We start from the raw sequence: 112,651 nt of genomic DNA on the forward strand, positions 1-112,651 counted from the left end.
TACGAGTAACGTAAAAGTATGGCGTCTATTAGCATATTAAGCATTATTGACTGTTCCTTGTCCTAACATCCAAAATGCCGAACGGGAAAACCTGACAGGCACAGGTTCACCCACGGAATTCCAGCTACCACTGTCCTTGTCCTGGAAAGGGACAAAGAAAAGACCAGCTTTCTGATGTCAAACAGGACTGCTGTTGGAGGAGGAAAATTTTCAGGTGAGTCACTGAAGTTCTGTGAAAACTAAGAAAGGAAAAAACGTAACAGCAAATCCCTACAAGAATAAGTTTAATGATCTTGTTTCTCAGGCTATTCACAGACCATGTCATTAAAAACCCCAGCTTGAGGCTTTGTTCCCCCAGCCCTCTCCTGGAGGCTCTCCTCTGCTTTCTGTTTCCTCTGTAAGGAGCATATATTTACATCGAGAAAGAGTGCTGACACAGTCCAAATGCTGGCACGGGCACCTGGGCAAGCCAACAGCCCTCGAGCTATGCAGCTTCAGCTGGGGGTCTGGCACGGACAGAGATTCAGAGTAACTAACATCAATTTAAAGGAGAAAAAGTTCTTCTGAATTGATTCCCTGTTGTTTCTAATCACAACCAGCATTTGCCTTTTTTTTGCTTTCTCTTCCTTATCCCTTTTAAGCCCCATGCTACTCTCACTGTCATCATGGCCTGTACTGAGGCCTAGCACAGCTTACAGTAAAACTTAACCTTTCAATTTATCACTGGCAATACAGTGATTAAAAGCTCAAACACCCAATGAGAAAGTCACACAAAGGCTGAAAGCTTTTGAAGGTGTTGGCAGAATGCTGTGCTGGCAAGATGTGGTGGGTTCACCTTGGCTGGCTGCCAGACATCCACCCAGCCGCTCTCTCACTCCGCCTCCTCAGCAGGACAGGGGGAGTAAATAAGATGGAAAAGCTCATGGGTTGAGATAAAGACTGTTTAATAAGAAAAACAAAAGCTCTGCGCAGAAGCAAAACAAAAAGAGGAATTTATTCGTTACTTCCCATTAGCAGGCAGGTATCCAGCCACTTCCTAGGAAGCAGGGCCTCAGTAGATGTAGCACTTGCTTGGGAACACAAACATCATAATCACAGTGTCTCCTCATTCTCCCCTTTTGCCTCAGCTTTTATGGCTGAGTACAACATCAGATGATAGGGAATATCCCTTTGGTCAGCTCTCTCTCCCAGCCTCTTGCCACTCCCAGCCTACTGGCCTTTTTTGGGTGAGAGGGTTTGAGAGACAGCTTCAATGCTGTGCAGTCATTGCTCAGTGGTAGCCAAAACACTGGTGTATTATCAGTACTGGTTTAGCCACAAATGCAAAGCCCAGCACCATGCAGGCTGGTATGAAGAAAGCTAACTTCATCCCAACCAGACCTCGTAAGTAAGAGCTTGACAGAATCTAATTGGCTATATTAGAAAAGAAAAGGAAAAAACCAAACCAAACCAAAAAAAATCCCTGCCTGTTCTATAAACAAGCCTACTACAGACAACCATACTCCTAGAACTAATCCAACTTCATAGGTGGCTACTCTTCCAGCACCAATTTCTTCACTTGCAATTTAGGCAATAAAGAACAACAAGCTCCATAGCTGAAATTTATACATCCTCTGTCATGGACACATGGAAGTTGAAAAAGATCTTTTATTAGTCTGTGGTATAATGGTTCTTCTTGGCTCATGTGGTACAGTCAAAAATATAGCTGGATTGTTTTCCTGTCATTTTTTTATGCAACTACAATTACGAGCTGATGATACTTTCATTTTGGAAAGGATTTCCAATTGGAGAAACCGAAAGGCTTAAACCCTACAGATTGTCATCAATTCCTTTTTTGGTCTGGAAGCATGAGTACCTGCAGAGCTGGATGAGCTGTAAAGGTGATCAGATGCTGTGCATTGGCTGTAGCCAGCTTGCCACACAAGACCTCAGGAACACTACCTCTGCTTTATGTGCTCAGATGTGATTTTGCACTGGGAAGCTGCAGATGGGACAAAATCCAGCACCTTTTCCTGGAAAAGGGGGAAAAAAAATCTCCTATCATCAGATGTAGTAAGCTCTGAGGACTTTGGTCTTAGTATAAACTTAGCAAAGACTGGCACTGTTTTCTAAATAGCAAAGCCTAGCTGAAGCCAGGTAGAGTACCAACAATGAGAAAAAAAGTCTGAACAGGGAACGGGCCTGAAAACCACGGCGAGCAAGGCATGGTTTCACCTCACTTAGCACAGTCATGCTGGAAACGCAACATGCCCAGGTCCCACTGCAGCCACCAGAGAGACACTTCTGAAAGCCATTCAGACCTTACATTGGCTGATTTCCCTTTGGGGCTTGCCTATCGCTCTCCCTCGATGATGAAAATGGTCTAGCAGGGCAGCGGCACTGCCCAGGGAGTCTGTCTTGCTCCAGTACCTAATTTTAAGGCATGCCAAGTAAGAGCCAGTCCTCTGAGCAATTTTTTTCTTGAGTTTAATTTCACCTTGATGACTAACAAATGAAAGCGAAAGAGTTTTAAATTATAGCCACTCTCCTTTGAACTTGGCTAATACTGGGCTCTGCAATGAGCAAAGAAAGTACATGTGGATGGGCAGAGGAAAAGCAGCAGCTCAAATTGAGGGCACGCTACAGTGCTACAACATTCGCACACTGGAAGCTAATCATTAAAAGTCTTCTTAATCATTTATCTGTTGTAGCCCTCTCAAACCTGAATAAATGTTCATTCACTGCCTGGTAATAGCTGACAAAGTCCTGGATGCTGGAACAAAGCTTTCAGTCCTATTTAGTCAGATTCTGGAAAGCTATTTATGTCTATTTTTCTTTTTATTAACACTGCCCCATTAAGAAGCATGATAATCATTTACAAACTAAAGAACTGGTAAATATGTCTGGGTGCAAAATTTATTAGTGAGGGGCTATTGCCTGATGTGACAGAGGTTGGTGTAGTTCCTAATTTTTCACACAAAACCTTGCTTCCAATAGGGAATTGTTGAAAATGTTGATAAATCTTTGCTATGATATATTTAAAGGCTGCTGCTGAACACTGCAAGACATAAATCACAGAAGGTGGCATTTTTAACTAGTAAATAAAAAGTAAATGAAAATATCATCGCATGGATTTAGAGGGTGTTTGACAACAAGGACCTATGAGTGGTTTTGTTTTACTGGTAAGAGCTCTAAATGGGAAACAACAAATACTGGAAGTCCATATTGCCACCCTGCATTTCTAAGGCAACACCCTGTCACCAAAACTTGAATTATGACTACCTCCAACTGCGAAAAATGACAGAATCTTTCCCACAGCGTATATCAACATCCACTCTGCTCAACTGTAAAAGAATCTGGAGGACAAAGCACAAAGTGGTTTGGAGGGATAGGATCAGACGGACCTATTCAGCGAGTTTAGAGTCTGCCTTAAGGAAAGGACAAATCTTACACTTATGTGAACAAAAGAAAACAAAGCAAATGAAAACAAAGCTGGGGACATGCTGGCTGGAAAGCGCCAAGCTCAAGCTGTAAACAGAAATAATAAGAAGCTGCAATTTGCCACTATCGGTGAGTAATGCCCATAGTATTTTTGGATGTGCGGGGTGAGAATTATCTAATCTAGAATTTCCCCTCCTACCAGTAAAATGCAGATTTGACTCAACAAGCATAACCCTCAGAGTGAGCAGTGTGTTTTTCGCACGTGTTGCAAATTGGGATGGGACAGCACAGGATCAAGGTGCCCAAAGATGACTACCTCGAACCTCCCTTTCTTTTCTATTATCAGTGTTAAATGCTGGAGTGACACTGCTCTGCAGCCCCTCTCTGACACAGGTCCTCCAGGGCACGGGACTGTTGGGAGAGGAAGGCACAGGACAACATCCTCCTACCATCGCTCGGTCTGCACGCGTGGCCACAGCAGGTCTGGTTACAGTCAGTGGGCAGTCAAAACCTATCAAGGAAGACAATCATTTTTACTCTTTAAAGAGATGCAAGGCAACTTTCTCTGGTTTGGACCATGCACAACTGAATTTCCAGATTCTTAAAGTTCACTGCGTTCTGCTGGAGTGTATCCAACCCACAGAAGTCATTTCATGAACACCTTTGCCATAAGGGTTATTTAAGAAGTTTAGAAACTGATTTGAAATATTAAGCTTTTCGATCTTAAAGTTTGTTCTCAGGTCTGGTACTTCCTACGTTAAAGAAGATGCTCCTCACTAGCAGGAACATCAGAAAGCATTTTCTGGAAGAAGAGTTACCTAGAACAGCTTAGCCTTTTGGTTCAATAGTCCCATAAGCATGAGACTAAGCCTAGGTTTTTCTACCAGGAAACTTCTTATCTGAGATATATTTGTATCCTGATATATATTACATTCCAGAGCCTACAGTGAGAAGTAAAGTTTGCCCTTGTCTGCGGAAGAAGGTGGATTCCAGGCAAATTCCATGTCATTGCACTTTTGAAAGGATCAAATTCTCGCTTTTCCTACTGCCCTGCATTGAATTAACCAGCTTTTGTGGTTCAAAATCAAATGCTTCACGTGCAGTTGTGAAGAACTGTGTGAGTGTGGATTCCCCTGGATGGAAAAAAAAATCTAATAAATCCCACATTTTTAGTAAGTCAGCCCAGATTTTTGCTGCACAGTCCTTCAATATCACCAAAGAAGGGTGTAAGGCCATTAAGCCAGTGGAGCTGTATCCTCAGTTCTGTTTTCTTCATTTGGTTTAAATGGTGTTGCCAGCATTTCTCCTTTTTAAAATAAACACAGATAGGCTTTTTTATTAGCACCGAGTTTCTAGCTGGGGGAAAGGATGGGGGAAAGCTAAATTGTGTTTGCTTCATTAGAACGTTGTTTGCATTAGATTACTGAGATTATGCAGCTGTTACTATCTGCAAGTGTTAAATACTGGGCAAGGCTTTTGTGTCAGTACTATGAACATTTTCAAAAGCAAATTTTTAGTAGCAACACTGTTGACTTTAAGTATTTTAGGCAAGCTTCCGATTCTATTTTGGTCTACTTATGTGTTCACATGTTTGTAAAACAGTATCACACACCCAAAACACTTCGTGTACTATGACAGCAGGAGAGCAAAGGGACATTAATTGCATCAATCTGTCCCTGAACAATGTATGACCTTTCTCTGTCTCTCCACACCATTTAAAAAAGACTTTTAAACTATCACCTCGAGAGACTGTGACCTGGTTTGACCTCTTAGCATATCAGATACCTGTACTGAGGGGCCTGAATGAAGCCCTTGAACTCCACTGAGCAGAAGAGGGCTTGGACACCTGGTTCACAGCCGGTGTCCACATGTACACATCTACCTAAATATCGCTAAACTGTGGAGCTGAAGCCCATGCTATGCCTTTAGTCCGATGCTATTTAGACACGATCTCATGACACTGCTAATGCCCCTGTTTGTGATGCTCTATTTGGGTGATGCTGGGGTCACAGCGCCAGACAGCAAATCACAGTCTGGCCTCTTTGGGGAGCCGAACTCTTCCTGGTGCTGCTGGAGGAGCACACACTGCACCAGCATGATGTGCAGACGCTGAACTTCCCCTCTCCTCTTACTCCAGGTCTGCACCACGCCTAATTTACACCCCCGACACTGATAAATTTCTCTCCCAAACAATGTGCTCTCCAGGCGCTGATCTATTTGCTGCACTATATTTTAGTCACAGCAAAACCCAAGGAACAGAATATGTCTTCTCTAACTCTGCCAGACAAGCATTTTGCATTTGATGAGGGGCAATTTATAATGGCTCTTGGCTGAGCTGAGAGGCAGCAAGTATGGCAATCCAATTTCAGGCAGGGAAAGACTCAGGTGATGAGGGACTACCTTATCACTTCAGACCCTTAGGAAAACACCCAGGCACTTTCCAAGAAGAAGACCTTTGAAGTGACTCATGTGGGCTGCTGACTTGGGCTCTTCACTCCCACACGTGACTGGCGGTGGCGGTGGTCCCGCTATCCAGAGAGGCACATGTGGGAGGGGAGTCACCCTGGACCCCGAGCCCACCCAGGGCATCCCTGCTCCTCCTGCCGCTATTTTGCAGGGACCCAGCCCCAGCCTCCCGCCCCCTTTGGCTCTTTCCCCTTTGGCAGAATCTCATGAGCATCTCCTCCCCTATCCCAAAACAATCGGCCTCAAATATTTTCTCTAACAAACGCTCCCTGCTCCTGCCAAAGTTAATGAAAACACCATATTAGTTAGAGGGAAGGTCAGACCCCGTAGCAGGAATCCAGTCCCATGGGTGAACACGGGCTCTACAGGGTTTGGGTACCCAAGGTCTCTTTTGCTTAAACCAATTGTTTTTGTATTGAGGCTCACGAACAATGGACAAAATAGCAATGGGTTCAGCCCGCCCATGGTATGTTTTGTACATCTCGTCTTCCAGACAGAGTCACCCTCATTGCTGTTTCATAATGTTGGAAATCAAGTTTACTGTCAGGACATGGCAAGTAGATGAAGCGTGATTTGGAGGGGTGTGCTGTTTTTGGCTGGGATAGAGTTAATTTCCTCCATAGTAGCTAGTATGGGGCTATGTTTTGGATTTGTGCTGGAAACAGTGTTGATAACACAGGGATGTTTTCGTTACTGCTGAACAGTGCTTACACAGAGTCAAGGGCTTTTCTGCTTCTCCCCCCACCCCACCACGAGCAGGCTGGGGGGGCACAAGGAGTTGGGAGGGGACACAGCCGGGACAGCTGACCCCAACTGATCCAAGGGATATTCCAGACCATATGACGTCATGCTCAGCAGGTAAAGCTGGGGGAAGAAGGAGGAAGGGGGGGACGTTCGGAGTGATGGCGTTTGTCTTCCCAAGTCACCGTTAGGTGTGATGCAGCCCTGCTTTCCTGGAGATGGCTGGGGAAGCAGTGAATAAATTCCTTATTTTGCTTTGCTTGTGTGCATGTACAGGGTGCTGGTGAGCCTCACCCAGCGCAGCACCCCGCTTCTGCTCATCCCCCTTCACAAGGAGAAACATGAAATGCCCAGATCCCATGTGGGGCTGCCAGAAGGACCAGCGATGGGGACCCAGCCTGACAAGCGGAGACCCAGAGAGTCTGGGTTGTTTATCCCATGGAGAAGAGGCAGAGGGGAATGCGATTGCTTTCCCAGAAGTGCCTGCCAGGAGGCAGAGGCTCTCCTTACCCCAAAAGACAATGCTGGCACAAGGCTAAATGCCTATGAATAATTCAGGCTGGAAACTCAGTCGGATCGAGAGGTGAGATTCAGCATCAGATTTCCCATAGGACAACGGGGGAAACAGTCTAAACTTCTCTGCTGGAGCCTGCTGTAGTTATGAAAGCACAAGTGTGTCAGTGGGGGGAGCAGATGAGCAAGGATAGGCTGGCAGGAAAAGCCAGGATTTTGGAATGGAAAAAAAGAACATGTTTTCAGGTGGAGAAGCCCTTCTTCAAGGCATTTTGTAGCGTCAGGAATGCTGTGCAAGCCAGGGGGCTGAGACAAGCAACACAGTGTGCAGCTTTGCCCATTCCTGCTCTGTGCCATATGCCCCTACCAGTATCAGCATGTTACAGGCTAAGGCTATCCCAGCGGTAAGATGATTACTTATGTCTTCATGCACACTTTCTCACCTGTTTTAAAATGCAAAATCACCGGGGATGAAATTTGCAACTGTAGCATCGTGGACATTTCTGATGTCCCACATTGAAGGTGCCCATTATCCTGTTTACATCGTCATTAGGCCAGCAAGATCACGGCTACTCATCATCTCCTGTGGGCAGTGCAGCATTTCTGCTTGCTTGTCACTCTGGTGTCTGCGCTTCTTTATCGTAGTATCTGCATATCTCTGCAGTGATATTTCGGTTGCGTGCCAGGCACAGCTCTGCCAGACCACATGGAAAACAAAGCCCTCCTAGCCTTTCTCCAGACTGAAGAGTGGTCCTGAAAAACCTCTAAAAGAGAGTAAGGATGTAACCTGCTTCTAGTAGAAATTGCCTAGTTTCAAATTGTTCATGGCTAATTTATGTACCGAGGAAAAAAATGGTCAGCTCCTCCGATATTCAATATGAATTTTGTATCTATATAACATCATAAGGACCTATATTTTGAATAAATAAAGTGTGGGCAGGGCTAGTCATGATTTAATCCCACAAAATTATGTCATGATTAAATCACTGAATTATTAGTCATGATTAAATCCTACTAAACCCTGCAGTGCAGGAACACTAGTGAGACCAGCTAAAGCTTGCCTCCTCCACCCTCAGAGGTGCCCATACACCCCTGTCACCCACCCTAAAGCTGTGTGCCAGGTACAGCGGTGCGGCGCTGGGGGGCTGCTGCCGGCACAGCTCCTGCAGTAACACCCTCCTCCAGGTTTACAGCAAATTTCTGTCCCCTGCCACCTTTATGAAAATAAACCGCTCCCACTCTTATTCCCAAGTGGAAATGGTCTGAGGCGGCGTATTTCATTTTTAAGTAGTAGCCTGCGGTGGCTTTTTCCAAGGGCCTTTTCCTGCCTGGGAGTGGTTTTATTTGATGGGTGAACAGTGACATCTGCTGGGAAAGTCCCTGGGAGGAGGACGGGGCTACCGAGGTGCCCAGCACCCCTGCATCCCCCCCCTCCTCTCCCCTGCCATCAGGGGCGGACGGGGCTCTTCCACAGCCCGCAGGGCTGCACACCATTCATTCCGGATAGGAACAATTAAGCCTATACAATAATTGCCTGTCTGACTGTATCAATGAGCAATTGATAAAATTTTCTAGGCTCATATCTATTTTTTTAATGCTTTTTCAAGTGCTAAAGGTCGCGGGGCTGGGCATGGGATGGTGGCATGCAGTGGCTGAGCGATCAGAGCTTATATCCATGTGTCTCACTGAGCATTTCGGTCCTTCAGCTCTCTCCCACTCAGCACTCCTCTGATTTCCCTGCTGCCTCCCCTTTTATTATACTATATTTACAATAGAGCTTATTTGAAAGTGGAATGCCCTGGCAGAATTGCCAGCAGTAACTGGCGGCGACGGCTGTGTTACTCCAGGCACCAGGGTGCCTCTTCAGCCGGAGTGCAGCATGTGTCTGATGTCCCATATAAAAGGCACAATATTACACTCTCTTTAAAATTTCCCTCTCTCAAAAAAAGAGCTTTACATTAGGAAAAGTACAATCTGCTACTTCGAGTGAAGCACTGGGCCTGCGATGTGGCAAGCTGTGCACTTCCTTGGCTTCGCTGAGGTATTAGTGATACTCCTCTCCAAAATACTATTATGAAGTTAAAATGCATAAACGTAGGATCCAGACACCAGCAGCCCTCTGACTGTATGGCAGTGGTTAGGTGATTCTGCAAGAGCTCTGTCTCCCTGTTTCCCCTTTTATTTCTGAAATGCCCAAGGAGAGAGGTGTGGGGGTGCAAACCCAGTGCTAGGCACAAAGAAACACCTTGTATGTATCATCTAACTCTTCTGACTCAGTTTTCCCATGTTACTGGTAACACAAGAGCTATTGTAATTTAAGAGCATCAGCTCATGCTGATCATTATGTAACTTTAAAAAAGAAAGAAAATTGCTTATGGCTTGAGCCTAAGCACATCCTGCTGCAGGGAAACTGGGCTGCTCCCCGAACTGGGCTGCTTCTTCTGGCATAGAAACACTGTGGTGCAAGAAGCACTCACCTTCAGCTGGAGGAAGAGGAAAATACAATGCACCTGAACTTGCTTCGCTGCAGGAACACACGGGGTACTAGCAGCTAAGCCCAAATTTGCCCTCAGCTCAAGCTGTCTTGCTCCCCCCGCAGAGCCCCATCGTTCAGCCCTTCCTCTCCGGAGGTCCCCGCACTCCCTGTCCTCCCATCCCAAGGCCCAGCTCCCCCATCACAATCCCAGCAGGGATTTCTGATCCAGAGCTCCCATGCCTCAGTCCTTCCTCCCTGAGAGCCCTGCTAACCTCACCCTGTTAAAATATTTCAAGGAATCATGTTTCTTCTGCATGTGCCTGCTGCCCAAGTAAACATGGTCCAAAATAAATATTCTGTTCAAAGAGAAAAGAAGGCCTTACAAAACTCAGGGTGTGAAGCTGGAGCCCTTCACCGGGCCATAAATCACAGAAGCAGAAGAAGCGATGGCAGATTGTGCGCCTGTGCCACATCATAGGCAATTGCTACGCTGCAGCTCCCTCCCACACCTGAGCACGGTTGCGCTCGGCACCCCCCCGGCTGATGATGGATGCCATCCCCTGGCCCTGGGGGGTTGAGGAAGAAGCAGGCAATCCCCCACAGGCTTCTCGGCAGAGGACTCAGGCAGTGTGCCGCTGCCAGCCCTGGAGGAATACAGCCTTTCCCAGCACGCATACACTTCGTCCAGATATGTATATAGATAACATATCCAGAATGATGCTCTATCCCCGTGCTGCTGTCCACCTCCTTCCCATGCTGGTTGGGTTCATTGCGTAGGGTGTTGCTCATGAGGCCCTGGTCTTGTGGAGGATACAGGCAAAAAAAAAAGCTGAGGGACATCCTCAGAGATGCTACTGAGAAAGGTCTGCAATGACGCAAACACCACAAGGTGAGGTGAAATGTCCAGAGTTGGGGAGAAGCAGGTGGGAAGCAAGTGAGAGACTTTGGGAGAGGCTGACAGATGGAGTAGAGAGGAAGACCTTGGAGACACTAGGGAAGAGAGAGACTGTGAAGGAAAGAAATACTGAAATTGGGGCCAGTCTAAAAGCTTATTTTTTATTTTCTTAACTTGGCAGGGGGCTTTTCACCTGAAATTGCACATGAAACTATAGTTTTTAGCTGGGGAAAAAATAAATAAATAAAAATAAACCCATCTGGCTTTCTGTCTGTGATTTGGAGAAGGAAATCAAAGATTTCCAAAGAAATCAAAGTAAAACCTTGCAAAAGATTCTTTGGAAAAAAAAAAAATCTTTTTCATATTACTCCTCTGTGACTCTTCCCACATAGCTGAGCACACTTACGTGAATCACCAGTTTACTCAGAAGAGTAAACACCCAGCTCACAGCACTGAGAGGTAAAGCTGGGACACCCAGAGCCGCAGCCTTGCTTGTTTTAGACCACAGAGCTGGAGCTGCCATGGGGGTTTCAGGAAGCCCTTTCACATTCATGCACTGATACAGGGGAAAATCTGATGGGGACTTACAAGGAGAAGACAACTGAACAAAGCGGTTAAGAAAGCACAAGTAAATACATGTTTTTGCACAGGCAGGACTATCTTCTTTTGCTGCAATCATCATGCAACTGCTAGGCAAAAGCTGGAGTTTAAAGCAAACAGAACACTTGCTAAACAGCCTTGCACCAAGGAGGAGCCCCAAAGAACTGTATATGTATGTGCTTGGGTGTGCGTTCCAATTTAGCATACTGGCAATAGCACTACTGCCAAGCAGTCAAAATCTTGAAGTTACCACCAAAAAAATGAGGTTCAAAAAATAGCCTGGGGACTCTTTCTGCTCTTTGTGCCGTTCGCATATATACCTTCTTCACATTTTCAAGCTTTTCTCACCAGGTAAGCAGGGTCAACTTTCTTTCTTTCTTACACTGAAACAAGAGATATTCTGGTGTTTCTTTTGATTCTAGCAGCTTTATAAAGACTGAGCACTGTAAGCTGGTCACCAGAGAGTAAGAAATGGCAGGCTTTATTCCTTCTTAGAGCAGGAGTAACTTCACCAAAGGACCAGAGAGACAGAAGCAATAAACAGCGTCCTCTGATCATAGACAAGAAGAAAATGCAAAGCAACATCATGAGGAAAGTGAAGTGGAAGGGTAGAAAGCTGCACTTCTAAAACATGGTGTGAAATAGGGACTAAATGTTTCTCCTCTGTCATAATTAGCAGCTCCTGAAGAGAAACCCCTGGCCAGCCTCTCCAGGCTGTGTTGTGAAAGGAGCAACATCTAAGGATTTACATGAGGCTGCTGTGCTATCTGCAAAATCCCAGTTGCGTCTAACTTTCCATACAGCTTGGTCATGTTCTATTTTATGTTCTGCTTCACTATGTTTGAAGTCCAGAAACTAGGAATAAAAGTGTAACAACAGGCTCGCTCTCTCCTCTGGATTTCAGAGCTACTCTACCACTGATAAGCACTCAGGAGGCTGCTTGGTTGAAGTGAAAGCTCAAAGTTTTTTTTTAAAGTCTGTGAGCAGTGTCTGTACTCATACCAAATCTCCTTATCCATAGTTCACCATTCTAAGAATGCCTTATCCCTTAAGTATTGTCCCTAGCAGTAGCTTGACGTAAGTCCTGCCCCTGACAACTTCGTTGCTCCCAAGGGGCTGCATTCTCCCCAGTCACCATGATAAATAATGCAAAACAAGCCTTGAAAGTACCAAAAGAGAAGCTTCCCAGCACGCCCAGCTGGGATGCCCAGACGCAGCACAGGCATGGTGCTTCTTCAATCTTCACAGCTACAAGCACCTCAGCTCTGCCTCCCGGTGTACAACACTCAGCACTACAGCCTTCTGAAATACAGGGATTTTATCCTTCCCACAAGGAGAAGTTAGATAAATGAGCTGCAGTCTTAAAGTGACTTACTCCCACTGAGAAAACTGCTGTTAGAAACATTAACCCTGTCTGAGCAGACTGGTTAAAGGGAAACTAGGTAAGTAATGGCAAGGCACAGAGTCAAGCCTGGCTTTTGCAGTAACGAGTTCATTTTCTCCCTCTCCTCTCTTCCGCAGCCTCCTTTCATAAGGGAATGCCCGGCTGGGCTGGCTTTCTTCCTTTCAAAGTGAAGCTCCTCTGTTGTTGACATCCAAGCTGGGTTTTTTTCCCCCTAAACTATGGGGCCAATGCACACAGAACGTACGAAAGGAGTGGCAAACATTCTCCATTTTCTTCTTGACCTAACTTCAGAAGAAAGAGCAGGCACAAGGAGCTGCGTTGGTATCAGCATCTAAGACCTTATAACCTTCAGGGAAGGGAAGGGAAAGCCCTCATTGAGGGTCATTGTATTTGACTTTGACAGGTATGGCAAAGTCTCACTGATCTCTCTGCCACTATCAAGCACCCACTTTATGTCTTCAAACTCTCCCCAGTAAAGAGGCAGTGTAGAGTCTTTCTTAAAATGAAATAACAGATACACAGGCATTTGCTTTGATTCTAGCAACTTCTAAGACCAAACTTTTTTTTTTTAAAAAACAACCATGAGTAGGCAGGCTCCTGTTTTCCTTAGGCCAGGAGGATGGCACGGTTTCACCAAAAGACCAGAAAGAAGCAGAAGCATCAAGCAGCCCCCTCTGATCATGTTTCTGTATCTTGTTTCTGCTGCCTCCAAGCAGTTCAACTGGTAGCTTCAAATTCGAGTGCTCATGAGCAGATGGTACTTAGATGAGGAAACATCCCTGTTGTAACAGCCTATATGTTTTTCAACAGCTTTGATAATATGTGATGCAGAGTGACACAGAGCTGCACGGGGAAAAAGACTACCAAGCTAAAGGCAAAACCATATGTGTAAGTGTGAGCTGTGGCTATCTGTACGTAATGAAATAACATGGGGGTGTTATCCTTTTTCTTCCTCCGTTCCCACTCAAGTGTCCAAGCACAGCCATATATGATAGGTCTGGATGTTCTCATGGCTTTCCAATCTTGAGGTTATCTCCAGAATCATACCTAGGTATGATTAATGCGTACCCTTACCACAGTTGGGACAGGAGTGAGAAACAACTGGCAGATATTCTTAAAAAAATAAGAATATATTTTAAAAGTGCTTTCATACTCAAGTAATGAAATATAAACTCAGAATAACTAAAAATATACATAGTAAGGCCTTGCCTCTTATTAGTAGTGAGTCATCACTTCCATAACAAAATAGAAAATCAAAATGCAGGAAGATTACATTTTGAGTTCATTATCAATGTGATAGAGATGAAAAATTCAGTCTATTAATTATAAAAAAAACCGCAGAATAAAACATTTTTTTAAAAAAATGGAACAAAGTAGGGTAAGTTTTCCTTCAGGAAATCCCATGAAGTTCAAAGTGAGTGTGAGATGGCACACTTGTGTAACATCATCTATTGCTCCAAGACTGGAAAGAGACTCATAGATCTTACCTTCTGTGATGGGAATAAAGGTCAACCAAAATATGTCACCACTCTTTCCCTTTTTCACCCTGGACTCCAGTTAACAGAAGCTAGCTTGATATATTTATTCCTGTTTGGATATATAATTCACTGCAATCTCCGTGACTCCTATCAGTTTGGCAACTAGTGCGTGTTTTTTCAATGACTGGGTGGATGGGTTTACTGTGTCTTTCAAGAAATATTACTTTTATGAATCACAAGAGAAGATATTGTGTCTCTAAAAAGCTAAAAAAATCTTTTAAGATCTTTTGAAAATATATTGGCATTGCAATACTTAGAGCCTGGTCTTTCCTTGAAGATGTTTTTTAACACCAGATTCCCTGTCAACCAACTAATGACACAATGTTCAGCTACCCCTCTGTGGTCTAAATAATAAAAGTTCTTAGCTAACATATTCAAGCTGTTTTTAAAAGTGCATTTTTATCCTTATTTAGACAATCCTGAAGAAAAAGTGTTTCACTAAAGCAACAAATAGTACTAGGAAATTCAGCAATGTTATCATTCATAATTGGTTCCGGACTCATGCTCCCATGAGCTCCCGTTCTTCAAATGTGGGAATGAAGCTAACCATGAAATAGTTCATGGGTTTAGCTCCAGTAAGACCATGAGGCTGAGGAGCGTGACTAATAAACATACAAATTACTAGCTCCTTCCATGCTAAGATGATGCACAGGTATAAAACAGAGAATATATAGGGAATCACAACAGCAAGGAAACAGCATCTGTTCTACTCATGCTTTGTTACTTTAAATGATGATAATATCAGAGGGACAACAATATCTCAGGAAGCAGTGCAGCCTTATTAGCTCTGAACTCCTTTCTCCACTTTAAGGCATAGTCATTCAGCATGGCACCAGCTGGAAAGTGCTGGTGTGTACAAGAACTGTCTTTGCCATCAATTTAAAGCAGCTGAACAAGGATATTCCAACTAAGATTCACAGTGGAAAGGTTTACCCACTCTCTTGACTTCCTGTAGCAGTGGATAACCTATTTAGGTTTAAGGATAACTATTTCAGATTTAGTTTTGCAAGTCCTAGAATAGTTCTTATTCAAGATGCATGTAGCATGTTCTGAAAATTGCTTGATTTTAATTAAAAGGACAAATTCCACCAGGACTGTAAAACTAGTCACCCTAAAAAAACATGTCCCTGAAGCTTTGGTCCACTGAACCAAGTTGGCTCTGTTATATTCCCAAACTTTGTTTCCTCATCCCTCAAACTAAAAGAAAGCATTTCTTAAAATTGTCAAATTATACGAAAACATTTATGTTCTTTTAGGAAAAAGGAATTTTCGTGTTGTCCTGGTTTTGGCTGGGATAGAGTTAATTTTCTTCCTAGTAGCTGGTATAGTGTTCTGGTTTGGATTTAGTGTGAGAATAATGTTGATAACATACTGATGTTTTCAGTCGTTGCTAAGCAGTGTTTAGTCTAAAAGTCAAGGATTTTTCAGCTTCTCCTGCCCAGCCAGCAAGAAGGCTGGAGGGGCACAAGAAGTTGGGAGGGGACACAGCCAGGACAGCTGAGCCAAACCGGCCGAAGGGGTATTCCATACCATATGATGTCATGCCCAGTATATAAACTGGGGGAAGTTGGCCTAGCGGGGGGATCGCTGCTCGGGAACTAACTGGGCATCAGTTGGCGAGTGGTGAGCAACTGTATTGTGCATCACTTGTTTTGTATATTCCAATTCTTTTATTATTATTGTCTTTTTATTATTATCATTATTGTTTTCTTCCTTTCTGTCCTATTAAACTGTCTTTATCTCAACCTACCAGTTTTACTTTTTTCGTTTCTCTCCCCCATCCCACTGGGGGGGGGGAGTGAGCGAGCAGCTGCATGGTGCTTAGTTGCCAGCTGGGGTTAAACCACGACACACACATATTTCTCGCATGCAGAACTGAGCTAATTGGAATGATAAAATGGCTGTATTCGAGCAGGAAGGACCCAGTATGAGCTCTCACAAATTGTGCTGGTAACTGGGGCTGCAAACTAGTGGTGCAGTCATGCCATTTTGGACATCCCACAAGAACAGACAATAATCAGATATGCAACGCCCATCAGTCTTGGGGAGGAAACCGAGAAACCAGCCTGCCTGCTGCTCTCCCTGTTTACTGATATTCACAGCCCGAGACTCCCGAGGAGCCACTGAAAGGCAGGTCAGGGCAGTTGTAAGTCTTTGAGGAAGTCTCCAGCACACCCGGGAGAAATCCTGGGGACAGGCGGCACAGTGCTGCACCTCTGGTCGGCAGCCCTGAAGGCTCTGAGGACATAAGAAGTTGCAGGGCTGGGGCTTCATGACTGCAAGTTTAAACCCCGAGGGCACCTCTGCTCTCAGATAACTCAGTTCTCCAGTTCAGCCCTGGGCTCTGATGATCTTCCACACTGGACAAATGTTTGTTCACTCCTGGCTTCAGGCGACAGTAGGCTCCAGGAGCAGCTCCCACCAGGCAGTTTGGAAGTAGTCGCACCAGCTTTGCATCTCTCCACCCACTGCCACCCTGCAGCATGACCCCAGCCCGCTCCTGACCTTCACACGCACCCACAGGCTTTGATGCCACAGCCCCAGGCACAAAACTTGTATCCTCCATTTCCTTCCGTTAAAGCATTGCTGCGGAGCCTTCAGACCGTGTAGAAGGTTGGAAGCTCAAAAAGTCACACATCATCATCACAACAGCAATAACAGTAGGAGCAGCAATGACGACAATCGCAGAGCCAGCAGCTGTGCCACGGGGCTGCCTCCAGCCTGCCCTCGAGGCAGACAGCCCTGAACCATCTCAACAGGACTGCTTTGCACAGCCCGACCTGCTACGGGACCATCCTGCCCTGGAGCAGCCAGGGCACTTGTAATCACTTAGCAGTCACCTACTAGTTTGTCTGCATTCGTAAAATAGCACAGGCCAGGGGCTGTGCTCTGACACTGAGGACAAACAGCAGAGCCCAGCTCTCTCCTGTATGGCAAACTCCTCTCCTCCCAAAAACAGGGTGGTCGTATACGGACTGCCTGGCAGGAAGGGTCTTTGGCATATGCCTCTCTCCTCACGGCACCACGTGTCTGCAGCTGGTAGGCAGTACTGGCCAAAACCATGCCAGCCCCTGCGCTAACCCAGCCAAGCAGTGTCGGAAACCACAGGGCACTTCTCAAACCTATGCCCCGACCCTTACGAGCACAGACATAGCTCAGATGCCCAGCTAATGGGCACCTCCTGCAGTGCCCCTTGCCCAATCTGTGCCAGGGAGCCTCGGACCCATTCTCTCACTTTATATAACTCAAATGCTGTCAGAAAGGCAGGGCTGCCTCAGGACCACTGACCAGAAGCCTGAGCTTGTGAGCTGGTGGGAAAACAGGCAGATTTCCACTGGAGCTAGGCTTCCCAACAGCTTAATGATCCAGGAATTGCAAGTGCTTGGCATTGCTAAAATATGCATCAAAAATAGCCAGGCATTGCCCATACCTCTCTACAGAGGTGTACGTTGCACTGGAGGGAGTGCTCCAGGGGAGAACGCAGTAGGAAAGAAAATAACCTGATGGCTTTGTAAGAAGAAAAATAGATTGACCTTGAAGCCCCGGAGAGGTAAGGGAAGCAGTGAAGTACTCCAGGTATCTTGAACCGTAAATTGTTAGAAGGAAGTGCTGCGGCACTGCTCTTGATGTAAAATCTGGCAGCCTGTTGCCATATCAACACACAGTGCAGGAGGCTCGCAGGGCACAGCTTGAGCCATCAGCACAGAAGAAAGGCTGAATGTGCTGCTTGCGAAAAGTACTACGAATGACAGCTCCAGAACCTGAAGGGCTTTATGTCTTTTTTCCAGGACCTGGCATTAGCAACAGTGGGACACTCGTCACCCAGTGTCCCGTCCCTCCCCCCCCCCCGCTGGTAAACAGAGACCCCTGAACTGGAGCCCATATACTATGATAAGCCTTAAACCTAATACCAGTGAAGTTAACAAATGTCAGAGAAAAATGCCTGAGAGGAAAGACAATCCCTGCAGGTCTTTCAAGCTGCTCACCCCAACATGAGGGAATAACGGAGCTGAACACGAATTTTCCAAGAGCTATTACATTCATCCCAAGCCTCTCAAAGGTCAAACTGCTCTTACACACATTACCCTAAAAAATGTTATTCACGTTGTCTTGAAGGAATGCCCAAAAACCCAAGGCAGGAATTAGGTCTCCATGCCTACACAGGTGTTAGTCATTTTTTTACTCAGTTAGCAGGATTTTCTGATGTCTTAGATATGAGCCAATGATAACTGACTTCTTGTGACGTAGACTACAACCCCCATTGTAATCACATACGTGGAATGAAAAAGAAGTGTTTTTAAAGAAAAACAGAAAAACTTTTAATATAAATAATCTGACAGACTTTAAGTAGGAGGGATCTTAGTCCACCTGACCTGCTACTATCAACCCCAGGTGTTCAGGTATTTCCCATATCCCTATTCCATGGCAAAACTGTCATAAGCTGGGACACAGGCAGGTGTTGTGTCCTGTGAAAAATATTCTAGCATCACTCATTTCACCTCTACTAGTCAGTGCTGTGTAGCCATCAAACCAGCTAGTATCGGTTTGGTTTGGTTTGGGGTTTTTTTCCCCCCTTAGCCACGTCTGGAGAGCCTTGCAGGGACCTGCTTCCAAGCCTTGCTATGGCTGGGAGACCCCTGCCTATGGACACTGAATTATCATCAACCCTGACATGTGTCCATGAAATACTCTGCATTCAAATAACCATTTTTTATCAGAAGCATGCCTCACTGGAAAATGCCTGGCCAGCTGAAGGGAAGCACATGGACCATTGCCATCCTTTGTCCAGTCACTCTAAGCGCCTTCATTAGTACTTCTATCTTAGAAGCCCAAATGTGCTATGATTTTCTTTTCCCACTCTTCAGTCTTGTGTATGATATCAGTCAACAATACACAGAGAAAATCTTTTTCAAATAATGTGGTGTCTACTCATCCCACTGTAATGCCATTATAACTTACACTGAATCATTGTTCCACAAACAGGGAATCACAGGAAGTAGGAGGGGCTCAAATAGTCCCAGCATCTGATGAATTTTAAAATTCCTAAAGTCTGAGTCATATTACTCCATGGCTTAGCAGAGGAGCAAAACTGGAGCATCCATGAGATGTCAGCTTAACGTAGTACTTCAGCTAGAGAGTGAGAAAAGCTGTTATTTAAATAGTGATTAAAGGTTTTGTCTGGTCTCAAGAATTAACTCCAGAAGTAACCACCAAAGCCTACCTCTTCTGTTGAAAGTTGGCATGTTTTGACCACCAGACCCATCCAGCTCCTGGTTAAGGTGGGGCAGAGCATTTGCAACTTCTAACATGGCCTTAGGGGGCAACTGAGTGCTGGGATAAGTTTTGTACTGGGGGAAAGCAGTTTCACAATGTAGAAAACAGAGCTGCTCCAAGAAAATGTGGTTAGTTAACTATAGCACTTTAATAGAGCTACTTTATCTTTAATAAACAAAGTATGTGTACGTAATTACATCATTTAGAATATCAACTACCTGTGCAGTGCAAAAATATTGCTCTCAATTGCTTAATTAAAGTACAGCTCAGCTCACATGTATGTGGTTTGTCTGCTCTCCAGTGCATGGACCTACTTCCTGAAAACTGAGACAAATATGCACAGGAGATAGGACCAAATTTCCCCAGGTCTTTCACAGAGCACAAATGCCAAACAGGCTGTATTTTCATCAGCTGATATATGTACATAAATATACTGGCCTCTCTCCAATGCTAAGTGAAGTCTCTAAGAGCTTTCTGTCGAATTTGGTGAGCTCCGCGTTGCGTCATTTACCACTCCTCTGTCAGTAATCACAGCTCTAAATCAGGGATAGTAAGAAAGCATTGCTTACCTGTACCTAGCAGAAAATCTTTAAGCTATGACAAAACATATCATTATGTTTATCCATTACTGATGTTTCCATTTACCAACGCAGGGAGGCTGGGGCACTGAGAGAGGTTCGGTGAGTTACCAGGACTTGCCTAAAGCTATAGTTTCTAACCAGTGATGTGGGCTTCAGAGGTGAGGAACGAGCATATTACACCTGAACCATAGCCCAGTGCCCAAGCTAGCAGACCCACCAGTCCAGTGCAGGCTCCACAGTGACTTGGTGGGCTCAGGGACACGGCTGTGAAAACTGGGAGTCACTGCTCCAGTGCAGCATATGGACCTGTAGGTCCGTGTGTCAGAAGACCTTAAGCCTAAGGCGGTTATTATGGTTTAAAAAAAACATAATTTATTTACCTCACCAAAAAAAACACAGGTATTTCAAGATGTTATTATCTGAAGTCAGGTTTTCAGCAGATAGATTTTTTTTTCTCTTAACCAACTCAAATTCTTCTTTCTTTTGACACCACAGGAAGGGACAATGTGTGTTACGCTATTCTGGATCTACGCATGGCCAAAAGGCACATGTATTTTGACCAGCCACCTGCCATCTACAAGCATGGATAATAGTCCATTTCTCTCCCGTACTATTTTTGGATTTCCTTCCCTACCCAACAACCAAACACGAGACTGATTGACAAACAGGATTTTCCCTGGGAAGTCAGATTAAAAAATTCTTCACCAAGCAATGTGTAGTCTAAAACTCCAAAGAGAGCTTAGGGTGGCCATGCTAAATTTTCAGGCTATCTGTCAACTGGGGCCAATCATAGCCCAAAGTTAGGGAGAAGAACAGCAATTTCAGAAATTAGCAACCAACTAGACACACGCTCCCTGATCCTCATCCCCAAAAGTATTTGAACCCCTCACTCTGGACAGTATTCCCAGCCAAGATATTTCTGCTGGAGTTATGCATATAACCCAGGTCAGCCTTTTCCCATGGAAAAAGAGGGAGGAAAAAGGACTTTTCTCAATCCTGTTTAGCAAATAGACAAGTGGCCTTTTTTCTAATCTATTTAGTTTTGAGTCTCTCTCTTATTGACACACCGCTCAACACAATGAATGAAATCTTTATTGGAAGAAAGGTTCAAAACTGGTTTGCACAAGACCTGAGGTTCGTACTGGAAGCCAAAGGCAGAAGCAGACTCACCTCCCTTCGCTCCCCTCCCTCTCTCCCTTCCTCCCTCATCCAGGAGCGCAACTGAGGGAGACTTTATCCCATGATAATCTGCTGGTTCTCACCAAAAGAATCAGTAAGCACAAGGATTTTGCATGAAGTAAATGAAGCAGAACATAGATTTTAAAACAGAGAAATGCCCTGACTGCTCAGAGGTGCAAGGGGGTACTTGGATAAGTTAGGCTTTGCCCTTTCCCGGCTCTTTTTTTGCATGAGAGCTGATGTAGCAGATGTGTTGTGGGAAGACCCAGAGGCTGGAGTGACTTGGTTTGCAGGAACTATGGTCTATTCTGAGAATCCCCAGGGGCTTGGATAGGAGTAGGAGCCTGATTAGCTCAGCAGGCTCCCCGTGCTTGTACCTAACCCCAAAGTAGTCCCAGGCAATCCCAGGTTGTTTCAGGCATGTACAGACAAACCTGGACCAGTTCCACCCACTGGGGTGCTGGGACTGGAAGGACGGGAGCACGGTGTGGATGGGAGCTGGCTTGGAGATGCCAGATCACTGCATTAACCTGGAGTTGAACCCGAGGTCTGCTCCGAAAATACTTGGCTTTGCTCTGTACTAACACAGGTTTACAGCTTCCAAAGCTAAGCCAGTAAATCCTTATGGGGCGGGACACTTTGCAGATTGACAAACTCGGATCTCTGGCAGTTTAGGAACCTCTTTGCTATATTCTGTCTCACGCTGTAGGTGCCTAGAAACTGAGACAAGGTTTTGAGCAACATCTAAATTGTGAAGGTAGCCCCAGAAAATTACCTGCTGAGTAAGAGCCGTGCAGCCCAACTGGCATTTTACAGGTGTGTATGTAGGGAAGGGACATTTTAGGGCAAGTCCAAGAGGGCAGTTGTTTTCATCTTGTTACTGCTCAACTGTGGGATTGCTGAGCATTTTCTATAATACTATCTGAGCAGAGGCCAGGATCCACCAAGATTAATACAGCTCGTTTCTTGGCTTTTCTGAACCATGGCTTAATGAAATAAATTGGAATAGATTGGACAGAGTTGGCTAAGTGCCGAACTCAAGCCTGTCGTCACTGGGGGAAGAGTAGCATGCATCAGTATGAGAGGCTACCGGCTTTTGCTGCCAAGGGTTTTATTATATGCCTCCTGATTTATGGGTGTCAGACTTGGTAGGTGTCTGACTCTGCAGCTCCATCTCTTGGCAAACATCAGGTAACAAACATAGTACAAAGGCAGAGATGCATGATAAATACTTTTCAGTGCAAAATACTCCTCACTTCCTTAGCAATAATGGAGGGACATAACTCTCACCTAAAATAGAAAAGGGAATTCTCTTGTGTACTTTCTTCAGTGTTTGTTATGTTATCAACTGTTGCCCTGGAAACAGAATCCCCAAGTCAGAAACTGGCAATTCAGAGAGAAGAAACTGGGGTTTCTGGGGGTTTTTTCCAAATGTTTTAAAAATACATAATTAAATTTTTTAATCTGTTACTATTTTTCAGTCATGAGAATCGCTTAAGCAGTTCCTGGATAAGCGTTTTTATTTAAAAAAAAAAGTTTGGAATCTTCTTTTCTGATCAGTCAATTTGCCCCTGTGGTGCTGATGTAACCACGAAATACACAGCTACACTGTTCTCCTTGTTTGTAGGTCAGTATGTCTAATGAAAAAGAAAAGCCCCCAAATTATCAATCAATTATTATTATTTGCTGCACCATGGCCTTCTGCAGCCTGTATGATGGATGAGCTGATCAGCCCCTGTGCTTACGAGTGAAACTCAGTGATTTATCCTAGTTGATGAAGTGGTTTTGCCATAAGTATGGACTAGTCAAGCCAAATATTTTCAGACTCACTAATAAATCATGGTAATGCCTTGATCTGACCTGGATTTAAAGTATTTTAAAAATGGACAATACTAAAAAGTACAAGATAACTCAAGTTATCTTGTAACAAGTGCAGATAAACTCAGGCTCTGGGAATGGAGACAAATAAAATGCAGCTACAGAACAGTCTTGGGCAGTCAAGTGACAAAAGATTTTTTGCTGAGAAAGTTTGAAAATGAATAAAGAAACAGGAGAGTGAAAATGGTGGAAGGTAAAAACTTTTAAGTAAACTGAGAGGAGCTTGGAGGAGATACCGACAAAGCAAGATGCCAGCACAGATGAATGCAGCATTTTCAAACACAGAATGGTGCCTTCCGAGAGGAAGAATATGAACTACATCTTCTGGCTCCTAAATTTAACTGTCAAGAGTCATAAAAACACTTGTGTGTCACTGTAGGCATTTTGTTGGAGATGTCTTGCAGGGCTAAAAAAAGGAATAGTTAGGAAGGAAAAAGAATGGAACAGAGAAGCGATACTGAAAATACTTTTTATTACCCCAACTTAGTGCATCATGATCAGTTCTGGGTACCTTGAGGAGGTCAAAGCAGAAATGAAATGAGTTCAAAAATGACAATGAAAATAATTAGAGGCATGAAAAGCTTCTAGATGAATAGTAAAATCAAACCTCTTCGCTTCAGAGAAGGGAAAAGATAAAAGTGTTCAAAATAATGAATGGCACCAAAGAAAGCGAGCCCTGTTCATCATTTGCCATCATACACGAGCAGGAGGGCATCTGCTGAAAATGAAAGGCAGAGGGTGAGAAGCAATGGTTTCCCACAGCATACGACTGCCTGGCGCAGTTCCTTCCCACTGGAGGCAACCGAGGCCAGGAGTTTTGCAAATTAAAAGGGAATGGAAATGTGCGTGGAAAAAAGAGAATACGTTAAGTGCTAAAAATAAAGTTGTGATTTTATTTTAATGGAGCTTATCTTCCTGTGTAGGCTGCAGGACATAAAGCAGTCTTTGAGGGTGGGCAAGAGCAAACTTTTTCCCCTCAGATGAGATTCTTTTAAACTACCTTGCTCCACCATTTCACAGACCTTTCACTGCCAGACCCAGCACTTCCCACTGTCCCAGAGAGGGTACTGGAGCAGATGTAGAACTGGCTGGTTATGGAGCAGCAGGTCCTGTTCTACTGCACCAGCAAATAGGAAAAACTGGGAGAAGCTAAATGTCGCCACAGGGAGACAAAAAGAGACAGAGTTTTGAGAGTGCAAAAATGAAAACCAGCCCCACAGTTCAGCTCAGTTCCTAAACAGCTAAATTTTCAGAGAGTGATGCTCCCGCTTGGAAACTAGCAGGGGAAAACAGACAGAAGCTCTGAGCACAGGCTTTTCAGGAAAGATTATTAAACTGACACAAGCCACTGAGAGAAAATTTCACTGCCTGTGCAAAGCAGAAGAGCCTTGAGTAAACCAGGAAGCACCCAGGGCAGCAGGAGACGGCAGTTGTCCCAGTGAAAACTGGAGATAGTGTCTCTGCACCTGAAGAGGAACACAGATGCCCTATATTTCCCTAACCGGTCTCACTTTCGCCCTTGTGTGGTCCCACATGGTAACTCATACTCACTCCATTTATTGCTTTTATTGACAGTTTCCTGTGTTGTGAAACACACTGTAAGAACAGATACATTCATTTCATTTTTTTCTTAGTGTCTTGGCTAAAACTGAATCTTTTTTGGCCTTTTTTGAAAATATGAAATAGAAAAATAGGACCAGTTTTGGCATATGTGCCATATCCCACTTCTTTCAGCATCTTCTGTGTTAAAATTTTCGGTAAGGCCCACTGCATTGCTCTCAGGGATTTTATGAACAAGCAGGGTTGCTTTACCACTTCTGGAGATGCCAAGCAGGAGTCCCTCTCTCTCCACTGCCTATTGAGGGACTTGAGGTGGGCCAAACGCCCAACCTAGGAACAAAGGTTCGTGGCCAAAAAGAGATGGAATACAACACACACAAGTTTTCAGTATTTCAGAAATGTTCCACCTTCTTCCTTGTTTCAGCATGTTTTTAGAGATTTTCTGTCTCTTCCAAAATAGCAAAGGTTCTGAAGTCTGCTATGACTTGAATTTAAAATGCAACAGATATTCCTTTGTGTGTGTAGATGGCAGTTTCTAGCATTAGTCCTGCCCCATGGTTCTTATTTTTGTGCTATTTTAACTCTGCTTCTCTCACCTGATCTAATGTGGCATCCTCCCCAGCTAGTGTAGTGAATTACGCAGTCACTCTGCTTGCAGATTTAAGCATGACAAGAAGTTTTTACACAACTAATTTTTTCTTGGGTAGCATTTTCCAAAAGCCCAGGTGAAAAGATTCACTTGATGCCTCTATCCATGCATTAGTAACTTGAAACTCCATTGCCGGTAAAGTAATTCATTTGCAAGTAGTTTTCCTTTCCCTTAACGATATGTAAATCATTACTTGCTGGAAGTTCTTTCTTCTATAAAGGACAAGCTACTGTTTTGAGGGTCGTGCACTCTCTCTGAGATTTTCCCCATTTCTGCACAAGAGTTCATCCTCTGAGCACACCCAAAGGGGAGAGTGGGGCAGAGCAGCAGGGAAACACAGCCAAGTATGGCCTGGGAACAATTTCACACACCTCTTTCCTTTGGTCCCTCAACGCATACTGACAGAAACAGATGGCTGAGAACACCATCAACCTGATCTGCTCTTTGATTTTTATTTTTTGTATAGAGGGGCTGTTCTGGTACACAGAAAGTTGATGAGGTTTTGCAATAAGCAATATGAGCTTTGAATCAGTGCTTAGAATGGTTGGCATTTAAATACATACAGACACACTTTGCTGTCCAGCACCGGGCAGGGAATATTAACCAGCTGAAATACTTATTCACAGACCTTTCACAATCTGGTTCTGTGTCTGCATAACACTTCTCAAGCCAATCAGAGACAGGTACAAGGATTTCAGTGAAAAAAAACTGTAAAGTCAAAAGTCTTTAAGCAGCTCAGAGCGTATAAAACTTTTTGAACAGATGATGAAAGTCAGTGAAACAGAAAGGACAAGCTTGTCTGTGTGATCATCTCCAGCTCAAGCTTCTTTGCTGATGCCAGGGGGATACAGTATAAATATAAAACAAAAAAAATGAAACCGAATAAGTCTGATATCTTCAGCCTCTGGAATGGCATCAGATGGAATTGCACAGGTGCTCTCGTATCACTTGGTTCTGCACCCTGTAATAGATGATGTGCTTTCCTGCAGTTTTTTGAAGTTCAGCTGAGATGGGCAGCTTGAGTTAAAAACTTAATCCAGGGAAGACCAAAGCGATTGTGGCAGAGCGTAGGCACGTGTGTGAAACCTGAAAGAAAAAGCAGAGGTAAGATCCCTTCCATCACTGCTCATCCTTAGGCTTGCCCTGCAGGCACCCCACCCAAAGACTTGCAGTTGGCCTTGGACACACAGGTAACACGAGGGGAAAAATACTTCCTTCCCTACCTCTGCCTTTACAAGTAGCAACTCCTCCAGCCAGACGGCTTTGCATCTGTGTCAATAAATGCAGCTCAGCAGTTAGGGGACTGTGTATCTTGAAGGACTAAGACTTCAGCAAAACCCCTCTCATCTGAAGGAAATTAATTTGCTTTGCCAAGCGAACTTGACTTGACTTTTCTGAAATAGAAAAATAGAACAGCTAAGCCAGAATATAAATTTATGAAGTGATTTGGAGAAACTAAACAGTACTTTTGAAAACGAGAAGGAAAGTAAGAAGAGGGAAAATTATAATGTACCAATTAGAGTGGAATGTGAGTCGTCCATGCTAATGCAGGATTCTTTTTATTTTGTTTTCCAGGAGAGTCTTCAAAAATATTGAAATTCAGCATCAGCACCTCAGACTGGCAACAAGGATGACAACAATAATAATAAACCACCGTATTTCAAATAGGCAAGAGAAAAGCTAGGTCTTTTAGGTTTTATTCACTGTCTTAATAGCTTGTATCCATTAAAATTCATAGAAATTTCAATGGGATCATAGCTTCACTGCATTTTGGAAAATCAATAACCAGTAGAGTCCTGTGACAGTGCTTTAGGCTCATGAAAAAGCCTGACTGGAGTAAAAAATATGCTTGCATTTTGTCAGCGTTAGTTGCCATCACTTCCACTTCTGAATCAAAACAAGCATGTGTGCACACATGCACGCACAGGCATACATCCTTTCATCTTTTTCATAATAATTTCCTACCTCCCCCACACAAAAAGAAAAGGTGGGTTTGTATTGTTTTACCAATGCAGAAAATTAGTAAACACTGAACTGGTTCACCCCTCACTCTGGGTGAGGTTCATTAAGATCAAGTGGAAGAAAGAGAAGTGCTTTAAAGTGACAGTTTGTAAGAGAATCATGTGCAGCTCATTCACAGATCCTAAAACAGGTTTTTGGGATCTCAAGGTTATGTACATATTTTGACAACAAAGAATTCAGCTCTGAAAAAGAAAGTCCACGCTCTTTTAAAAATTAAAGAAAATCTTACAGCTCCATTCCCACAAAACTGCTTAAAATGGTTAAATAAATAAAAATGAAAATGAAGAGAAAGGCTCAAGCTTCCCAACACGACTGCAGCCAGCCCAGCCGCAGGGCCAGACCTGGCAGGACGTACTGCCGGCTCAAAACTCGCAGGGAAACAAGGTGAGCCTGGCATCGCTCACCTGGGAGCTTTCGGCTGGCCCCTTGGCCCCTCGCCTGCTCCTTCACCTCGCTGCGCCCTTCAGACCCACCGCAGCAAGCCAACCCCCAGCAAAAGTTCAAAGCCTTATCACCTCCCTGCACTGGGCAGAAACTGCAGCCCTGGGGCTTTGAGAGCGCGATGGCAGCCAGGGGAAATGGAGGGAATGGGGGGAAAAGCTGCTGCGTCACCGTATGACGCTTGGCACCCCGTTGCACGAGTGAGACAGCAAAGTCAGCTGCGGTCGAGCCTAATCCTCACCAGCAAGGGGGAGAGCAGGAAAGAGAAAGCTGAGGAGGAAACAGCGGGGATTTCCCCTCAGCAACACTGATCTTTGAAAGCATAGCGATATGAATTATTTTGGGACTGTAGGGACACTTAGCAGGAGCCGGGGTTATTCATGCGGAGGAGTTCAGAACAGGCTGTAAGCGCTTTGGGAGGATCCTAAACTGAGTGTAAATTGAGTAAATCTCTGGTCAGCTGTGAAAGGGAAGCTGTGAGAGGGAAGCTGCTGTGATTTATTTGGGCTGAAAAGGGGGTTTAAAACCTTATAGGCTTCCTGGGACCATTGCTTACTGCAATGACCATCATTGCAGCAGTGTTCAAGGCATCTGCTGTCTTCACCTCCTGCTTCTCTCCGTGGAGGGTATGACACAGGCACTTCTATTTTCAATGCTTATGATTTTTTTGCCTGGGAAGCTCAGTGCAAGGGGACTTAAATCCACTTTTGGTAGCCTCTCAGTCCCAAAGAAATACAAATAATAGCAAAATACACCAACTGAAGCTATCAGAAAGGCCTCTACCATTTCTATCTGTACTTTCTGGGGCTCTGAAGCACCATGGGCTCAAATGTGCACGCTCATTTGGTGGGACAGCCTAGCCCCAAAGTCAGGACCCAGCTGGTGGCCATCAGCAAACAAGGGAAACAGAAATGACAAGCTCGAAGAGAGGAATCTAGAGCAGGAGCCCCAACACACCCATATATTGCCTATTACACTGCAAAGACGTCCAGCAGACGCCACCAGCAGGAACCCTGCCCAGACGTGTTAAGCAATTCCCTACTGATATGGATTGCATCAGTTCTCTGGATACAGCTAAATCACGCCAGTGATTTTTGCTGTCCTTGAAACTCTTTAAAATACACAGTAAAAGCTTTTTTTTTTTTTTAACCATTGTTAAAACTCAGATTGCCCCATATGTTTTATATTTTCAGTTCATTTGCTGGGACGGAGAATACCTTTGGGCAAAGTCTTTGTTTCCTTAAACTTAACTCAGCTGTATAACCCATAGAGATGAACAGTTTTCAGAAGGAAGGTACAGAGAAGTCCAGCAGTAAGTACAGACTACAGTTTCTTTGCCATGCAGATGGTGTCTTTCCTCATTATGGCGCAGCCTTTTCAGTTCCAGCGTGCTTTGCCCTCAGTTTATGCACCAGTTCCCCATTTCTTCAGCCCTCCTCGGACAACCTCGAAATTAGGGTTAGGCAGCAGCTAAACTGGAAGACTGCTCTGACCACCCCTGCTCGCTCACATTATTTCAAATAACCTCCCGTGCAGAAAAATCTCTCCCAGTTGGAGGGCAGCTTCCCTCCAGCAGCAGCTCGTGCCAAAGGATTTTGTGAAGGGCCAGAGCATCCTTTCCTCCTCCCCACAAAATCCTAGCCAGATGATGCCACCGTGCATCAAAAAAAAGAGAGCAAGGTCGCAACGGCACCCACCTCACGCCGCCTTTCTGCCCGAGAGAGGAGGCAGCCCCGTGTGTGGAGGGTGCCGGGCCGGGGGGGGTGAAGGAGGCAGGTGCCGGCGGCCAGGTCACGCAGGCACGCCAAAGGCTTTGCCCATGTCCAGCTTCCACCCTCTGCGCTAACTCTTGCTCCCTCAGAGGGTATGGGAAAAGCAAACCCTGGAGAGGAGCCACAATAACGGGGCTGTCTAAAATGCCACCTCGAAGGAACGGAGCGGTCTCCCACCTGCCTGCCACCCACGCTCCCTCCCCACTGCCCCTCTGCCCCACCACATCCTCCCCAGGCCTGCTGAAGGACCCTGTTTTTACACATCCTGCTCATCCACAAGCAGCCTTACCGATGTCCACAGCCCCTCTGGCCCCAGAAAGGTCTCCTCGAAGTGACTGACAGTGCTGTCACATGCTGGATCTGCTCCCTTTTGCCCAGAGCCGCACTTCCATGGCTCTGGGATGCTTCAGGCTGAGCAGTGGCCAAAACTGAAGAGCAACGAGCCATCCAAGCACCGTGTTAGAAGACACCTGAGTCAGACGTGGAGTGGATGGGGATCAGCATAGTCTGATCTGGGTTTGGGGGAGGCAGGGAGCAGATGAGGACCAGCAGCTGGAGCATGAAAAGGCAAAGAAGATCAGGAGGGCAAAATGGGGGGGACACAGGTTTGGAAGCTGGCAAGACCATGAGGAAAACAACATGCAGGGGGAGCAGAAAGGGAAACCTGGGACTGGCTGAGTAGTGAGAGCATGAAAGAGCAAAGCAGGGACTGGTGTTCAGCAAGGCAGTAGGAAGAGCGACATATAAATAAAACATGGTACAAGAAGCACAGAAGCCTGGGGAGAACCAGGAATGTGGAGAAAGGCGAGCACGCGGCATCAGGAGAGAGGGAGAGGTACAAAACATTATACAAAGAAAAAGTAGAAAGATTAAAGCAAAAGCTTCTGTGCTTGGGAGCTGAGAGGCATTGGAGCTCTCCTTTTTTTTCTTTTCTGTCCAGAAATGCCTATGAAAGTTCCTGACAGAGTGTCCCAGCTCTCCCAAAAGCCTCAGCCACCCTGCACAGGGCAGCTGGCAGCTGCTCTCTGCCACCTTCTTCATCCTGTACCTGGCACCAGTCCTGTAGGGAAACTCGCATTTTTGTCCTGGCTGTTGGCATGTCTGCAGGTATCAACGATATGATAAATCCATGTGTTCTCTTTGCTTTTTAGAAACCCAGGCTCCCAATCTTGATTCCATCCACCACGGCATGTAGCATCATGTAACCCCTGTACAGAGAATATGCGTTAGGAGACACAACCCGCCAAGGACTTCAGCTCCACTGACTGACTCTATTTCTTTTTAAAAGAAGAGATTTCAAATTAAATATTTGGAACCAGTGCAAAAAACCCAAATGTGTTCCTCTTAAATTCAAGCATGTGGAAGGAAAACATTTTCATTTTATTTTTCTGGAGGAAAAACCAAAAGCATCACACTTCCAGAGTGACACAACCACACTTCCTGGAGGGGTTTCCAGCTAAAAGCAAAACCCATCAATGGACAATTTAATTTTCTTGAAATGGCACTTTCCCTCAATAAATGAATAAACTTACTTAATTCTTTACTTTCTATTGTTAATCTGTAAAGCACAGTAATGCTACCTATTAATCTCTTTGAGATGTTATGAAAATAAAGCCATGTGAAGCACTCAGTTGCTATAGTAATTAGCATCATAGGAAAAGGCCAATGAGGAAACAAAGGACATTGTCTCCAGAACAGGGTTTAAATCATGCACGAACTGTGCGTTAACCTTAAGACCCACATAAAATGATGAGGAGGAAAAAAACATACTGAGGCAAAAATCCTGCAAGAATAAATATGCTGTGTGTAATTATGATATAATTAAAGGCTCCATGGCTCACACAGGCACCTTCTTTCTGACATTTCCTGGGAGATTTTTAGGTGACTTGGCAACCAGAAGAATGTTTTTATTAGTTAGTGGTTTTTGTGTCAAACTCTATTCGATTTGCCTTGTATGCGTAATTTAGTCTCTTATCTGGACACTTGAGGAAATTATGAATTTTTAAGTTCTTTTTCCATTAGACTAGGTACCTCACAAATACATCTAAACCACACCATATATATATATTTAAAAATACTTAGGATAAAAACCTTCACTTTCTGTTCTAACCTTTGTCCACAATCTATTTTTTTGCTCTGGAAGACTTTCTTTTTATCAGCTTTATGCTCCACTCTATCTTCAATAAAAAAAAAAGAAATGCTTCCTAATCACAAGATGTGACAGAGCTTGCTACATTTTGAAACAGCAGTATGCTTGGGTGCTTAAGAGCATTTGGCTTTGTGCTTTGCATCTAACCAACAAGGCACCCAGGTGAGCTGCTATTGGACAGGGACTTAATCCCTGTCGTGTTTAATCACTACATTAAAAGATTTAAAGACTAATGTTAAAGGCCATTCAGTTTGAGCACCGTAGACTTAAATGAGGGAGTTGGGAAAAGCCACTTGGTTTTATCTAGGCAAAACCTGTTTTAAATCTTTGAGAACAAAAGCCAGGGGAGCTGAGAAGAAAAATCCTTCTCTGTGTCCCCTGCTCCCCATGGCTCAGACATCCACCCCGATGCCCTCGGACTTCCTGCAAGTTTCACATATGAGGTGTTACTTGCACCATTTACTTAAATAGCTGCAATAAATTGTTAGTTCTGGCCTGCTTCTGTTCTGCATGACAGCAATAAGAAAGTTATTAGGTCAGTACTGAATACACTGAAAAATCCCACCCCTGCTTGGTGCATAATGCTCTGCAGCGAGGATGACTCATCTGTTCCCCAGTGCAGAAGACACGAGGGGGCCATTTTACATTCCCTCAGGAATTTGATCCCCAAATGTAAAGTCTCCTGCTTGTATTCCATGTCGTTTCGGGATGTGATTGCCAGCAGCAGTAGCCAGGGCTGTTGCTGCCTGTCCAGTTGGCTAAGGATTTAGAAGCCTCTCTTGGAGGTGTGGACTTTGCTAGAACAAAACCCAAGTGCTGTCACTCTGTGCTTAACTCAGATCTCAGGCAGCTACGCAGGTTTGTCCCCTGGGGCCACATGTATCCCATGTTGCATAAACTCTGTTGGCTTTCAAATTCAGTTCTCCAGCCCAAATCCAGTACTAGGCATTTTCAGCCTAGTAATTCATCAGCTGGAGGACTCTGATGCTACTATGGGGCAAATGCAATGCCTTCTGCACTGTGTCCCAAAGTCTCTGTCCCTCAATGCCCAGATGAGGGGACTGATGGAGGCCACCACAGATTCTTCCTTGAGTTTCTTACAGGTTTTCTTCCAGTGGAAACCAGGGTAGGCAGTGGGGGAGGAGAGATGCATGCTGTCTCTCTCTCTAATGTGCTGTCAGGGTGCAGGTACGACAGCTTGGAGGCATCCCCATGGCTGCCCAGATAGATGCCTCATGTCTCAGAGGATATACCATTCAAAGTTCCTTTCACTGGCAAAGACCAAGTTTAACCAACTTCGGAGGATGCTTTGAGGATGATCAGTTATTTAACCAGACCATTTCCAGAGTGTTATTGAGAAGACCAGAGAGCTTGAAGGGTATTTTAGTCGTTTAGTTCGTACTTCCTTACATGTTGTGCTAGTTAAATTCGCTGCTCAGTTTATACCTCTGTTAAGTGTAAGTGTATCTGGAGGCGGTATATAGACACATCACATAAAAGGACAAAATAATAACATTAATCATCATATTGATTTTAACCATATTCCTACAATATAAATGGAGGCTGAAATTCCAGCTGAGATGGACACCTGAGATGCCTTCCATTGAGTAGGGAGAAAATACAACATTATAAGACCATCATAAGGAACTCTACTGAAGATACAAGACCTTTTTAATTGTATTAATGAATTCATATGTGAAAAATCAGATTTCAGAACTCAAATCACAAGATAGTTGAAGGAGAACTTGGGTCTACAGCAAGGTTTCCCCACATTACAATCCCTCTTCTTGCAAAGAACAGTACGAAGAACTGAACCTGCAAATCCTGCCTCGTATGACCTTCCCTGTGAACAACAGGGGCTGTCCAAAGCCTCTCACATTACTTTCCCAAGTGGGTGAGAAATTAGTATTGTGATAGCAGTGCATACAGTACCTTTGTAATTGCTTTATCTACAGATAAAATTTAGTTTTTCACAGGCAACCCTACAGTAATCATCACTCCTTCCAGCTACCAGAACCTGGCACAAACTTCCAGGGAGCAGCTCTGTTTCAATAATCAGCTTCTGCCAGCACCCGTGGAGCAAAGACATCCCTTCCTGATGCTTTCCCTGCAGCCCTTTTATCTGTGCTGCCCTGACTGAAAACATTTTCACAGCCACAACGCTAACAATATCACACATCTTTTCAAACATCAAGTCTTCCTCATATGGTAAAAAAGAAGAAACTGTAAAACAGCAGACTACACAGTGATAAACACTGATGTAGAATCTACATCATATAAGGGTCTTGTCAGTAAGGTCATTCCTTATGAATGCTCATTTGGATTTACAATGCCTCTATGAAAATAATTAGCAATTTATTCCATTTATCCCCATTTTATGTTAACACTATGTGGCATCATTCAAACCATGCAACTTTTTTTCCATTAAAAATACACCACTGTTGTTTTCCTACCAATTCCTTATCAGGGTAATAAAAATTGTCTTTGTCATAGGTGTATGATATCCCGATACAGGTAGGTTTTAATACTCCAAAACAACTTTTTCAAATGTTAGCCTTTATCATACATTTGCCTTCTCTTTTCATGCATCAATGTGCACACGCACACAGACACAGATAAATACAAACAAACAGAAAAGCTAAGGAAAATAACATACTTTCTAGCCCAACCACTGCTAGCAACAGACACTTGAAAATGAGACAAATCATGATCTCTGTACACAAGAGAATTATTTGCTGAGTAGGTCAGGGAAGATTTGGCCTAGGGTGTTGTTTAATGAAAACGTAATGTAAAAGACTTCGCAGTTCGAATATTCCATCATTCACATGACTTGCATATAGTCTGCGGCATAAACAGCATGGAAAGTGGGCTTCTCTTGTGCTAAGTATATATTTTTTTTTAAACTTAAGAGAGTGGAAACTGAAATATGAGCACAAAGGAGTCATCAATGGGGGTCACTCTGTGAGATGGCCTCTCCAGTTCTCCCTCCCCATAAAAACACTTGTGTCTGTGGAAGGCAGATAAAGCTTGCGTGGCCTCTGTGTCTGTGATGGGACAGCGTGAGAGGTGTTTTCTTCTTCTAAGGAAAGTTCAACAACAAGTATAGAGCTGTTGTTCCTTATGTATTCCTTACCCAAATATTTGCATATTGCCACAGTAAGACCAAGGATCAGAACTTTACTTGGTGGTAAACTTCAGGGCTCATACCTAGTCCTGAGTATTTTGACACTAATTTTGATATTATTTTCAACTACTTTCAGTTCATGATTTTACAGATTTAGCATCACTTTATTCGGGGGGGGGAAGATTTAGGGATGACAGCTAATGTTTCAGCTAGTTATGTCTTAATTAGTAATTAAGCATATGACGCACTTATGACACACAGTATGAAAGTACTATTTCCAGCATTACAAGCATTATAGCATTAGAAATCACTCCACAACTCTATTTCTAGTTCATAAACGATTACAAGCACTTACTATGCTATATAACCCTTAGCGGAGGATCCTACATGCTTATAAGCAAGCTTTTGAGAAGCCTGGAGTCTTGGCAGAGAAATCAAACCACAGTATTCACACTCAGGGCAAAGATTTTCTTGCGTAAATCTTGCTTTCAGGTTCAGTAGGAGTGTTTTTATGGTGAACGGAAAAAAAAGCAGGGGGTGTTACTTGCTACATTTAGGAGCTCATTTGTTTAATTGAAGAGTGGAGAGCATGACAGTGTCTGTAAGCATGGAATTAACCAAAATTATAAGATGAAAATGGAAGGATGTTCTTTCTGGAGCATAACATGCCAGTCTTAGAAACATCAGTGTGGATACTTTAATGAAAGATAAACCCCCATCCTACGCAATGCATCTTACCACATTTCCCCTCATTCTGCAGGACAGACCCTTCAGCATTTTCCAGCTGTTCACTCCAAGCTGGAGAGGGTAATTTGTGCCTTGAAAGAAAACTTCCCATTCCAACACGGAAGTTCACACTGGTGATTGAGTCTCAGAGATGCAATTCTTATGACTTTGGCTCCAAAAGCACACCAGTTTAAAATTCACTGTACCTTTTCACCTCCTTTATGGTCATTACAGGTAAAAAGTCCTAAATAACAGACAAGCATCCAGTCTTTCTTATACAGTAAGAACAAGAAACCAAAAACCAGCAGACTACGCCGTGATGTCTGCTGTTACAGAATCTACATCGTATAAAGCTCTTACCCTTGAAGTTATGCCCTGTGAGTGCTCATCCAGCTTTACAATGCCTTTATGTCTGTAATGACACCAATTTTGATCAATTCAGAAGTGTGAGATTGTATTAATTTTCAATATCCTCTCTAGAATGGTGAGGATACCAGGTGAGGTACTTCTTAAATCAGATGTCACTTGTGAGAAAGCATATAGGCACTCACTCGCTGCTTCCTTTTGCAAAAGCAGTGTCAGTTCAAACTTTCACGGTTACAGAATAATCCCTGGGCACAGAATCACATCTGCTCTGTGATTTTTGTTTTTAATATTTCTTTCCATAATTGCAAGGCTGTCAGGGAACTTGTAGGCTTACAAAGGAAAACCTGACTAGAAGTCACAATTAACTTTTATTGTATCTGTTTGAATATGATTCTCATGTACATGAAGAGCTCTATACTTCTTCTTCAATGTCTCTAAACAGTGTGAAGTAGCTGGTTTTTATTTTTAAGTGCCTGCAATAAATGGTCATCGTAGGTTAGTAAAGAAACTAGTTCAAAGGAGCTTGTCCGATCTTTAGCAACACAATAATTTGCTCACAAGCTTGGCCTTTTCCATATAAGTAAAGTAAAATCAGTATTTCACAGTTCACACAGATTAAACACCAGCCTAGAAAATCAGTACCAAAAGCAATACACTGTTTCGTACCTAAGCAGACTTTTTGAGAGACCAGAGCATGAAGATCCTGTTTTAATAGATACTTATTCTTAGTTCAAATGAGTTCTGCATCCAGACAGCTCCAGTCATCATATCTGAAAGAGAAAAGCAAGGGGAACAAGGAGCTCTGAAGCACCTTGGTAAAACTCCAAGGTCTCTTTCCATCCCAAGGGCCAAACCTTTCAGTACTTATTCAGGCAACTCCCACATAATTCAACTGGATTTTCCTCTGTCATGTAGGATTTCACTTTCTCAGTGAAAATATCTGCATTTCTCCAGCATGCCAGACAGGAAGTATTATTTTCTAGTATTACAAAATGTAAAATTAAGAAAGCAAAACTGTGAAAGCAAAAGCACAAATGCAAAGAAGACCCTGTTACCCTAGATCTATGTTTGGGCAGTGACGGATTGACATGTACGGGATAGATGTTCAATGCTTTTCCAGACTGTCGTGGTTTAACCCCAGTCAGCAACTAAACACCACGCAGCCGCTCACTCACTCCCCCCCCCACCCAGTGGGATGGGGGAGAAAATCGGGAAAAGAAGCAAAACCCGTGGGTTGAGATAAGAACGGTTTAATAGAACAGAAAAGAAGAAACTAATAATGATAATGATAACACTGATAAAATGACAACAGTAATAATGAAAGGATTGGAATGTACGAATGATGCGCAGTGCAACTGCTCACCACCCGCCAACCGACACCCCGCCAGTCCCCAAGCGGTGATTCCCCGCCCCCACTCCCCAGTTCCTATACTAGATGGGACGTCCCATGGTATGGAATACACCGTTGGCCAGTTTGGGTCAGGTGTCCTGGCTGTGTCCTGTGCCAACTTCTTGTGCCCCTCCAGCTTTCTCGCTGGCTGGGCAAGAGAAGCTGAAAAATCCTTGACTTTAGTCTAAACACTACTGAGCAACAACTGAAAACATCAGTGTTATCAACATTCTTCACATACTGAACTCAAAACATAGCACTGTACCAGCTACTGGGAAGACAGTTAACTCTATCCCAGCTGAAACCAGGACACAGACAAAACACTTATTGAATGCATTTGCTGGGTACATAATGGCCTGGATGATCTCTTCTGCAACACGGGTATTACCAGTCCAGAGTATATTTCAGCTCTGGGGTGACATGACCACATGCCAATGTCACATGGGGCTGAGACAGAGACTATATAGTAGTTTCCATAGAAAGGCAATGCAGGCACATGGGTCAGATGCAGCCTGCAACACACTCTAGCAGGACCCCAAGCATAAAACTACATCCTCCAGCAGCTATCTGTATGGCGTCTCCCAAGCCAATGCTTCTGTGGTGAGCTCAGCACTGGGGATAGTCATTGTCTCAGGAGACAAACAAGCTATAGTACTTTTAACCTCTGGGTTCAAACACAATTCATCCCCACTTTAGTAATAAATTAACATTTTCATCCCCTTCTCCCCAGCTACGCTCTTCAATGGTCAATGTCTCCCACATCCTTGTCCTTCTGTCCCCTCCTCTGATGCTCCTTGGAAGTAAGGCAGGGAGCAAGGCCCAAAACACAGAAGGTAAATTTCTACCTAATACTAAAACCAGGCAATTCACTGGGATAAGGCATGAGAGGCAGCTTAAACTCTCCTTCTTCTCATCCGCCCTCTCTTATTTCTGTTTTCCTGCCCCTGCAAGGGGCAGCCAGCCAAGCATCTGGTGTTTATATACTGATGAAAAAATGTTGCGACTTGTATATTCTACCTTTCAGGTAAGGGCATACTGCAGGATAGGTCCCAATAGCTACAGTAAGCAGCAGCAAGAGCTACAATAAAATAAGTACTGCTGCTGAGGAAAGGAGGGGAGCTGGGCTTCTCTTCTAACATCTTCTAGCACCTGATCCAAGAGAGGTTGGAGCTGTGGCTGATGCTTTTTCTTCTCAAGCTAAATAAGATTTCATCCTCAAGCAGACATCCCTCGGGACTGCCCTCCTTTTCAAATTAAAACCTCCCCAGACAACAGTATTACTGATGCAGCTGTATAAAAACACTGGGTGTGGAAAGCTGCATATTGTATACTAATTACTTGAGCCTACAACTTCTGAATTATGTCACAATGACCTTTTAAAAATCATTTATTGACTGGAAAAAATATGCATAGCTGGTTGGACCTGATTTCACCAAAGTGCCACTGCAGCGCTAATAACCAAACCATACTTTGTATTCAAGGAATGAGCTGTTTAAATTCGAAAGTAATTACAACACTAAGATACCAAAGAAAAAAAAAATGTAAATTGAATTTGTCATTCTGTAGTATAACCCAAGGGTAAAGCGAGTTTCAGGCATGACACAAGTTTCTCTTGAAAAAATAGAGTGTCTCATCTCAAAAGCAATATTACCAACTGGGCATTGTGCAGTCCCTTGTTTTAGAAAAACATGTGCTGTGTTTGCACTAGGATTGCTTGTCAGATTTTTTTTTAGCCATGGCAGGTTGATAAATGCAGATCCCTGCACCCTTCCAAGCATTATTAAGCATGTCACATTAATTGCACAAAGTCATTTTCCTCTGCTCAGCAAGTCAGAGTTCTATATATATCTTGGAAAAATAAGGTAGGCATGTGGTCAGAAAAACAGCTGTCAGTCAGGCTTCTCTTTTACAACCGAAACAACAATTAACCCAAAGCTGCATAGCTATGTGACGTAAGGCAGTTTCAGCTGCGCTGCATGCTGCAGAACATACCAAGATGTCCCCATGAAATCTCTGAGTAAACAAAAGCATTTCTCCTAACCATCTTTCACAACTACAGCAACTGCTCAAGACTTCTTTCTGAAACCAGACACCATGTCAGGAACTAGGACCAGGCTGTGAATGTAGAAAAGCGCGTGATACAGCACAGCAGAGAGCAAAAAGGCAGAAAAAAAATGGGTTGAAAATCCCTGCAGTGCTGGCATCCTCACGGCACAGAACTGGAAAGAATGCAGGATGGCCAAAACAAAGAGCATTTCCAGTCCATCTGCAGAGGTGACCAAAGGAAATAACGTGGAGACCTGCAGCAAAGCACAAAAGTCTACATTCTGCTCCCTCAGGATGACTGGAGGAGGTAAGTGCAAGGCTGGCCAAAAGATGGTACATGAGACTTGGAGATGAAGGGGCGCGCATGAGCTGCTTCTCCTTTCACCCTATTTCTTCTCAGAGGCTACCGTGCCAGGTGAAGCATTCAGGGAAATAAGACTCTCCCTGGACAGGCTCACTTCAGCAAAACGGAGCAGGAGATCTCCCTCAGCTCACAGGGAGGAACTGAAACACCCTCACTCGATCAAGATCGGTCTTTGGGCCACAAGTGGGAACTGCTTCAAGGTAACATGAACCTCCACGTCACAGCTTAACCAAGAGACTAGTTCATCTCTTCATGTGCGGAAAGGGGAGAACAAGTGTGCTTTTCAGGACTCGGAAGCACACACGGCGCTTCAGAAATGCCCATGGCAAAATTCAATTCTTCAGGTTAAAGTGAAGAACTGGAGGTAAGTAGCTCATATCCTAGTACGAAATATTGAAAACTGCTCTCAATAGCATGTTGACTGATCACTCATCACCTTTTCCTTCTCCGGCGGGAATTTAAGTTAATTGGAGGCATATCTGACAAAAGTCAATGTCAAGTTTAGTCAAGGAATGAAATAAACTTCTCTGAGTACTGCTTGCATTTGGCTTCTGTATTTTTCAAACTGGCGTTTCTGTCTTGTGAATAAAAAGAGCAGTAATTTGGTAGAGTTTAAACATTCTCCTTGCTATTCCTACACACCAAACCAATGACAAAACCCAAGACTTGTTTCAGACATTAAAAATCAACACAGGCAAAACCCCACACCTGTATAAAACAATATGGGAGGTGGGGGGAATCATATCTGGGCCATGTCCAGAGGACTTTGAAGAGAGAAGTGCCTGTTTCCCTATTTCCACTTGCTTCACTCATATCTGACTCCACTAAGAGTTTTACCACAGCTCTCAATACAAGGAGCGTGGAGCGGCCAGAAGGGGCTGGACAGGTTTTACAATTTTAGGGGCACATTACTAACCACTTTAAACTAGCCAACTCCTCACCATCATGACAGGAATGGGAGAAGAAAAGGTTAGAAGCAATGCCCACTTCAATTGTGACCTGCCTTCGCCTACATTCAGGGCTTGAGCTCAAAGCATCTCGCCTGCCTGCCAAGGCCTGCCCATGCAGCCTCCACCACGCCGTCTTAGCTTCACCGCCTGCTTAAGATAAGGATTACACTGTATTAAGTCAACTGATTTTCAGTCCCCTATGGACAGCCTTAAGAGCTCAAGTCCCCCTGTCTGCAGTAAAAATGAGGAGATCTGAGTCAAGAGTGTTATCCCCACCTCCAAATCTCTACCAGGGAAAAAAAAAAGGAACAGATGAGAGGACAGACCACCACAGTCCATCATCATCACCCAGTCACTACACAGATTTTTTATCTCCCAGTGGCCCAGACCAAGCTCTAACTCAGAATTTCAGTATTTCATTACATTGCTGATGATCTTTTTCCCTTCCTTATCTTTTTATCTGCAAAGGGAGGCATAAAGGCTTCAGCTATCAGCAAGTCAAAGCATTTGGCTTGGCTCCCAAAGGCTCATAACACTTCAGTGTACTCCTTCTGTCTAAAGAGGATTAACTAAGGTAGATTGTTCACAAAAAGATGTATCATCTAAGGAGTTACACTTACAGAGCTTCACACTCTAATTTTCACTCACATAATTACTTGAAATCAACACCAAAAAATGCATTATCAGGTCATTTGTATTGGGGTTTTCACATGAAATGAGAACAGGACACACGCAGTGTTCTGTGTGTGTTTACAAAGACATCCCCAGAGGAAACTATTTTCTACAAAGCTCTGAAGTGAGACATCAACATCTACTGAAATTAACATGCAGCAGACTTGGTTCATGATGGCATTTCTCCAGCATCACAAGTAAATAGTGAATGAGGCTTGGGATTCTATTTTTAATGTTCTTTTCCTCCCCCTGGAAACTGCTGACTATTCCATACAACTTGTATATGAGGCAAGTTGTATTTGCTCCCCTTCAGCAGTTAAAAAAAGACACTTGTTTCCAGATGTTAAGCTTAGATTTTCTGCAGGGCTTCTACTTAGTGACCAGGTTATTAGCTATAATTGTTGATTTTTACTTTTCCACCAAGCATTACTTCAGTCACGTAATTGAAGCATCTCACTAGAGCCTGCTCTGTGGAGGGAATTGCTGCAAAACACAGTCTAGCCACTGGTTCTCCTCAGCTGCAGTCCACACCCAGGCCCTAGAGCTGCAGCAGGGAGGGAGTGGTGGCTTTTCCACTGGGAATTCCATCAGGTTTCTCCAAATTCAGAGTCTGCTCAGCTGGGCAGATCCAGTTGCTTTCCAGCAGCTGGCTATACCAATGTAAAGTAGCTGAAAGCACTCAAGGCAGCACTCAAGGCAGCAAAAGCATTTCTGCACCCTAATACCCCAGCACTTCAGAGTATGTAACATATTTAAATGAAGCAGGAAAGTACAGTTACCCCATTGTAACAGAAACAACTTGAGCACACCAATGGCCATAATTAACCTATAGCTAGTCAAGCTACTTCCATGTAAAAAAAGTTGCAAGCACATGATACAAAACCTAAAAGTGATTTAGTACTTCCCCCAAAATAGCAATTTATCCCTAGCAGAATCAAAGTGAAATCCATCACGCAGCTTGGTCATCCGTGCACCACTGCTATAGAGCAAATTGCTCTGGGTATATTCCTTAACGTATCATTCTTCGCATGTTCACAGCCAATGTGATTTGTCCTACACCTTCTCAAAACAGAAGGAAGGCTGATTCTTTCCATACCTGTGCCCTATTCAGAGAAGTCTCCTTCCCATAACTCTGCATCCAGCCAGTGCAATACATAAACTCCAGCATCCACATTAGCTGGATCCATCCTGCCCATTTCCTCCGTCTGCTATCATCTGCCTCTTCCTCACAATTGCATTGGTTTCTTCAGAGGAAAACCTGTGATGTGTCTAAGCAATATTACCTCAGAGCAGTGATGGGCCATGAGCTGCCCATTACCAACCAGGGACAAGATCTCAGGATTGCAATCAATAGTTCCATGGAAAAAAATGCGCTTGATCCTTTGCAAGGGCCCAAAAACCCAACTCCAAACCAAGTGTAGGCTACTATTTGGAAACAAAGAGGGGTAAAAAAGACCATCATAGCATAAATCCACAGTGTCCCTATCTTGGATATTTTGAGCAGTCCTGGTCCTTCCTGCTATAAGGATGCAAGAAGATGACCAAATGTCCTGATAAAAGTTACGGAGACAGCTTCCATGCAACGATCGACTGGAGTATGTTCCAGAAAGGGCTTTAGGAGCATCATGTAAGCATGCAGGGATGAAATTGTGAAGGCCAAAGCTAGGCTGGAGTTGAAACTAGTGAAGGATGTGAAGGGCAATAACAGCATCTGTGGGTACATCAACAGCAAAAGGAGGACTAAGGAAATTGCGGCGTTGCTGCTTAATGGGGCAGAGCACCTACTGGCACAGGACACAGAAAAGACTACGTCAGCATCAGTGCTACTGGCAAGGTGTGGCCTTGGGGATCCCAGATCCCTATGGGTAGTAGCAAAGCTTGGGGGAGAAAGGTGCTGCTCACAAAAGAGGAGGATGAAGTTATGGACTACTTAGATAAACTGGACGTACGTAAGGCCATGGGATCAGAGCACTGAGAGCTGGCCAATGTCATTGTGGGGCCACCTTCTGTCACCTCTGAATGATCATGGTGTTCATGGGAGCTCCCCAAGGGCCGGAGGCAAGGAGGATCTGGGGAACTTATGGCCGATCAGCTTCACCTGAAGCTCTGGGAGGTTATTTCCAGACTCAGTAAGAGCAAGAAGGTGACTGGGGACAGCCAGCATGGATTTACCAAAAGCAAATTATGCCTGACGGGCCTGAGCACATCTGTGATGAGAAGACTGGCTCTGCAGGCAAGGGGAGAGCAGAAGATGTTGCTTCCTTGGACTTCAGCCTGTGACGTGCTTCCCCATAGCATCCTTGCAGTTAAGCAGGAGATAAGGACTGCACATGTGGGCTCTGCAACAGAGCAAGGGAAAAGCAGCAAGAGAGTGCATCTTCCAGATCCAGTTTTCTCAATGTTATTATTTCTGAGGTAATAGGAAAGCTCATGGCACAATAAATTTCATTCTGAATCTGAAATTTTAATACATCAAAGTTGGCAGGTTTTGCTACTGTGTGGGAGAGAGCCTCTGGATCAGAAGTCTGTGTTCATTTCAGTGATTATTTTTAGATTAATATGATGTCCATCTGAGCACAGCAATGTACCCTGCTTTCAGACCACACTGAAGTACAAGAATACCTCATTCAGTCTTAGTATTTCAATTATGCATCTGCCCACTATCTTCTTTGTGAGTACCAGGACTCTGTGCGCTGATTTGTAACAATGCAGTTTAAGCCCATTGGTCTTACCAGCTATTACCCTGTAACATACACATTAGGCCTTCCAAAATTGTGCTAAAAACTGTAATCGATCTATGTCTTCTTAGAGATCTCAAACGCAGATTTCCTGGCACAGAACAAATACTTGGCTTCAGTATCATGCTTTTGAGAATTTATGTTTATGGTTTTAACAGCTTATTCTAGCATTTAAGAACTTCTCATGCTTCTAAATTACACTTTTTTTTTTTTTTTTTAAAATGTATACTCTTTGCCAGGGTAGAACCACCTCTATTTAATTTCCTTTATTAACGGTTAATGTAAAAAAGATTCAGATCTGTTTTCCTTTTTTCTTTCTACTTACTCCTCCCCGCCCCACGCTTGCAGCTCCACATATGTAATGCCTAAAAAAAGTCAAAACCCCAAAAGGTCAAATTTTGCACGTGTTGCCCAATTTTGAATTTGATCAGCCTGCTTTCAACACTGACCTGCCAAAATGCAAATTTTACTTGTGCTTTTAAAATCCCTCAAAAAGCATACTTGCAACGCATAGGCCTGGGCGTAGGTAGGGGAGGGAAAGGGAAGAAATGACCTGGGAAGCAAGGGAAAAATTATTTGTAGGGGCAGATGAGCGAGGCAGGCTTCAGGCAGGGCTGCGCAGGACCAGCAGGTTTCTTGCCCACCCGTAGGGCCTCACGCCCAGGCCTCGCTGCTCCCTGACCCTCCCATCCCCGCCAGCCAGTCCTGCCCTCCGCAGGGATTTGGGTTTGAGTAACATCGGGCTTTTGGTGACCTAAATTTACACCGTAGCGGCCCTCCGCCCACCTGCCCGCCGCTGCGGGCTGCGATGGCCAGGCCCTCCCTGTGCCTCGCCACGAGCCGGCCGCCCGGCCCTCGCTCTCCCCGTCCTCTCCTCCCTCGCCTGCCAAGGGGCCCGACGCGGCTGGGGTGGCCCGGCCGGACGCCGCCTGTCCTCGCGTGCCTCGGCCGGCGGCGGCGGCAGCGGCCGCGTACGGCTCCAGCGCGGGCTCCTCTCCGGAGGTCACCGGCCATTCCCCTTCCTCCGCTCCCTCCCGCCGGCCAGCCCTGGCACCCTGCCCAGATTAAACTTGATAAACCCTGGGTGGGCTGCCATGGGGCCTGCCGGACGGGCCTGACGCTGCGGCGGCGGGGCTCGGCGGTGGCGGGGTTCGGTGGAGGCCTCGCCGAGGGGCGAGAAGGTGGCGGCGGCTGCTCTCCTTGCCCACAGCAGCGACGGCCCCTTGCTGCGCCACCGCCCCCGGGCCGTGCGTGCGCCTCGACGGCTGCCTGCTCGCCTGCCTGCAGCAAGGCGTGCGTGCGAGCGGGGCTGTGCGTGTGCGTGTGCACGCGCACGTGCAAAGGTATGTTATGCGTGCGCGTGTACACGTGTGCCCACGCGCCTGCTGTGTATCGATGCGCATGCACGCGCATGTGCGTACACCATACGCGCTCGTGTACACACGAGCACACGTGCGTGCCTGCGGACACGCAGGCCCCTGCGGACATGTCTCCGTACGCGTGTTCGTGTGTACGTCCCCTGGCAGGTATGCCTGCGTGCACGTGCATATGTACCTGCGCGTGCCTGTCAATCCGCACACGTACATGTGCGTGTACCCGAACGCTTCCTTAGGCGCGCGCGGGCGCGTGCCCCCAGCGGCCCCCCCCGCGCCCCGCTCCTCCCTCCCCCGCCCCGCCCCGCCCCGCCCGGGGCTCGCCCCCGGGGCCTGCGCAGGCGCATGCGCGTCTCCGGGCTCCGCCCCGCCCGCGCGTCACCGCCCCGCGCGCCGCGCTGACTGCGGCTCCGTAAGCAGGGAGCCCCCCCCACCCCGTCGCCTCGCTGCCCTCTTCCGACATGGCGGCTCCCGCCTCACGCACGCCGACGCGCAGGCGCCGCCTCGGCTCCCTTCCGTCGGGCGCCGCCACTGAAAAAGGCAGGAAAAAACCAGCCTGGGAACTCTATGGTTTCGCGCGGTGGGTAGCGTGGCGCAGCCGCCTCGTCCGCTCGCTCGCCCCGCCCCGCCCGCGTTGCACGCCGGGACGCAGTGGGTCCTCCTTCCCGCCCACCCCCGTCCGCCGCGAGCCCTCCGAGCTTGCGCCGCGCCGATATCCGCGTTGCTCCCAAGATGGTGGCGCGGGGCTCGGGCTGAGAGCGAGCGAGTCCGCGAGAGAAGGCGCACTCGCGGGCCCGGCCCGCTCTCCCGCCGCGCAGCGCCGCCGGCCTCGCCAGGCCGCTCGCCTCTCCCTTCCCCGCCTCTTCCCTCCCTCCCTTTCCCCCCCCCCCCAGGCCGCGGCCCCGTCTCCTCCGCCCCGGGGCCCCGACGGCTCCACCGGCAGCAGCAGCAGCAGTAGCGGCGGCGGCGCCTCCTCGCCTGCGGCCCGGCCCCAAGCGCAGCGCGGCCCCCGCATGAGCCCGGGCGGCGGCGGCGGGAGTGACCGGGAGCAGCAGGCCGCGGCGCCCAGGTCGGTAGGCGCTGCGCAGCGCCCGGCCCGGGGGAGGGCCGGGAGGGGGGATGGCGCCCGTCCCACGCCGGCCCTGAAGGGGAGGGAGCCGGGCGGCGGCCCTGCCCGCTTCCCTCCGCCGGGGAGATCCCCTGCCGGGGGTGGGGAAGGCGCCGGCGGCGGGGGCGCGTGGCCTCGGTGGTCCTCTCCCTCCTCCCCGTGAGGCACATGGGTGCGGGGCCGCCCCGTCCCTCCCCAGGAGCGGGAAGGCCGGGCGGGCGGCTCCGGGCTTCAGCCCGGTCCCCGGGGAGACCGGCCTTGCTGGGCGACCTTGGGTGAACCCAGCCTGCCTCTGCCTCGGTTTCCCGGCTCGGCCGAGCGGGGCAGCGGCGGTGGCCGCTCCGCGGGGCTGCTGTGGGCATGGGGTGCTCGGGTGCCTTCGGCACGGCCAGCTCTGTCAGGCGCGGAGGTGCGGCTGTGTGAGGTGCTGCGAGGGTGTATAACTAGTGTGCAAGGCCTGCTTAGCAAAGTAGGTATGTTCACTTGCTCCCGTTACCTTCTGTCCAGTCTGATGAGTTGGATCTGCTAACCTGTGAACAGGCTGCTTTGGTGATAAATGTCATCTGTCACTCCTGACTGCAGGACTTTCTGGGTTTCAGTTTTTAAGCCCACCTGCGGTATTTCTTTTAAAGGAACTCTGGGTTGTTATGGCTCACAGTCGATTTGTAAATCAGATGTCTGAGATGATGTGGGAAGAGATTAAGAAGTTACTGCTGCTTGGGAAACAAAACGTGTTCCACAATTCTCCTTTAAGTGGCGAGAACCTGTAATCTATAAACTCATAGTTATGCCTTTTTTTTCTCTCCAGTTAATGGAAATACTTGTTTATGTTTCCTTCTGCATAAGCGGTGTTCTAATCCTGGGACGAAGCCTGTGTCTTACACATCACTACAGGGATGGTCCCTCTGTGTCTGTGTGGAAACTTCCCTACCTCAGTAGGAGTCTGCAAACCTGAGGCTCTGTGAGAATCAGCTTGTCAGATTAGTTTACCATGCCTCTTGCACGTCTACCAAAAAGTTCCTCAGTGGGAAATTGTACCTGATTTTAGCTTTGATTTCCTAACAAAGTAAAGCCTACATGATTGTATTGTCAGGTCTTTTGTTTTTGTTTTTTGATTGGTTGACTGGTTTGAAAGGGAGAGGTCTAAAAGATAAGATTAAGTTCCTAGTTCATGCAGATAGCATTTGGTTAGAGAGAGATTCCCCGCTAAGGGAGAAGCTACACTCTTAAGTTTAACCGTGTTGTTAGACATCTATGACTGGGTGGGAGAATAATGGAGGTGGTGAGAGGTACCTCTTGATAAGAATGAAAACTGATGGAAAATGGGCTTTATGGTTCTCACAAACTGCTTGGTTTGGATGGTGGCACTAATTACTCTGTGCCCTTTCATTTTGGAAACAGTTGAAGGTACTTGGCTTTTAAATTTGAAGATTCTGTGTAACTCAGAGTTTAATGGGTGTGTTGAATTGAAAATATGAAATGTACATTACCAGTCTGCTATAGATATTTGATAGTTTTCCTCACATACATTTGTCTTTTAAAACAGATGCAGTTTGCAGTCCTTATGACTTGTCTTCGTAACCGTAATGTTCTGTCAGTTCGAGACAGACAAACCTTGGCAGAAAAGCTAGGCCACTGCTTAGGTTTACAGGGCTGAAAAACACCTTTAATTTAAATTATTTCCATGTAATATTACAGATACTTCATCTCTCTTCTATGAATACCTTCCATTCCACTCTAAATGTTTGCTATTTAATGTAGCATCTTTCATACTGGAATTAATGAAGTTCTTTTTCTGTTTACCAGGGTTGTTTGCTATTTCTCCTCACTGGAGTATCCTGAGTATCTCCCAAGAATTTAGACATAAAAGCACCAAGTTAGATGGCAAAATAAATGGTTTGATTTGTTTGGGTTTTTTAAGGTTATGATTGTGTGACTGTGTAAAAAAGGTGACTGAAGGAAAGGCAGGCTTGAAAAAGCAGAGGTGTTTAACTTTCTCACATCAGTCCAGGTCCTCTTCAGAACTCTAACGTTCTGTGGGTTTGATCCTGCTTTTAATAGCAAACAAAACTTTTAGTCTTTTTTTAATTACTGCCACTGCTTAAAGACATATGCAAATGATGATTCTTTTGTGAATGAGATTTAAAACTGTGCGTATATGTTAAGTACATCTAGGGATGCTCTCAGCTTGTTAAGGTCCCTGTTAGAGCACCTTGAGATTGTCCGTGTTCTAATCGACTTGAGAAAATAAAACAGGTTCTTTTTCTTTTCATTTAACTTCACTTTTTGTAGGAGAAAACCTGCTTCTGAAATGTGAAATGACATATGTACCCCAGTATAAAATCATGTTTATTTCATTATATGTGCTTTGTTGATGTGTTCTTCACTAGTTCTCTATGAATTCACAGGTTCTACTTAACCAAATACTCCCCCCCCCCCCCAATTATGTATCTTTGAGTCAAGTTGTAATAGTTATAAACTTGTTTAATTGTGAGCATGTTTAAGCATATAACATTTTGTATAAACAATGATTAGTGTGGTACATTATATGACACTTATCATGGAACGAATTTAGTGTTTACATTTCTGTAAATATGTATCATCTTAGTTTTTTCTATGCAGGAATTTTTTTTTAAATATATATATATATATACTATACATATTTTTTTTTCCTCTGTTACTTTTGGTTTCAATTTACTTAGTGAACATCCAGAGAGAATTCATCTTTTTTTGAATGCAGGAAATGTCTTTTGCCCTCCCCACGCCAGTGTAGTCATACACTGGAAGATAAAAGCCCCTAATTCTTAAAAATAGAACATGCAATTGAGGGACAAGGGGAGAGAATTCCTAAAGTATGTAGGCATATATCTCATTTCCAGTGTCAAACTTTTTCTGGTACTGTGGGCCAGGTCTTTACTTCACTTTAGTTAGTGAATTGATACTGATTTTTAAACAAAGGAGGTACGTTTTACACTTTTCCTCAAGTATCCAGTATATTTAAGATAGGTATGAGTTTATAGAGAAGCAGAGTTGAAAGGTTTTCTGTCACTACTCAAATTCTGATTTGTACATGGAAGGAGAGGGGTAATACATTTGCTGTCGTAGTCTGTAACAAATAATTTAGAATATGATGTTTACTTTTTAAAAAAAATAATCTCCTCCTCCCTGCCCCCTCCCCACCCCAGGAGGGTGCTGTAAGCTTTGCTAAATAGTTGGTTCCCACAGACAGCAGCAATGAGCACATCACATGTTTGAAGTGACTTTTGTCACCTTAAATATTTTAACATTTACTGCATTAACTTCATGTATTTATAGGCAGTGCCTGACAACCTCGTAAAGCTGTATTGCCCATGAATAAAAGTTTGGGAAAAAAACCTGATTTGTATGAATAGTAATGTGTGTAATATATCTGGTTGGTTAGCAGAAAGTAAGCAAATACATTGTAAAGGTAATATTTTGTAACAAAGCAACACTTCAGTAGCTATACCAGCTGGTGAGACATTTCTTCAGGAAAATAACCTCATAGGAGAAATATAAAAAAGGTAAAATCAAATAATGTTGCGATCCAGGATTCATGCTTGGTAACACGTGACCTAATAGCACTTTAAATTGCTATTTTTGAATAGTTCCACTTTCTTGTGGCTAGGAGTGACAGAACTTATTGACAGAATAACTTACTGGTTGCAAAATTACATTATAAATTAAGTATTACCATAGTGTTCTGTCTCACAAATACTCTTATGAATGAGTCTCTTAAAGGAAGCATTAACTACTTCTTACTTTTAATAGGTTGAGCCTGCTTCCCTGTATTATGCAAACTGCTGAATGGAGGAAGGGGGTGGAAGTCAGTCTTTACCGATACTCTTTCTGTTACCATCCTGCATGGTTCTTTACCCATGTTTTACAGAGTGGTGAAGAATTAGGAGAAGCTGCAGTTGTTCAGCTGAGTGGAACTAAATGGGTGGCTTCCCTTTGGACCCTCACTTCGCTGTCTTAGGTAAGAGGGGTGACCTGCTTCTTTTGAAGCAACTTGCATTTCCTTAGAAGAGTTATATGTGTTTTAAGAGAAACTTCTAGTTAGTGAAGCAGAGGTTTGGACTTTTTTTTGATGGCTTGAAAAGGATATTCACAGTATGTAGCTCTTCAAGACTTTTCATCAAAAAGCATTACTGTTTGCATCCATCCAGATAGCTTTAAAAACATGCTCTATGTTCACATACTTTACCTTTGAGAATCGTGCTTATCTTGTGTAGTATGTCAACAGTGGGACTGTCCTAGGGGTGAATTACAGCAGTGGTGGTTTAGCACAAACTTGAACTGACGTACCAGTTGGCTGCTTGATACGGAGGGTACTTTTTTTTTTTTTTTTTTCCCATAAAATCACAGAATGGTTTGGGTTGGAAGGGACCTTTAAAGGTCATCTAGTCCAACCCTCCTGTAATAAGCGGGGACATCTTCAACTAGATCAGGTTGCTCAAGGCCCCGTCCAACCTGGCCTTAAATGCTTCCAGGGATGGGGTATCTACCACCTCTCTGGGCAACCTGTTCCAGTGTTTCACCACCCTCATTGTAAAAAATTTCTTCCTTGTATCTGTCTAAATCTACCTTCTTTTAGTTTAAAACCATTGCCCCTTGTCCTGTCACAACAGGCCCTACTAAAAAGTTTGTTCCCATCTTTCTTATAGGCCCCCTTTAAGTATTGAAAGGCTGCAATAAGGTCTTGCTGGAGCCTTCTCTTCTCTAGGCTGAACAGTCCCAAGTCTCTCAGCCTTTCTTCATAGGGCAGGTGTTCCATCCCTCTGATCATTTTTGTGGCCCTCCTCTGGACCTGCTCCAACAGGTCCCTGTCTTTCCTGTACTGAGGACCCCAGATCTGGACACAGTACTGCAGGTGGGGTCTCACCAGAGCAGAGTAGAGAGGGAGAATCCCCTCCCTCAACCTGCTGGTCATGCCACTTTTGATGCAACCCAGGATATGGTTGGCCTTCTGGGCTGCAAGTGGACGTTGCCAGCTCATGTCCAGCTTTTCATCCACCAGTACCCCCAAGTCCTTCTCTGCAGGGCTGCTCTCAATCTACCCATCCCCCAGCCTGTATTTGTGCTTAGGATTGCCCTGACCCGTTGAGCTGTTGACCACCACCCTCTGGATGCGACCATTCAACCAGTTCCTCATCTACCGAACAGTCCACCTGTCAAATCCATATCTGTCCAATTTAGAGAAGGATGTTGTAGGTGACAATGTCAAAGGCCTTACAGAAGTCCAGGTAGATGACATCCATAGCTCTTCCCTTGTCTACTGATGTAGTCACTCCATCACAGAAGGCTACTAGGTTGGTCGAGCAAGACTTGCCCTTGATGAAGCCATGCTGGCTGTCTCTAATCACCTCCCTGCCCTCCATGTGCCTTCATGTTCAATCCTTGTGTGACATAATTTCAAAGCTGTGACCTAAATAACTAAATAAGACAAAATTAAAGTGTATCAAAAACTGTAAGGTACAACATCTCAGTTTGAAACCCAATGGAAATTTGGTCTTGGTGGGCCTTGCATCAACCAATGGGATCACAAGCAGAAAATCATGGAATCTGTATTTAGAATCATAGAATCATTTCGGTTGGAAAAGACCTTTGAGATCATCGAGTCCAACCATTAACCATGCCCCCTAAACCATGCCCTGGAGTACCCTGTCCGCTCGCTTTTTGAATACCTCCAGGGATGGTGACTCAACCACTTCCCTGGGCAGCCCATTCCAATGTTTGACAGCCCTCTCAGTAAAAAAATTTTTCCTAATATCTAACCTAAATCTCCCTTGCCTCAACTTGAGGCCATTTCTTCTTGTCCTATCTCCAGCCACCTGACAGAAGAGACCAACACCCACCTCACTACAACCCCCTTTCAGGTAGTTGTAGAGAGCGATAAGGTCTCCCCTCAGCCTCCTCTTTTCTAGACTGAACAACCCCAGATCCCTCAGCCACTCCTCATAAGACTTGTGCTCCAGGCCCTCTCACCAACTTGGTTGCTCTCCTCTGGACACGCTCTAGCAGCTCAATGTCTTTCCTGTAGTGAGGGGCCCAAAACTGAACACAGTACTTGAGGTGCGGCCTCACCAGTTTGGTTTGGTCGTTGTTGCATAACTCTTTGGCAGCGATTAGTCCACATGGCTTGCTTTTCTTTCTGGTGTCCTGTGAGGACTGTGGCAGGACTTCTGCTGTCTTGACTGAACTAGAGTTCTAGGGGTGAAGGTAGTTCTTTATCTCTCCTTCACAGAGGAGACCACACTCTTGCTCCCTTTGGTGGACCCCTTTTTGGACTTGTTGATACTTCCTTGATAATCATTACACCAAAGAAATTGGTGAAATGAGGAGATTAGAATGACAAATAAACACCCCCTCTCCCTTACCTTTAGGAGCTGTGCGCAGGGGAGGCACAAGAGCTATCTCTAATGTGTTGCCAAGCTCATGCGGTGTGAGAGATGCCAGACTTGTCCAGGCAGCCGGGCTTTGGCATTACTTGTGTACTCCTGCCCTGGTATGCTCTGTGGGACCAAGGTTGGAGCAGCTGCAGTTCAGCAGGCTTGCAGTGTTAGAGGGTGGTTGAATGGCTCTTAAAGGAGCTGAACTTCTAAAATGGGCTGCCAGTCAAAATACTTTGGGAAACACTGCGATAATTGTAGATGAGTTTTTCTTTTGCATTATGGTTAGTCATGTGTTTGAGCTTATTAATGCTTAAGATATTTTGATTTTACAGTACAGTATTTTTCATTTTCTTAGAAGGTATCAAAAACTTTTACAAAGCTAGATAATACTGAAGAGGTCTATTGCTACTTCAGAATTTCTATTTCCAATATGATGTTTTTACCTTTTATATTTGTATAGCTGTATTCAGATGATGATTACTTTTTATTTTGTAGTGAAATCTCATGTCCAAAGTCTTGGTGATGAATATTGTGGTTTAATATGTGTATATACCCTATTTTATTTTTTAGAAAGTCCCAGGTATGCTAGCGTACGCTGGCTGTAGTAGCAGCACGTAGATGTGTTTCAGCTATTGTAGCAAAACTTGCCTATTGCGGACCATAGAAATACATTCATACAGTCCACACAACCTGCAAGTCCCATCAGAGTTCAAGGACATAGGAGCTCTTAAGAGAGTGTATCGCTTCTGTGAAATACTGGTATTTCTTGGTTGCAAAGGTTGAGTCCTTTATGTTGTAAGGTGGTGATAAATACTCCACTTGCATGGTTCCTATGACCTGAATATCTTATTGAAAGAAGGATGTTTGTGAATACTTGGTTTTTATTTGGCTAATGTTGTTATATTAAGAATGTCAGCTGTGGAAGAAAATTATTCTTATTTGAACTTATATATTTGAAATTGTGTGACAGCATCTATAATACTAGGTAAAATACCTACCATTTTCTTTAGAGTAGTGCTCTCTGAATTCTTTCTTCCACTCCTGTCTCGTGGCAGTTATTGCAAAAAAAAAAAAAAAAGTGGAAAACATTGTTTAAGCACGATAGAGGTGATCTCGTGATGTCTTTCATCAAGCCAGACATGAGTTGTAAAGTATTTTTTATAATTCATAGTTCATTTCTTAAGTATTTTGCAGTTCTGTATTCTACAGTTTGGTTAATTCAGTGGCTTACCATCTTTGTTAATATCATTCAGTGTGCCCTGAAGTCTCTTTTTGTTATTGAAAATGTGTGACAGTTGTAAACAAGCAGCTCTTTTGGCTCTGGTCTTGTGACAGATCAAGATTTCTTTATGTTGAGTGGAAGCAATAGTGTTAGCCATGCTTTTAGTCACATTTGTCATTTGCGTTTTTTTAGGTAGGTGTGGCTTAATGCTAGTTAATAAAAATACTAAAGGTGGATGTCAAAGCACATCTGACTTCATTAAATTATTTTCATTCCTTTTAGACAAGCATTACAGATTCTGTGTTTCATTTTGTTGTTGGTCATGTAGCCTTTGACCAAAATTTTTTAGTAGACTGCTGAACTCTGCTCTGCCTTGGTGGTAGCTGGCGGGGGGACATTGAGGAAAGAGAACTGGAAGTCCAGGAGCTTCAGTTTTGTGCTGTTGGAATTACTTGCTCTTCTGCTGTTGGCTGCGTGTTATTAAGCAAATCCCCTGTCTCCATCTCCTCCACTGTGGTCTTATTTCTTCTATAAATTGTACTGTCTTAACCTACATAGCTTCGGTTATGTTGGGAACATTTGTTTTCTTTTCTCCTATTGCTGGGCAATAATCATAAATCCCTGATAGATGTATTTGTGATACATTTTCATGCTGTGCTTTGTCCTCTGCTTATACTCTGTGCACACTGAAGACTGGTGCTTTTTTACCTTAGAGGAGAGTGACTGAATTTTATATAGGTGACATTGCTCTTTGTGTGTACATGAACAAATATATACATTGGAGTTTAAGCTGGAAATCCTGTGATACAAGGTGTGAAAATACTAGTCACATTTGTCAGAATACTTTAACTGAGTTTGCCTAATGGCATCACTGTGAATGAAGAATTATCCTTTAATAGAATATAAGATAGATATTCTGGATTTCTGCTGTTGGTATGGAGTGGATGGGAGCTCTGTGGTTTGACATCTTTTAAGACAAACCTGAATGTACTCTGAAGGTAACCAGATCAGGGTTTCCTCCGTGGGAACTCTAATATATATCGGAGATAAGCCTAAATCAGCTGCATTGGATTTGATTGTTCTTAATAGAGTTTCAGAACCAAGAAATTAAATATTAAATCTTCATGATACTGAAAATGTGATACTCTGCGCGAAATGAGTAACTGTCTGGAAAGTAATTACTAGATTTCTTTAGTTATATATATGCCTGTTTCTGTCACTTTTCCCCCTGAAATTGGTTGTGCTTTTAGGTGTTTGTTGAAAATGTTTGGAGTATGTTTTAGTCATGTGTCCCTTGTTAATTACAGCTTCCCTGAAAATGAACCATTTGTAGAAAAGCTTATCAAACTCCAGCAGTTTTGTGCAGCCAGGACAAAGATGCAGTTCTATTTGTGACTTCTTTTGAGTGTTGGAGTTGTTTTTTCTTATTATAAATACCAATTCTTAAAAAAAAAAAAGGTGGGGGGGTGGGGAGTGGGGAGGAGAAACCTTGCCGGAATCTTCCAGAAGAAGGAAATGGATATTTGTAATGAACTGGATGAATGGAATTGTAAAACTATTGCATCACTACAGAGGAAAGAATAGGGAACATTGTGTGTATGGACTTTCTGCTTTTGTAGTTTACCTAACATACTAAATATTTTCTGTTGTGGTTTTTATGGGAAGTATGATTTAGTTTGGGAAGTCATATGATCTAGTTTTAGGTAGTCCTGTGAGGAGCAGGGAGTTGGACTTGATGGTCCTTATGGGTCCCTTCCAACTCGAGATATTCTATGATTCTAGGTGTATGTTTTCCTTGAGTTGCAAACTTGTGAGTAATAGAAAGGCCATTCTTGAATGTATCATTTTGAAGTTGTATTGAGCTTCAGATTGGTATGGAGCATAGTACAAAAACTGAAATGTGATGTTTTGCATTATAGGTACAAGAACTGTAGAAGTCCATTATAGAATTTGAAAGAACAAGTTCCGGCAGCTCTGGAAAGATATGGTATGTTTATGTTTTCACTTATGTTGTGTGTATGCTAAGAATTATAATAACAAATAATTATAGTTTTGTTCCCTGATTTAAAAAAAAAAAAAGTTGAAAACAAATTCAGAAAGAAACACACACATTCATTTTTCCCATATTTTTTCGACTGTGATGTCTGTTACTTAGGCATAGTTCTCTAGATAACTGAGTTACTTGATTTTTCTTGGAGAATACTGATGATACAACATTGATGAATTCCCTTTTAATTTGTTTTACAAGCTCAGCATCATGCTGCTACCATCCATCTATTTCTCCATGGACTGGATAAGAATTGGTGCTGTTTCTGAATGTTTGGGTTTTTTTCCTTGCTGCTGAGCATATTTATAGTGAGGCTTGTACAGTTTTTAGGTATGACTTGAAAAATAAGTTCAGAACTAGTGGAGAACTTAAGCAAAGATCACTGTAAGTCAAATTTGCAAGTTGGAATGTTAGGAGATACAGAAATGTAACCTTTATTAGCAGTGTTAAGGTGAGCCAGTGGCTCATGGTATCTCTTTTTGTCTAGGCTCTTAAATGTCCAGCCAGCTTAAAAATATGTACATGTATTACAGCAAGGTTGGAACCTTAACTTGTAGTTATTTTAATTTCCGTTTTCTAACTTTATTCTGGTGAAGTCCTGTGGAGATACCTGCTAGTATGGAGTAAGTGCACCACTCTGTAGTGTCTCTTAAGTTCTGTAGTTCTGCAACTTGGTACAAAGAGAATTTTTGAAACTTTTTGCATTGCTGCATTCAGAAAAACAATTCTTGTTTAAGTTCATTTTTCTACTGAATTAAATAGGTCTGTTAATGCATATATAAAATTGTATGTCATTACTGCAACAACTGTTTCTAAGCTATGTGTGTACTTTAACCGCTTAAATTGTGGGGAAGAACTCGGTAACTGCTGATACAAGTTTTATATGCCATGGGTTTACGTCTAGATTTTTCTTTCGAAGATAATTTAACATAGGAACATACTTAAAGTGTTGAAATCTCGACCTTGCAGAAGGGTTGTTGGGGGTCTTTTTTTTTTTTTTCTTTAAGTTCTTTTTCATAGGAAGCTATAGACAGGAGCTAAAATGATTAATTCTAAGCTGAAACTTTAAATATAGTATATGCTAATTAAAAACTGTAAATCTCTTAAAAAGCTATAATGTTACATTATCACAATCCAGATGTTCCTGAGAGAATTGTATAGATTGGTCCTTTACTCTAGCAGGCATCTGGCAGGTAGTGTGTATTCATTTTTGCACCCACAGCACCACTGGGACCACCCACCTTCTTCTTGCTCTCCAGTTCAATACCAGTTGTGTGTATGATGGCTCTTCTTCAAACCTAAGACATTATTTCTTTCTTGCTGTTATTTCTGCTGGCTGCTTTTTTCTGAACTGTTTGCCACTGTATGTATACGTAGAGTCTTTGTAATGGTATGCGCTTCATAAATGGATGAAGAATTCCCATCTAATCCCCCACAACTTGTGAGTAATGAATACTAATGGAACATCAGAAAAGCTGAATGTTATGCTACAGAATTGTATGATTGCTTGGTCTTAATATAAACTATATATAAACAAACATGCTGGTGACACTGAAGAACTTGATGAACAGAAAGGTACTTTACATGGAAGGCTGCATGAAAGACAGGTAGCAAAAGAAAGCAAAATAACAAAGCATAAGCAAAAGGACAGATGGAATAAAAGTTTAAATATTAAAGCTGAAGTGAAGCTGTAAAACTTACCTGTTTGGAAAATAACTTAACCTGATACCTAGCCAGTAAAAGGAGAGCTACTAAAAGAAATTTAAATAGTAAAAGGAGAGCTACTAAAAGAAATTTAAATAGTAAAAGGAGAGCTACTAAAAGAAATTTAAATAGATGATTGGATTTCACCTCCTGATGTAGGTGGGGCTTTCCATTCATAACTGTATATCACTTTGGAGAGAGCCTGAAGTTGCAGGCATAACTGAGATAGAAACAAATGGTTCTGCTGCAAAAAAATGAGTATGTATAGTGGAAGAAAAATCAGCTGTGGTCCAAGTGAAAAATACAGACACTAATTTCAGGTCTTTCCCTCTTTTACAAAGATGAATAAAGTACATCTATGATCTTACTGAAATATCAAACCAAAAACAAATGTTGAAGGGAAAATCTAGGGTACAGAGTTGCGGGGGCAGTTGTAGAAAATGAGAATAACACACAGGCCTTTAGCTTTGGGGCGGGGGGAGGGAATGGGAGCAAACACTAGACCTTTTTCTGTTGCTATGTGATTTGTGGAATATTGACATCAGGGCAAAGTAAGTGTACAGATATTATAGGATGAAGCATTTATGTAAATCTCTAGTCGATCTCTCAATATAGAGATGCACCAAATTCTACCTTTATTTAACTCAGTAACTTGTGTTTTCACTGAAGTGTAAATTCTAGAATGGCACCAGCTTTAATTTGAGGATAGTAGCAAATTCAGATCCCCACCCCAAATAATTTATTCAAGTGTTAATTGTCCTCGCTATCCTGCATGCTTGTGTTCCTACTCTAGTTTGAATTTGTCAACCTTGAGTTTCTATTCATGTGGAGGTTTTATATGCTTTCTTTTAATTGGAAGATCTTTTTTATGTATTGTTTCTGTGCTATGAGAGGACTTAATTTCTTCCAGTATCCATATTGATTAGCTTGATTAACTTTGAACTCTTTCCATTATGTAATCACAAGGCAGTTTCTCCTATCTTCATGATGTCTTTGTGGCTGTTTTCTGCTACTTCTGGAACACTTTTGGAGAATATTGAATAATTGGAGAACTGGGCTCAAGTTTTGAACATGTCTGAAATACTTTGTGCAGATGAACAGACACCTTTCCAGGAACCCTTCATGAGTCCTATCTGTCACTCTAGCCGTAATACTGGGAGCATGTGTGTGTTTGCTCGTCAGTTGTGACTGCCTTAATCACTTCAGGTTGACATTTTCCAGGATAGAACCAAATTCTTTTGGTCTTCTAACTATGTGATTTTGTATTTGTTGTTATTAGTTGAATGGTTTCGTTTACCAGGCAGTGGAAAAAAATTTGTATAGATGCCTTACCACTGGTTTTTTGTAGCTCCATTAGGATTTATGTGATCAGGTTTTTTTTAGTGGCTGTTTTATTTTACTTTAGGATCATTGATAATTTGACCTGCTATTAGTTGCATGAAGAAAACTTCTAGAATCTTATGTCTTTTCATGTTTTCTATGTTGGAAGCAGCATGCAAGCAACAAAAGTAATTGATGTTTCCAACATTTGCAAGAAATTAAGTCTCAAACATGCCTATTACTTTTTTTTTTTCCTGCAAGTGACAGTTAAGATTGAACTTAGGGATTTGGTGAACATTCTACAATTTCTTCCAGGACACTTGAATCAATCTTAAGTTCTAAAAGGCCAGCTTTCCTATCAGTTGTCGGTTCCTTTTTTGAAATAGTAAGCTAGCTAGCGTAGTTCTGTGGGCACCTTTTACTGTATAGATGATGAATGTCCATTTTATCATGGTACTCAAAGTCATTCTGGAAATGTATCAAATTTATTCTTTGGGGATTCAGAGGGATTCTTCAGAAAACATAAAAAAGCTGTCTTTAGTGGTATCTTCTTGAGAGAGATGGATATTTTTTTAATTAAGCAACTAAAATTCTGGCACTGGAAGGTAAGGAAGATGGTGGTACTTCTTTGTACAGGTGAATCACCCCCATTTTCATTAGATCATCTGTCAAAAAGAGCATCTTAAAAATACTTGGATCAAAGATTGCTCAGGTGGATACTAAGAATGCTTCTGTAAAGGAAACTTAAATTCCTACAAATGCCACCTCCCAGGGCACCCATCCTTCAGTAAGGTTAATAAGAAGTTATAGTTTAAATAAGAAAAGTGTTCCTCCTCTCAGGGATCTTCCTAGACGTCAGATACTGGGTGTCAGCTGCCAGATTGCTGTGTTGTCACAGAAAATGAACATCAAATAACACAGGGAAAGTAATAGGTATAGGAAATCCATGCAAGTGACAACTTTCAATTAAGTGATTTGTAGCTGGAAGTTTTTGGCGTTGTTTTTGATTGCTGACAAATAGGTACTTAGGTTCTCCATGGTGTGGCTTTAGATTCTGTATGTTGAAGCTAGGGACCTCTTCTCGGTTCATGTTTGTGATTCCAGACTTTAAAGATTTAAATGAAATATGCAAAGAGAAGATCTCATCAGGCTATGCAGCAAGTTGCTTTTAGCCCCTTTTGATGCATCTGAACTTGGTTTCTGACTTCTTGCTCTTTCACTCATTTGTTATTTACTTCCTCCCTCTTTTTGAGTTGATAGGAACATTCTTTTCAGAAAATCCGCACCTTTGCCACTTTGGAGAAATGTGTGTTCTCTCAAACTACTGCATAAACATTATTTATCCTGTTCCCTCTCAATGAGGGCTACTCTAAGCCACACAAGCTTCTTCAGATATATGGTTTGAAGGCGTGGATCTTGTGTATTGGCCTTGCTAATTATAATAGTTGTTGCAGTCCTGGTTGAATCTACCTCTTGTAAATAGTCACTAGGCAGATAGAGATGTGTCTGTACTGGAGCCTGCCCAGTCCCAAAGAGCCTAGCAGCCATCTCAGATTTCTTGGACATACTCCACAGGCACAAACTTTGTTTGATACCTTCAGCTGCTCTGTGTGTCTGAAAGCCTAAACTGTAATCTATGCTAATCATGACAGTGAAGACCAGAGAAATCTGTTTGAGTAATAAGAATAAATATCTGCTCTGGGGCTGCTCTTCCTACCCTCTAAAAGGTAAGTTACATCCAGAGGGGGTTTTTTTGTAAAAGAATTCCTGTGACAGAAAAGCAGTTGGTCTAGGTCAGTTTCCTATTCTTCAAAATGCCCTTTTCCAAGATGTTAGTGTATTTATCAGTGTGGCTTCCCTTTCCTGATCAAGTAGTGTCCTTTGACTCTCTTACCAGTTTTTTTTTCTGTCTTGTTTGGATCCAGCAGTCAAAATGTCCTTTGTTCAAACTAGATTCAGAATAAGGGGTCTTTGATGGCAGTCTCCTTCACCACCCACCCCATGTTTCAATACGCTGGTCTCTTTGCCAGCAGACAGTACTCTGCTGATGCATGGATGAGTAAGGTTTTAGAAAAATGAATTGTTTCATCTGTGCTAGGGAATCCTTGCCAATCATATTCTGTCGCACAGGAGTGGCAGCAAGGATAGGTGGTGAAGGTAGGATGAGAAGGAAATAGAAGGAAAAATGATTCATTACGATTTCTTGCATCTGGATTGTTGAAAAGTAGCATGAGATTTTTAGACCCCAGTACAGTATATCTAGTTATAAGGTGTCTTGTAACATATCAGAAATGCTGCAACTTCCTGATTCAAAGCTCTGATCCATGATAAATTCAATTTGTAGGTACAAATTTCACTACAAAACTTAGGTGAGTTAACTTCAGCTCAGTGAGATTCATGCCGGTTCAGATACTGCCTCTCTTCACAGAGCTGCTGTAGATACTATGTTTGGTAGCGTGGTAAACCTAACAGCATTGGATCTGTGTCAGGCCTCGGCACAAACTTGTCTTGGCCGTGATTGTGGAGCTGCCACCTCAGTGCATACTCTTTAACGTTCCAAAATCTAATGGTTTTTGAATCCAGCACCAACACTTCCTGTGTTCCTTCACCATTGACAATTGTGTTCATGACTTCTCTCCTCCCATAAGAAACAGCCTCAGAAAAACCCTGTTTCACTAAGGTTGCTGTCAGCCTGTTGTTCTAAGATGCTTGCGGTTGAATGGAATACTACTGTAATTATTTTTTGCCCATGGTCTGGCTGATACAGGACACAAGTATAGGTAGGGAGTGATTGATTTGGTGAACTCCAGGACATGAGCTGGTACTTCTAGCAGTCAGACAGAATGCGGGTGTTCCAAGCAACGAGGCATTTGAGATAACACCACTGTCCTCTTTGACCAGCATACTAAAAGTTACTTGGGCAAAGTGCTAGAAGTGGCGTTAATTTCTAAATGCATTTTTACAGAACCCTTTCACATCAGTTCAGAAAGCAGCAAGAATGTAGATTTAACTTTTGAAGAAAGCACTGCCTTACAATAGGCATCTGTTTCTTTAAAGCTAAGGATTGCCTGAAAGTGGACATTGTTAAGTCTTAAACAATCAGAATGCCGTAAGCAGTGTTTTAAGGTTTCTTAGTTTTGCTTCAGCATCTTGGGTTTTGCTGTTTGCTTTTCTGTACAGCTGATGATCAGCAAACATTAATTTGAAAATCATTACCCTGTTTGTCATTTAATGTTGACAGATGAGGAACCTTTCCAACTGACTTTTATTCATTGTACTATGTTCCTAGCATTGACTCAGTTAAACTTTGACAATTTACACCTGTAAAACATAGATACTAGAGAACCTCTTTTGTTTTGGAGGTTTTCGGTAGCTTGCTTCTTTTTTGCTTTCCTTATGTCGACTGCATTTGTGTTTACATAAGAAGACTCAAATATTACTGATGTTAAAATAATTAAATGTTACTTTTCCTACCTCAAGGAACATACCTGATAAAACTAGTAAGCATCATTCTGAAACTAATGCAAATTTTTGTTCTGTTGCAGAGTTTGTAGCAGAATGGCAAATTGTAGTAGCATGGCAAAAGTCAGCAGCTTTTCTGACAAACTTTAGAAAATCATGGGCCTTGCTTACTGATCAGTGATTTCATATCTCTGACAAGTCAACAGATACAAATTAGCATTGAGAATGCTTGATTGCTCATCAAACCTAAGACCTTATTGAAAGAATCTTGCAATAGATTGGACTGAAGCACAGAAGTTTTCTTTACTGAAACATTTAAAGCTCTCTGATGTGCTCTCTTAGTATTTGCACCAGGTAGTTATGGCTGTGGGTGTTGCAGGGAGCTGCAGGTGTGCCCTCAGTAGCTCGCTAGCCTTTGTGCAGCTTGCTTCTGTATGAGGCTTCTGCTGCACGGCAACCTACAAATGTGAGGTTTCATCTGGGTTAGAGCCACAGGAGTGAACTTCTCGGATACTGTAGAGAGGTCTGTCTTCATAGCTACCGGCTGTTTAGAGAAACTAAGATAACTTTTTATTTACTAAACACAGTAATAACATTTCAACTTTAATCAAAACTTTATATTAACAGAAAGTGCATAATGCTGTTTGTGATCTGACTCTCCATCAGAGGCCTTTTTTCTTTACAGTCTTTGTCCAGTGCACCTAGGAGCTTGGGTGGGAGAGAGAATGGGGTGAATTGAGTGTTGAGGGTTATGTTTGGAAATATCTTATCAGTTCAGTTTAGAGTAGATAATAGCAGTAGGTAAGAGACTAACTGGTTCCTTTTCAGCCATGGAAGTAATCAGCTGGGGTGGTCCCAGGGCGCTCTGGGCACGAGTATTGCTGAGTGATCATTGGCTGCCACCTGCGTGACAAAGTAAAGGACCAACCCTTCAATTTATACCGGTGGAGCCAGATCACGGGAAACAATTGACAGGTAAAATACACTTTTGAAAATTTAAGGGAGAGGAGAGAGTACATGTGGTATAAATGGAGCAAAGAACCTAAAAGGTTGGCCACAGATAGCAAAGGTTGCTCCTCTGAAACTTTGACATATCTTTAGCTTACTTCGTTTTGGGGAGAGGCACACAGCAAAGAGCAAGTTACATGTTGCTCCCCCTGGGAACACAGAGCCTTGTTAGGAACCGGTATTAATTGAGTTGTAGCAGGGAAACAAGTAAAGAAATTTTATTGTAGTTGGAAATTACACTTCATATTTATGCACGTGCTTCCAAATCTTTGAATGCTTGATGTCTTGACGTTGGGTGCTTTCCACTGGTCCAAGAGATGGGTATTGGGTTTGGTTTTTTAGAGAGGCTAAAAATAAGTTGATGAATTTTCAAGCTCACCAGTTGAATGTACCGTAGTGAGTTACTCTAGAAGTCTTAGAATGCCATTCAAAATTGAACTAACTTTTGTGCAGTAGGTCTTAATCTTGCAGATAAAATAGTGCTTAGCATCAACATTTTTCTTTTGTTTTATGGTTTTTATTTTTAGTGGACTGGCTGAAAATAATTTCTAAGGACTTTCAACTAAATTATTTTTACTTACTTAGAGTTGTTAAGCTTATGCTTAGCCCAGCGTGATACAGGACTGGTGTGACAACTCATTTTTAATCAGTGACTCAAAATTGTGATCACCCTGATGTCACCGAATGGCCACAGCTTGTAAAAGGTAAGCATGAAGTTTATCATGTTGTTTCTTGGGATCATTTTTACTGTGATGTTTATTTTAGAAGTATTTCATTTGTATGGCTTGAAGTTAGTTTTATAAGTGATATTAAGGTATATTGTTTGTTTAAGATAAGTCAGCTGGCAAAGTTGACTTACCCTCTTGCTTAGTGATTTCAATGCTCACTTAGCTTGTCCCTGCCTGCTTGTTAAGACGAGCACTGTGGTGCTCTGTGGTATCCCTCTTAAGAGCAGTACTATCACTTAAAAGTCTCTGGTGGTTTTTACTGTCATACTGAAATTCTGTATAAATTGTTTAGTGTACTTATGTAAGCACTTTGCTCAATTTTTTAAAGTATTTGTCCAGGAGACTTGATGATGTTAAAATTTGTAGGCTTGCATACCTTTAGTTTTCTCTCCTAGGGAGGTACAGTGGAGGAGGTAAAAGGAGTGGCTTGCAGAATGGAGAAATTGCTCCCTGTGTTATTGGAAGTGAGCCACCATTTGAATTTGCTAGCTCATACTGCAGTATTCAGATTAGTTGGTGTCTTGTGATCAGTATCTACGATCTAATACAAAGCTAAAATTTATAAGAGCATTTGCTCTGAGATTTTCTCTGAACAGAACTCTTGTTTCAGATTTTAAGCAAGATGAAAGGACGTCTTGCCATACTATGTAGTTATTTTTCAGTACTGTTGCCTGCTCAGAGGAATAACAAGGTATCTTGTTTGTAAACAATTGTGTATTGCAGAATAAATAGCTTCTCAACAAACAACTACAATTCCTGTAATCAGATTGGTCTTCCACGTTGTTTTAATGAATACTGAAAGCTCATTTTATTTGGTGCTTACGTTGTCATTTGAAGCCTTTTAAAATCTGGTTAATAAGTGCATTAATTCTGCAAATCATAGTTATGGTAGGTCTGCTCATGTTATAGAAAACAACAAGCTGAAGGACTTTGATCCCTCTCTTCTGTAGAACCACTTACCTTAGAGGACCAAACTTTTTTTGACTCAGCTAGGTTTCATTTTTTCTGAACTTTCCTGAAACTTTGTCTTATATTGTTTATCTTACAGAAGAAACCTTTTCTGCAGAATAGCATGTGCTCAACTGCACTGTCTGTTCAAAGCCCACATAAAACTCACACAAATGATAAGGATAGAAAAGATTTTTGGATACACTGATAGCTGTGTTTACGTATCTATACTGCAGATCACCAGGCTACCTTTTTTACATGCTAAGTTTAGATGCCAATCTGCTCTTTTTCTGTAATTTTTCATACTGCTGTGCATTTTAAAGGCTCAAAGTGATTAATACTCTTGATGTTTTTGTTTTAACACCACTATTTCCCTTAGATTTTCATAGCAACTTAAAGCACTACTCTTACCCATACAACCAATAGGTTGTATTTCCTATGACTAAAAGAAAGATAGCAACCACCTCAAACTTCCAAACTCTTTGCTGTCAGTTTCTGAAGCAAAGGATGTGAATAGAGGAGCTAGCCAGTATGAATATAAACACTCTTCTTTCCACTGCTCCTCAGGTTGTGTGGCTTCTAGCTCTTACATGCTTAGGTGAATAATTGGGGGGAGGGGGGGTGTGTCTGTTCTCTCTGCTAAGTATTTACTGACTTGTTTTGGTCACTGAAGTTGAAGGGAAATGAAATTTTGGGTTTTTGTCAGCAACTATCTTGTCAGTCCTGAACTTCAATGAGTAGGAGAAACATCATTTGGAGGGAATAAATAGAGACCAAATTATGAGATTGGGCAGTTTTTATGTTATTTTCCAGTTAGAGGGTATTTGCATTTCAAACATGAGTATAAAGTTAGTTGGATAGTAAGTTCAGAATTCTGTCCATAGTGTCAGTTGAATTTTATAACTTAGTGAAATGTGTTCTGCATCATCTGTCACTGCATAATATCCAGCTAGCCTAGGAATTTTAAATTGTCTGCCAGAAGTGCTTTCTCGGCACTGGGTCTGTTAATGTAGTACAGTTTGGTAAAATCCAGAAAGTTGCTAAGATCTGGTATGTCAATAAAGGAATTAAGATTTTAGTAGAGAATTGGGAGAACAGTCCAGGCATTAATAGGAGGGACCATCCAGTAAGGTAGCACAATGAAACAGGAAAAAGGGGAATGTTTCAGGCTACAGGTGGAGATTTCTTAGAGTGTTCAGAATAGTAGAGATAGTCATATAGTAAATAGAGAAATTCGGAAATTCCATTCCTATAAACAAAGATTTTCCCAGTAAAGCTATGGGAGAGCCTGCTTAGCTGTGCTAACTGAAGTTCCCTAGCAAATTCTGTTGAAGCCGACAAAGTGAGTTTTATTTGCAGATTTTAGCTCACTTCTGTTCTGAGAAAGCTCTGTCATGAAAGACATTTTTGTTCATATAAGCTACAGAGTTTTACTGTAATGGCTATGCTCTATTTCCACTCCTTACGCAATATATTTAGCGTGGCAGTTCTGGTCAACTGTACCAAAATCTATACCCAAGTGAAGGTTGGATGAGGTCCTTCAGGATATGATTTCAAGGCAGCTTAAGGTGATTGAAGTCAAAACTGCTGCATTTGTACTGCCTTGTCTCCTAGCTGATCTGGCTACAAACTCACTGGGTAGGAGGAAGTCCCAAAGGGAAGAAAAAAAATAATCTGTCTAAAGAAAAATTAAATGTTAACTTCTTGAATCAGTGCTGGCATAAGGAAGAAGATAGGAATAAGGAGGAGCTAAACAGCTATAATTTAGCCTACTTAAGTTAATGTGGAACTATACCCCTTAAATTACTCTGTAAATTAAGTCAAGGGGGGTGGCAAGCTGAACATAGCTGCTGCTTATGTGTTCAAAAATGCCAGGCAGTAACACCTAATTCTGAATATTAGTGGCTGACCTGTGGGCTGGAAGGAAGAAACAGAAAGCTGCCTGTGAGATTATGTCTATAAATTCAAGTAGAGAGAGACATGAAATTTGTTTTGAGATCCTGTTGAGACCTGCTTCTGAGCTGCTGCTTCTTAGTGTCCAACTGTGCAGAGAATCTGCTTGTAACAGTTGATCGCTGATAAACTTTGAGTATACATTTTGGTTACAGAAGTGGTTATGAAGGATTAGCCCAGAACTGATGCACTGTACAACCTGAATACAGAAATACTGCCAGCAGAACTCTTCTCTAATGGCTGCTGTTGTGTAAGCTGTGGGGGGAAAAGTGCTGTCCTCCTTAGAGAAACTTGGCTTAATTATATTGTCAGGTTTTATGTTATAAACTGTCTTCTAGAGTTTGGTCAAATTAAATGTGCAAGTGCATAAAAGTTGATGCTTTTAGTGGCAGTAATACATCATCATCGCTTTCCACCTTTCCTGACTCTTCGTATTTTAATGACTTAAAATAATGCTTAAGGTTTTGTATCTGTATTTGCAGATCACCAGGAGAACCTCACTCTGAAAACATTGAAACTAGCCGAATGTAAGTAAATGAGTGGATGAGTTTGGTATCTCTTGTTTAAAAATGTTTTGAACATATGTAACAGTTACTATTGCACCTGCTTAAAAAAAAAAAAAAAAAAAAAGCTGTGTAAAACTGGAATTACCTTAGAAAAAGTTAGTATTTTGCTATGGAAAAATAATTTTAAGCCTCTGTACAAACTGTGATTTTTTTTTTTTTTTTTTTTTTTTTGGAGGGTGAATGGGTTGAAGGGAAAGTTCAGAGGTTTAATTTAACGGGAACCAGTAGATGGTAGCATAATACAGTGTCAGAAATCTTCAGGCCTATATTCAGACTTGACAGTAGGGGTATAATTTCCACCTGCTGTTCACTAACATCTTGCATGGGTTTGAAGACACTTCAGTACTAAGACACAATACCTGCTAATATCTGTTGTGGCAGATGGATTGCTGAACTAAGAAGAAGAAAAAAAAGGTCTGACTTAATTTGGCAAATTTATATACTAGTTACTTCTAGAAACAGAAAACTAGCTTTCTTTCACTAAACAGTATTCATGTAGCATCTTGCTCGCAGTTCTGAACCTTGTTTTGGTCTGTCTTCATTAGCCTAGAAGCAAGATTGTGATAGGCTGAAATGTTCATTTCAATTTCAAATTCAAAAGGGTTGCAGGAATGAGAGGACCATTTTAAAAGAGGAAAAAAGTTATTTGAGGCTTTATTCTTCTGTGAATTAGCAAACAAAGATTCTTTTCTAGCTATTCAAATGTCCTGTCATGGAACTCAAATAGGGAAACCACAAACTCTGCTTTTCTGGCCTACAACACAAGTTCCAAAATAATAGCAGGACCATAGCCCAGTGGTTAGGGTACTGTATGAGGCTTCAAGAGATCTGGGTTTATTTCTTTTCTGCCACAAATTACTTCTATGACCTTAAACTGTCTCCTCCACACCCTCCCCCCAAGTGGTTCGGCATTTTACGCACTGTGGTCTGAATGCCAGTTTCAGGATGTTTTGCCGGCTAGTGACATAGTGTGAATTGCTCAAGGACTTCTCTGCTGTAGCTGTCCAACTTGGGGAGGAGCAAAGCTGAGGTGAGCCCCTCCACATTGGACTGCATACCCAACCTTAAAAGTGATGAGAAGGAAACAAGGAATGCTTTTCCCCTGTGTTTTTAGTAATTCACTGCAGTGAAGTCTTTTCTTGCAGTAGGAGGAGCATTTCTCCTGGGGTGACGAATTTGCTTTTTCCCTCTCTCATGCCATCTGTTATAGAGGTGCTGTCTAGCTGCTTTCTTAGGAGTACAGGTTGCAGGGATCCAGACCTGAGAGGTGAGTGGCTGTCGCTATGTGGACACGTGTTAGAGACAGAGGTTGCAGGGCAAAAACACTGCCGTACTATCTTCTGCTCCAGTAGCAGCCCCTGCTGCATTGTGGTTTATGATTCCTGCAGCAAGTTGAGTTGTGTTCTTTTGTTTCCCTGGCCTAGCCAAACAGGGGAAATCAGGCTGTAGACTGGCTGTAGTCCACTCTGGATATTGTCAGTTGGACTACTGCTTTTTACATGTTGTAAGGAAAGATATGTCAGAAACAAGCATCTTGACTGGTGAGAAACAAAGTCTATAAGGACCTATGATAAAGCAGAAGGAAAAGGCAGTACAACTCTTTTTCCTTCTAGCAGTTCGACAATTCTTTTTGTGTGTGTGTTTTATGCTCTTTAAAACTGAACCTGAAAAAATAATCTACAGTACCAATCTACAGTAGCAAGCTTTTCTGTGTGAAAGCTGAATTTTTTTTTTTTTTTTTTTTGGTGCAGAATGGTGATCAGAGCTGCCCTGATAGTATAGATGTTGGGTATCTGTCTAAAATAGATGTAAGCCAGTCAAGCTGTAGGGATTTACATATTTGTTTGAGTAGTAGTTATACAGTATTAATGCATGGTGCACTTGCAAAACTAGATTTTTTAAAACTGTATCACAATGTGATGTGTACATCACCTGTTACAGAGAATTTGTGTAATCCTGCTGCATAGTTGCTCTTGCCACATAAGGTGGAATGGCAGGCGGGGTAATACAGTGACCTGCAAGCCTACTGTGTAGTTAAAAGAGTTACTATGTTATTTACATGCCTATAATTCATTAGCAAATGCAGGGACTTACACAAGTGTTTTGTTGTTTGCACAATGAATGGTTAAGTTGTTGTTGCTCTGGTTGGCTGATATAATTGCTTTATTTGTTTCTGTGTTTTGCATTGCAAAGCTTTATACCAAAAGCATAGTCACATGTTACACATGTGTGAATTAAAATAAATAAATAAATAAATCTACTGACTCTTTCAGACTCTTATGCAGGAAATTCTTCCATGGATAAGTCTTGCTTATCCCAAGGTTTTCAAATTCTGGCTCTGTGCGTGATGAACATCTTCATGCTAGCTCAGGAGTCTTTTTTCCTTAGCATTCATTCAAGTCTTTGAATTTCTAAGATCAGCAATTTCTCCTATCTGTTCCTGTCACAGGTCTACATTAATTTTCAGCTTCAATTAGTATAACTTTCTTAAACCCTCTTTAGTATTAAATTACATAATTTTTAATTGTTTACTTTAACAATAACTTGACTTATCAGTTCATGTATTTTCACTCTGTGTATTGTATGTTGTCACGTATCAAGGCAAATGTTTGGGTATTTTGATATTATGGCTTTCTGTGCCATCTTTCCTTCTTTCTGTTTTTGAGGATGGGATGCTTGGCAATTTTGAAACTTATCTCTCTTTTTAAAGTTGCTGAACACCCCGCCATTTAAGGTGTTGTTGCAGTTCTAGCTGATGTATAGTCATCTCACATTGGAGTAGATTCGATAAAAATTCTGCAGCAGCCTCAAAATATGCCAGAAAAACAAATTACAACCATTGCAAATATATACAGTAACTGTATAAGTATTAGTGTTTCCTGATACATACTTGCAGATGCTATCCTAGTGCTTCCTAGACAGAGTGCCTTAAATTACTTTCCTCATAGCCTAAAACAGAGACGGGTTTGCATAACATAACCATGGGACCTGCTGATCATGGCCTTTATATCAAACCTTGCCACATACAGGTATTTTTGTGGCATTCGCTGCTTGTTTTATTGCCATTCTTGGAAAGAAAAGATGTAAGAAGTATCTTTATGTACACCTGCAAGCCTGCACAGCCTTGTTACACTGTGATCTGTCCAGGATGAATTAAAAAATTTCTTCTCAGAGCCTCTTGCAATGCATCATTTAGCCAGATGGCGATTCCCTTGAGGAAACGTCATCAGTTAATAAGACTGCATTGACTCAAGAATTACTACTTCCTTAAATTTAGCAACTACTTAAGTTACTATTAAGTGTCTGTTTTACCTTTGCTTCCAAGAGCAAAAGTGCAGTAAGAAAAGTTGACCAAATTTTATAATGATTTGAAAGAAAAGGAATTCCAGATTTCACAGTAGAAAATATAACTGAAGCAAATATTTTGTAGACCTTGGTTCCCATGGAGCTTGGAGGATTCTGTAAATTTACCAGTTAAAAAGAAAGCTTAAAGAGAAGATATTTCTCTCTGGAGCTGTCTAATCCACAAATGCTAGACTGTTCTTAAACTGGAAACTCATGTGTTTAAGTCTTATGATCCACGTTACTTGCACTTAGTTTCTGCGTGATCGTGGTCATCCTTGGACAGAGTCATGCAGAATGAAGGTGTAGTAAAAGAATGCTACCATGGAAACCTAACTTTAAAAAGTGTTCTGGAGTTTTTAATAACTTGAAAACAGTCCCTTTCCAGTACTTGGCCTCTTTTCTTCAAGTTGTACAAGGAGAGTACTAGTTGTTCAGCATTTAGGTCTGTTCTCTGCAGATCGGTCTTACATGTTGCAATGGTCAGTCCCCTTCTTATATCAGTATTTTTGTCTGAAGTAATTTGTCTCTTGCATCATGCTTTCTACTGAAACACTCCAGTGGTCCAGAAGTAGACAATCGGAATCAGCGTCTCCAAGTTACTGTCTATGTCTTTTGATATCTCACTGCAGTGCTAATACTAGTCTTCTTTCTTTGATTGGTCTGCTGATCAGAATACAATGTATAAATTTCATACTTGACAAATTTAAACTTGTTCAGTAGAGTACAACATAAAGTTTAATTGTACTTGCTTGAGTGCCAGGACTTCTTTAACCAAGGGGAAAACAACATGGAGGGACTAAAGAATATGTATTTTGCTTAATATTTGATAAAATATTCATTATTTGTTTTGTTCTGAATGTAAAAGACTGAAGGATTCCTGCAAGTATGTGAAGTTACTATCATTTAATTTCTTTCCAATAAAGACAAAGTTTGTCTTTTTGTGGCCTCACAGCCAGTACAGAGTATTAGAGTTTAGGACTCTTTACTCGATAATTTAAAATAAAATTTGGAGAACTGTTGAAATGTTTTGTGTGGTTAGACGTGATTATTCTTTTGAAGTTTAACAGCTGATAATAATTGTATATTTTCTTTAAAATATTAAGAATAACAAATCTGTTCAAAGAGAATAAGATGTTGTAAGTTTATAATCAGTCCTAAACTTAGTAATGAGTTTATTCTGTCAGTAATTCAAGTTACTTTTTTCTTCGTAGTTAAATAAATTTATGGGCTTTTTTATGAAGGCTGTTTTGCTCCCTGCCTTTTCAAAAGGCACTGGTTCTGTAAATGTGAGCATAGTATGTAAAACAGTCAAGTATGCCTACAGTCATTACCATTTACATATGTTGATTGCTTACAATAATTGCCTAATAACTCTTTCCACATAATCAGTTATTTAATGGCTTCAAACCTGTCAGGGGGCGGGGGGGGGGCACGATTGGGGATTTTTGCTGAAATTGCTTGGGTTGAAAAGCCAGGGTATAATTGATGCATTATTCATCTCTCAATTTTATGGCTAATTGAATGTTGGAGGGGTCACACAGGTGACAGGGCAGTGAATGCTTTTTTAAGAAGGACAGATAGGAAGCAGGGTATGAAACCAGTTGGTCTGTGGAATGACGTTGTCTCTGTAGAGTCCTGGAGCTAATAACCTGAAGAGGAAAGGGCATTAATGAAGGGTGCTTTTCTAACAGGACTGTAGGAAGATAATTTGTCTGTGAGGCAAGATTAAGAGATACATGCTGACTGTGTTCTTGACCCTCTCTCTCTAGCTGTTGTTCTGCGTTGCTCCATAAAGCCAGGACAACTCTTCTGTTCTCAGGTTTGCCCTTCCTGAGGAAGAGCCGTGCCTGACTTTGCCAGCACATGCTGTTCCCAGAGACACAGTGGATCTAGAATATGTGGTGGGGAGGGAGGTCCCTTGGGTGAAGCCAGGATGGTCCAAGGGGGTTCACGGTCTGCACCCCAGCTATTGGGCCCCACCACACTGGAAAGAATGAGGTTTGGAAAATGCGAGCTCCGTGCACATGGCTGGGGTGCCAGTGGCTGAGGCGGGCAAAAGGTGTTACAACACTGCTGGAACAGAGGGCTCAGCTGCAGCTCTGGGTAGAGTGTTTGGCAGTTCGGTGTGCAGGCTACTTCAAAAGGGTCTGTGTGGGCAGTGCTTTTACTGGAAGCTTGTCTTCTCTAGCACTGCTGTTCTTACTCTAACTAGACAGAAGCAGGAATCCAACATATGAGGTTTGAAACTGAACCTCTAAGAAGGCAGTATTTAACTTCACAAATATGTCCATCTATAACCCACACACTTTTTTTATCAGTTTTTGATCTGCTGGTCATCTTATTTCCAAGGCCTAGTATAATTGTTGCAGGTGTATAAGGATCTTTATGCTCCTGTCTGTTAAGGCATATACTGAAAGTTGTTTTGCTATTAGTACTAAAAAAACTGTTCCCTGTGTTTTTACTATCCAAAACACAAACATAAATTTTCCTCTAGTTTCCCTGCACATTAAGATTTTTGTTGGGTTTTTTGAGTTAAGAAAGAAGACAGCTTATGAACATTTTGGCACTTCGGAATTCCTAATAGTCTTGTTAAAACAGGCCATTGTAAATTTCCACTTTCACATTGCTCTAAGATAGCCAATTTTTGTGACTTCTGCGTAGAAATAATATAAAAGTTGTGTCCCAAGCAGAAAGCATTCAGAAATAAGTCATTTCATACTGATATTTCCAGACAAGTATGAGACCTTCATGCATGTTTCTAAAATTTAGGTAAACTTAAAGCAAAAATAATGCATTTATGCAGATATTTTTAACTTCAGGCAAATTTTGAAACTTGGATGCAAATTCTTTGCTTTGTAGGTGAACTTTAAGGAATTATATGCTTCAAATTTTTCTAAAATTCCTTAAATGTTTAAACTTATGATTTTTTTCTGTCACAACAGTTTCCTTTATGTAGCATTTCTCTGTATTTAGCTTAAGATATTTGAGAAATGCAAATTGGCTGCTGTTACATAGGAACTTTTGAATGAGCACACTCGATCTCTTTGTATAGGTTTTAGACATTCAAAAATTACTTTACGACCCAAAATGCAGCCTAGTGCACCTTTGCCTAAGTTTCTAGAAAGACAGGCTCAGTGGTGCACATTTCTAGTGATACTCCACAGTTTTGGCAGCATTTAAATTACAAATGCAAAGTACTTATTATCTGGCTTTTTATTAGTTAAAGAACAACTAGAAAGCCTAAAAGCATTCTTTTCTCTTTAAGTACTTCAGAAGTAAGTCAGTGAATACTAATTCCTTTTTAAAAGGAAAAATGTGCTTGTGAAATTGTTGGACTTTGGGGAAGGAAGATGACATCTATTTTAGGTGCTTCTCCTCCTCACTGAAGTAGTGTGTCTTGCTTGAGGAGGTTATACAAGGCCCACTGTGTGGGAAGTTATCCTTAAGGCATAAGGATATGCCTGTGATGTCTGTGAAATGTTTACAACTGCAACCACACCAGTGCAGTTTCGTACTTGGATGTGCAACAACAGTGTGAGTCTTTGCAAACACTTATGCAAGTTCGTCACTGCAGCCTTAGCTACACTAGAAGGTGTCTGTGTGCTAATGTAAACTAGTCATTGAGTTCATAAGGGACCAGTTACTATTCACTAGATCCCTGTATAGGAACTTACAGTGAGGACTGCAGCTCCCTTTATATAGCCTGAGCTAAGAATAGAGAGGGGTTTTGTGTTACCTCACTTGATGAACCAGTTTTAATGCCTCAGGGTAAGAACTTGAAGTTTTCTGCATAGTAAATGAGCAAGGGAAGAAATTGATCAAGTTTTCACCTCTGGACAATATAGAAGGTATGCTACATTTTTTTCTGAATAATATAGGAAATGTGGGCTGTTGGCACTGGACAGTGACAATAATTCTTCAAGTACCCCAATGTGAATATGGTATAGAATATCTTACTGTTCTGTAAAATCACACATTGGCTTACTCAGAACTGCATTCTCTGTAAGTGCTTTCATGGATGGACCTCAGTAAGGGTAGCTCTTGTGGAAGGCTTGGTAAATTCTGTTCTACCTTCTTAGGTCTGTATCCTCACTTTAGGTCTCCACCTTTTTTATTTACTTAAATGATTTATCTGAGGCCATATCAAAAGTCTGCGGAATAGCTGCTGGGGAAAGGTGTGGGGGGGAATTCTAATACTGTTGTGTTCTAGTACTGTTGTACATTGTATTGTTTGCTTCCATAGTTGATTTTAATAAAAAAGAAAAAAAAAAATCTAACTTTCAGTCAGACCTTCTGTCTCTAATAGAATTTCACAGAAGTTGAGTCAGTGGCCATGAGTCAAAAGGAAAATGTTTGTACAAACAGCATTACTGTAGGCATGGCACAGTTTGAGAATTGGTAGTTAAATGTTGGAAGGCAAAAAATCTTGAGTCCCTCGGAAGTTAACTGTTAGAGACAAGTCTAAGCTTAGCTTTGTCTCCTGGCATCTCAGATATGACCTAATTAAAGTGGAGTGTTGTTTAATATGATAAAATGTGTTGTTAATATATCAGTGTTTATACATTGAAATAACTTTATTCAAACTAGATGTTACATAAGCTAGGAAAGCATGCATGCCTCTAAGACTAACAATTTCTCCAGTTTGAAAAAATAATTTCAGTCTTAGGAAATTGGTCAGCTTTTCACAATATATTTAATCTGAATAACAACTCCAGCTGCTTTAGGTAAATAAATAAATACACACATACCCCTAATTATATATGCACTTAGAACAGATGTGAGAAATAATCCATATAACATTCATAGGTGTATTACATAGGTGAGAAAACTGTGGCAAAAAAATGTGATCTACATGTAGACTGCAATGGAGAAATAAAATGGAAGGAAAATGCAATGAGGAAGGATAAAGTTAAAATAATAACATGTATATGAAATAACCACCATTTTGTATGCACTGTGGAAAACATGGTCAGTGAGAGAGAGGGAGGAAGAATAAAAGAACAGTAAGTTTCAACTTGAGTTGGAAAGAGCTTTCATGAAGGCATCAAGGCAGTGCATAGGACAGCCTGCAAGAGGAGTAAATAAGGAGCATGTTGGTGAGACAGGTGGCCATAGCTCAGGTGTAAAAATTCAATATTAACAAAGAAAGGCTTTCACATGATATACTTACCTGCTTACAAATGACAATATTTCACACATTAAATCTTAAGGTCTGCAGTGATCGAAAGTCAAGAATGATCAAAGCATTGAAATCTCGGCATTCAGAAAATAGATGTCTGAAATCATGTACTGGTCTAAGCTGTATTAAAACACTGTTGGTTTTTTAAAGCCTCTATGCTAAAGCTGAAGTATGAAAGACAAGATCAAAAAAACCCTTACATTTTTATACATACACGGAGAGAGGCAGGTTTTCCGAAGTCTGCGTATAAAAATTGGAGAGGCTAGAACTCTTACCTTGGATCAGAATACAGCTATTCCCTGTTTATACAGTAGTGGTTTTGATGGTGTTGCTGGTGCTGCTTTTTTTTTTTTTTTATGGTCTTCCACCTCTGTCTTGAGGTGCCAGGGAAACCTTTCTCTTCAATTTTTTTTGTCTTGGAACACACTGGGGCATTTGGAAGGTCAGGTAGACATTGAGGTAATGGTTTTCTTTGTAAGAAATATTTTCTTGTCTAGGAGCATGAGATCTTGAAGGGTGAAAAAGGTGTTATTGCTGAATAATGTACACTTCAATAGTTACTTTCAGAACTTCAGGACATTTTCCCTTCTGAAGCAGCTGCATTGAAACTGATACTTAACCAGCCAGTATTAACAGCTAGGTGCAGCAAGTGCTGAGTAGTACCAGTGGGTCTAGCACTTCAGTTCTCAAGTACTTGTTCTACACAGAATCTGTGCATGCATCAACATCAAAAAAGGCAACTTTAAGTTAATACGACAATTTCTGAAGAAAATCTTGCTTCCCAGTACTAATCTTTATAGTACTGTATCACTAAAGTTAGGTAAAAAGCCTGCATGTTACACCTAATCAAAATGTTTGAAATGTTTCATAGTTGATATTTTTCATTAATAACTCATTTTCTTAAATGAAGTGAAGGTTTGGGGGTTTCTTTCTAAAATGTGATCAAATATGGTGTTGGTGCTGCATGCTGCTGCTTCTGTCCCAATTACCTGCAGCTTTTGTGTGATTTCTTTACCATTTGCATGTTTCTGTAAAAGTTTGTGACCTTGTTAATTGGCCAGTTAAATTTTCTTGTGTGTGTATATATAGTACTGAGCACATTGACTTGTGTAGGTGATACAGTTGTGATTCTTCAAAATACATACTTGGCATGTATAATTGCAGGAGAAAGGGGAGGATTTGGCAGACAGTTTTTAGAGAACCATATGCCTTATTAAGCTGAGGAGAGATATATTCAGCCTTGAGCTGATCTGTAATCGTGGTTTTGTTATCAGTTTAATTAACCAAGGAATATTTTTCCTAGAGATTTAAATAGACTAAATATCAGATAACTTACTCATCTGGAATCTTGTTAAAAAAAACAGTTTAGATTTTTAAATGGTTTGTATCCTATTGGTGTAGTATTGATAGTATTACTAAATAAATGCCTGGATCATTTGTATTTCATGCTTCTTCCCTCTGTCAGTGGCAACCATACCTCAGTACTATACATCAGACTCAATCACCTGTATGAGATCCAGTTCTGTTTCACTTGCAGCCTTGCTTTGCATCTAAATTGCTCTTTTTCAGTGACAATTGAGATTGTTCAGAACTGAACAAGATTGTGTCCACTGTAACACTAGAATGTAAAGCTGAAAACTGTGCATAAATAGGATTTACCTTTCACTTACATAGGACCCACAAATTAAATTGTGTGTTAAAGATATTTGCATTTGTCAAGGTGAGAATCCTGCATTTAAAAAAATCTCCTGATGTGTCCTCTCTGACACAGAAATCTTGTGTTTCAGTGCCTGACTAATCTCTGCCTTGCTGATGCTTTTGAATGAGCTTTGTATGTGAAAGCTCTACTAATCCTTGTACTTACTGTTTGAATGTTTGCTACAGGAAGCGAGCAGCTGCAAAGCATCTAATAGAGCGCTACTACCACCAGTTAACTGAGGGCTGTGGAAATGAAGCCTGCACGAATGAATTTTGTGCTTCCTGTCCAACTTTTCTCCGTATGGATAACAATGCAGCAGCCATTAAGGCCCTCGAGCTTTATAAGATTAATGCAAAACTCTGTGATCCTCATCCCTCCAAGAAAGGAACGAGCTCAGCTTACCTAGAAAACAATTCCAAAGGTGCCCATAACAATTCCTGCACTGACAGAAAAATGAACAAGAAGGAAATGCAAGGCCCAAGAGATGACTTTAAAGGTAAGATGTTATTTTAGAATTTTCCTAAAATAAAACACATTTAATATGCATGACTATAAGCCTACAGAATTCACTGTGGTGGTGTTCTGCTGACTTCTTAAGTAAAATACAATATTGGGAAATCAAATATTTTACTATGGATTCTGAAAAATGGCTGGATTAATGCTGAACCCTTGATTCCAAATCTGGATCTTTACCACATCTCTGTTAAAATCCATGTGCATTTGTTGCTTTCTGGGATTACTGGTTTTGCAAATATGGAGAGGTTTTTTTAAGTGCTGTTGTATGACTGCTTTAGTTTTGCTAGTTTTGTAACTCTTCTTTAGTTAATGAGTTATAAAAGTTATACTTTAACTAGTTCCAGATTCTATGTTACAAAACTTAACACATGAACAAGAAAATGATACAGTGGGTGATAGGCAATACATCTACCAAGCAAAAAAAAGTTTAAGCAAAGTGATTTCTAAGCCAGTGTAAGAGAATGAAATGCCATTCTATGTCTTTTCTAACTTCTATTTAGCTTTTCAAACTCTCTAGAATAGTAAATACATACTACAAGAATAATTTAGTTGTTGCCAAAACCTGTGGTGCAAACAGAAATCACAAGCTAAATGAAATTAAAGCCATTAACCTTTGAGCAGGCTTTTTTTAAGTATTGTTGCAATAAGTGGTATAAACACAGAAGTTCAGATTCATTCATTTTAGCTGAAGAAGGTGAAACTGTTTACAGCAAAGAATTAAAAAGCCCTACAGAATCAGCAATAAAGATAGTACTGTGTTACAAGGGACCTAAGATGCTCCAGTCAATACCTACATCAGTTTGTTCTTTATCTGATGCAAGGATAAATTTGTCCCCAAATTATTTATGATCTGAGTAAGCAGAGAGGCAAACAGTAGGGAGGGGAAAGGGGAGCCAGTGTAGTGTTAGACGGGCAAGAGGCACATTATGTCTGTTTTGTGATTTGTCTTTTGGGTTTGTGTATTTTTAATGGAGGTGTGCACGTACAGAATTTTCCTCCCTCTCTCTGACCCTACTGCCCTCTCTCCCCAAGATAGGTATCTAAGAGTCTTCTCAACCTATCTCCAGAGACAGTCTGTTGCCTAAAGCAATGACTCAGACTTCATCTGTTGCAGCATCACAAGTATTGACCTGTCTTTGTAGCTATATGGACAGAGAGCATTAATGTGTTCTTAAAGCCCATCTGAGACTCTTAGTTACCTTTGGAATTGGATGATGTCTAAGAAATCTGGCAGTCTGAAATTTTTTAAGGTCTATCTGCAGTAACAGGTACTGGGAAAACTGCAGTTAAGTTTAAGAAAGCCAAGGAAAAGGATTTGCAGCTTGCTTTTATGCTTGACATAGGATTGAAAGTTCTAAGTCAATTGAAAGAAATGCCTTTCAGAAAGAATTATTTACATTACTTTTCTGTAGTGCTAAGCCCTAAGACTATTACCTTTGGGGAAAAAATGTATCTGGAGGCCATTGTCAGCATCTTAGTAATATCTTAGATGGCAGTCCAAAAAGAGGAAGGAAATAAGAGAAATTGCAAATATATAAAAAGCATGGGTTACAAATGTAGTCATATATAGAGAACGCCATTTCAAAATCAGCGTTATAATTACGTGGGAAGCTATTTTCAAGTTTGGTCACCAAAACATTAAATTGGGAACAGAGAAGGTCAGCAGACAGGCAGTGAGCACACAATCATAACAATGCTTCCATAAGAGATAATGGAAAGATGATTAATAAATTTGCTAATTAGGGAGTGTGTTGTTGGCAATATATAGATCACATGCAGTCTTTTTCACAGTCAAGGATCACTGCTAAAGCTGACTTCATGTACAGATTTGTCATGGAGTATTACTGAGAAGAAGGTCTGAGAGGAGATACTTTGTGGGATCGCTTAGTTGCAATACAAAGGGTAAGGGTCGAGAAGGCATGTAAAAGCTCCCATTCAGACACAAGTCTGCTAAAATTGACTTGAGTTAGAAGAAAGTTTCACTTACGATTGTTTTTCTCCAGCTGTTCTCACTGCTGTAAAGTAAAAATGGGGCAGACCCTTATGGCAGCTCAGAGTTTGGTCACAGGATATGACTTCAAACTGTTGTGAAACTGCTGATGGTAATACTAAATATTTTAAGTGGAAATAGCACCTGGTTAGTTCCTTAAATATTAAAACCTTTAAAAGAATGACTGGGGAACTCCTGTTGTAAGTATGGAAATCTGAAACGTATAATAGTGTTAAATTGTCAACTTTTGCTCATAAACTTTATGCTTGAGGCTATGGTCCTCATTTTGAGGAGCTATGGCACGGAACAGCATCTGTATCAGCAGTTAAATTTCTTTTAGGCAAGTTTGCTTCTTGAGCATGCACTGCAGCAGATAAAAATAGACGTTGCACTAAGCTTGAAACCTTTCGTAATATTTTCAGTGCTATTGGTTTTTTACCAGGACAGATTTTAGTTTTGAAGCTTCTTCACTGTCTTCAGATTGGTTGAAAGTCAATCTCAGTTGCATGACATAAACTTAATCTTTGCTGTGTTATATGTGCTCTAAGAATGGCTTGGGGCTCTGAAAATCAATACGTTGTCTGTCTTTGCATCATTCAGTTTGTATTTTTAATTTAATGACTGCTTGGAATCAATGTTAGTGTAGGCAATCACATTTCAAAATACTTTAACATATATCTGTCTTTATTAAAATGATACACTTCCTTCTTTATGCAGAGGTAGTTCTAGCATGGTTGGTGAATACAGTGCTGTGATGTGTGTTTTTTAGATCTCTAGAGATGCTATTAAACAGATTCAGTTTTAGTTCTAAATTATGTGTCAGTTCAGAAGAATCTGCTTAAACTAGAACATCTTTTCAGGGTCTGATCATGTGGTAATCCTACTCTAAATCATCACCTGATGTGAAAGCATCTGTGGGTTCTGTTTGAGAAGTAGCATAGAAAGCTATAAATAATGTTTTCTCCTCTTTCCTAAAGAGAAAGAAAGATTTCAAATAACAAATGGACCACCAAATGACTTGTATCAGGGGTTTGGAGGGGAGGGGGAACAGACAGGTATTTGGAGCCCATGCAGATGATGTGTGTAAACCAGCGTGTTAATCTGAATAGAAGTTGTTTATCTCAGGCCTAATGTACAAAGAAATAACCCATATGCCCATCTGTGTGTGCAGTTTAGAAGGCAGTATAAATTTCTGAGCATGTATTGTGGTTTTTCTGGATTTTCAGGCATCAGTTTCGTATAAAAACAGTTGCAGAAAGCATTAAAAATAGAAATAAGAAATCTTATATTCCCGTTGATGTACAACAAAACAAATTATTGAATCTTCTTCAAGATCTGTTTTTAAGGGAGAAAGAGTGTGCACATATGTGCATGTGCTGTGGTTGAAAAATGACATTGATTCAGTTTAGTTTGTGTATAGTTTAAAGACTTACTGTGCAGATTTACCAGAAGACTGTATTGTCACACAATCTCACTCATTCTGTCTTTTAAATTTTAAACATCTTACTGATTGGTTTAGTTTGTTTAGATGATACAATACTGTTGACTACCAAATGTAGTTAATTGGCTGCAAAACAGTTTTACCATTGAGCGTGTTCTCTGATCCGCATTCATGAATAAAATATTTTACAAAATCATAGTAATAAAATCATGATTCTTCATGCTAATGAAATACAAAGTATCTGTCTTGAGTTTACCCAACACTGACACTGTTTTTTCCAGTGTTAATGATGCGATACACAGATTTCTTGAGTAGAGCAAATCAGAAATATTTTTTCTTTTTAATTTTTATCTTACTAAAATTAATACTTTATCTTTTTATAGATGTGACTTTTCTAACAGAAGACAAGATATATGAAATTCTTGAACTATGTCGAGAGAAGGAGGATTATTCCCCTTTAATCCGGGTGATTGGGAGAGTATTTTCTAGTGCTGAAGCATTGGTACAGAGTTTCCGAAAAGCCAAGCAGCACACCAAGGAGGAGCTCAAGTCTCTTCAAGGAAAGGATGAAGACAAAGATGAAGATGAAAAGGAAAAGGCTGCCTGTTCGGCTGCTGCTATGGAAGAAGATTCAGGCGCATCGTCATCTTCATCGTCAAGAATAGGTGATAACACACAAGGAGATAATAACCTCCAAAAACTAGGCCCGGATGAAGTGTCTGTAGATATTGAAGCAGTCAGGCGGGTCTACGATAGGTTACTTTCTAATGAAAAAATAGAAACTGCCTTTTTAAATGCACTTGTGTACTTGTCACCTAATGTGGAATGTGACTTGACTTACCATAATGTGTACTCTCGGGATCCTAACTATCTGAATTTGTTTATTATCGTTATGGAGAATGGCAATCTTCATAGCCCAGAATATCTGGAAATGGCTCTACCATTGTTTTGCAAAGCAATGAGCAAACTACCCCTTGCAGCTCAAGCAAAACTGATCAGATTGTGGTCTAAGTACAGAGCAGACCAAATTCGGAGAATGATGGAAACATTTCAGCAGCTTATTACTTACAAAGTCATAAGCAATGAGTTCAATAGTCGTAACCTAGTGAATGATGATGATGCTGTTGTTGCTGCTTCAAAGTGCTTGAAAATGGTTTACTATGCAAATGTAGTAGGAGGGGATGTGGATACAGATCATAATGAAGAGGAAGATGAAGAACCCATCCCAGAATCAAGTGAACTAACTCTTCAAGAGTTGTTGGGTGAGGAAAGAAGAAATAAAAAAGGTCCTCGAGTGGACCCACTGGAAACTGAACTTGGTGTTAAAACTATAGATTGCAGAAAACCACTTATCCCTTTTGAAGAATTTATTAATGAACCACTGAATGATGTTCTAGAAATGGATAAAGATTACACTTTCTTCAAAGTAGAAACAGAAAATAAATTCTCTTTTATGACCTGTCCCTTCATATTGAATGCTGTTACCAAGAACCTGGGATTGTATTATGACAATAGAATCCGAATGTACAGTGAAAGACGCATAACTGTGCTCTACAGCTTAGTTCAAGGACAGCAGCTCAACCCGTATTTGCGACTTAAAGTGAGACGTGATCACATCATAGATGATGCGCTGGTCCGGGTAAGTCATGCAGCAACATGGAACTTAGGTTTGTTGGTTCTGACTAGAGCAAACTATGTGGGCTTTGACTAACTGAAAAGGACTGTGTGTGAGTGCAGTGTTTTATGTACTAGATTTCCTCTAGAAGAAACTCAAATAGCTTTACCATATTAAGTTTGAATTCTGAGCGTGCTGCTGAAGATTTGTATTTTCAGCAGAACCACTTCTACTCAGAGTGGTTGCAGACTTAAATGTTTTAAAGTGTCAAATAGTTCTTATTCCCCATTAACAGATTCTGCACTGTTACAGCTCTTAATGGTGAGAGTGACCAACTTCTGTTTCTTTTTCTTTGTCCTCTGGACTGTCTTGGATCATCTTCTGATAGTAGGGTTTTTCAGATGGAAGTTGGAATTAAAACCTTTCAGTTGTGTACTCTTCTTGTGGACTTCTGAACTTCTAGATATAAAGTGGTGGAGTGCCTGCATAATAAGTAGAACTTCTCACTTCTCTACGTGTTGTTGCAATTTGGTGCAAATACTGATATGACTGAGAAAGGAGAAGACAGACCTGTTAGTACCCAAGAACTGTGAGAGCAACCTGTTTCTGAATATGCTGGCTTCTCAAAGTAAAACTTAAAGCCATTTGTTCACACAGTTTTGGAACATGGGAATTATACAGGATACAAACTATAAAGAGTGTTTCACAGTAAACTTTTTTCCATAAATATGTCCTTTAATTTTAGGACTCTTCCTCCCTTTATTTTTTGCTTAAAGCTGTTATTTTTCAGAAGCTCGTTTTTCTGTGTTCTGTTACTAAAACACAATAAAGTCTACAAAATTTTTAATTTAACCCTGGCTTTTTAAAGCTTGTTGCTGAAGAGCCAGACAAGTATTTGGAGAGACTCTGGAGAAAAGTACCTGGGTTTGCCTCTCAACCCAGCTGTTACTTCTAGTTAAATTTGATGACACTAACTGCTACTGAAGGTCAATTGTGAGAGCCCTAAATGAACTCCTACCTTGATTTTTCTGTGTACCTATGGATTTCCAGGTGGGTTAGCTGCTTCAGGGGAATTGCTGATATTATGACTTCTCAGGGGAAACCTTTGTCTCCAGTACCAATAGGAAAAATAAAATTGCAATGCAGAAATGGCTTCTGTCTGTAAACCCAATTTTATATTAGGCAAATGAGAAATACACTGTTTTAAGATTAAAGCCTACTGTGTACCAGTTTTCTAATTTAAGAATACTCTTTGTAATTTCACTACCTATCAGATTTGGGGTTGTATCCAGTTATGTTTTCTCACATTCATGTAATGGAGTTTATTTCCTTGACTGTTCAGCTTTGGGATACATAAATACTGGGAAAAAGGGAGGGACAGTACTATCTCTTTAGGTGAGGATGGGCTAAAAGAGAATAAGACCTTGGTTTAGGGAGATGTTAATTTTAATGTCAGTTCCAACAGAGAGGAAGCAGACCTCCTTCCTCATGCTGATAATGACAAGGAAAATCTGTAAATATGAGAAAAGGCCTTCTTCCACATAGTCCTTGTTGTGGAAGGAAGTTGAAATCTTTGAGGACAAAAAAATGTTTGGTGGTGCTTAGAAAGCTCATGGGCAACATCAAGTTGGTGCAGCTGCTATATTGCAGCAGGGCCACAGCAGTCACCACCATGCACACTCTTGGTCTGTTGGAAATTTCGATAATTTAAATCAGATTAAGCTCAAACATACTAATTTAAATTGTGATGGGCTTACAGCAGCCCTTGCACAGCCTAGCAGTCTACGAGTACCATGCCTGGGCAGTTGCCATGGATCCTCTTATGGCTGTTATTTTAAGCTGTCAGAACATGCTAAATTATGGTTATCTGACTCTGTCAAAGGCCCAAGGAGAGTAAGAATTTTAAACTGTTTATTCTGGGACAGAATATAAAGGGAAAAGATAAAATTGTTCTAAATTCAAGTAGTCTGAGCTGAACTGTAGTGTTAGTCAACAAGACCAAGTGCAGTCCAGGCATTTCTCGAAAGTGGAAAATAGATTATATTCAGAAAAATGGAGATGAGTGAAGACTCACCATCCTAGCTGGAGGAAGGGAGTATGTGCCATTTCAAACAGATGCAACAATGTAGCTGTTGAGAACATGTGGACTTAGAGAAAATTGTGTTGATATATGTAATGGATACAGAAGTCACCTTTTAACTATTGGTATGTTTTGACTGATAATATGAAGTATCAGTGCTCAAGGAAGAGATATTAAATATTCCTGAGGAAGTGTTAGGAGGTCAGAAAGGAGCAAATGGAATACAATGTCTCTGTTTACTATGGTGTGCCTATGTTTCATTTGTTTCTTCTCATTTTAGTATCAAAAAGGATGCAATAGAAATACATTCAGAGTTCAGAGTCTCTTCAGAGAGATTGTAAAGCCCTCTTAATGGTAAAAAAGGTGATGGAGAGGACATAAAAGATGGCATGGAGAAGTTGAATGGGAAATACTGGTTTTTCAATTGGTAGCACCCAGTCATATTATCAGGAAGCAGGCTTAACATAAGCAAAATGACATATTTTTTCCTCATTTTTAAGGTACACTGTGTACCTTAAAATTATGGATGTCTTTGCCCAGAACTTGTAGCTCTTCATAAAAGAAAGATCCATCAAAAGGTAATAGGCGTTACAGGCATTTTGATGTGACCCACACACAAACCTCAGAAAGTCTGTAAGCTGCAAGTCTACTGGTAGCTGGAAAAGCATTGCAGGGAAAATACTGTTCCACACTGTCGTCTTGCAGTTTCTTCAGCGAGTGCCTGATGTGTTTAAGAATTGTATGCTGTTGTTACAGGTACTTCTGTAACAGGTTGAGAAGTGATTTTAGTAATTTTCACAATTGGTTTCCACTTCCTAATTGGTGTAAAATAGGTCTGGAGAATCTTCAGTCTTATGTCCTAATCCTTAAAGTAACTTGCTCTATCTTTGATTATAGTCAAAGATGGGGTACTCTGTGCTTCTGTAGCAGCACTGACAGCATCAAACCTAAGTGAAAGCTGCATTGTATGAGTTTACGTCAGCGATGGTTGCAGTTTTGGGTGCAGTATTGAACTTTGGAAAGGTCTCACTGAAAACTATCAGAAAGATCTTGCCAAGATAGTCTTCACTAGTAAAAGCGTATTCTTAGATCTGTTCAGTGGCAAAACGTTTCCAAACATGCTTAAATGACAGGTAAGTAATTATAATTACCGTTATTTTTACCCTTGAATTGCATTTTTTACTTCTGGAGTTTGAATACTTACAGGCTTGTTTGAGTTGTAAGTAATTACATACTTGTGTCACTAGACCTGTGTCTTTACAGAATAATCAGTGCAGACTTTTTTGACTACATATGGAATAACTCTAACTTCCTGATAAAAGCATTTTCAGAAATATTGATTAAAATGAGGTTGAGATGATCTTATTCATATTTTCCTTATTGATGTTGGATATTTTTCAAGCAAATATATTGATCAGCCTTCATAACTTCTTGCAAATGGACTAAGTACCGCTCTTTCTTTGCTAATTAGTCGAGCTAATGAAGTTATCACCAAGCTGTTTTTTCTCTTACCAATACTTAATATTTAAACTTTTAGAATTCAGTATGTACATCTTCTCACTTTTTGGACTTCATTAAAACAAATATGAGCACTGGTAAGTGATTTTTATTATTATTATTATTATTACTGTAGGGTTTTTTCTTTTATTGAGAATTTGAAGCAATACCTTTTAAATACCTTTGAAGCAATAATTTGTTTAAAGTTGTTTGAACACATACATCTAAGCAAAAATTTTATTTACGGATTCATTGTTCAATTTCTTCACATGTATGAAACTTGAATCAAAGCTATTTTTCTTTTTTTTTTTTTTAATTGAAATGGATTTTAATGAAACATGCTTTCTTTGTATTATATACTTATTGTATGCTTATTTGTATGTATGTTAGTCTGAAAAGTCACCGGGGGGGGAATACTGGAATTAGTAAAGTGCTAGTCCCCACTTTTATTAAGGAACCCTTCCATCTGGGAGTTGGTATTTCAGTCTGCAGTTCTTGAAAGTGGTTAACATGCTTTTTTGGGTCTAACAAGTTTAAGAGGTTAGCTGTACTCCTGCTGACTCATGTTATGTGGATGTGATAGTAATGAAAAGAAGTTTATCCTTAAATCCCCTCTTCTGCCTTTTCATCCCCCCAACAGTTATTTTTCATCCCCTTCCAAGTTTATTCTGCTCCCCCGCCCCGATTTTAGGTGGATTTATTCTCAGGTAACAGTAATTTAAAAGGTGTGAGTTATGACACATAAGTTCTGCAAGTGAAAATGTGGTGGGTTCCTTCAGCAGAGTCTGGCTGGTACTTGCTCGCAAATTAGAAACTCACTTTGACAAATTTCACATTGAATGTAGATGGCTTGTAGGCAGCAAGCCTCGCTTGTAAATGACTGCTGAATATATTGATGAGCAAAAACTCTTATGTGACAACTGAAGCCAGTAGGCAGATTCCCTCATAGTATATTAGCAACAAAGTACTTCAGGAGCTTTGAGGTTCTTTTAGACTAAATCAATGTTTATGTGTGTTCAGTGGAAAATCTTGGCAATAGTATGCCTTGGTTGCATGCAGAATACGTGTGACTGTTCATGTATGCAAGCTCCACTGGCAAGTGTATGCATGAACCATAAGTACAGCTTGAGAGGATGCTTCTTAGTCACTTTAAGTATTACTTCACATGCCACTTTGCAGAAAAACGTAGTGACCGACATGTTATGACCTGTCACTGGTACTTTCAAACTTGAATTAGTTGTGTTCATGTCATTTTTGCCTTCTAGTGTGGAAAGTATTCCTGCCACTGCCTGAAAGAGAACTTCTATGTTACATTGCTAGAACTTGAGGGGGGTTTTGATCATTTTTAAATTAATAGAGATTAGTTCAGTTCCTATCAATTTTAAGAAGTTAGCCAAACTCTGGTGTTATGTTAAGCTTTTAAATGTTGTCATATTTCTGTCATCCAATGGAAGATTCCTGTCTTTCAGGAAAGCACAATGTTGTTCTGTAAGCAAAGTAAATCATACAGTCTCTTACGCTGTGCCACAATATCGTGTTTCAGCCAACAAAATGCAGGTATTCTTTATAACGTCATGTCTCAGCTTTCAGCTTCTCAATTCATACTTTGTTTTTGATGATGCTGCTTCAGACATGCTACACACATTCTATTTGGGAAGTCCGTGAAAAATGTAATGATGACTTCATCTGCTTGGCCAGTCAAAGCATTGTGACAGAAAACATGTTAGCTTCTAAAACTTTGGGAATTCACACACACATAGATTGGGTTTATCCAGCAGCATCTGTGTTCACATGGCAGGTCTGATTATTTATAAAAACAAACAACTTTAAACTGAAGTTCATACTTCCTTGCTATAGAAACACTGCTGCAGTTCTGCTAAAATTCAGTGCCTCTACCATCATGACTAATGCTGTGTTTTCCACTGAGTTCCAGTTTTCTTGTGAAGCATCAGTGTTGAGACATGGATGTTCAAAGGAGCAGCTAAATCCGCAACCTTCAGTTGAGCCGCTTAGCAACATTGTCCTGGTTACAGAATCTACTTCAAGGAACATTAGGCTTTGACTCAAAATGCTGGCTTTTTGGTAATCCTTTGTATGATTGCCTCGCAGACATGCAGCATACCTGTCCTGGTTTCAGCTGCGATAGAGTTTAATTTTCTTCCTAGTAGCTGGTACAGTGCTGTGGTTTGGATTTAGTGTGAGAATAACATTGATAACACACTGATGTTTTAGTTGTTGCTAAGTAATGCTTATCATAAACTAAGGATATTTCAGTTTCCCGTGCTCTGCCAGCAAGCAGGTGCACAAGAGGCTGGGAGGGAGCATGGCCAGGACAGCTGACCTGAAGTAGCCAAAGGGATATTCCATACCATACCACATCATGCTCAGTAGATAAACTTGGGGGGAGTTGGCCGGAGGGGCAAATTGCTGCTCAGGCATCGGTCAGTAAGTGGTGAGCAATTGCATTATGCATGGCTTATCTTTTTCTTGGGGTTTATTTCTGTTTTTGTTATATTCCTTTTCATCATTATTAATATTATTATTGTTAGTAGTAGTAGTAGTATATTTTATTATTGTTGTTGTTATATTTTAATTTAGTTCTTAAAGTATTCTTATCACAACCCAATTTTTTCTGATTCTCTTCCCCATCCCACTAGAAGTGGGGAGGAGTGAGCGAGCAGCTGCATGGTGCTTAGTTGCTGGCTGGGGTTAAACTACAATAGCACTGTTCCAGTCTGCCCAGACAGCATTGCTCAACTAAGAGTGTTTCCTTCCCCTTTTTTAATACTGCTTTTTGTTTACATCACTCATTGCAGCATAGTTCTCAGCCAAAAAAATAATTTTGAAATAATTTTTTAAATTGCTTTATATGTATAAATATGAGCACTCTCCTTAGTGTATTTCTGTGACACGAGAGCCTTTACACAATGACAAAGGGTTGCAGTCCCAAAAGAAATGCAGAGGCAATACTTGCTTTCTTAGAACTCATCAAAATTCATAAAACTTGCAAAATAGTAAATTGCTGGTAGTAAATACTACAAAGCCAACAAAGTCATGACTGGAGAGAAAAAAACAAAGCATTGTTACTGCCAGTTGCAAGTGGAAGGGATTCAAATAGGAGAACTTCTGTCTGTCTAGCTGGAATGTATAACCTGTATTTACGGTCTTAAAATAAATGCTACTTCTCTGTTTTTAAAAAGTCTCAGTGGTATTTGGAACATGGCTTAGGTGCCATTGTCCTCCTATTCAGGAACAAAAATTTTTTACACGTCTGTAAGATGCATAATTTTAAGATATACATGAAAAGCAAGATGCAAAACTACACTATTATGGAAAGCATGTGATGAGAATACCAATGGGGGGGAACTGCAACATGTTTTTTGCTGCAGAAGTATTGTTGATAAAATAGAGTGAATTTCAAAGAATAAATGTTATTTGGTCTCCTTGGGGCAAAAATAGTTCATTGCAAATGATATGCAATAGAATACCAAATGCTTTAGGTAGTACATAACTAAGTTTTCTGGATAATCTTGTAATTTAATATGTACCTCAATCAGCTAATCTGACTCGCTCTCATTATTGGGGTCTACGTGGCTTGCCTCCATTTTTTTAACTGAGCTTTATAAGCTATGGAGTTACACTCTCTCTATTCCCGATACTGTTTTTCAATACCAGTTAGTGCAAGTCTTCACATGCTGGTTTCGCATGAGGAGCTTCAAAGTCTTCAAACCTGTTACGCTAACCACCTTAGCTCTCTCACCCAACTAGCCCCGCTGTGCTGCTTGAAACGTGGCTGGCTGGCTAACTCAGCAGTTACCGGGAGAAAATGTATCTTACTGGTGGTGTCACTTTATGGGTTGATGGTGTCATTATTGCTGCCTTTATCCTCTTTGTTCTGTTCTGTTTTCCTTTGCACTTGTGTAGTAAAATTCTGGGATGTAAAGAATGTGTTGGCGTTTGGGGGGGTAAGGTAGGGTAGTGAAATAAAAAGGTTCGGCACGTTAAGGACACCTGCTGGTAAGTACAGTGTGCGCTAGCCTGGATTAGAGGCAAATCTCACCAGTAATATGGTTTGGTAGAGGAATGTACAGGTCCATCTGTGCCTTACTTTACTGCTGTTGAGTTTTCTTTGCCATGTAGGTATGTTTAATGTAATCATGCTGCACAGGTTTAACCAATATGTTTACGCTTTTAAGCAGTATGTTTCTTATCAGCTGCAAAATATTCCTGCATAACTTATGATTTACTGAAAGGATACATTTTTGTTGGAAGAAAGTGAAAGACCTGTAATGGCCTTTATATAGACATGCAACCCTTTCCTATGAAATGTTACAACTTCTGTTTGACCTTAACTGAATTTTCACTTTCATGGAAGCAATGCAGTAAATCTGTTTAAAGGCACTGAAGAAATAAGAGCAAGAGATTTCTGAGACTTCTTCATTAGGGTCAGGAGGAAAGGGGATTGATTTGACTGTAATATTAGTGTCTTTTTATTTCTGTGGTTTTTTTCCCCCAGCTCTTTGTTTGCGAGATGCAGCTACTAGTCAAAGGCTTGTCTTCTGTCTTCCACTGTAAATTATCACATGAAAGTTCTGAAAACATATCTGTGTAATCTGTTCACAAAACCATTCATTGTCAAACATGTAGATCAGATTGCAGTCTCTTTTCATTGTCAGATGAATTTAATTATCCCAGTAATACATCTTGTTTTCATACTGTTTTCTGTGAATTTTGTGCAACACAATGCTAACTTATTTGAAGTAAGTGCTTAAAAGAATAGAAATGGAGAACGCTAACAGACTTAGTTGGCTAACAGAGCAGATCTGTGGTAAGTTTCTTGCTGTGCTAATCCCCAAATTCTAATACGTGCTTAGAGTGATTTAGCACTGCTATTGGTTTCTGATATTTTACTGTTGTGATTTATACTTGATCTCTTAGGTTTGGAGGGTAGTTTTGATTTCATTATTTGATACTCAATTGACTCTTCTAGTAAACGGATTTACTAATGAAATACTTCTATCTATTCACTCAATAGCTAGAGATGATTGCCATGGAAAATCCTGCAGACTTGAAGAAGCAATTGTATGTTGAATTTGAAGGAGAGCAAGGGGTAGATGAAGGAGGTGTTTCCAAAGAATTTTTTCAACTGGTTGTGGAAGAAATCTTCAATCCAGATATTGGTATGTGTTCTAATAATTTACTAATTTATCAGATTTTTCCCACGAAAGGTTGGATCAAATGATTTTTGAAGGTCCCTTCCAACCTGGGCTGTTCTATGTTTATGCAGTGCCTTTCTATATCTTCTGCTGCTGCTTCTCTCTGAAGCTCTCCAGATTTCTTGGTGATTATGAGAGTACTTGACCCATTGAGGCTCACTATGTCATCATCAGTCGTCCTCCTAAGGAGGAGTGATGAAAAGGAATAACTGTGTGTAGTTAGTGAAAGCTACCATTATGTGTTTAGATATAAATCAGTAGTGTAGGGTTGCAGGGTTCCTTTGTTTGTTCTCTCACCTTTCTCCTCGCTTTGCTTTGTGATTAGCTTCTAGAATTAGTAAACAAACCAAAGAGGAAGAGCTTCTGCAAAAAAAACAGTGTAGGACTATGGTGAGGTTTTGAGTTATTTCCTCCCCTTCCTCCAGCTTAAAAAAATCTGATAGTCTCAGTTCTTCTAATGATTTCATCTAGAAGGGGTACAGATCCAAAGTGTGGCAGTAATGTCAAATTTGATTGTAGTTAGCTAAGAACTTAGGAGTAATTTGATATATTGAAGCCAGAGTTCTGTATTTGTGTTTTAACAGTCACATTTCCGTCTTACTCTCTTCCCTTGCTCCCTGCACCAGTCTTTGATGCTTCTGTCTTTATACCTGCAAGGACATGCTGCTTTTAATATGCAGCTTATCTACTGCTCTGAAAAGATTAAAATGTTTTAAAATGTTGTTTCCATGCCTGGAAATCATGACACTTAGCTGTACAAGCAACAGGTCACTGGGACTATACTTATCCAGGGTGGTCTCTCCCTCCCCTTAAGTCTATGGGGTTTGCATTTATCTTGCTTCAGTATCTAGTCAGGCAAGCAATGGATTTTAACTGTGGGACTTACTTAAATAGTTTATAACCTGTACACAAACTCTGGTTTCATAAACAAAAGCTAATCTAGTGGCTTGCTACAGCCAAAAGGGTAAGGGACTCTTTGCCCTTCTCTTGTCTGTACAGTCCTATCTGCTCTCTCCAGCTTCTGGCATGTGCCAGTTCAGCTGTTTGTTGAAACCTTCTCTGAAGGTACTCAGCTTGTGAACTTGGCAGGAAATTGGTCACCTGAAATAGTGAGCTGAATCAGACGAAGGCATAGGGGAACAAAGCAAAACCTGTCCCTTTCAACAGTGACAAGCTGTTAAAATTGCAACCCCTCCTGTGAAGCAACAGTCCCATGTTACATTTTCCCCTCAAGTTAGAATGTATGTGATAGGTGCAGCAACAGTGGACCTTATCGAGTACCTTTAAAAGGAAAAAAAAAAAAATGTTGAGCATCTAAGATCATATGTGATAGTTAATCCCAGTTCCATCGTCATAGCTTCCAATTTAATAATAGGGCTGCATCTAGTCCTGTTCCTTTGCTGGAACTGGCCCAGAAAAGCCTTCGAGGAAAGGCTATCACTTTATAGTAATTGGAGTTCTTCAGGATTATTTCACCACATGTTTTTTGATGGTGTCCTTTTCTTGCACTGTTGTATTTATCAAAGATACAATCTATGTTGACAATGTGCTGCTGCTTCCTCAGTAACGGAAGGGGATGAAAGGTTGTGTACGTACAGCTTCAGTGGCATTGCAGGATGTTGTATCACAGGTCTCCTGCATACTTTTAGTGGTAATGTGGGTAACAGTATTTTGAGCAGCTCCAGTTACCCTAAGGTAAGTAGCTTCTCTTTGCCATTAAATTCAGTGTAATGTTAAGTTAAACACTCTTTAGAGGCATTATAATGCAAATGGATTTATAATGGTATGTTTTACATGTCATTTTTATTGAAATGTAACCATAATTGTTCAACATCATTTTTTTACAGGGATGTTCACATATGATGAATCTACAAAACTGTTTTGGTTTAATCCATCCTCTTTTGAAACTGAGGGTCAGTTTACACTGATTGGCATAGTACTGGGTCTGGCTATTTACAATAACTGTATACTGGATGTACATTTTCCCATGGTTGTCTACAGGAAGCTAATGGGCAAAAAAGGAACTTTCCGTGATCTGGCAGACTCTCATCCTGTAAGTTCATTATGTTCTTTGAGTTTATTAATGCATTTTCCATGCAATAACTTAATCTAGATTTAAAGTAAACACAAGACCGCTGTCAGAAGTAGAGGTGACATAACCAGAGACTTGTGTGAAGAGTCTGTATTTGTTAAAATCATAAGCAATAAAACCTCTTAGTACATCTGGTTTGGAGGAGGCAGAATTGTCAAGCCAACAAATAGAGTTGGGTACCAATAAAGCTTTGTTCTATTTTTTTTTACATACTGCCTAAATTGCTTAATACCATTAAGCATAAACTATTATTAATAGTATCTTACCAAAGAGACTTCTAAAATTAGGCTGTTTATATCTATTTGTAGAAGTAGATTTCTACAAAAAATGTGAAAGTAACAGTAGGCATGCAAAGGTGTAATACTCATGTTGGTTTTTGTCTAAAGCAAAAGATAGATGAGGCAGTTCATGAAGATCCCTACAGTTTGGGAGCAGTGATTAGTGTTCATCTTCCCCCACCTCTCCCCAGTTCATGGCTATACAAAAACACTAAGCTGTGCTCATGCTTTAGTAGATAGAGCATAGAAGTATGTATGCAGGATGTGTTGGCCATGCTCCATCTTCAAAGATCATCAGTAGCCTTCCATCATGCTAGCTAGTATGAGTTATTAGTATGCTTCATTTCCAGTTCAACAAGGCCAAGCGCAAGGTCCTGTCCATGGGTCAGGGCAATTCCAAGCACAAATACAGGCTGGGGAATGTGTGGTTTGAGAGCATCCCTGAGGAGAAGGACTTGGGGGTGTTGGTTGACGAGGAAGCTCGATGTGACCCGGCAATGTGCACTCACAGCCCAGAAAGCCAACCATATCCTGAGCTGCATCAAAAGAAGCGTGACTGGGAGGTGATTCTCCCCCTCTGCTCTGCTCTGGTGAGACCCCACCTGCAGTACTGCGTCTGGCATGTTGGGGACCCCCAACATAAGAAGTTCACAGACCTGTTGGAGTGAGTCCGGAGGAGGGCCACGAATATGATCAGAGGGCTGGAACACCTTTCCTATGAAGACATGCTGAGAGAGTTGGGGTCGTTCAGGCTGGAGAAGGGAAGGTTCCAGGGAGACCTTACAGTGGCCTTCCAGTACCTAAAGGGTACTACAAGGAAGCCAGAGAGGGACTTTTTACAAGGGCATGTAGTGACAGGACAAGGGGTAATGGCTTTAAACTCAAAGTGGGTAGATTTATATTAGATGTAAGGAAGAAATTCTTCATTGTGAGGGTGGTGAGGCACTGGAGCAAGTTGCCCAGGGAAGTTGTGGATGCCCCATCCCTGGAAGTGTTCAAGGCCAGGTTGGACGGGGCTTTGGGCAACCTGGTTTAGTAGAAGGTGTCCCTGCCCATGGCAGAGGGGTTGGAACTTGGCAATCTTTAAAGGTCCCTTCCAACCCAAACCATTCTATGATTCCATGGTTTCAAATGGTGGGACATTTCCCTTTTCATAAGCAGTTATGCAAAATCTTCAGCTATTCAAAAAAGATGAGTAAAATGATACTGTTTAAAAAGAACTTGCCTTTTATTTTTGTTTAATCAGAAAATGAGGCATGTGTAATAAAAAAATAGGTTATCCAGTCTGCTTTGGATGGTTACATATAACAGCATGCCAGCTTTGATCAGTTTCTCTGTAAAGTGATGTTGAGAAATACACAGTGCTCCCAGTTTCCTGTAATTTTTTATTACATACTCAAAACTTTATGACAGAAAAAGTGAATTTATTTCTGTGGAACAAGGCAGTCAGGGCATTTCTTATTTTTTCTCCTACTCTTATGTTTCTCCTCTGACACCTACACAGACTTCTTTTAAAGTAATCCTTTTAAAACTCTTTGTACTCTAATATCACTTAAACACTTACTTCAGAGCTTCTCAAACCAAAAATGAAATCCGCAGTAGTCAAGCCTCCCAATGCTTTTTCTAATGCTATGGAGCATGGAGGATAGGGTATTCACCGGCCCTCGCCACCAACAGTTCCAAATCCAGTCATTTTCAATGCAAGATACTTATAAAGGTGCTTTGGAAGAATCAAAAGGATACAGATAGTAAGAGGGTGAGGCTTATATGTGAACTTTTCAGTAATTAAAACACTGAGGAGAAATTTATTACTTCTACTTCACTATAAAAATATAGTTGCACTCAGTTGCTGCTTTTACCTTCACTTCGCATTCTTGAGTCCTACACCTCAGTCTCAGCCAAATAATTGTTCCTTTTCTGCATAGCCTTTGGTTTCCAAGAGAGTCTTGGACTTTTCTTAAGGCATAGCAGGGAGGAAGGCTGGTTGCCTCTTTGAATAGAGCAAACTCTTACAGGTAATTTCAGATTCCACTTGGCAAATGCCGACCTAACGTGTGATTTTTTTTTTTTTTTTTTGTGTGTGTGTTTGTATGTGCATAAATGTTTCCTTACTTTAATGACTGCCCCATCTGTGTTGCTTTGAGATTACTTCCTGGTTTGCTTGGGTTTTAAATCAAGTTGTAGGAGATAAAAGCCTGCCTCCTGAATTTTATCTGATATGAAATACAGCATTTTCTTTGATTTTAACACATATGTGTTCAACTAAATAGTGTAACATGTTCTGGATGCCAAAAGTAAATACAGTTTCAAAAGAGTTAAGAGAGGAAGATGTAATCAGTGGCTCTTAAGCTACAGGTCTGACCATTGCATTTAGGAAGATTCCTGGGCACTGATAGGCCCTTCTAAGGGAGTTATCACTCATTGCCATGTTTCTTTTTTATCTTTCCTTAATATCTGCTATTGGTTGTTTTTTACAAACACTGAGCTCAATATACCTTTGTTTGGAGTGTTATGGGAGATCTTAGGTGACTTGTGTCATAGAATATAACAACCTTTTTTGAGGCAGATGATTTCATGACTCAGTGAAATCTATTGAAACTTATTTATGACAGACATGTATTTCTTATTCTGTTAGGTTCTTTACCAGAGTTTGAGAGACTTACTAGAGTATGAAGGAAGTGTGGAAGATGATATGATGATAACGTTTCAAATATCTCATACGGATCTCTTTGGCAATCCAATGATGCATGATTTAAAGGAGAACGGTGATAAAATTCCTATTACAAATGAAAATAGAAAGGTACGCTCAAGTAATTTTTTTTGACGTAATTGTAATTTTTAGATACTCTATGCAGAATTACGTATCACTCTATAAAGGTTTGGTCTCACTTAAAATTTAAGTTTAAAAGCCTTTTAAAATTGCCATAGCACAGTGTAGTTGTAAGCAGAAAAGGTTTCGCTCTTAACAAAAGCATCGATACATGCATACGTAGCTTCTGTGTGTGGTGTTTGACCTGCTTGAGAAATATTTGAGACTTACTCTTCATTATTGCTGAGTAGAAGCTGAGCCCAGATAATCTACGTAGAATTATAGAATTAAATATATTTCAGGGTCTTGTATTTTTGGGACATACTTCAAGTGGCATGTGTTGAAGTACTAAGGGTTTTTTTGGGATTGTTTCCTTACAGGAATTTGTCAATCTGTATGCTGACTATATACTCAATAAATCAGTAGAAAAGCAGTTCAAGGCCTTTCGGAGAGGATTCCACATGGTGACCAATGAATCTCCTTTGAAATATTTATTTAGACCAGAGGAAATTGAATTACTTATTTGTGGAAGTAGGGTAAGAGCCCTGAATGTACACCAGAAAGTGGAGCTTTTTGATCCTAAGTATATAATTAGTGGTCACTTTTAAAAATGTCGTCTTCTTTACAGAATTTAGATTTTCAAGCGCTAGAAGAAACTACAGAATATGATGGTGGCTATACAAGAGACTCTCTTATTATTAGGTAATTTTTTTCTAATTTCTGAAAGATTAAAAACACTTTACATGCCTCTTCCTTCATAATGAATTTAATATTGTAAGATTTAGTATTATTTTAGTGCTTGGAGATGCAAGTGTCTTACGTATAATTTCAGTTTACTCAAGTACTGTCATTAGAAAAGAGCAGATAGTATAAGCATTGTCTTTAGCTTCCAGTGAACTTTGGTAAAGCTTAAAAGGGATTTTTTCCCTACGTTTTTTGTCCTTCTCTTATACCATATAGGTAAATAATCCCCAGCATAAACAGGGCTGTTTCAATAAATCATGACTGCTCTGCTGTTGTTTAAAAAAAAAAAAAATCACAAACACTGAATTTTTTGAATAGGTTGCATGTGTAGAACTTTCTTCTCCAATTAGAAATCAAGTAAATTCAATGTTTTTAATGTTTTTACCTTCTTGTCCCCTTTTGACTAGAGAACTCTGAAGGCAAGGGTCAGAGAAGTGTGCATCTTTGGTCATCTAAACTTTGCTAACTACTTAACTAGTTCCTGCTAGGGTAGAAAACCTTTGACAGCAGCTGCATTTGTTTACTGTGGTGTGTTAAGAAGGTGGTAGAAATGGACAGTGTAGCGGAACCAGTATAATTCCTTAGGAAATAGGAATAATAAAATAAAGGAAGAATATTTGCAGATCACTTGTTAGCCAAATTTAACATTTAAAAACAGTTAAACTGCAGTGTTTTGGTAACATTTCTGATTTCTACTTTTGAATCTCATCGATTGGTAAATACATTACTGTTAGTTTTGGTTTATGAATGCAACTTGTAAACTTGACATTGAGATTGATTAGATTACTAAACCTTCAGAGTTCAGTTACTTTTGAAAGTCTCACTTATACCAAAGTTTTCAGTTTACTTACTTTTTGATTTCGTCCTTGATAGGGAATTCTGGGAAATAGTCCATTCATTTACAGATGAACAGAAAAGACTATTCTTACAGTTTACAACAGGCACAGACAGAGCCCCTGTGGGAGGACTTGGAAAGTTAAAGATGATCATAGCCAAAAATGGCCCAGATACAGAGAGGTAAATAAAAAAATAAATTAAAAAAAAAAAATCTACATTTTGCTTGTTTGTTTATAAATGGAAGCAAATTCTGTGCTTTTAATTTGTTAGCTTAGTTAAATCTGCAAGTTGAATCTTTAAGCAAAGTAGATTCTCTTTAAATTCATTATTTTGGATTTGTGAAGTAGCGACTTATTTCTTTGTGTGTACTGCACGTTCCCAGATCTGAATTCTTTTTCTTTTTTCCCACCCCACAGGTTACCTACATCTCACACATGCTTTAATGTACTTTTGCTTCCGGAGTACTCAAGCAAAGAAAAGCTTAAAGAAAGATTATTGAAGGCCATCACATATGCCAAAGGATTTGGCATGCTGTAATAAATATAACAAAAGGGATTAAAAAAATGATGGTGATGATGTCCCTGTCCAAAAAGGCCATAAGATAGTGAGCTACAGTAGTCACCTGTGTTTGTGCCTCCCTTCTTTACTGGGGACATTGGGCTGGAACAGCAGATTTCAGCTGCTTATATGAACAAAATCTTTATTTTTTTCTTTTAGCGTGAAAGTGTTACATATTCTTTCACTTGTATGTACAGAGAGGTTTTCCTGAATATTTATTTTAAGGGTTAAATCACTTTTGCTTGTGTTTATTACTGCTTGAAGTTGAGCCTTTTTGAGTATTTACAAGAAAACAAACTGTACTCTCCCAAGGAAAATATTGCCATCATTTGTAGACCATGTAACCTTCAAGTATGTGCTATATTTTTGTCCCTGTATCTAATCAAATCAAGAACTGTACTTTTTGAAGAGTTTGCTTTTGAAACTTGAAGTCTTGGAAACCAGTGTGATGCAATTACTGCTGTTCTAGCCCCCAAAGAGTTTCTGTGCAAAACCTTAAGAATCAATAAAGATGGAAGGGAGAACTTGGAATGTTAAATTGCAGCCTTGAGAACTTTACTTTAGTCACAGCACAACAATTAAAATTCATTTCACTATATGTTGTCTTCACATGTCTTGTAATAAACTGTGTTTTTAATTAGGAAACATTTCTTAGCATATGAAAGGGTAGAAATTTTAGTTACTTTTTTTAAAAAAAGTTTACTTGGGAAAGTGCATTTTCAACTCAACAGCTTTAGAGTAGGGAGTGAAGTGTTTGGAAAAAAGATAGGAAGTTTTTGCTATATTATAAACAAAGCATGTGGAAGTGCACTTAAAATGAAGTTTTATTCTTAATTGCCTATTATGTTGACATTTTAAATAGACAATCCAAAGTCTTCCCTACATGTTATGTCATCACTGTTTATTTAATGAATCATTGTTCCTACTTATCAGGGCACATGATCAGTGTTGCAACATAATCTAAAGGGATGGCTACTGTATTTTAATCTCATCTAACAATAAGCAAAATTGAACAATATTAAACGTAAGGCCTACTTCATGTTGTACACTTCCAACCATTAAATAAACTGTTAGAAAGTAAGTACTAAGGTTATGTTCATCTACTACATAAAGTATTCAGTAGGTTTTTAATTTAACTCTACAAATCATATCAGAAATAAATCCTTTACCTTTCGTAGTCTGTGTTTAACGTTAATTTCTCCTGTTGCAATATATGATAAAGGCATTATGCGTTTTTAAGTGAAGACGTAACTGGCGTATCTCTTTTATAATACAAGCTGCAGCGGATGTGCAGAGCTGAGCTTGTGCCTTGACAATTGCTACAACTGACTACTACCAATCAAACCCATGACTGTGGAATTGGCATTAAAAGGCATAGTTTTGAAATCATTGGAGAAAGAAAAGGTGTCTTTCAGGACTATTTTAATAAATTCTTTCTAGTAATAGCAACAGACAACTGTTATGTAACTATGATGCTGAATAAAACAGTAACCTTTTTTTACCATGGTTCAGTGAAAAAGAAAACAAATTACTTCCTTACTTTGATAAATTGGGTATTAAATTATTTGATTAGAAAACATTGTAGTACAGCATAATTTGAGGGTTACAGGTATGTAAAACTCTCCAGACGTGAACTGTAGTGATGTGGGGTCCAGCGATGTTCCCCTCTCAAATCCAAGCCAATGCAAGACTGCCTGGACACAGGGACTGAAACTTGCTGGGGAGGGAGAGGTGCTGGCTGTCTTCTGGTCTTTGATCTCAAGGTGGCACTCAGGGCGTGCCTTATTGAATGTTCACCTCATTGCATGTCCTTGAAGAGGAAGACACAAGAAACCCTACCTCTCAGCAGGGCGGTTGACAACACTGCTTGCCGATTCCTTCAGATTTGGAGCATCTTTTACTGTAGGTGGTGAGAAGAAGATACGCTGAGTGCCTTGAGGTGTTTTGTTACAAGTGTGAACCACATCATGGTACTGCTGTGTGGTATGTACTACGTTGATAGTCTTTTACTGTTAAGCTATATCCCTATAACTTGGTTTATTCTGATGTAGCTATGGATGGTGGTTATGCCCACCTGACAAGTGTGTAACATTAATGTTGCGGTTTTTTATATAGGTCCAAAAGCTGGGCAGACAGCGTAATTGGATAGCAATACAGAGTTCTCTTAACTGCAGTGTTAACATTGTAAATATGCTTTTTTCTGTCTTCCTTTAGCATTAAGATTAAAATAATACATAATTGTATTGGCCTTTAAAAGCATAAGTTGTTTTTCAAGGAATCATTTTAGGTAAGATAAAAGTACTTCATGTTTGATGTATATTTCCCCCGTAAATATATACTGCCTCCCCCAAAATGCCACTGTATTGAAACCTTATCTCCTTAGCAGTGTTATAAATGTGCTAATTGTCCAGCAGCAGCAGTTGATAAGGTTTAAAACAAATAAATCTTGAAGTCTTGTAGCTGCAGGCTGCTCTCCAGCCCTACAGAAGTTCCAGACAGTCTTCTGTTGCTTGACAGGTTTGTCAAAGTGGGGAAAATGCCATTTTAAGTTCTTTTTTGGGGGTTGGGTTTTTTTTTTTTTTCCTTTCCTGGGCTCCAGGCACACCCAGAATGTCTTTTACCCTCACTTAGTCTTTCAGCAGCGTTCAGTGAATTTCAGGTCTGCAAAGCTGACCTTGCAAACTTAAGTGTACTTATGTGTCACTGAAATACCTCTTTCAAGTGAGATGGAAGACTTCTTTTCCAAGGTAGCAGTCTGATGCCAGTGCGCTGGTGTTCTCTCCTCAGGGTGTCCTTAATATGTTAACAAGAAAATATTTTGGGCATCTCAGCATTGTCTCATTTGAAAAGTGATAAATGCCTCTCTGAGCATTTCCTTCTGCACCCTAACAGTCTGCCAAGATGTTTCCAACCTTGGTGCAAAGGGGACATCAGGCTTTTATCTGTATTTGGTAGTGTTATATGCCTCAAAAATTACAGTAATGCAAGATACACTGAAAAGAATCATCTAAGTACTGAACAAATATGGCATTTTTTCAGATTTCATTAGGAGTGAAGGCATAGTTTTGTGTAGCTCTAAAGGCATGTTAGCACATGACTCCGCATGAAGAGAGCATCACCTTTTAAAAGATGAAAGCTTTTGTTTCTTTCTAAAAAGATTTCAGGAATAGCTGTCAGGAGCGAGCACAGTTCAGTTAACTAAGGAACAGTGTTTTGTGAACTTCTGACTGGGCTTATCTTCTGTTTGGCAGGCAGTTGCCTGAGACGGGACTGTGGCAGCCAAGGAGACCCTCTCCAGCCCTGTGCTTTGAGGAAAGCTGACGTTGGAATGGGCTGGCGATGAGCCTGGGGCTCCAAGCAGCTCTGTTACAGCAGTCAACCCATGCCTCTCGTCCAACAGTGGTCTTCACTGCTGAAAGCAGGAGCTTCATACTGCATGTCATACCACGCAGGTGTGATGTACCTGATGGGCTGAGCCTCCAGGCAGCCCGCAGTATGGGCTGAGCCTCCAGGCAGCCCGCAGTATGGGCTGAGCCTCCAGGCAGCCCACAGTGTGGGCTGCCCAGACACTTGCCCAGGTTTCTGCTCTGTGGAGCAGGGAGTGGGACACAGGTTTCCATGCTGCTGATGTTCAGCCAGAGGACAGCCCCCACAGCATCAGCTTTAAGGTTCTTCACTGGCACTGTTTTAGCCAATTACCTCCAGGTAAATTTTTAATCTCACTAGGGGTTTAAAACTTTCCTGGTTGTCTCAAGAATTTTTTTCAGGATGAAGATACTCCAGTCAGACTGAATGTTTGAGCTGTGCCTTATTTATTATGCAGAAAAACTCCAGCGTTTCAGCATGCAAGATGGAGCAGGAACTTCTTCCAAGTTTAGCTATGCAAGATCAAGCCTTTCTTGACAAGAGCTTACTTTATTCTGGTTAGTCTCAGAATCACAACTTGTGATAAGTTACCTACAGTTCCTGTTTGTACTTGCGCACAACTTTAATTAAACTTCCAGAATTAATGAAGTGATCGAAGTTGTTGTCACCAAATTCATAAGACCATCAGGGACTTGAAATGAATGTTATTAAGAAATTCAGTTTTATACCCTATCGTAGAAGGGACACTGCTTTGGAAATGGAGTTGATACTGGCATTTGCCTTTAGATAGGTCACTTCTTATCCAGTTGAATTCATTTGGAAAAACCATGAAATAATGGCATGTATTTTCTCCAGTGCTCCTTCTAAAGATGTCTTCAGCTGTTGATTTTTATTATTTTTCATTAACAAAATTGAAAAGAGTGTCTCGCTGCTGCATTTCTCTAAGCAGTAATTTTCAAAGTTACTTGCTAGGTGACTTCGGCTGTATGCTGCAGAGCTGGAAGGTTTCTGTCTTCATAGCTTTGCTGTCATTAAATCACCAAGTGAGGGGCTGGCCTGCAGTTGGAGGTGTTTCCTGCCACTGACATTGCGTCCTGATGTACCACCTTGTCACTGACCGTGAGAATCTCCCTCCTCCCATTTTCCTAGAAGTTTCCAGAGCATCTTTGGTTGAGTTTCTGGTAAGGGGCATCGTGGCCAAGCCTGAAACAGGGCAACTCTTTCACTGCAACTGCAGACCAGGACTGCCCAGCCTGTTGAAAGCCGCTGTGACAGAATCCATGGGGAGCAGAAAAAGCAACTTTTTCCTTGATGTGTCTGTGGATTGTGCCTCCTCTGAGCTTTGCTCTCTGAAGAGCTAACAGTGGGGTATGGTGGGTATTGGTTTGGGAGCCATGTTCTTGAACGGAAGGAAGGAATTTCGCAGGCATAAGATTGCAAGTAGAAAAGGCTTGTGATCTTTGAAAGCCACAATCGATCCCCTCCCCGCCCCTGCCAAATGTAGTATTTCTTTCACTTGGATGCAAATTCCTGTTTCTCTGAAACCTACTGTGTGAAACATCAGTCCTTCTTTTGCAATGGCTGGTTTACGGGCTGGGTCCTGGGCAGGAGCTGGGCTTGGCTGGAGAAGTCACTTGTGTTGGCTGGTGGGGGGGAGCAAGTGAAAGGCTGAGATGGGAGAGGAGGGGATGGGTTGGCAGAAAAAAGCAAGTAGGTTGGAAGAGAAGCAGTTGAAAAATGGATTTTGACTGAGAAAGAGACTAGGGAGGATGAAGGAAGTGGAGGTGTGTTTTGGTTTTATTTTTTTAACTGAAAGGAGGGTCGTAAAGGATCTTGAGAAGACAAGGGATGGTAGGAAGGTGGTTTTAATTGCAGATGTGCTGCTTTGCGATATGCAAATGTGGTTTTGTTCTGTTCTGCAGTATTTGTAGGCTGCATCCAGAGAGTGGTGCTGATAAATAATTGGTCTACCTAGTATGCTTGTGTTTATGGATGTCTGTTGCTCAATATATATCCTGCTTCAGGGTTTCTATGTGGGGAAATTTCTAAGAGACAAGGATGTCAGAGATGTGAGTAGAGAGTGGGGATTGTTATTCTATTTTAGGATAATAAAATGGCACTAGGAACTGCTATGGTACCTTCCTGGGTAGGTTCATGCATAGTTGAGACTTAAAACTAGAGCTGACTCTGAAAGTCAGCCAGTGATCACTGGAGTCGGATTTCTGCCTTTGGATGGACAATGCAGCACAGCTAAACTATAAACAGCTACATGTGCAGGGATGCTGCTGCTCATACAGGCTTGGTTGACAACTGGTACTGAGCAATGTCAAGTGAAGATAAAACTGCAGCAGCTTGAAGATTTGTGGTGGAACTGTTGTCACGTGCAAAGCTGACGTGAAGCCTTTCTTCTTAACATTGCCAAAAGCTCTGGTATAGGTTTCTGCTGTGCCAGTGGGTTCACATACAGAAAGCCTACTGCATCCTTTTGCTTCCAGATCTGTATAGCACAGCTGTGCAAGCAACAATGCTCACAAGTAACTGTAAAATGCCAACTAGTTGAACGTTTCTGTTCTAAGTTTTCAGCTGCCATACATTATGTGCTGCTACATTTGATTTAGTTATTTTCTATTGCAAGCGCTCAATGTTTGAGCAGCGAGGGGTAAAGATCAAGTGAGCTAATATGATACAACTAAAGGTTTTTATTATTTCCTAATATAATTGATGTTAATAAAAATGGGGAACAGCAGTAGAATGTTTCCTAGATGAAAGCATGTTTTCATCTCCCTTGCGCTATGTACACTGATTTTTTTAAATTAACTTTTTTAATTATCATTTGCGCATGAAGAATCCTATGAACTTCGTAGCAAGTCACCTAAAATAAAGCAGGTGACGTTTTGTCCTCACCAACATGGATACTTTCTTTTCAGAAGACAACACGGACTCCTTTATGAGCATCTGATAAGGGTTGTTCTTGGGCCAGGTTTTTTTCACCTTGAATCTCTCTGGGAAGGATCTTGTATTCCCAAACTAAAATCCCCAAGTGGATATCCTTTCTAGCAAAATTCCTGTCTGGCTGCTTTGGAGTAGGGCTGCAGCCATTGGGCTCTGTCCTTGCTGGGCTCTGCTTTCCTCCCTAGCTGTAATGGCCAGCAGCCAGCCCAGGTGAGAGCATCGCTCCTGCACCAGGAGTTGTTCTGGACAGCAGACCTCAGGCCTTTCAGAGGCAACCCTGCTCCAGACCTGTGGCTTTTTGGATAAGCAGTTTGACTTTATCATCCAGTCCAGTTTCCATGCTGGCTTTGCTTTTGGGAAAGAGAGCCTTCCTGGTGTCTCAGCCCTAGGAAAGGTTTACTGGATCTGGGACTCTGCTGCTGTTGCCACCTTCAGAGGATGGTTTTAGCCCCTTTTCTCTCTTTGGCTTTTGTGCTCTTGGCTTCTCCCAAAGGGACAGTGGGTGGCCTCGAGCCAGTGCTCTCAGCTGCCCTGTCCCGCTCCAGACCAGCGGTTGCAATGGGGGAAGCTGGAGGTGCAGAAGCAATGGTGGTCTGCCTGCTACCTTTAAGCCTCACTGCTGCAGGGCTGTGGGTGGTAAAAATGGGCTAGTTTGGCAGTTTCTTCCCAGCATCTGCAAGGCGGGAGCTTCCAGCAGCCATATTCTGCTGTTTTTCACCTTTCCTCTGGGAATCTCCCATCCCAAGGCTGATTGCAGCCTCTGGAGTCTCCCAGTGGCTGATGGCAGCATCAGTTGGTCTCATTGCCTTCTGAGTTTCCTCTGCAGTTTTTTTTTTTTTTCCCCCTTACACAAGTGAGAGTGAAGCCCTGTAGGACTGAAACCCGTACAGAGTAGGTGGCTCTGCTGTGCTACACATCGCTTATCCTGCCCTTGGTACCGGTGATGGCTGGGGAGGGGGAACGTGCTCTGCTGGAGACATCCCATCAGTCTCTCGTGAGCCTCTTCTGGCCACCAAAGTTTCAGTGTAAATCAGTTGTAGAAAACTGCCTGGTCGATAGAAAGGGGCTTCCCTGTCTGCTTTCTCCAGGGCTCCAGGTCACTGTGTCTCTTCTCTAACAGCGTCTCTTCCCCAGCGGCAGCAAGCTGAGCTGCTTCTCCCTCGCCCAGGACAGGTCTTTCACCCCTGCTCTTGGCTGCATTTTGAACTGCCACTGGGTGTCCTGAGGTGCTGCGTGGCTCTTTCCTTGCTCCTCTCCTTCCTCATAGCAGTCATCCTCCTTTGGCCGCCAGTGCTTGTGGCATTTAGGTTATGGCAGGTGAAACCTTTTTAAAGCAGTCGGCCTTGAAACCCTGAACTGAAAGTGTTTTGCTTGGGGCAGGTCCTCTGTCAATCTACCTGGTAGCTGGGAGTCTCATCCTTTCTGTCAGCGCTCTGGTCTGAACCATGCACAGCCTGGCCATGGCTGAGAGGGTAAATGAGCTGTGGTGGCAACTGATGTGTTTGGAAAGGCACAAGGCGCTTTCCTAGAAAAGCTCTGCAGCTTTTTGTTGCTAGACAAGCGTTTTTCTAACCTTCACGCAAGCATAGTTGCAGGCAGCTGTGTTATTGAAAGGAGATGAGGCATTGGGTTTTCAGTAGTCAGAATCCATTAAAAAACCCACCTCTGGATAATTTCTTTCACCATAAAGTGCCCAAAGTCACTGCTGTAAGAGGGGCTTCCTTATGCCAAGCTTTGGATGAGTACCTGTGAACAAGCAGCCCCAAGGACTTGCTTTAAAGAGCCTAAATCTGCAAATAATTTGAAAATAGCAGGAATCCCACTGAAACTTGTTGGATGAATTATCTGCACCATTCAGTGGGGAACTGGCAATCGGTTCTCCTAAAAAGAGTAGATCTTTGCAGCACGGTCTGTTTGATTCATCAGCCCTGGAGGCAAGCTGTGCCAAAAAAAACCCAAAATCCTTTTGTGCTTCTCTATCTCCTTGTCTAGAAAGGCAGGTAGTGCCCATGGGTTCTTACTGTGCCACCTACCTGGAGGGGCTACTCAGGTGTAGGGACTGCTGTGGGGTGGCTCCCCTTCCAGGGCAATGGGGGGGAAATAACTGTTTTGTTATTGTTGAACAATGTTTTGGTTTTTTTATTTTGTCAGGAAACTAAAGAAATGACGTGTCAAAGCAGACAAAAAGCTGAGAAATTAAAAGCTATTCATCAAGCTGTCCATCGGTCCAGAATACAGTTGTGCTTTCCCAATTTTCCATGTTACTGTTCTTCAGTTGCCCTGTTACAGAAAGGTTGATAGCAGCCACTACAAACCTTAAGGAAATTAAAATGGAATAGCAACCATTAGTAAATTCCTTTCCTGTTTCTGCACTTCTGGTTTTAATAATCTACTGGTGACTATCCAAATAAGACAGGTCTCTGTTAGAGCTGAACAGTGTCCTCCTCGGCCTTTTGGGAGGACGGCCTTTGGCATGGGAACTGCAGCCATTGGCACTGCAACCTGTGCTCTCCTTGCAGCAGCCAAGCAGAAATGGTAGAGCTGATGAAGAAAATCTCTTTGTGAGAACTGCTGCTGCTTCTGGAGTAAAGCTAACGTTTTTGTTCATCCTTGAAGCTGAGGACACCCTGCTGTCCTGCTCTTGAGGTTGCAGAAATCAATTTTGCTTAAATAATGTGAGTCTTCCCTTCCCCCCTCACTCTGCTCTTAGGGTGCAGAGCAGGGAGGATTGCAAACACAGAATAGCAGAATTTTATTTTCCACAGTGAAGCTGCAAGGGTAGTTGGCAGCAGCAAGCCTCAGCCTTTGATTTGTGAGCTGGAAACAGTTGCAAAATCTGAATTTCAGAAATAAAAGGCTTGACCATTTTTAGCCCCAGAGTTTGTTCCTCAGGGCTTGCATGTGTTTCCCTCCCCATCCGCCCAAGACAGAGTGGAAGGGAGCAGGGCTTCCCCATCCCACCTGTAAAGAATCCCCAGGCAGCATCCTCCTCGGGCTCTGGACTGTGGATGGGGCTGGGGGGAGAGGGGGATTCCCAGATTGCTGGCTTCCCTCAGAAAAGCTGCCACAGCTGAGATCTTGTGCTTTAGCTGCCTGTACAGTTGCCAGATCCATTTAGTGCATAATTCATTTTGCTCTCAGGGATATGCAAAGTATTTCTATGAATGCCAGATTATGTAAACAAGGGTTTGATTCTTTCTGTCTGTTCCAGGATGGAAACGTTAATAGAAGAGCTGGGGGACTTTGAAGTCAAGTACAAATGCTGTCATCTCACAAATCTTCAGGATGAAGAGCAGCTCTACTTTAGTCAGCCTAACTGCATTATCTCGTTGGACAACCTGGACTAGGTTTGGCCTGTGAAACCCTCTTTCATCCTTGCCATCAGCAGCAATACAGAAATGAATGTGTCTTCCAAACCAGCAACGTACGGACCAGCTCAGAGAAAGCACTAATGCTTTTGTGGGGAAAAGGAAAATGAACAGTTTATTTCTTAACGTAAAGCAGAGCCCTCTCTGGTTGTATGTTAACAAGTATTTGGCAGGAATAAAATTGTAAAGCAGATGCCTAAAAGAAAAGAATTAAATGCAGGGTTGTTCCTTTCCTGGGCTGTTTCTGCAGAAAGAGCTGCACAGTAAAGCTAACCCCAGCCCTTGGCTGTATCTGAGGGGGTCTTTACAGATACATGTGCTGTTTTGCCGTCACCACCATTTCTGTTGTCCAGTTTAGTTCATTGAATTTTCTGGAGCAGAGCTATCTACTGTAAAAACCGTTAAAGTAAAATAATCACAGGGGATGAAGGGAAAAGGATGGAGTGCTGCTATTGAGAGCACTTCGGAGAGCAGCAAGACAAATCATTTGCTGCTGGGGAGCAGGGCCTGTGACTTGAGACCCTTTCCCTGGAAAAGCTCACTCCAGGCAGCACGTGGAGCATGGTGGTGCTGCTCTACCAGCTTTGCCCTCCTTTTGCACCTGCAGCAGATGTTCAAACACCTTGGGCCTTGTCCATTGCATGTCTTGCCCAGCACAGGCACCTTGGAGCAACAGTACCTCCCCATGGCCACCCGCTTTGGCATGGGTTGGCTCCTGTACCTGTGTGAAGTGAGCGCTGTGGCCATTACAGCCCTGTTTGCAGCTTCAGGGCATATGTTCAAATGCTCTGTAAAAGCTGTCCTGTTCCTTGCTTTCTTTTGTGGTGGGGTTGAAGGACCAGGCCAGCCCATGCCAGGTACTGCCCAATGCTTTGGGGGGGGATTTTTTGGTAAGTGACATGTGTGTGCAAGTAGCAAAAAGCTGCAAACGCTTTTATTTCTGCTGGACAAGGCACCAGCCCCGCTGTGCTGCCCTGCATGCAGCTGGAGAAGGAAAGGACGGGAGATTGGTGGCAGCGGCATGAGGAGCCTGGCAAGCTCCGTGTTGCCGAGGCCTGGCACCGCTGGGGAAGCGGGGTGGTGGTCAGGCTCTCATGCCTGCGTGGTATCTGCAAACACAGCAACGGTGTCAAAACCAGGCACTGGACAAAAGCTGTGTGCCAGCTGCCCCACCATGAGGGGAGAACTCTGCCCATTCCCACCTGGTCTTCTGTCAATTCAGATCTCTTTTCTAGCTAATGATTTTCTGGGCCATGTGACATTGGCATGATCAAAGTCTGTCATGAAACATTAAAATTCAGAGGGATATGGATAAGAGAAAACACTGAGTTGCTTGAACATTACTCAAAATATTTTAATGTACATGCTGTTGCCACATTAAAGAAGGGGAAAAAACATCTGAGAGATGAAAGACATCAAAGGATGTGATTTCATCATGCCAAAAGCTGTATATTTCAAAGTGACTAAAGCCAATAGCATCAAAATAGCTTTTTCTGGCATGTGAAAACCAGACCAAGAGGCATGGAAAAGGGAAGAGCAAACATGTATTTAACTGATAGATTAAGCTGTTCTCATCCATCAGGTAAAGAAGTATTCTTGCGTTTGTGGGTTTTTTTGAACAGGTATAAATAATACTTTAAACACTTCTACTTGTATACACCTAGTAGGCTGGAACAGCTGTAGTATGTTGGGTAGATAGATAGTTACAGAGAATGACGACTGATGTAGAACATGACAATAAGTATGAAACCCCTACCACATACAGCATTTGAGTAACACAACAGTGATTGTCAGCCACAGGCGAGTGCGGTACCTGCCTCTGTTACAAGGCGAGAGTCGCAGGTTCGGCAGCCTGTGACCGCACCGTCGGTCCTTACAGTGGTACGCAGCAACCGGCCAACACCTGGCTCCACCGCAACCCTGCCTTCCTCAGGGTGGGAGCGAGGGCACAAGGCCCCTGCCAAAAGCAGCCTCTCTTACCTCCCCCATTTGTCTCAAGCCCTTGGAGAAAATAAGGACAAGGTTCAGCTGAAGGACCAAAACTCCCAAACTCCACTGGCTGTATATAGGTCTCAGCTACTTTCCAAAGCCCTTATCATAGTCAGTGGAAATCTTGATAATAGGGGTTAAGCCCAGCCTACAGTAGACATCCAAGTGTAGTTGGCTTCTAGGCTGATAACAGGAGTTTAGACATGGGCTGTGTGTGGAATTCTACTAACTGGTAGTCTCTTTTCCAGTGTTGCTGGTAAAGCCCCATTCCTAGTCACTGTCAGATTTGTCTCTCTCACTAGGCTCAAATGTGTCAAGAGGAGTGGGACAGCTGCTTGCCCAGACATGAGTGCTTAACCTGAGCAGTTGTACTCAGTTTAGCAAAGCAACTGCCTCTCTTCATTTCACTACCATCTAGTTAACCACCCTCTTCTCAGTGGGTTTCTCACCAGTTTTCCAGCAGGACATCTATTCCCACATGCTGTTAGGGCTCCTAAGTCAGGGCTGAGGACAACTAAAGGGCAGAGTGCTGCCCACAACAATACCAAATGCTGCTAGAGGATCCAGTCCCCATGCCACAGATGCTGAACAGCCCCTGCTACTCCATGCTCTTCTGAAGTCAGTGAGGTGCTGGAGAATACAAGTAACACAGGGAAAGCTACATGACAGAAAAATACTGTACAGCAAAAAAGGAAAGTGAGTATCTTCCCAGAGGGAGAACATTAGAGAAATCCCCTCAGTGGGATGGAGAGAAGCCTGGAAAGAAACTGGAAGCAGCGGGGTGGAAGAGGCTAAGAGGGGTGTGTAAGAGGCAAATCCTGAGGTTGCAACATGACAGAGCAAGAAACCTTCGCAGTACCATTCTGCCCTGAGTGTCATGGCAGGCTGAGTGGACCTGACCTGTGTATTCACCTCAGAGCCTGACCGTTGGCAGAGACAACTACTCTGCAGCGAGTAGAAAAGCAACCAGCACAACTAGGCTCCTATCAGTAGGACCTGAGCGAACGTGGCCTTACTTCTCCCTAACTAATGGAAACACAGTAGTGCGACAACTACTTCAGAGAAAAGCTGACAGTAAATAGCACAGGGAGGAGGAGCAGGCATCCTTAAATGAAATAAAGAGGAAGAAAACATAGGCCTAGTGGCAGGAACGCCTTGGCAACACAGGGCTTGTTCTCCCTGCCTCGCAGAAACCCTGCCGCAGGAGAAAGCTGGCTGGCAGGCAAGAACAGTCTGTGCAGTTTCTCTGTTGCCTCCCTCCGGGACTGCTACTTGCTGAGAGGGAATTCTCTC

General features: G+C 41.8%; 1 protein-coding gene and 1 long non-coding RNA gene across 11 annotated transcripts; both read left to right on the forward strand.

Annotated features, from left to right (window-relative positions):
• Positions 1–45,809: 45,809 nt before the first annotated feature.
• UBE3A (ubiquitin protein ligase E3A) lies at positions 45,810–100,857 on the forward strand. 10 transcript variants are annotated; one of them, XM_052773909.1, is made up of 15 exons: positions 45,931–46,377; positions 50,324–50,413; positions 55,971–56,038; positions 63,413–63,559; positions 64,178–64,296; positions 67,704–67,748; positions 78,196–78,506; positions 82,341–83,596; positions 92,185–92,329; positions 94,213–94,418; positions 97,371–97,535; positions 97,925–98,080; positions 98,173–98,246; positions 99,162–99,305; positions 99,542–100,857. In XM_052773909.1, exons 5-15 carry the CDS (start codon positions 64,277–64,279, stop codon positions 99,660–99,662), a joined length of 2,643 nt encoding a protein of 880 aa, XP_052629869.1. In that variant the 5' UTR covers positions 45,931–46,377; positions 50,324–50,413; positions 55,971–56,038; positions 63,413–63,559; positions 64,178–64,276; the 3' UTR covers positions 99,663–100,857. The 10 variants fall into 10 exon arrangements, with proteins under 10 accessions (XP_052629872.1, XP_052629874.1, XP_052629877.1 ...); XM_052773912.1 differs by lacking the exons at positions 45,931–46,377; positions 50,324–50,413 and adding an exon at positions 45,810–45,888; XM_052773910.1 differs by lacking the exon at positions 50,324–50,413.
• Positions 100,858–103,213: 2,356 nt separating this feature from the next.
• On the forward strand, positions 103,214–109,584 carry LOC128135203 (uncharacterized). Its single transcript, XR_008232993.1, has 2 exons — positions 103,214–103,388; positions 108,521–109,584. It is a non-coding gene; the product is annotated as an uncharacterized LOC128135203 (long non-coding RNA).
• The last annotated feature ends 3,067 nt before the right edge of the window (positions 109,585–112,651 follow it).

This window comes from Harpia harpyja, chromosome 22, assembly GCF_026419915.1.
Source record: "Harpia harpyja isolate bHarHar1 chromosome 22, bHarHar1 primary haplotype, whole genome shotgun sequence".
Lineage (NCBI taxonomy): Eukaryota > Metazoa > Chordata > Aves > Accipitriformes > Accipitridae > Harpia > Harpia harpyja.

What these genes read in the sequence shown, in the direction of transcription:
- UBE3A (XM_052773912.1), top strand. Translation starts at nt 64,277, where the DNA reads ATGGCCACAGCTTGTAAAAG. An exon ending in AACATTGAAACTAGCCGAAT is followed by an intron (nt 67,749 to 78,195) that starts GTAAGTAAATGA and finishes TGTTTGCTACAG; the next exon opens with GAAGCGAGCAGCTGCAAAGC. An exon ending in AATCTTCAATCCAGATATTG is followed by an intron (nt 92,330 to 94,212) that starts GTATGTGTTCTA and finishes ATTTTTTTACAG; the next exon opens with GGATGTTCACATATGATGAA.